Source organism: Chaetodon trifascialis, chromosome 11, assembly GCF_039877785.1.
Source record: "Chaetodon trifascialis isolate fChaTrf1 chromosome 11, fChaTrf1.hap1, whole genome shotgun sequence".
NCBI classification, from domain to species: domain Eukaryota; kingdom Metazoa; phylum Chordata; class Actinopteri; order Chaetodontiformes; family Chaetodontidae; genus Chaetodon; species Chaetodon trifascialis.
Genome location: NC_092066.1, coordinates 6645956 through 6767321, shown reverse-complemented (window position 1 = coordinate 6767321; position 121366 = coordinate 6645956). Strand labels below are relative to the sequence as shown.

Sequence of the window (121366 nt, the reverse complement as noted above, 5' to 3'; positions counted from 1 at the left end):
AATACATCCCACACGAAGAGTAACTGAAGAAATGCTCACTGCTGACAATGAAACATTTGAAGTAGCTGAAATACTGAAAAAGTTTTAGTTGCAGTGAAAGTCAAAATACATTTCCTGTATGTGCCACGTACGATTAATCAAGCTTTTTTTTTTGTTTGTTTGTTTTTTGTGAAGAAGAAAAAAGATAAAACCTTTCTGATTCCAGCTTTTAAATGTCAATATTTTCTGGTTTCTTGACTCCTCCATGACAGCAAATGTTTGAGCTGCGGACAAAATGAGACGTTTGAGGACGCCATCTTGGCCTTTCATCCACTGATCGATTTTATAGACCAAACAGCCAATCGATTAAAAGAAAAAGTAATCCACAGTGAAAATAACTGTTCGTTGCAACCCTGAATGACTGAAAGGAGCTGAAATGGCAGTTTATGTGGAAGTTTCTGACAGCAGTTGAAGTAAACTGAGTTACTGGGAAAGTTTCGGGACTGACGAGATATTTCTGCTGAAAGGTGAAGATCTGGAACGTGAAGCGTGAGTGGAGGTGTAACCACCGAGAGCAGACGATCTCTGAAAGCAGTTGAATAGACGCAACAGTTTTTTTTCAGGGGTAAATAATGTAGCTTTGTGTTGTTGCACAGCTGTACAGACTGATGTATCCTATCTAACACAGAGTCTACACACAGACAGAGACACTGACACACACACATGTCTGTGCTCATTCCATTTCACGTGGATTTATTCACCTCCACCTCACATACAGACCAATACATGCACCTTTACACTGTTCAGTGTAAAGCTGGGATCAGCTGTTTCTCTGCAGATTCAGGGTGGTGCTCCGTCCACTAAGCTACATACAGACTTGCTGCCCGATTGACTTCCACTTCCTCGGACTCTCGGCTAAAGAAATCTTCTTTTCAGTTCTACTTGCTGGCATTGCTTTCCATCTGTCTCGGCTGTCTCACGGCGCATCAGACCATTGTGCTGCTCAGCGCTTATAGATAAAGATGCAGTCATCTATATGACAAGCTGTCTGAATTTGCTTGAACAAGGTCTGAATGTTCAGTGATTGAGTGCTGAATGTATATCAGCAAGCATCACCTTTTCCTGTTATTGTGCATGTGTGTCTTTCTGTGTCTCACACGCACACGCACACGCACACACACACACACACACACACACACACACACACACACAGTGGATTATAATGCACGCCAGCTGTAACTCACAGTTCTCCTCATAGCAACTTTGCCTCTCATCCCGACGTTTATTTTGCGCCCACTCTCTGCATAGACACACACATAACCCTTTTTGACACCATGCTTGAACCATGCCCCCAATTAAACTTATGACCCAAAATATCCACCGCACTGGCTCACGAGCTAAAAACGGACTTAAAAGTGTTAGAAGCTGTGACTGAAGAAAGAGTCAGACACATTTCGCCTCCAAGAAACCCACACATCACTCTCAGCAGTTGAGCTAACTTCTCTATGCAAACTAGAACTTAGCAATAAAGCAATGAAATATTTTTTTTCCTGCATGAAAAACACTGATTCACAATAATTCATGTCATTGACCATCATTTTAATTCCCTTGAACCTGACGCACATACTTATATACTCCACTCAGCTACATAACAGTACTTAAAACAAAGTGGAGAAAAGCTGATTGAGCTGATTGATCGAGGTCATCTCGACTCTGCAATAACTTTTACAAGCTGCCGGGATTTGAATAAGAAAGGCAGGGTGTGAAAACGGATACTTGTGAGAAAATAACTGGTCATTAGCCAAAGGTTTGCTGTCCGTCTCGATGCATAAATGGTGCATTACTTCTTGCACTGGTGCCAAATTGAGCATTTATTATCATGGCAGCTTCTACATTATCGTAAATACAATTTTAAGCTTGAATGCCTAATTTTCACCTGTTCTTTTTGAATCTGGACTTAGAGGCCACTTTACAATCACCATTCAGAGCTGCTGTGAGACAAAGAGTTTGAAATACTTCATCATGCATGAACGAGTGGCAACCTCCAGGGCTGAAAAATGTGCAAGAGCCAAAAACTGCAGTTCCTCGAGTGTCCACTGGAGGCTCTCCGTAGACCCTCACATTAAAATGGCAGCTTTACAGTAAAAGTAAACATGTTTTCAGTCTGGTACAAACAACATTTTCCCTGTTCATGACGACTGTACAGACCTTTTATATAACTCACTTGTTTAAATCACATTAAGGCTTGAAGTTGTGCAGAATTATTGCCATGGCCGCTTTGAGTGACAGCTAGCCACAAGGTTTCAGCAAACAGGCTGCCTCAGCTCCACCTCTTTGAGCATGTGACCATGTAAATCTCATCCCTGCCAAGTAAATCCCTCTTCTTTCAACTCTGCACCCCCAGATTGTCCTCCAGGCTTTGTGTTATATGTATGATTGCTGAGGCGAGGGGGATTGGGTCATTTTCTCAGACCTGACGAAGGTCCTCCGAAGCTAAAGCTGACATTATATGGCTATTTAGTCATAGCACATGATGTGCAAAAGTGACCTCTTGTTAAAATATAATTAAAGTAGGTGCAGGCTGTTTGAGATTATCTCTTTCTGTAATTTATGTGATTTAAATAATGTCTTCATGTGGACCAGTCCTCCATCAGGTGTTTGTTTTAACAGCCAACAATAAGCAGAAATCAATACAGTATTACGTCGTGTCAGTTTTGTTTACATCACACATTGAACACAGAGGAAAAGCCAGCGTGTTTTACATGACCGCGTTTAAGAACATTTTAATTTGAAGCTGCCAAATAGATCAAGGCAGAGAAACTTTAAAGTTCGGGACAATCTATCTGATCCAGAGCAGGGCGGCTCGGATCAATACCTTCTATGCGATTAGTATGTACAGAGGTACTGTGGAGGTGACGGAGGGAGGGAGGAGATGCTCCAGCATTGCTGGTCCTGTCAAGTCCCTGGGGGTCAGGTCTGTAGGATTATCAGTTTCTTCTCTCTACGTTATCATAGTAGCAGTGAAGTTTATCTGACGTGTCAACAGTGGCCGCATCAGACCCATCAGCCTCCTCTCAGATAACTGCCTTCCATGGTCACACTTTACAATACATCAGACACTAGTAAAATACTTCTATACTAATACTGAAGTACTACTGGTACTTAAAAACAAAACCAGGGCGTAACAATTGAGCATTTTGGAGGATAAGAGTAGTAAATAATCCTTTAAGTGTTTTTGTAAATACTGATTGTTTTCAGGGTTCAGCACGGGGACACAAAGGTTTGGGAAAAAAATAATTATGTACAGTTATAAATAGTACCATATCTATTGCTTATGCAGTAATGTCACTGCTTAGTTTCCCAGTGCTGTGCTGCACTGTAGAGTTACCGTAACTCAGGTTGGCGTGTGGCATCTGCACAACAAGAGAATTCAATCCAAGACTTTCCGTCAGTTGGATTACGAAAGCAACATGCAGATGGAGAGCTTTGATATTATCGCAGTAATAATAGAAAAAGCCTTTCATATTCTTCTTCACAGAACACTTCATGGGGGATTTGTTACTACATCGATCACCCGCTGTGCACACCACCAGGTGAGCCTGACCATGAAATCTTTCATCTAAAAACAGTGTTTCAGCACCTGATTTATAACATGCCAGCAAAAAGGGATTATCTGTCTTTTACAGCATATGTTTACGTTTCATATTTCAGACAAAGCTCTGCAGTGTAGAGGTACAGTATATATTCTGTAGACTGAACCTCTTTTGGTTAATTAAAGTAATTTGACTTGGGAAGTTTTCATTAATTTAAGTCAAACTGTAATAATTTAAGCCGCAGTGGTAAATAACTTGCTGTTATATTTGCATGGGTCGTACATAAAGGTCACATTCACTTCACTTTCGTGGCTCTTGTCGTGCTCGTGTGTTTAGGCTTTCTTAACACAGTCATGCTGACATTTCATTAAACTTCATTAAATTCGCATTTCAGGCACTTAGCTGATAGGCGTGATGGAGAAGTGTCACATTAAAACAATAAGAGCCAGGGAGTGTGCAGTCAACAATTAATTTCCAACAGTTCCACAAGAATGACTCTGTGTCACGTTGGAAACACGGCCGGGGAAAAGGGCTTTAATGAGAGTAACAGCTGTTCACTGATGTATGGCATGACCTGATGGGTGACTTGATCCCAAACTTGTCCATCACACTCCTCGTCTCCTGTCAGTCAGGGAGGACGTTTCCATCCTGCGCTAACTGTAGACTATTTTACACCCCATTGCCTTTATTCGACAGCTTGCTTGTTGCATTGCACATAAAGATTTACATACAAAACATGTTAAACTACCCAAGCATGTAGCAAGAGGTTAGCTCCTTAGCTACGACATTGGAATACTGTTTACATGCTAATGCATCAGGAGTAACTACGAGTAACTAACTTATTAATGTCTCCATAATGAGGGCTTCTTTGAGGACATTGCTTGTTGACATTTATTTTTTCTTTAAGGAGTAGTTTGACATTTTGGGAAATATGCTTATTTGAGGTGATTAGCATGGTTTAGCAAAATATATAGATAGAGGGGGCAACAGCTGGCCAGGCACCCTCATTGTCTCTGTTCATTTACAAATTAAATAAAATCCACCTACCAGCATCTGGAAAGCTCACTAATTAACACGTTTGTTTAATCCAGACACAATTTGTGGTTTAAGAGGGGAGTTATGTGCAGGTTTTTCAAATTTTTGAAAGAAGAAATGACACATTCTGCCTCTTGCAGATAAAAAAAAACATTAAACTTTGTGCTGTTAAATCAGTATACATTGATTTACCACCAGTTTCTAGCTTTATCAGTGGACATGCAGGGTCAATATGACCAATAGCACATGGTGGCTAATGTTAGCAAACTCTTACTCCCATGCTCTTGAATGCACATCAAAGGAACATAATGAAATGTATTTTAGCACTTATCAGCATCCCATAATTTTGACTTGTGCAAACGTTTTGCAGCTGTAGTCTCGTTTAAGTAACTGAGGATCTGAATTCTTCGTCCACCACTGCTCACTTGGCATTTTTCCCTTTTTATTGTGCACAAATAACAAATGTTTCTTAGATAATGTTAAAAGACGTGTATAATATTCTCACAGCAATGTTGTAAATGTAACTTGGTGCAATCCTTAAGTAACCTGATTTTAGTTCTTATAACACGGATAAAACAGCGTGCTCTAAGATGACTCTTCAGTATTCAGCAGCAGCTCACAAACAGTCATATTTCACAGCCTGTTATAGTCATTCGCTCTCCCACAGCGACACTATTCATGCTCATCAGCTTCGTCCAGGTGACCATATGGGCAGACGAGGAGCATGAGGTCCACACAAGAGAATTCATTAGCAGCCACGAATGGTCCAGTGCCATCATCCCTCAGTTTCTTTGAGGTAGCCAATGAAATTCAGGCTGGTGGGCGGCCTGAGGCGATGACACCACTTCTTGCGGCAGGATAACGGTAATTGGACCGCGTGTCAGATAAATCCAAGTTGTGACGAGCCACTCAGCACAGTGTCGCCTTGGCCCCGATGCAAAGCTATCGCTCAGCCACTCCACTGACCTGCAGCAGCTTTCTGAGCTCGTCAGTGGAGTTACTGTAGGAGTGGAAAGCCTTTCAACTCGTCGTCTCACTAAATAACCCAAAGTAGCATCCCGTAGCAGAGGAGGAGGGCTGGAATAAAATTCTGCACATCACATGTACATTATGAAACTTTGGGCTGTTTTATTTGGGTGATGCAGTACAAATCAGCTAGTGAGCAGAGTGTGAAATATAAAGCATGGTCAACTTTCATTCAGTCAGATACAAAATAGAAATCCTCTTTATCTATAGCTTTAGTCATCTAATCATCTTTTTCTTCTAAAATTTTGTTCTTTCAGAGGAATATTTTGCACTGACAACATAACATGGCAGACAAGGAAATGCATGAATGTATAACTGAAAGGAATGGAAGTGACAGTAAATATGTTTTGGAAAATAACCATTAAATGACATTTGTTTACCTTGTTGTCACATGAAATTGAGGTGAGTGTGAAAATGTAAACATTAAAAAAAAATACTGCTTCTAAGGTGCTTTAGTCTTCATTACACTTACAATATGTACAAATTCATACAAGCCAGTCAGTCTAAGCAAAAATAGATTTCTTTTCCGTTCTTCAGATGAAGAACCAGCTGTTTCTGGATCAGCTTCTGCTGCTAACACGCATATGATTTCAGGTCTAAGTGATGTGTCAGACATGCTCCTGTTTGCAGCCAAAAGCTTGCTGAGTTTGTGGCTGTTAAAGCGAACTGATTCCCTTTGGCAGGTAACTGGCCAGGCTCGTCTGTACTCTTCAGAGCAGTTTGGCTCGTGAAATATTAAAAGTGGCTTTTTAATTGTGGAATGTGGAGTTGTGTTAGCGCCCTGCAGAGTAATGCCTTTACGTCCGCGTTCCTGTACATTTACAGGCAATGAGTTCATGTTTTCCTCTGCACTGGTGAGATCTTGATGTCTTTTCTTCCACCTGCTGTCCGTCTGTGTAACGTCGTGTCCTCGTCCTCTCCCGTCTGTTGCTTGGCAAAGTTGACAAACACCTGCACAACAGACAAACTGATTCAGTACAAAAGGAACATAATCTGGTCTGGACTGTAAGCATAATTGACTGATTTCAAGCAAAATATTTGAGCTACATTATTTTAAAAATGTCAGGGACTCCCTAAAAACTTTCTGTTGTACCCAGGAGGCGGCGTCTTATGTCCTCCTTATATCCTACTCGTCCCATTTTGTATAAACTAGCAAACCTTAACCCTCGTGTTGAACTCACGGCCCGCCATGCCATTTTATTTGGCCCGTGAGAGTTTAAAAGGCTTATTGTCTTAAAGTAATCTAAGTAGTCTATGCTGCTTTACAGTGCCCGTAAACTACATCTTCCACAATGCATCTTGATTTTGTGACCCGCAAAATGACGGCATCCTGCCACTAGAGTGCAGTGTTTCCATATCTGCGTTTAACTAAAGCGGTTTTCTACAAATAATCCCAAAATGTCCAAGAAGAGAAAAAGCGTATTTCAAGGAGAAAAAACAGTACGTCTTCTTTGTTACGAGGCAGCGTCAGTGATGAAGGAAAACGATTTACGTTGGCATTTTGACACCGAACACTGAGCCAAGTATGCTAAATTTAGCCTTCAAGAAAAACATCAAATTGTCTAAGAAGTAAAAGGCAGACTGAAATCGCAGCATAATGTTTACAAAAGCTACAGCCAAAAATGATGCACTTGAATAAATAATAATGAAATGCAGAGACATTTATGTAACAAAGTGTTAAGGAGGACTTACATTTCTACAGGCTTACAGTTACAGTTACAGCCGGCCCTTTAAGGGGAACCATAATGCTGATGTGGCCCGGGGTGTAAATCAGTTTGACACTCCTGCCTTAACCTAACCTACAAAGTTGTTTATTAACCTAATCTTTTCTGTAATCTCAAGATTCAACCTACAGTGCTAAAGTATCGACACTGAGATGGAATTAATGATGTCCAACCACACAAAATCACACATGGGGGGCTTGATTGTGATGTCAGTGTAGTATCTTGCATTAACTGCACTTGACATTCACCCGTTTAGGCTGAAGTTTGCCTTCAGGGTTTTCTGTCCAATATGAAGCCGGAAGTCATGTTGACTTATTATTTTGATCCAAACCATGAACCAAACTGCAACTGAAAACTGAAACTAATACATCAACTAAGTCCAAAAATAAAAAGTCAGCATTCACTTTTGGTTTCATGTGGGACACAAACCCCAATCTCCGGAGTGGAAATCCTCAGTTTGATCCGTTCATGCACCAACACCTGCTCACTATGTGAACTTTGTCCCTCTTCACACTGCATCACCTGACCTCCTACAGGCTTTCTATCAGAAAGGCCTGAAGGAAATGTCTCCCAGTCATATAATATAAGATTTTTTTATGGGGTTATTTGGTAATAGTGGAAGTAGATCGGTAAAAAAATCCCTCCCATTTATTGAACACAGGTTGAGACTCTTTGGTCACGTCCCCTCCTCTCATCGTCTCTGTTCTTATGCACCTGGTCCAGTGTTGTCTGGGAAACAGAGTAGTCTTCGATGCTGAGCCTGTCTTTATTGGCCGCCACCAGCTGAAATATCCTGGCGAGGGAGGAGGAGGCGATCTCGTACTGCAGCGTGTTGTAGTGCTTCTCCCTCTGAACGCAGCCGGGGAAACAGCTCTCCATGAAGCTCTCGACGGGCTCCAGATCTGGAGACGAGCCCGCTTTAGCTGCCTTGATTTTCAAGGTCACCACATAGCCATCACCAAATCTGGATGAAGGAAAAACACAATGTGAAGATATTAGACATTTTTCAGGATACATTTCAGTTTCGACTTTAGTTACAGGTTGATGATTTTTAATTTCTACCCAAAACGCCGCACAGGCCTGTTAATGGACTGAAAGGCTCTTACTTGTATTTGAGATGCTGGATGGTACCCAGACACTTGAAGGTCCCATTGACCATGATGGCCAGTCGAGTGCAGAGGGCCTCACACTCCTCCATACTGGTGGAAAACAGCCATAATCCATCTTTATTTTTACTGCTGCTATTTCATGTCAATGAGCAATAAATCACAATTTCACTGATCTATGATAAAATCAAGCCAGTCTAGTCGTGATTTCATCAACAGTTGTTGGCAGATGAGTGAACTGTGTTTGATCAGCTGCTGCAGCAGATGTGCACAGTGGATGAATTTAATCATTACATGTCGAACCTGTGCGATGTTAGCACCACAGCCCTGCCGTCCTGAATGACACTCATGATGGCGTTCCACAGGAAGCGTCGCGAGTGCGGGTCCATCCCCGTCGTGGGTTCATCCTGAACACACACACAGGCACAAACAAACAGCAAACTTGACTCTCTGAGCACATAATTCCATATGAACGGAGACCAAATCCTTATCTCTATCAGCATATGGCGAAATCTCAGATTTATGCCAGTTTGAATTGAACTGCGCAGTTGCCTGCCAATGTATAAAACATTCGAGGCCAGGCTTGACTGAACCCATATGGCCTCCCATCTGGATCCATAGACCATTTCATTGATAAATCCCTGCATAAAACCCAAACAATGGGCTCGTGAGCTCCTCGTCATTGGCTAACTCACCAGCAGCACCAGCGCTGGGCAACCAATCATTGCGATGGCTGTGGAGAGTTTGCGCTTGTTGCCTCCACTGTAGGTTCCCGCACAGCGGCCGGCGTACTCTGTCAGACCCAGCTTCTGGATGCCCCACTCCGCCACCTACAGGGGGACGGGCAAGCATGCATTTAGTGGGCACATCCATCCAGAAGTGACTGAGTGCTTACATTGTTAGGATGGGCAACCCCTACTGTTAAGTGAGCCCTTCATAGCAATGTTACAGCAAAATTAAAAGGAGAAAACAAACATTAGCAAACACAGAGCAACAGTAGAGACAAAGCCAAAATTAACAAAACAGCCATAATGCTCTCTATGAGCCAAACAGTAGTTTCACAAAGAGAGCAGAGAGGAGCATCTTTAGACAGAAGATATAAAGCAGCTGGAGTCCAACTCACTCTGGGGATCTCTGACTCGGGTACCCCTCTGAGACGAGCGTAAAGGTACAGATGCTCCCTGCCGGTCAGGAGCTCATCGATGGCATCAAACTGAGGGCAGTAGCCCATGTTCTGGTGCACGTCCAGAATCTCCGTCAGGATGCTGCAAAACAACACAGACGCCATTCATTGTGGTGAGCAAATAACATAAGAAAAACATTAATTAACACACATTAAACTGCTGCGTGGGGTTAGAGAGAGAGAAAGCTGATTGAGCTAAACAGAATTATGCAAAAAATGAACAACAACAGTTCAAAAAATGACTTAAATCTTCTTATTAATTGAAATTTGTTCATTTAAAGGACACTTTTTTTTGTCATTTAATAGATCAACCAAGATAACACAGACATAATACTTTCACGTCTTTAGGCTTAAAAAAAATCCTTCACATTAAAGAATCAGAGAAGGAAAAATAAGTTTTAGGTTGAATTGTTCATAAATCACATCCACACAGGGGCCAGAAGTTGTGAGGAGGGGTCACAAATGCATATCACTCTATCTTGAGGGGGTCACAAATGCTAAAAAGGTCAGGAAGCCCAGATGGTTGGTTTAAATAGCTGTTAACCCAGGCTTTCATTAATCTGGATTTTAATAGCGTTTTAGTGTCCAGCAATCATTTAAATGCAGTTTGAGGGGCCGATTCACCCTGACAAGAATTCTGAGTGATTATGTCGAACTAGTTGGCATGAAAATTAGATTTTATTTGATACTTCAAATACTAATTGTCAATCAACCCCCGTTTCGTAGCTTTTTTCCCTCTTCAGCAAACCACATGGGCTGGTTTTACTGTCCCGAAGCGTCATCAAACAGAATAATGTCAGATTGACCTTGCCGTGTTTAAACTTTCTAACTCACTGGACTGTTTCTACTCATTTCCCATCTGGAACTGCGTGCCGGGTAAACCGAAAGCATTTTACAAATACCACCTGATCCAGACCTGAGCAGAGTTTGTGTTCTATCGACTGGGGACATTTTTGACTGATCTTTATGTACCTGTAACCGGCCACGGTCGCCTCCCCGGAGCTGACATCAGTGTCACCAGTCAGCATTTTGAAGGTCGTCGTCTTTCCAGCTCCATTAACTCCCAAGAGGCCGAAGCACTAAGAGGACAAAAGACAATCAGGCTCTTGAAAAGAAGACACAGTCTGCTGAAGCGCACTCACTAGTATAGAGAACGACAACTGATATCCCTTTAAGACTCTCTGAGAGACTAGAAGTGACCTTGAACATGCATGTATTAATAAAGAACATTAGAACAGAAACAAACACATACAGTAAATATACGTCCTTCCCTTCATTATTCACCATTATGGCAAATGACAACTACTGCATATTCTGCGAATCTCTCTGCGCGGCATCTTAATCAATGCGTAGGCTTACTTGAGACAACAACTTGAGTAATGCAAATAAAAAAGGCAGTCGTAGCTGTTGGTGTAAATGAACCCAGTGACTTTACCTCTCCTGCAGGGACACCGACACAAATCCGGTCCACAGCTGCCCTCTTCCTGCCCACATACGTCTGTGCAGAGAAGGCAGAGAAGCAATAATAACTGAGTCTGTGTGTGGTGCTTTTTAAAAAAACGGCACATTTAGAGGTAAACAAGCAATATGAGAAATGGTAAAATATGCTTTTGTTCCCTTTGATCTGCACGTCATATATGTTTACATTTTTACATATTGGTCATTTATTTCCATTATCTTTTCCTCATGTGCTTTTAGTGAAAGTTACTGATGTGGGAAGGGCTTAAATCTAATATTTCATTTCAGAAAATGTGTGTTTGTTCATTTTTTTCCCTCCCACTGACTTTGAAAAAACTGCAATATCCTCCACCCGATATCTGAAAAGCAAATCTAACAAAATAGTGAAAATACATGACCCTGTTCTGACCACTTATTTCTGACCGTGTCTTAATGCTAAAGCAACTTTTGATTCATTAATTTCTGAGAAAACAGACAATATTTCATCAGCTCAAGGTTTTCAGTCACACGTCATCGCAAGCAGGTTGTCCAGGCTATGTCTTATTTTAGCCGGCCCACGAAGCAATTCATAGATGTAAACAAAGCAATTCAGAAATGCAAAAGAAAAAAGTTTGCATCTCTGTTTAGGACAGCCTGACTCTTGCAAAGACTCAGCTCTGCTCAGGAGCGTCTGATACCTTCGCGAGGTCTCTGATATGCAGGATGTCTGTCTTGCTCCCGCCATCATAAATTCTCTGCCTCTCTGCTGCCACGTCGTCATCCTCGTCTTGCGTTGGAGTCTGCTTGTAGTCTGATAACCTGAAGAGTGCAAGAAAAGCATCTGTGGAGCAGCATCTAGCACAACAGAGCTGCACTTTATCTGTTCATATGATCTGATCCTGCGGGAAAGAATGTTCCTGGTCAAGTTTCCAAGGAAAGGTCAAGCCAGTCGCTTACCAGTGGTCCAAGAAGAACTGGTACTGGATCAGAAGATTGAGAATAAAGTAGACGAAGCCCTCCACGGCCATGAAAGCCACATTTTTCCCCACAAAGTCCCACCGGAAAGGGTCCTGTATATGCTCTTCACCTGAAAACAGATGAGTCATCAGTGATCAAAGTCAGTATTATTTGTCATCAGCACAACAAAAGCTATGTAACCATTGGAAAACGTCATCTATCATCAGCATTTTCTGGTGATATCATTTGAAATACTTAAGATGTAAATTGTGCTGCATATCGTGAAATAATGATGGAAAACATACCGAATCTGGCATAAACATCAGTAACAGCCTGGTTCATGGCCATGTCTATCAGGCCTCGCCCCAGGCAGAAGTGAGGGAGCACCAGCAGGCCTTTCTTTAGCCACTCATTGAACATCAGCAAAGACTGGCAACACACACACACACACACACACACACACACACACACACACACACACACACACACACACACACACACACACACAGGCATCACATTTCACTTGAAGGCAGGAAGACATCACCATACAGTCTGCAGTTTACATGAATATAATAAACTGAATTCAACCCGCACTCACTGCTGAATATTTTGCATCGCTGCATCGTCATCTCAGCATTTGATCTGTAATATCTCATGACATTTTCTGCTCCGTACCAAAGCATGACCAGCTCACACAAACAAGACCAATCAATGCATGCAAAAGTACATTAGCTGTTCATAAATGCAAAGACAAATAATCACAGAAGTGCAGAAAGATTTGCTGTCAGTGACGAAGAAGCTCAAAGTTTAGACTCTTGGAAACGTTAATGTAACAGGAGGGATTCATCAGTGAGAGCAGAGCAGAGGAGTACAGATGTGCGATGAAGAAAAGCATCTGGCAAAGAGAACGTGTTTGACAGAAGCAGCTGCGCCCTTTCCTGCCTGCCTCTCTGGTGTTGGTTTTCCTGAAAAGACTCCGATGCCCGCACCAGATTTGTTCAAACACTTGACAGAGTGACTTCCCCGCTCACCTGCAGCTCGTCATCTCTTCAGCCCTTCTGCTTCCCCAGCTGCACCACATTATTAATCAGTGTTCGTCTGTGCGTCTACAGTACAAATGTTGGCGGTATACTTTGTGCCAGATGAGAGAAAAAAAGCTGGTGTAAGTGAAATGAATGGTGGCTGAATTCCATTTAGCTGCTTATCAGTGTCAGGATCCTGCTATTGTGCTATTGAAAATGTGCAGTACGTCAAATGCAGTATTCCAGAAAATATCAGGATGTCCGACTGCATCCGGTCACATTTTACAGTGTGCAAGCTGGCGCGCTTTTTTGGCAATCCTCTGCATGATGCAATATCGGCTGAGCTGTTGAGAGCAGGGTTCATACATAGCTTTTTCTTTTTACTCCAAATTTCACTTTACAGATGGCAACAGATGTATGAGCAAGAGGGTCAGAGGTCAGGACGCGAAGTAGTCTGTCCCTGTTGTACACAGGCTGCATGCAAGAGTACGTAAGAGCAGCTGCAGTGCGTACTAAAAGTAAAGACGGGTCTCTTGAGTACAAAGCTAATTTTGATTGTCCTTTTCCTGCCAGTCTGCTCTTAGATAGTCCTGATGTCGTTCCAAAGAGACATTCAACACATTAAAACTGAACACACGGACAGTTCCATGCTGGATTTACTTCAAAGCAACGACCCCATATGAGTCATTAGAGTCAAACTTCCTGACCATAGTCAAATTAAAGTTGCATTAATTGTTTGGGGGTTTTGGGAGCAGCAGAACAAGCTGAAAACATAATATGAAACAGAATCTGTTTGTCTTAACACAAACAGCAGACAGAGAGCAACATTAGCATTAATTTTAAACAATAGTCCAAAACAAATAGTCGTTTGATCCTCTATTTATATTAAAAATATAGATTTGTGCCCCTTTAAAGCTGCACTGATCAGTGTCTTTAGATTATGGGGAAATGTGCAATGTGTTGTTTGCAGCACTGGATGCTACCTGCTCTGCACCAAACTGCAGACAGACAGCTACAAGCTAGGTGGTGGACACAGTGGTTAGCAGCTAAAGAGCCATGCATTTCCCCCAGGAGCTGGTGGAGCCCAAAGCAGAGCTTAAAGGGAGAGTGAATATTGGACTTACATTGTCAGCTCTCCAGAAGCAGGATTTCAAACGAATGCTTATTTTGCTCTGTGTCATCTGGATGTGTAAATAGACCAGATCACAGCTTGGTCTGTTACCCCCAAAGCTGTCAAACACTCAATGCTAATCTCTACATTCATGAGTCATTAGAAGCAACTGTTTGCCTCTTTGTCCCTCGTGGGTTGTTGAGTCTTAGCATCACACCAAAAGTAATCTGCCTTTTATGAAAAAGGAGGAACTGATGAATATAAGACCTGATGTAATGTAATCAAATATGCATATCTGCAGTAGATCAGAGCCTGTGTGTGTTGAAAGGAGAGTTCTTTCTTGCAGTAGTTTACAGTCAACACGTCCTTACCCGGTTGTTTTCAAAAAGCTCCAGAATGAAGGTGATGGCGCTGCTGTTGATGCCTATGAACAGGTTGATGCAGGACAGGGACACGTATGCCGTACTCGGGATGTTGAATATGTAGGACATGGGATACATCATGGGCGTCACTGACCACCTGTGAGGCGGCAGAGCCGGAGAACAAATAATCAACAAATATTTCACAAATAATCCCCTCATGTTGGTTTTCCAACTCTCTTTTGTGTCTCTTACGCTCACACCTCAACATGCACAGTTTGTCTTTCATATTCTCTTTGTAGTTTATTGTTTTAATTTATGAGGTGAAAACAAATGAAACTTAACAAAGCCTTACCCGTACAACAGAAGCAGTGCTACGAGTGCCGGCAGGTTGGACGGTGATGTGTAACACTTTTTGTCAAAAGCCATGAAAATGCCAACCACCATTGCAGTGCTGAGAGAGTAGTTAACCTCAGGGAGAAAGAAAGCATTCACGTGAGAAAATGAACAGAGAAATCAGCTACTGCACAAACTGATCGAGTTTGGTTTGAAGAGGATGCACATTTTGCTTCAGTTACCATGTCCCAGAAGAAGTTGGCCACCCAGTACACTAAAGGGCTGACCCCACTGACAAACTGCAGGTGCTTGGCCTTGGTCACGCGCTCCTGGATGAGGTAGAGGACGAAGCTGGCCGGGATGAAGGACATGGCGAAAATAACACAGATCGCCACCACAGCGTCGACTGAAGTGGTCAGCCTGGAGGAGGAAGCAGAAAGAGTCAATGAACAATCTGGTCTGAGGACATAATGTGAATGGACAGTGATAGATTAAAATAGTTGCTAATTAGCGTGCATGTTTGTAGCATATTGGCTTGTTATTAGTCATTATAAATCACTTATTGATGCCTTATTTCGGGGTTAGGTTTTTAGATTTATGCACAATCACTTACTATCGACAAGGAGTAATTAGACTCTTAGTTAATGGTATAGTTATTGTAGAGTATGATCATTCAATTCAATTCAATTCAATATACCTTTATTAGTCCCACAAGGGGAAATTCCAAGTCATGCAGAATAAGGCATTAATAGATGACTATTAAAGAGCCAATCTGCGTATATCTGAGTACAAAGTGTGTGTCTGTGTATATTTGAATGTCTTTGTGTGCATATATTTTGTAATAACTGTCATTTTTAATGAAATACACCTTAAAGCCTAACAAATAAATACAAGGGCAACACTCACACTGTGACTTCGGAAAGCTGTTCCTTGGTGAGGTTCAGAGGGTGGTTGATGGCGGTGATGCCAAACTCGACAGGTTTTGCGGATGTAGGCAGGAAGGCTCGCAGAATGGCGTTATTGGCCACATTCATGAAGGCCACCATGGCGTGCCAGCCTTTGTTATTGTACCATACCTGACAGAGGAGAGCAGAGTTAATTGAACACATTTCACAACCTTCTGACTTGATAATTGTAGTGCTGATCGACAGTATGGAAGCTTGCACGCTGACCTTCCTCATGCTGTAAACCTTCATTACTTTAAGTGGAAAGCAAGGCTATTAAACCATCAGCGCTCCTGTGACATGAACAGACTATACATTTAGAGTTTGTAATAAAAGCAAAGCCAGTGATTGGTGTCAGGCCAACCACAATGAGTGTTTGCACGTCGTTTCTGCTGTTTGGTCTGCTATGTGCGGAACAAAACCCACCTCTGTATCCAACCCACACCTACCTTGATATTGAATTCACTCTCCATGTATCGTAAGAAAGGACCAATCTCCCTGAGAGCAAGTCCAGAGTAATAACCCTGCGAAAGAAAACACTCATTGTAATAAATTGACTCACACATGCTTCACACATCATGAATGAAGCAAAGGCGAGTACCGCTGTGACGTTGAGCATTCGCCCCAGCTGGTGGAAAATGTTCTGGATGTCCTTGGGGTTGACGTCCAGGATGGGAAGCTGTCCTCCTACTGACAGACCTCCATATCTGAGGACAGAAAACATCCACACTCAGCGTCCTGCTGCGACTACAGAAAAGGGCAAGGCAAGGACTGACCGAGATGCAAATTATTACCTTTGTTCATTCACCCAGTATTTGCTCTTGAGACTGTGAAATGAAATCAGAATTTAATCAGGTAGGGAGGTCAAAAAAGTGGTGCAACAGTCACTTACGGCGCAATCATAACTTTTTTAGGACACTTGAATTTCCTCTTGTTGGTGTCGTTTATAAACTCCATGTAACCTTACCTGGTCCTGATGAGACTGGGGTAGGTTTTAACCAGGTAGTCGGAGATGTTCCTGTCCGTCAGGTCCAGCATCGTGTCCCCCGTGGTCTCGATTCGATGGCGAGGGGGCAGGCCTCCAGCGCCGGCGGGGCAGATGGGCATCATGGTGAGCTTGTTACTGGTGCTGCACTGGCAGGAAGGAGACGGGTTTCTCTGGTTCCACTCGGGACTCTGAAGGATGTTGCTGACCACGGGGGAGATGTCAGGATGCTCCCACCCTGATGTGCCGTTACTGCAGGGCATTCTGGAGGGAGGAGAGCAAAAAGGTGTAAGGAATCAGCATGGAAATATGTGAATCTACGAGCAGCTGGCTTCTGTGTCATGAGCAGCAGTGGTGGAAGAAGCATTCAGGTCTTTTACTCAAGCAAACAGAGCAATACCACAGTGTAGCATTCAAAGTACAAGAGTATTACCATCAAAATATACTTAAGAAACCTAAAGTATTTATGATGCAGAATGACCCATTTCAGAATATTAAGGGTTTTTTCAGTAGTTCTCATGATGACTGATTAATAGTATTGACAAAGCAGTCGTGGACCACCAAACATTCTTTGTCTGCATGAACTCTGGAGGTTACTGGTCCTGTCCTGATAGTCCTGGTTCTCACCCCAGTGGTTCTCCCTCCATGCAGCGCGTCCCCAGGCCTGGTCTGTGCAGCAGGCGCTCTGCGAAGCGCTTCATTTTGGGGTCAAACGGTTGCTCGTTGCTAAATAAGGACGAGAAAATGAAGTTAGAGCCATAATCACCACCAACAGAATCAGCACAAGACGTCACATGTCGCTCCTGAGGTCTGACCTGAAGAAGGTGAACTGTTGTCCATACATCCAGGGGCTCAGAGTCAGACTTGGATACTCTCCGAACGGAGGGACAATCATGGTGAAGACCAGAGCTATCAGGACAAAACTGGCAGGAAAGACGATCTGAAATCCCCCAAAACACAAGGAAGCAGGCAGTGAGTACATGTCTTTTGCTTAGTTTATATAAGTACCAATGCTACACTGTAAAAAATACAAGTAAAAAGTAAAAAACATATAAGTAATAAGCCCTGCACTGAAAAAGCTACATACCCTTGTATAATCAGGAAATTGTACTTTAAGTATTTAAAGTATTCAATGCAGAAAAATTCCCCTGTGACTGTTCTTATTTGAGATGGCTGATTTTTAAATTAATTATTTAATTTTATTTAATTATAAAGAATTTTTCACATAAACAAGCTGTCAACACATCACCTGTGCCACGAAGTCTTTCTGGCTTCTTATAGCGTGGTGAAACCTCTTCACCAGTAGCGCGTGGAACTGCTTTAGGATCAGAGTGGCCCCTTTCACCTGCCGGGAGCCCCTTCCTGCGCTGCTGTCTGATGCACCGTGGGTAATGCCGTTAGTCTGCATCACGCCGTTGTGTTCTGCAATCAGGAAGAAGGCAAACCGTAAAGCTCTGCACATTAAGCATCTACGTTAGACAAAGGATTATCTGCAGAGGCAGTGACAGCAGGCTGGAGAAGCAGACCTGGAATCAGCAGTTCTACTAGTAAGGCCCCAAACCTCACCTGAGCTTCCTGATTTTCTCTACGCAGCTGACAGATAACACATGTGACTAAATGAATTTGAACTGAAAGCACTGCAAGCAGGCAGGAAAAGCTTCAATGAATAAAGACTTAAAGCAGAGCATCTGCTACAAATCCCAGACCTCGATCACTTAAACCACCTGGAGTTGTGTGAGGTTTTCCTTAATTTTGCCATTAAATTGTTCCCAGAAAAGCATTTTAATGTACTTTGCTGTGATGACACGTTAACAGCTTAACTTTAAACAAGCTATTCTTGCACATACTGGTTGACCCACACCCAGCAGATTCAATATAAAGCTAACATTTCCAGAAGTCTGCCGGCTCTCAAGTCTCTGACCTTCATCACCAACTTTGCTGTCGTTTTTTCTCCGCTGGATCATCCACTGCTCTAGAGGTGGGAGCGAACGGGTGAGACACAAGACACAAACTGGAGGGTTAAAACTGACAAAGGAGGCACAACGTCACGTAAATATAGCACAGGTGAAGCTAATGTTAGAGCTATAGAGGCGAGTTCATGACAATAACAGCATAACAGCAACAGGCGTGAGGAAAATGGACAGCGACACGTTCGAGAGACGGGCCAAAGGGTCACAAATTCAATTCCAGGAAAAGGCCATGTGGACTATCAGTGGTGGTATTTACCAGCAGTGGTGGCATTATTCGCTGCTTCTCCGTCTGCTGTGACCTTTATGAATATCTGGAAAGGGGGAAAAAAAAAACTTCCTTAAACTTTCAAAACTTTCCACGCGTTAAATGTAGGTTCTGCCTCTGAGTTCACAAGTGAGTTTTTCACTTTGCTTTATTCTGCCTGCGTCACACACAGACAGTATGCACTTAATATACACAGCTAAAACGGCCATTTTTACAATGAAGTTTGGTCTGTAGTTGTTTAAAAGACTCTAGTGTACTGGCATGCCTTATGTATTACTTCAAGATAATTAGATTCATTCATAGGAAAAGTATTTACATATTTGGCCTTTTATGCCTTTAGTATTAGTATGTTGTAGAGAGATGAGAAGAAATGTGAGAGTGGGGAGCAACAGAGCATCAAGACGCCACAGCTCACAGCAGATGTGGACATTTTTTTACCAAACATCTGTTTTGGAAACTGGCACAAATAAGACTTTATTTATTTTCTGAAATGAATGCAGTTCTTTTTCCTGACTATGGGTAGACTTCACAAAGCTTCAGGCTCAAGCTTAACTTCCCAAGCTGAAAGTCGACACTCTGGACGCTCTTATTTCCCATCTTTTTCATGCCGTGTAAATGCAGCATCAAAGCTTCACACGGTGTCCTTACCTCCTCTAGTGATGTGTCAGAGATCCCAAAGCTGCTGAGGCCCATGTCCGCTAGCGTCTCCTCCAGCTCCCTGAACAGGCTGGCATACGCTCGGTGTTTGAAGCCCTTGTTGGGCAGCAGGTAGGTCATCTCCTGACCGATCATCTCGATCAGCTTGGCTTCAGGGACGTGGTGGTGGATGAGGCTAGTGATGCTGTCTACATCCCCTGAGAGGAAGATTGTCATTTATGGAGAATTAAGAGGTTCCCAAAAGTAACACAAACCAAGAAAGGGATAAACCAGAAAACAGTTATTCAAGCGCTGAAATGTAAATTTGTGCTGGAATCGCTGCATCTCGAGCATCCTCAGGCAGAATCAGGAGGAAGAGGCGTGACGGTCAATAACACCACGAAATGATACATTTAAAATCTGTTTCACAACTTGGATTCATGAGAATATCAACCAGCTCAGTCTTAAGCATTTTGAGCATTAGCAAATATCAACTAAGGATGTTTTTTCTGACATTGTTGCTTATTTAATCAGAATTATTAGTAACATAAAGAGAAATAAGCAACAAAACTGAACCCCCATTCCCTGGTTTCTAGCCCTCATTTAACCATTGCGGCTTGAAAAATGAAGTCTGAAGAGTTTTTCGAAGAAGTAAAATGTCCTCACTTTCCAAAAATGCCCTCGCTCGCTGGATCTCAAGTTCTTTCTTCAATAAGACAAAAGTACAAGAGAACACATGCACACAAACAGAGGAGGAGCAGCTCATGAGTATGCAGTTACAGTAAAGGAGAGATATTTACCATCCAGGACTCTGTCTAGCTGCTGGGACTGGTTCTGAGACTGCTCTTTGTATCGGGTACAGATGGAGCAGGAACAGGAGCAGTCTGAGGCACAGTCGCAGTCATTCTGACGGAAACAGAAAAAAGACAAGAACACCTTTAACGACTCAAAAAAACAAAAAAAAAAGCCTGCCAGGAAGCTGTAGTGGAAGAAAGGGGGGTGTTTCTCTTTTGTGTGTCTGTGTTTGAAAGCCATTATGAAAGAATAAACAGAGCTGACACACCATGAGCTGGCAAACCTCACCTCCCTCTTCTTCAGATCCTTCATCCGGCGAACAAGTGTCAGGTAGAAACCCACTCCGAAGCAGTTCTTGAGGAAGAGGGGGGATCCACAGCAGTGCAGCTGTCCTTTGGAGATGATGGCGATGCGGTCGCTCAACAGGTCGGCCTCGTCCATGTGATGAGTGGACAGAATCACTGTCCGGCCTGAACGGGGGGCAAACTTTTAGTAAAGTGCTTGTAACTGGCATGTCGTCTGGATCAAAGCAACGTTTCAGCTTGTTCTTAATGAACAAAAAGTTGTCATAACTTTAAAACATCTTTGCCTGCAGATTATTGGTTTTATGACAGCGGTTTTGGCTTTTGTTGTAGCCGCCTAGCTGAATTTTTCCGTTTGATCAGCTCGCTGCTTAATTCATGCGCCTCAGGAGAGCCGCGAGTCTGCGGAGGGTTTGGTTTCATTCTTCACGGTCGTCTTCTGAGCAGTGAGAAGTGGACCTCAGGCGGTGAAATGTGCCTTTCAGGTTGTGGATCTAGCTTTTTCCTTCAGGGACCCCTTTGCTATCACTGAGCAGACGGAGACCCCTGACTAAGTGACATATTTTATGGATATTTCATGTTATGCTCAGTGTAACTGTAACAGTACAGAACAACTGATAAACTGTACAGTTAACCCAAATAGTGAATGAGTGCAGGACGTTTGGATGAGTTCTGATCATATTTTTAGGGACTCTTACACAATTATCTGTCTCTGTCATGTGTTTTCATATTTTTTTTAACAATCATACATACTTAATGGGCTTCTTTTTTGAGTTCTTTCCTCCTCCTGATGCTTGACCACCGTTCTACTTGCTCTGGTTGTTGAACTGCGTACTTTTTTAATGCAGGACGAGACTTTTCAGCAGAGACTAAAGCCTCTGTGAAAGCAGCTTGTGCTCAGGTCCTCACTCCGCCCTCATCCTGTTTAAAATGATCAAATGATCTTAAAATCAAGAGGCTCTCACGACCCCCCCCCGTGAAACTTTGGCGACCCCTAGTGGGGGACGGGACCCCCAAATTGGGAGCCAGTGATCTACAGAGGTAAAATGTTTACTGCAATGGGTGAAATGAGACATTTTTACCAGCTCTGTATTTCAGCAGGAGGTCCCAAATGGATCTCCTGGAGTAGGGGTCCACTCCCGAGGTGGGTTCGTCCAAGATCACGACCTTCGACCCTCCAACAAATGCCATGGCAACTGACAGTTTCCTCTGCATGCCACCTGTAAGGTGGGCGAGAGGCAGCTGTTTAGAGCTGAAGCAGCGATGAAGGAATGGATTCAATTCTCACCCATTCTCTCTTTAAAAAGCACGGAGGGACAAGTGGTCCACCTGAAAGGTTCTGAGCCTCGTCGTCTCTCTTGTGAGGCAGCCCAAGGTCCACCAACATGTCCTCGACCTCCCTCTCCGCCTCCGCCTGAGTCCGACCCTTCAGCAGCGAGTAGAACAGGATGTGCTCCTCCACTGTGAGGCTGGAACAAAACCAGGGCGGCCGTTACATAAAGGAGTTTACAGAGTGTGAAAATGTTGTTTTGACAGTTTTTTTTTTTTTTTTTTTTTTGAACACTTTGAACACTGATGAAGTCTGGATGAGAAAATAAATCGGTAACTGTGGTTTTCCGCTGTCAAAGCCAATGCATTCCATTTCTGCAGACTGTGCATTGATTTTAACAAAGCCTGTCCCGCATTTCTTCACATATGAACTCTTAGCAGAGAAAAAGTCGACAAGTAATTTCAGTTTGCTCCTCAGCAGAAAAAGCTCTTAGCTGTGTATCCTGGAAACACTGACTGACTCCAGGCCAGTAACTCACTGTTTGAAGAGGATGTTGTACTGAGGGCACATCCCCATGGAGGAGCGGATGATGTCCATGTCTGTCCGAATGTCTCTTCCATTAACGTAAGCTGTGCCAGATGTCGGAGGGAACAGGCCAGTCAGGATGGACCTGGACAGACCAGAACAACACACATACCAATACCAACTCTCCTGAGGGATCCAACAGAGGGCTGAACTGCATCTCTATAAAAGACTTCAAAACAGTGTCTTAAGAGGAAAATAACTGATTTAAAGGAACGTGAAACATTCGATCGTCACATTCAAATGGAAAAGTATTGATAGGAGCCCTTCGTCTGCAGAAAGGCTGCTTTTATATGTCAAAATCTCTGGGTTTACGTCTTTATTAAGAGATTCGTAACTTGTTAAGTCTGATTTCAGCTTACATGGTCGTGGTCTTTCCAGCCCCATTGTGCCCTAGGAAGGATGTGATCTGGCCCTCGTAGAAATTGATGTTGAGACAGTTGACAGCTGGACGAGAGCTCCCGTCAAACACCTTCACCAGGTCCTGAATCTGCACCCCCATCACCAGGCCCAGTGGGTCGGACTCAAAGAACAACTGACCTGCATGCGGAAACAGACCCAGACAGACCGAGTTAACACTTTAACAGACTTTAATTCATTCAAAGGATTGCACAGTAGATTCCCCTCAGGAACAAGATGTTTCAGTCCACCAGTCTATGAGTATTTCACATCATAGCCATTAAATATTCCTTTTGATCCTTTTCACCAGCTCAACTGAGGCCTGGTGCAACCAACAACAGAAAGGTTTGAAGAGTTTATCACGTCTGGAAACCAGATAAACGTTAAAGTCTCTTATGAGTGCTGTCCCTCTGTCTTGCATATCCAGGTGTGGTGTGCTACCCTGCCTGTCCACCAGATGTCCTCAGTGTGTTCCCAACATGCATTGTCTATCACCATCTCTCCTTTGCAGAGTCGTGGGTGGCTGGAGACTGACATTGGGTGAGAGGGGCCGTACACCCTCCACAGGACGCCATTCATGCTCACATTAACACCTACGGACAATTTTGACTCGCCAATTAACCTGCAGGTCTTTGTGGCGGCTGGAGGAAACCCACACAGACACAGAGAGAGCATGCAAACCCCAGCCCCGGCCTTCGCCATCTGTCTTTGTGACCTCACCTTCCGCCTGTGAGTCCTGACCCTCCTCCTGGTTTGGAGTGTCCGCTTGTCGTCTCAGCACCTCCTTCTCTCTCTCCAGGCGTTCCCTCTTGCTTTGGTGTTTGCAGGCTTTCCTGCTGGCTGAGCCATTACAGGTGTACATCTCTGGCGTGCACCTGCTCTCAGCATCCCTCTGTATGGCGTCAGGTTCAGGTTTCTCAGGATCTGAGGAGGACAGGGTGAACATGCGTTGTTAACCGGCTGAGGAGATGCCGCACACTCAGCCTGCAGTTATAGAAATGTGCATCATGCCTACGTTTTTGGCGTGAAGGAGGTGATTTTGTTCATTTATATTTCCAAAGTGACGTTTCTAATTATGATTGGGACTACTCTGACAGGACCTGGCCTCAGACCCTGTGCTGATAAGAGCACACCAAATAAAATGTCTACAAGGATACTGGTTCAGTTCCTGCTCCAGGAGGGCTGGAGGGGGTGAGGGAGAAAACCCTGTTGGGTCTCTCACTCATTATAGACTGTAGCTTATATTGACCTTTCCAATACAACCATATTCCCAGTAGGAATTAGAAGCTTCTCCTGGGAGGAACTGGTTTTGAGTGCACTCACTTCTTCCACTCAGGTTTTACTTGCAAATCTGAGTAAAACCACAAACCTCCAGGCTGCTCCTCAGGTTCGAGGCATATAAGAGATTTTAGAGTCAGCAATACGAACCTGGATTATCCAGTTCGTTGTGTGAGGGGGCAGGTCTTTGCCAGTATGAGGGCTGGAGCGGGAAGTAGAAGGGTCGACCAATGCCATACTGTCCTGTGAGGGAAAAATATGATTTAATTCTCAGTCTAGTAAACTTGTGGTAGCTACAAAGGAGTAAATCATAATGTATATTAGCAGCCCAACCTGGGAAAACATTGTCCAGATACCAGGCCAGGACAGCGTAGAGGACACCGTCAAACGTCATCATGAAGATGGAGGTGAGGAAGGAGTAGGTGTCTTTCTCTAACGGGCTGGTCTGGATGTTGTCCCACTGCAGACCCAAACCCTGCTCCTCATACCGCGACAGGTACTCTGTGCCAAAGCCAAAAGCCACTGGAGATAGCAAGCTCTGGAGAAGCCAGGGAACACGTAAATAATTGATTTACCGACAAGCTGTGCAGAATATGCATATACATAAAGAAATGGTACTGCACTATTTAATGCCTCAAAATTCAATTCATCAATGAAAACGCCTTCACGTGTCTGAAATATGTATTCCTCTGTCAGGGGTGATGCTAACTCAGTGATAGTATTGCAGTAGTAAAAGCAGATGGATGCATTACCATGTTTGCTCTCCCCTAACAATATGAAATTAGACTAAATAGTCACTACTCTTGCAATGCTTGTGCTGAAACATCTGAAGAATACATTAAAACAAAAGAAAATACATACAGCAACCAACTTCATGTTTGTGGTGATGCGGTCCTGCCAGGCAAAGCAGAGGATGTGCGGTAGATAGAGGGTGAAGTAGATGATGCCGCTGCAGGCAGCTGCCAGGTTGGCCTTGTTGAAGAAGACGCTCATCAGGAAACACTGCATGATGGTGGCGACGGTGAACGTCAGCAGGAAGAAAAAGACGAGGACGGGGTTGCTGTAATTCAGCACCTTTCCACCCTGAGAGGAAAAAAAGTGGTGTGTGATCATACTGAGATTTTCAGTGTAACCATTGGCTGTATGAGTAAAACAGTTCTCTCCATGACTAGAGCTTTTTAAAATCAGCCACAAGAGGGCACCATTACATGCGACAAAACCAACAAATAAAGCTTGACCCTCTGCCAACATGGTCTCCACCCTACTCCCCCTCACCATGATGATGGAGGTGAGCAGCGCCGTGCTCACAGTCATCATGATGAAGCTGTCGATGAAACACGTGTACCACATGACTCCATTGTCGACCCCCATGGCTTTGAGAGTCTCCTTGAGGCGCAGCTCCTTCTCCAGCACGATGCTCTTCACAGTCATGGACACGGAGTAGACCCAGGCCAGCACCATGAACAGCGGGAAGCAGCGGTTCAGTGTGATCATGAAGCTGGAGGAGAAGAGGACCCCAAAACTGGACTGAGAAACCTCATTAAACCCTTGAGAAATCCTTCTCTTGATTGGCTGCTGTTGCTCTCTCTGTATAAATATACAGGAATATTATTTGTCAACCGGTTCAAGGTGTACCCAGCCTCTCGCCCGTTGACAGCCCCCCCCCCCCCCCCCCCCCCGCAACCCCAAAAAGGGATGGTCGGGTATAGACGATGGATGGGTTATTATTTGTGAACCTGCTTTTAGTAAGAAAGGTGAGTTTAAGGGAGCAAACTCAAAGCCACTATGTGTAGGAGTTGAAAATGTCAGACTTTGGTGCCACCTGGTGGTCATATCAAAAATAACACTTTAACAGACAACAAGTTATGCCACTACCAAGCCCACTCCCCCAAGAAATCTGAACAATTTTCACTAGAACTGGTTGATTTTTCCACAAACAGATCCTATGCCAACAGAATCATTGCAAGGACGCTGTTACCACATTAAAATTCTTCACATCATTGCTTTAACACTTGGACTTGGCAAAAAAAACCACACCTTGTTTGCCTGGTAATTTGAGGTGTGTGGTGATGCACTGATGAGTCCAACAAAACAAGCCAAACAGCTGATCAATGAGTCCTTCAGTTTCACATCAAAGTGAGGTTGCTCGTCAGTGTGGAGGATGGACTGAATAGTGCAGTTTTAAGCATTAAAAAACATCATGGCTTGATAAAAGTACTTATGGATGATTTATATAACTGAATATCAGGTATATCTAAACCTCTGATGAAGTTTGTTTGCACTGAAATGTTGTATTACCCAAATAAACTGTGTGAGTGAGACTGCAGCGATTTTTCACTTTTATCCAGGTTTGCAGTCTTTCACTTTCAGTTATTGGCTTGTAGTGATGCCATGATTCTGGATATCATGGGACCATTGTTGGGATAAATCCTGAAGTGAGCGTCGTACTCACAGGTCATCTACGTAGCACGGATACGGCATCTGCTGGATGTAGACCCCAAGCGGCCAGTCGTTGCCCGTGTGGAGCTTGATGATGCCATGCTCAATCATGTCCTGCAGGTAGGCGAAGCCTCCCCAGATGTACCTCTGGTCCTCCACGGGGTCTGCTCTGGGGCCGGGGTCCCAGTACCTGACAGAGGGAGCAGAGCGTGAACGATGGCGCTGGCTAAAATGTGGCCATAAGATCATTCAAACACTAAAATAAACTCTTTAAGCATGTTTTTGTTGTATGAAATAATCCCATTCATTCAGTCATTGTAATATTAAAACATCCTGAAGTCTCTAAAGACACACACAAACCACACATACGCTGCTTTTACTTAAGCGGATAAGCCTGACGCAAAGCCTTATTCAATCTGATTATTCAATTGTATAGAGGCAGGATTCCCACTGGGTCCATTACAGCCTGCTGGTATGCTGTAAACAGCTAAAACTGCTTGTTCACCCCTGAGGCTGTTGACATACTGTCTGTTTATGAATGGAAGATCAAAGGCAAAGGAAAAATGTCTGAGAGAGCCTCACATGGGAGGATGAAAGGCCAGGTATCGAGTTAATATGGAACCACCGACAGACTCTGGAAAACACGCTGAGGCCAGCTCGAGAGCTTTTTCTTTTGCTCGTCTGAAGAATGTGACAAATCCATATAAATTGCCTCATTAATACGCCGGTAACGACCTGAAAAAGCGAAGGAACAGCAGGTTGTCAGGGTGATTTGGAGGTCTAAACATGACGGCTGGATCCTACTTAACTCCTGTGGCTATGTATAGCAGTCAGCTGCAATGATATGTAACGGAAAGTACCTCTGTTTAGCCTCTTTCCCCCTCAGGATAAAAACGCTTATACAATATAACTTATCTGGGCCGTAAATTAACTTCCACCAGTGGTCTGGAAACTACAGCCTTGAAAGGAGCGGGGGTCCGTGTCTGAGTGGTCAGAAGAAGAAGGGAGAATTTGATGGAAGGAGTCAATAGCAGGGGCTTTGTTCTGAGGGGTCCTGAGTAGAAACCTGAGCAAACACGACTCCACACAGCTGCTGCTCACCTGTCCTTGATCTTGTTGGTCCGCTCCACTGCGTCAATGTCCATGCGGATCTTGTACTTGACATGCGGGGGTACGCTCGTGGTCCAGGGATACATGTCCACGAAGACCACGCCGGCCCAAAACTTGTTCTCCTCCAGCAGGTACAAGGCCTGATGTGTCATCTGGGACTCGTCCGTGAAAGCCACAAACTTATCCAGATTGATGCACTTTAATAAGAGGAAAGAGGAGTGTTTCATTTGCTTTTCTCTTTTGGCTCATCTCTTTGTTGTTGTGTTGTCTTTTTCCCTTTTCCTTGTGTTTGTAATTGACTCGACATCTTTGTGAATGACGGTCGCTCCTCATTGAACTCTGGCTGAATGAATGTGCCTTCATGCATCATGAATGCTGTTTGAACTGCGATGTCGTTCCAGATGCTGTGATGATCAGAAAAAAGATTTTGCTGCGCGATAAAACTGAAACCACGATGGTGCGTCAGTGCGTGTCCTGGCCTAATTGATTGTGTATTGAATTAGGTCACATGTGACATTGGCTCTCTGAGGAAACTGACGGGTTGAGTTTGCTGTTGAACCTCAATACTTTTCAGTCCTGACCAAAATGTGTCCATAGCATACGTACTACTACTACTAGTACTACCAAAATAAGTACCAAAGAATATCACAGAATGCTTGTTTAATTATTCTTTGATCAGATATTTCTTGAACTAAATCAAAACATTTTAGACTCATTTTAGATTATTTTAGTTCATACAATCATATATGCGTGTGTGTGTATGTATATTAAATTCAATACACTATTAATGTCCAGGCACGGTAATGCAGTAAACAAACCAGTGACACAAACAATGAGGTCAACAAGAAAAAAGAGGAGCTGTCTTCTTGTGATGCATTCATTTTCATGTTGTTCTGTGAGTCCAGAGTCTGGACCTAAACTCATATTTGCACTGTGTTGACGTGTTCAAATGATAGCCTGCCCTTGTAGATTGTATGCAGTGAATTTCCATTCGCTCTCAAAAGAACCATCTTTCACTGAGGCGATCTGATAACATGGGAAAATCTGAGTGACTACTACACACATGCACACACACATACAAATGCTTGAAAGCAAATGCATGCACTCATACAGAAACACACATTTATCTAAACATACACCTTCACACAAGCAGAGCTCACACTCACACACACTGTCCCTGTATGAAACTCCCACCCTACACACACACATGCACACACACACACGCACTGCTCTCCACCCCTGTGTACACCATGTCTAATGTCTCCATTCACATTACTGTACAATACCCTGAGAGCGCTCAAAGAGAGGCGAGAGACCACTTCCCATTCATCTTTATGGGGGCCATACATTCACAACACAATAATGCTCACTCAGGGATGGGCTGAGAAGAAAGACCCTCACTGATACACATGTTCCAATGGGATTTCAGTGTGAGAAACATACCCCTGACAGGGTGAGAGGACCTAATGCTAACTGCAGCACTTATCCTATGGCCCAATGCTAGCTGACAGCTATATCTAATTGGCTAAACCGCCTGGGTTTGTTTGTGGGGCTCTGAAGGGTCTTGAGGCTGAACGTGGAGACAAAGGACAGATTGAGATGCCTGCACTGATAGGGCTCTCTCCAAAACCGCAGCCCCTGCCCCCTTTAAATCAGTCGAGGGAAGGCGTAAAGGATGGATCGAGTGATTTGCCCCTCTTTTATTTTGCAGGCGCGAGGGTCTGTTTCAATGCGAGGCCATACTCTAAAACAGCAGTGAGCTCATTGGGGGGGTGACTCCCTCCCACCTAACTCTCCACTTAATCACAGGCTCCACAATGGAAGTGAAGGAGGGGGGTGACAGGAGGCTTGTTCTCCGCACCTTTCAGCCTCCTGGATGGGAGAGCGGCTCTATAGCCGTGCTAAGTGGTCTGCTTGGTCTCAAAGGGGTCTGGCTGCAGTCTGCTGGGAGCAGACCTGGAAGACTGATGCACCTGTCTGGACAACTGAGAGCCGGTCTGACAAAAGACCTGAAGACCTCGTCCTGGGAATATGCGACACTTGGCAAACAGTGACCGAGGCAGAGAGGAAAAACAGAACAACAGGGGACCGATGGCAGGCTAACTTGTGCGTCTTACCTCTCCATACTGGTTGAACATGCGTATGATCTGGTCTGTGACGTTAAAAACGTTCCTCCAGTCAAAGCTGGGCATGCCCGCCTCCCTCAACCCCTCTGGACCGCTGTACAGGAAGTTAAGAATGTCTTTGGTGGTGACGTTGGCGTCTCTCAGACTGTCGTCCATGAAGCTCATCACTGTTGGGTTCCTCAGGGTGTCCTGCAGGGATGCAGATGGTTGATGTATACAACACATGTGCAAACATTTAAGTTGAGGAATATGAAAACTATGCATTGTGTGACAAACTTTGGGGTCGAGTCATAATTCATTCCTCAAATTCAATACATGCTTGACAGGATGTTCAAGCTGAATGCTAGTCGTGTGGAAGATGCCAAACTTTCCATCCTGACTGGATGAGTCACCACACATGGACCAGCTAGCATGGACCAGCATGGACCAACGAGTGTGTCTGCAGTGTTTAAATGCACAGGATTTTTCTGTTTCAGCCTTTGGGAGGACCGTTCTTCTTAAAGTCAATATCAGACTGCATGTTTATTAAATTTGTGGCCCAAATCTGCTTTAAATCCATCTCACTGATTGGCTGCCAGACCTCTGCTTACTGTTGCTTCTTATATAACCGCTTCTTTTGACTTAGAGCACAATACTCCATTCACCTTCTGATGCTTACTGATGGTGGCACTCCTGTTGGATATGTACATAGTGTATGCAGGCGTGCACAAAATTATGCTCAGGCATGCCTGCATCTTTGTGTGTGTGCAGCGTTCATACCCTGATCATGTTCATCTGGACGCTGTCCTGGAAGAAAGCCCAGAGCTGAGGTCCCACCTCCTCCCAGGCCTTGGCCATGTTCTGTAGCCTCTCTAACTCCTCGAACGTTGTGTTGGCCTGAAACACACACACACGAACATTAAATCACATCAGTGCTTGCTGATGTTAAGTTCACAGATTTCTCAGTTGTAGCATACAATGAGAAGCACAGTCGTGTGCTAATAACATTCATATCAACGGACTCTGATTCTCTAATTTTTGCTTCTTTTACTCGTTTACGAGCAGCGTCAGCAGCAGTGGGACCTGACTGTGTCATTTATGCGCTCTTAACTTCAATACTCTTCAAACAGCACAGGTAACACACAAGCGGGCAGTCACACCAGGTAATTCTCTTCTCCGTAAATTCTCATTAACAAACCTCGTCTTGGAATTGAATTCAGTTTTGCCACGGCCGCCGAATGAGATGTGACAGACTGAAAAACATCCAGTTTGGCCTTTCATTGCTGCACCTTCACATTCAATTTATTGTTTAATTCTCCCTTCCTCTTCCTTTCGCTCATGCTGCTGTAAATTGCCCCCCCACCCCCACCCCTCCACCGTGCTTTGCTTCGGTGGTCAGCTCATTCCTGAGAAGGGCGGGGGTTTGGACGTGTATAAACAGAAACTGAGAGTGGCGAAAGAAACGGAGAAGGAGAGGAAAACTTGAGCAGAAAGGCAGATAGAGAGAGGTGAGGGGTCGGGCTGGAGGTGGTCTCTCTTACACTCTTTAATATCTTGCGGACGGCAGGGGAGTCGGGGGTGTACAGGATCTTTCCCATCAGCAGGGGCTTCACTGAATTCCACATAATCTTTGTAACAGGGTTGGACTCCAGGGTTTGCATCAGGGCGTTGCAGAAGGGAGCTAAGAGAAGAAGAATCCCACAAACAGGGAGGTTAGAAGAAGAAGAAGATCCAGATCCACACTTCAAAACACACACAGTACTTTGATGTCCTCCAGATCTGAGGATCATTCAGATGCTATCAATGAACTTATTAACCGTCAGTTATGTTAAATCAGTGCCTGATTGGTTGTGCTGCTGTTATTGTTCCACAATGCAATGCACAACAGAAACAGAGGAGCTGCTCACAGCTGGAAAACAAATGACATATATTGAAAACACACACGCACACATGCACACGCACAGTAAGGCTATCAAATCTTCGGAAAAACATGTTTGCTCTCTTTGTGAAGTTTATCAGTCGTCTTCCGAAGCTGCCTGTTGATTAACTTTCATCTTGCATCTTTTCAGTTTAGTTTCGTTTTTATTTGCACAATTAATAAACCAATAAAAGTTAATAAATGATTAAATTGATTTGGGAAAAACAATGAAATCTTCATAAACCACATTAGCATAACAGAAGAATAACCACCAAGGTAAAAAATAATGAAAGCACATTATTTCCTCTATTCTAACTGTAATAACAGTATAGCATAAATCAGACTGTAGATATGGTATGCATGTAGTATATATATATATATATATATATATATATATATATATATATATATATATATATATATATATATATATATATATATATATATATATTACAGAGCTGAGGCTTTCACAGTTTATCACCTCTTCACTTACTGGCAGAGTTGTCATAGACATAGTTGCGGCTCTTGCTGCCGTTGACCCCCAGGAACACCTTGTAGTTGTTGTCCTCATACCAATTGAAGGACAGGACCCGGGAGCCGCCTCCCTCTGGGTATCCACAGAAGAGGCTTGACACGCTGGACATCAGCTGTGTGAACGAGGAGGGACCCCCGGCTCGAAACAGAGAGGACGCCGCCTTCAGGAGCTCCTGGGAGCTCTCCCGCTCCATCAACTGTAAGAGTCACACAGAGGGCTGGTTAAAGGGATGCTCTCAGAGGTCAGTGGTGCTCATGTCTGTCAGGTTCACCTCCTTCACCTCTCCAGTGTGTCACTGGGCTGATATACATAGTGCATTTTGAGTTTTAAAACATTAGCCTGCTAGTATGCTAACCCTAACCCTGGACACACAGCTGCTTTGAGCTTAATGCTAATGTTAGCATGCTAACATGCTTATAACGACAATGATACCATGCTGATCCTCAGCACCAACAGTGTTTACCATGTTCACCAACAGGGATGCAAAAATGTGCTAATGAGCATTAAAAACAAACACTGTGGAGGCTAATTATGAGCTTTGCAAGTATTTGGTGAGTAGGACAAAGAGTCCGGCTGCTTGAAATTTGAATGTAATCTTGTGATAGAAAAAGTTCCCGCTCTTTTACCTGTGCCGAAAACACTGGCTGCTTATTTGACCCACGTCTGATTAACAGTAAGCACACCCTGATACGCGGCGAGTATTATTACAAAGAGTAAATAATTAGCTTTGAGCCATTTGACCTTTTGCCAGATAATTATTCTCCAACTTGAGATATTTATGCCCCTCTCATTCATGCATACTGTGTGAACTGCACGACATACACGATCACTAGAAAACAATAGTTAGATAAGCAAACACGCTGGACGGACGCCTCTCTTCACATGACGAGGACAGTCGGAGGGCGGACTAAATATCCTCCTATTGATAGAACAAAAATAGCTTCATCCAAGTGCATTTCTTCACGATGTGGATCACTTCCTTTCTAAAAAATAGGGAGTGGGCTGCCAATAATAATAGCATGAGCTGACGCTAACACGTTGCTCCAAATATATAACCAAATAATGAATGAAATCAAACTAAAATGGGCTCAAATGAGATAAATTACAGTGTCAGAGCTTCGGATGATCTCATAAGGGATCAGGTTTTTGGTGGAGCTGAGTCCCTCCACGGGGCCCTTAAACATCGATATGTTGCAACACTGATAATCAAACTGGTTTCAGATTGAAAATGACTCATTGCTTTCATATGCCCCCCCCCCCCAACTCACAGCAGCATGTTACGTGTGAGCATACACACACACACACATGCCATGACACACCCTTGATTTATTTCACTCCCCTTCCCTCCTTTTTCTTATTTATCATTTCACACACTCACTCTACACTGAGAGGAAGGAGAGGTGGGTAACGAGAGCATTTGGCTCGACTTTCTGTCACCACGGTGATGCAAAGGTCCCACCTACAGGATGTGTCACCTCAAAGGAATGTCTCTCTCACTCCCCCTCGACCTCCCCCCGGCCGCCCGACATCTCCCACACCCTGGCTAAGGTGATGATGGGATACACCCCCTGGGACACACAGCGAACGTGCCGAAACACACAGTGCAATCCCAGTCAGTCAGTCTGTGTTTTATGTCCCTTTGTGTGAGTGTGTGTCTGTGTGTCTGAAGCAGTATGTATACCAGCTGGTTGAGTATTTCTCTCTGTGCCGTAATCTATTTCATTCTACTCTGTTCTGAATGCTGTCCGACATCAGCGAGATGTCCTTCAAGTGGAAAATTGAAATTTCAATCTACAATCCCACAACAACTGCTGATAAATTATCGATTAATATTCTGATTATTCTGGCACGGTGGCGCAAGCAGGTAGTGCGTGTGCCTCACAGCAAGAAGGTTGCTGGTTCGATCCCCGGGTGGGGCCTTTCTGTGTGAAGTTTGCATGTTCTTCCCATGCATGCGGGGGTTCTCTCTGGGTCCCACAGACCAAAAACATGCTCATTAGGTTGACTGGTGACTCTAAATTGCCCCTAGGTGTGAGTGTGAATGGTTGTCTGTCTTTGCATGTTGCCCTGCAATCGGTTGGCGACCGGTTCAGGGTGTACCCCGCCTCTCGCCCGTTGAAGCTGGGAGAGGCTCCAGCCCCCCCGCAACCCCGAAAGGGACAGGCAGTATAGAAAATGGATGGATGGATGGATTTTCTTTTGGTCTGTAACATGTCAGAAAATAATCAAATATGTCCATCACCATTTCCTGGAGGCAGAGGTGGTGTCTTCAATTTGCTTGTTTTGTCCAACCAACAGCGAAAAAACCAAACTAAATGGACCTCGTCGTGAGAAAATTATCTTCAAACATCAACTTTATAAAATATGAACATTTACAAATGCATAGAAACTCCATCTGATGATGGAGTTCATATGATTTGATCGAAAGCTCCAGAAAAGTGATTAAACCAACGAGAAAATATTGTCAACTATTCTATTCTATTCCTGTTCTGTTTGATTCTGATCTGTATTTCTTATGGATTACATAAATAAGGGGATGCAGACACATGCACAACCATACACATGTCATGTGACCACAATCTGCATGTGCATGAACACACACACACAGAATGCACGCACACACTTATATGAGCCTACAAAGACACATCAGCACTTGTCCACCCCACATTGTGGAGTCCATCACTCAGCCTCCTCCTCTGCAAGCAATTCTCAAACACGGATCAGCGGAAGAGGCAAGTTTCCTGCAGGACTAAAAATACTGGTGCCTCTGATCCTGCAGGAGCGAACAGAAGAGGAGAGGAGTGGAGAGGAGAAGGAGTGGAGGGGGATAGATGGACTTACAACTTGGATTTTCTCCGACGCCGCCTTAAGAACCCGGCCCCAGAAGTGCAGGTCAATCCCTTCGGAGCTGCTGTCCATTACCTGAGGCATCTGGGGGTGGGGGGTGGGGGGCACAGTCACAAGATGGGCATCAGAACAATATTCAAGCAGTGTTTTCAAAGTGAGGTAAATACAGACAAAATGAGACTAAACACAATCTGCTCTTTGTTCTTTTGTATGATGTTCCCTTGGCTGCTCTTTGAAATCATGTCCCGTGATACCCTTTGACAAACAAACACATTCAGAACAAGAAACCAGTAACACAGCAGCCCCGAAGTGCTGCAGACCGAGTGTTTCCAAGAAACGATTGCCACTGAAGAAGCCATTTTTTTTGCATATTCGCTTTACCCACACTTTACAGACAGCATGGCCGGCAACCTGCAGGGAAAACCACATCACACTTTCCACCTGACCTCCCCATCAGTTTGGCTCTGTATTCATGCTGGAACTGCACCTGCATCAAGCTTGAAATCCATCGATTGTTCCAAATGGAAACCCACTGACATTATTTCTCTTTATCATCATGAGAAAGCCTTAGCAGTAGTTGTTGGAAATGGCCCGGTCAGGGCAGAGCTGAGGGGCTACGGGAAAGACAAACACACACATATGATATCCTTCCTCTCGCATTCCTCGCGCTTACATTTCAATGAACGAAGGAAGGAGGGAGGCGGCGCGGGGGAAAGAGAGAAAGCAAGGGAATAGGAAGGGAGCGTGGAGCGACGGGGGCGTAATGAGGGGAGGGAAATTGTTACAAGGCAGAGGTCACTGTGGTAATGGGCTTTAAACTTAACAGAGCTAATGGGTTAAAGGCGGAGATCCCCGCTAAGATGCTAATGCACTGCTAATACAAAGCAAACACTGCTCACACGCAGGAAACTGTCATATTTGACTGATATTCACTGAACTACAGCCTCAAAAACACCTCCGACTGCTCTCACAGTGACCTCTGCACTAGATTTCATTATTTAGGGCGTATTTGGGCCTCCGCAGGTCAAAAGGGTCAGGATACAGACTGACTTTCTCTCAGCACCCTTAACTATGACCAGCTTCCAGCGTATATGAATCTAATTCTACTTCACAAGTGGATTTGAAAAGGATTTTAGCACAGAATCACCATACTATCATAAGCATCTGGACTTTGAAGAGATGCTATCGTGAATTGGGGCTGTTCACACGACAAACAACATACGTTTTGATGTTACAGATGGAAGAAAATCAAAATCGAAAATCTGCAGGCAACGTCTTCAAGACCGGATGCTTATGATAATATGGCTGAATGGTCATACAGAGTACTACATAATACACAGCAAGAGCAACAATTTTATATATTTATATAATATATATATATTAAATCTTCTAAATTAAATTGTTGAATACTGTGTTTGCTTTACTGCAAAGTACCCGAAAAAGGGTTTTCTTGATCAGCCTGTTACTGTCGGAGGTGGGATCCTACACACAGATGAAATTCCATCCATCCATCCATCCATTTTCTATGCCGCTTATCCCTTTCGGGGTCGCGGGGGGGCCGGAGCCTATCTCGGCTGTCAATGGGCGGGAGGCAGGGTACACCCTGGACCGGTCACCAACCATTCACACTCACACCTAGGGGCAATTTAGAGTCAACAGATGAAATTTACTGCCGAAATTAGAACAGATACAAGTGGGCAGGGCTCCATTGGCAAAGGGTGATGTCACATACTTCTGTGCACCAATCAGATTTCAGAAACATTTGAAGGAGAAGCTGACGACGGTTTGAAGTCAGTCAAATAAACAAAGCAAAGCAAACCTACATTTAATAAATAATATATTTTTTTAATATTTTGTAACTTTGCTGTTGGTTATTTAGTCATAGATCTACTGTTTTAGAGAAATACTTTGTGTTTTTAGGAGCTTTAAGTTTGATTTAATTTATATCAGTTATTGAAGTGCAGTCCTGTCCTGGAGAAGTACTGTTAAAGTGCAACCATCTTTGTAACACTTTATTGGTTAATCAAGTTAATTTCTGCATTCTTGCAATGATATTTAATGAGATATTTAACATAATATAGCTCCAGCCCCACATGACCCTGATAATGGATATATATTTATTGCATTCAAAGAAAGGAAAGAAAAGACATGCAGGAAAGGGAAAATCATTCAGAGATCAGGAACTAAATATGCTAAAATATTACAAAAAAGAGACGATAAACAAATAAAAATACAAAATGAAAATTGATAAATTAACTTTATAGTCAGGTTAATGAAACCATCAGCTGGTGGATTCGTCGCTGTAACCCGTCATTCTCTTTACAGCCTCAGTCCTACAGTTGGCTTTCTAGCAGCCAGGTGTGCTGGCAGCTACGCGGCCTGAACTCTTTAGACCTGCACATGTTGGTATTTATACGCGATGCAGCTTCACGTCGTCTAGAATACCTCACAGGTTGTAGGCGGAGTCCAGCTAAGCCCATTAGAGAAGCAGGCCAAGAGGGATAATGCCACGCCAGCTCCCTGAGCCAGTCACCTGACTCCGATACGGAGGAAACAGGAGGGTGTCGAGGGGAAAAAGTTTAAATATAGTACGGTTTGTTGATGCAGCTGATTTCCTTTAATGCTACTTTTATTTGCTTTATCATTCAATACGCTGCGATAGCTCCACTTCTAAAAGGGAGAATATTCCACAAATATATTCACATAAATAACAAATAAAAAGGCTTTTTCTCTCATTGAAACGATGATCTGTGACCCACAGATGTTCTGCCTCCTACATGCGTCTTGCTGTCTGTAAATACATGTGAAAACACTGCGAAACAGAGCTCCTGGTTTATTCTAAGAGCAGTGACTGACTGAAGAGGTCTGCTGGAGTCACCTGGAAGCTAGAATCAGCCACGCCTCATATTCAGTCCTGGCATCACCACCAGTTCTACATAAAGCAATGAGTCATCAGACATCACTTCACAACAAAAAGGATTCGTCTGAGCAGCACAGACACAACTACAGTCACAAGGAAGCCCATGCATCAGTCCTGAACGTTATCTTCCCCTCCATTAACTACTTCTGCTAAGTGCCCGGCTGCATCTGTTAAAGCTTCAGAGCCGACAGAAGTAACAGGCTGACCGCACAGGACAGAGCTCTTAAATGAAACGCATGGATCCATACTATATTTAACCATCCATCTGCTCTCTCTCTGCACATACTTCACAGTAAATTCACCTGGTGACACAGTATCTTAAAATACGTGAACGAATGTGTGTCCTCAAAGGATAAGACTGGTCGTATTTCATGTTTCTTACAGTAAACGAATCCCATTAAAAAGGCCAAAAACAGCAACGAATTGATCCTATTAGAAGCGCATCAGTGAGCCACGCTGTTGCACTGGGCGACATGTTCATTCATGACAACAAACACACACATGATGCAGTTTATTTTGATGCCACGCGCACCAAATGTGTGTTGATTTGCCACTAAAAATATTCCTCAAGGCATGCACTGTTTACTCCTGTTGAAGCTGTGTTTGCTAAACGCTGCAGTGCCCGGCTGTTTTGGGAAATGATTAAGCCTTGTTTTAAAATTAAACTACGTATTTATGAGGTGTTTTACGTCTTCAGTGGGATCCAGTGAGCTTGAGTGTCGCAGACCAGGAAGTCTGAGAGACAGACATGAGAAATCACAAATAAACAATAACCATCTTTGTCCTTTAAAACGCTGTGATGGAAAAGAAAATGAGTCCCCACTGGCTGATTGGCTACCACCTCGCACAACCTGAAAGCTGAGTGACCTTTTAACACAAGCGGAATAACCGTCAGTTCTGTGACATGAGTGAGTTTACAGTAAACAAATGAGGCAATAAGACCGGCCTTCACTGCCAGGACAGGAAGACGGACATCATTTTTCCAACAAACGCAGCCTTCAGAGGGTCTCAGTGGAAATAATGAGCAGCCAATTTCCAGAAAAACAATGTCAGCGATCATAACCAAAGAAAAGGCTGAAGGAGTAAAAACAGGGAGGAGAGGTCTGAGTTCGCAATAACTCACCAGTCTGAAGATTTTGAAGAAGTCCAGATTCGTGTAGAGTACGTCCTCTATCCTCTGCAGCCTCTGCTGGCTCAGGGCACACATGGCGTTGCGGACCCCATGGAGGCCCGTGCGACTGGGGAAGATGATGAAGCGCTCCAGCAGGGCCTGGCTGCAGGCTATGTCTTTCAGCTGCAGGTCTGGAATACCAAAGGCGAACTGGAGGATGTGAAAAGAAAAAGATGGTCAAATATCATCAGAATGGCCTCTATTCATTTCAAAGTACAAAAAAATTTGTGAAAATATGCAGGATCTTCAATGCCGATGAGCTAACATCAGTCTAGGCTGCCCCCCCCCCGCCCCATCCCTCCAAACTGCACCTGCTCCAGTCGTATTCTTGCGTTGACGAGCTGGTAGACGATGGAGTCGGAGAGGCCGGCGTCTCGCAGCAGGAAGGCCGTGAGGACCTCATCATCCTTCAGAATATCATCTATCTTCAGCCCACGACCTGGAAGAGAAATAAAGATAGTGAAAGGTTAGATGGTGCTGAGCGACCAGCACTGGACTGCACAGAGGAAATGATTCAGAGCGAGACCGGCAGGAAGATGCTCCAGTGAGCAGGAGGATGTGCCAACATGTTCAGTTCATTTCTACTGAAGTCATAACTTTTTATGTTTGGCTTTAGCAAACTGGTAAATGAAAATGAAATGGCGGAAGTCAGACTTTTTCACTGGAAGAGAAAGTGAAGGCGACCGAAAGATGATGTGCACACCAGCACAAGGCAAAGAAGATCATTGTTGTGAAAGATGGCTGCGTGGCTACTGTTTCCTGTCAGGTTAAGATAAGAGCTCATAACCAACTTTGCCCAACTTTGGTTTTACAGCTTGGCCAGAAAGATAAAATCAAACATCGCCGACTTGTGTCAACAGTCTTTTTCTCCTCTGATCACACAGCAGAAAAAAAGGCTTTCATGAACTGTTTCACACTCTGGACATGAGCTCTGTCTCCTTTTCCTCACGCTTGCCGTTTACCTGACAGCGCAGACGGGTTGCTGCGTAACGTGTCCATGAAGTTTGAGAAGGACGAAATGTCGCGCCAGAGGCGGCCAAGCTGCTGGACCTCTGTCTCATTGAGCAGGAGCTCCTGGACATCAACATAGAACCGCGCCAAGCTGGAAAAAGCCAAAAAACACACAGAGATGAGTGAATGTCAGTGAACAGTTACGGTTTTAAGATGTTTCTGCTGCAGTGGAAGTTCACAAGGTCTGAGAGAGCTGTGATCAGGCTTACACTGAGTTGTTATAGTTGGAGACGACGCCTGGAGACTCTCCTCTGGTTGGGTATCTGAAGCAGGGGTTGTTGACGTTGCAGAAGATGCCCTGGATCCAGGGCAGGATCCCTGCTGAGGGCATGGCCTTGTTGGGGAAATGACCTGAAGCGACAGGCGGGACATTTGATGGCATGTGAGGCTTTTAAAGTGATTTTAAAAGAGCTGCCAAAGGGTTGACGTGTTGTTATCTCTATGAAAAGAACTTACTAATGCTTTATCCTGCATGACCATATTCTATAACAAGCCATTAACTTAGGGTTTTACTTACTGATAGAAAGGTTGTACAGAAATTAAGCTCTTAATAACCTAACAATTAACAACTCTAACCCCCCAAATAAGGCATTAGTAAGTGCTTCATCAGGACTAATAAAAAGCCAACATGCTACTAATATGCATGCTAATAAACACGTAGTTAATGGTGCACTTTAATATAAACATTTTCCTTACATTCATGTTGTTGGTACAGTGGATTGGCCTTCCTCAGCCACACCAGACCAATGAATAACAACACTGGCCAGATGATCTCCACCAGGAAGCGGACCTGGACAGAAACAAGTGCAGTTACATACACTGAACCTGATCCAGCCCAACACAGCTGGAACAAACCCTCTGCAGGTGTCAGAGGCTGAAGGTTGTGGTGTCGCCGCATGGTGGTTTTATGTTTAACCTCCTTAACATTAATGAGAATACCTTCTGTCTCTTGCGGAGAGTCCAGTTCTTCCACAGTAACAGGCGGATTTGGGAGCCTGTCTTCATTGCTCCGCAGCTTCGCCCCTGGACGGGGTCATCAGACTGTGACAAACCTGCAGATACACAACGCCATCAGCCGTGACACTCAGTTGGTCCGGTCTCACAAAGACATTGGATCACGGAGTCTAGCGGGCAGAAGGGACTGCAGTTCTTGGGTCTGAGACCACGAAATTTATGATGAATTAGACTTTGCATGATTTTCTGAAACATCATCTAAACCTCCCAAAAAATAATGATGCTTCTTCATATCTGCTACCACTGATCCACTCCACTGATCTATAGAAAACTCTATCAGCACAGACATGCTGACTTCACTGTTTGTCCTGGAACGTGCTTTGGCTTCGGTTTTGACCTGACACTGACTCCAAACTCCTCAGTACCTGGCCTTAGCAGTCACTTGGATTAGTTTAAGGTGGTATTGACTACAAAGCAGAGACAGACCACCCGACTGAAGCGCTCCAGAGCAAAACACTTCCAGGTTTAAGGTTAACTGTGCAGGCATGTTGGCAAAAAGAGGGAATTTACAGGAAAATACAAGTTGGTTGCAGAAATGCATTCAAAATCTTACTTAAGTAAAAGTACAAAAGTATTAGCATCAAAATAAACTTGAAGTACCGAAAGTAAAAATGTAGAATGGCCCATTTCAGAATAAAATAAATATTAAAGTACTGGGTTATAATGACTGAAGCACTGATGTATTCATTAATGTAGCAGCTGGTGAAGGTGGGGCTCTTTTAATTACTTCATATACTGCTGGGTAGCTTCATGTACAAATATAGATGAATTTGTCAGAGGTTTTAATTTATATTACGAATCTAAATCTGCAAAAATACTAGTAAGGCTGTCAAATAAATGAAAAGGGGTAAAAAGTACAGTATTTGCCTCTAGTATAGAGATATAAAGTGGCAGAAGATGGACATACTCAAGTGATGTACTAGTACCTCAAAACAAGTACAGTACTTGAGTAAATGCACTTAGCTACGTTCCACTACTGTTCAAGACGTAAACAACAACATATAAGCACAAGTTAGCGTCTGTATGCACGTGAAACTGCGTCTGATAAATATGAGCCTCCTCTCTTTTCATCATCAGGACTGATGACTGGAAGACAGATTCCAGTCACATATACAGGTTAGGAGCAGATGACCTCAGAGAGTGTCGGACATGAAGAGTAATTTGTTCCGAGTGACATGTCCAATAGATTACAGCAGAGTGGCAGACCGAGGATGCGGGGACGTAAACACTTGTCGAGAAAAACAAGAGGAGAAAAGAGCCCGAAGCGGGAGAGTAAAGGCTGTCATCGCGTCTGACTTCTCTGAAATCACCTTATTACTCAAATAGTAATTACACATGACAGGACTTCCTTTGCACAAGACTGACACAGAGCTGTAGTAATTTTGTGGCAAACATGCCTTATCATCAAAGTACCGCTGCCTGTTTATGTAAGTGATACGAGAAGCCATAACGGCTTTAAAAAGCATCTATCGGGATCTTTGTTTTCACATTAAATGATGTTCAAATCTTAACATTACACAAACTAAAACAGTAATTAGCCTACACACCTGTCGGCTCTTACAGCACATCCTATTCTGTCAACCACGGTGAATTGTGATCCTTACCTCTTATGGAAGGATATAAAAGTCGTACGACATCGAGAGAAACGGCCTCACAAACAGGCTAAAGTAATGGAAAATATTAACTAAGGTAGAAGAGCTCCGCACAGCTCCTCGCTGTCCACTCTCTCTCCTCCTGCTGCCTGCAGGTCAGCACCACTCCTAATCTGATTGCTCTAATCTCCCAGCTCAACCCGGGCAGGCAGAAAAAAGACAACAGTCATCCATGTTGAGGCAGAATTAGGGGGATATGTGCTGGGGAGGACAGGAGGGATACTGGTGGAGGGAAGGACGGTCCTGCGGTAGAGGAGCGGGAGACAAAATGTCAAAAAAAAAAAGTGTCCATGAGTGAGATTTAACGTGCACAGCTCGCTTCACTCTGCGAGAAATCTTCCATCTTAACAGCCACAAAATCAGAGTTTGACTGTGTTACACTGAAGCTCACCAGACCCGTTTGCTGCTGCTTTTGTGTCGCACACGTCTGAAATGAGTCACTCCCCTGAGCAGCTCGTCCAGGTGGAGCAGGTGACGGGGCTGATTAGGCTGGGAGAATGTGAAGCCTTGACAGCCGCACATTAAAACCACTTTGACCCGCTGTGAACTATGTGTGCAGCAGACCCAGCTTACTGTAAAACTGAGGTAAATTCAAGGCTTAACGCTGTGCACGTCTGGGCGTCCCGGTGGCTCAGGTAGCTTATCGGACTCTCTGTTTTGTCAAATGCAGCAAACTGTAGCAACAAGTCTGACTGCATCCATGGATGAAACACACAGCAGGATGCAGTGTCACAGGTAGTAGAAAAAGCACACTTAAGTCCACAGAGCTACAGAAAAACATTCAAAAGTTACAGATATAACTCTGGTTCTCTGAGGCACTGAGCAAACATCAGCATAGAGCTGATCAATGCTGAAAGTTTGGATTCATTTCTCAAAAACCAACAACAAAAAAAAAATGTTTTCAGATTCTTAAATGTGAGAATATTCTGCTTTTCTCTGGATAGTATGATTGCAAATTCATTATCTTTGTGCTTTTTGGGCAGTTGGTCAGGCAAAACATAGGATTTGATAAAATGATGATGATGATGATGATAAAAAAAACAATCAGCAGATCTGACACCATTCCACTGCCTCTGTTCAATACAGCATAAAGGCTGACTGCATACATGTTTAAAATGCACACCAGACTGCAACTTAAAGGGGACATGGCTTAGTGAAGTTTTCAGTATAACCCTTGAGGCACAATCTGATATCTGATGTGTTGGTGGTGCTACTACATCATAATTTTGGACCATTATTGCAACTGACCATCCGGGGAAAGACTGGAAAAATAAATAAGTGAACTATGTCTAAAAATAATAAGTCAACAATAAAACAATAAGATCCACACAGGATACAAATGCTTTGTGCTCCCTGTCTGGATTTTTTTTGGATCAGTTGCAATGACAGTCCTGGAGCAACATTAATAATAACAACACCAGCACGGAAAAATCAGATAAACCCTGAACAGAAATCTGAAAAATGAACTCAACTGGAGCAGAAGTAACAGTTGAAACTACATTTTTAATTTGCAGCAAGTACTGTTGCATGTCATTTTTCTTTTGTATGGTCACAATAATGCGATGAGACAAAATCACTGCGACAAACATGCAGTATGTATGAATGAATATAAAAATCGTAAACAGATACATAAGGTTTACATGCTGAGAAAAGATGTACCAATCACAGGCTACGATGAACAAATGGAAAAGGTAAAAATGTTGAACTCTTTAAAATTTAAAACCTTGCGTTAACAACACTTTCATCTGTTGCTTGTGGAATAAAACACAAAATTAAACAAATTTTAACATTAAAGGAAACATTAGAATTTGAACCTGCATTAAGTGCACTGTGAGATTACAATAAGAAATAATGTCCCAGTAAATCAAACATGAACTTAAGCGTTCAAGTCAAACACAGAACGTGATAGGCTTACAATTTTTACTGACTCATGTCAATTTGTGGTTGGCAAATTTTTTCATAATTCATGTTTGTTATTTAAAAAGTGGCACTAAACAGTCAATGTTGGCATCACACTTGTTGTGAATGCCGGAGAGACAACATGTAAAATACAATATATTAGTACTTATAACACTTTCATGGTTTATTTTCACAGGCCGTTCTTTTCTCTCGCTCTCAGCTTGTATGATAAAAAATGTTTTCCCCAGTATACACTATGGCACAGATACATTCATATTTACAGATAACTTTTTTTGGCGTCAGACAAAATGAGCCTCTCTGTGCTCGAGCTCCTGCAGCCGACGAGGTCGCAGTCTTTGGTAGACGGGCTTAGTCTCACTGGGGCTCAGGTCTTCGGGGCTGCTCGGGGGAGGGGACTGCGGGGGTGAAAGGGCACCCGAGGTCGGGACCCCGGGGTCAATGGTGCTGTCAGTGGAGTCCTGTGTCTGGAGCCGCATCTGTGGGGGGCTTGTGAGGGCAGAGGATGGCGTGACCGCCTCGGTAGGTTTGGCGGGGGTGAGCGATGAGGTGGTGGTGGTGGTGGTGGTGGTGATGGTGGTGACAGTAGTAGTCCAGTTTGGAAGCGTCCTAGCTCTGCTGTTAATGGAATCAGGGGGTTTGTAGAAAGTTCCAGGGGGAGGCTGCAAAGTTCTCGGTGCTCTGAGCATTAGCGGAAGGTTTGGTGAGCTTCTGGCCTCACTGACTGAATTATCGGTTTCATTTTCCCTTTTAGAAGTCCAAACAGGCTTGACTGACACTGTGTAGGGGTTGTTGGAGAATATGGTGCTCACACTACTTGTGGCGGGGGTCACAGAGGCAGTGGTCACTGCTGGGCTAACAGCGACGGGCATCGTTGCCTTTACAGGTTGTACTCCAGAGCCGGCAGACGGCAGGTTGGCCACTATCATAGCAGTCCTGGGTGTAACATCATAGTGCTTGTACTTTCTGTCCCACGTCCTCCTCTGCATTGTCTGTGTGTCAATGAAAGGAGTGATGTAGTAGGTGCTAATCCTGGACGAGCCACTCTGACGAGCCTTCTCCGTCTCTGGTATCTCCTGTAGAGTCTCAGAGACCGGGTCCAGCTCAGCAGAGCTTGCGTCGACGTTAGTAGCGGCATTCCGGTTATTCCTCTCGCTGATCTGGGCGGGGGTGGGCAGGCGTTCCAGCGGCATGCTGATCGGCCGAGACACATGTCTGGTGCGCTGGGTGCGTAGTTGGACCTTTGGTGCCACGGTGGTGGTGGTGGTGGAGGTGACGGTGGTGCTGGGACGGCCAAAGACTAAGGTTGACCTCTGGACTTCGTCTCCACTAGACGCCTGGATCCCGTTGAGTCTGTCCAGGGCTGAGGCGTCTGTTCTGTCAGTTCCTGGCTGGACCTCCTGAACCTCATCCAGGATGTGTGGGGACGGGATTACTGATGAGAATCTCTTGTACACTTTGGCACTCTGCAGGGACATAACAAACAATTATCTTACAATCTGTGCAACACATAAAAAACAGTGACCTAAGACAAGAACTGATTATGTCTCATTGCCCTCAAGATCCTTTCATAAATGTACAACTAATCAAACAAAATTGCGTCCACTATAACACAAAAAGGGCAGACTAGAGGAAAACATCCCGTTGATAAAGCTTGTGTGAAAGTCCATTATTCCAAGATGAGAACAAGCCCAGTCCAGTCCAGTCCCAGCCTTCAATCCCTCCTCACCTCTTTGATGTCCGTCAGGGAGGTGGAGTGCCTGCTCAGCCGCTGCACCTTCTCCTGGGGGGTGAGTCTGGGGGACGCCTGGCCGGTCGCAGTGATGTCGGAGACAGGCAGAAGCGAAACGTCAAAGATGGTTTGGAAGTGACGCACCAGCATCTCCACCATCAGGGCCTGGTAGGGGTAGTCTACCAGGGAGGACAAGGACACCTCGGCGTCTGTCTGCCGTGGCTTGACCAGTGTGGGGCCAAAGATGATGCCCAGGTTACTCGCAGTCATCTTGTTCTCCTCTGCCTGCTCAGTCACTCTGTGGAAGCGAAGATTAGTGATGAGTTTAGTTCATAAAAGACACATTTCTAGTATTGTTCAAGTATTTGATTTGACTTCTAAGGTCAACACCCGCCTCAACGAGTAATTTAAACAAATAGAAACACCAAATACTTGGAATTTCTAGGCTAAAATCAGCAGATTTAAACACACAATGAAGAACATATTAAAAATACTGGTGTGGTGTCAGCTGAGACTATTAGTAGAGCAGGAGTTTTATGTAATTTGTGCTACTTCCTCCGTGCTATAGGGAAGTCTCTGTTTCCCTTTGTGTCTTATGAGGAAGTCTGTATCTGTGCAGAGAGGGACAGACAGAAATCCTTCCGATGGACGAGCTCTGGGTGTTACCTGTTGAGGTGTGCTATGAGGAAGCGCAGAGTCCTGTAGTTGGCTGTGGGCAGCTGGCGGAGACAGTCTCTGATCTTGAAAATGACTCGGTTAAGGTGGACGCTCGGCCCGCCTTTCTCTCCTGTGCTCTGAGGTTTATCGGCCTCCTCCACAATCACTCTCTGGCACTCTTTGGACAAGCCGATAAAGTCGTTGTAGTATCGATAAAGGATCAATGGCTCCGGTAACTGGACACAGACGGGAAACAGAGAAGTGCTTTTAGAAGTGGAAAATGTGTGAAACTTGTTTAAATAAGATTACATAAGATTACGACTACACCCCAAGTTCAAGCATTAAGGATTAACAGTAAACCATCTTAGACCACCTGCTTTGCTAAAATGACCCAGAAAATAATAAAGATTTAACTTGTGCAACTTGTGCAACATAGAACAGTATCTTTTGTGTTGTGCTTCGTGAATTTAAGCCACACCTGTCTCAGGTAGAGTTTGAGGACATTGCTGATGTCGTGAGGTGAGAGGTCAGACAGCTCGACCAAATCCTTCCCGTTTTCAAACGCCTGGCAGAGCTTCTCGACACGTGATTTGGCACCATTCACTCGATAAATCCCCTGCGAGGAAAAAAAAAAACACCACACATTCTTACCACAACAGATAGTCATGACACGTCATATGAGACATAACCCAAACTATGATACTGAAGGTGAGATAATGAAATGTGTATGCCTTGAGAAAGCACTGCAATCCAAGATATCAAGTGATAAAGATGAACAAGTCCATGGTGTGAAAGTTTACCTTGATGTTGAGGGCTCGACTTTCAATCTCAGACGTGCACTTCTTGATGATAAATGGGATACCATCTGGGCTGTTCTTTGCTGCTTGGGCAAAATCGATACCAAACAGGTGCAGTCTGCCTTGCAGCTTTTTATGGCCACATTGAATGGCAAGCGTCTCTAGACACTTCTTATGGCAGGCCAGGGAGCACTGGCAAAGGAAACGAGAAAGAGACGGTTAAATAAAGAAATAAGCAGCCAAGTGATTGATATCATTTCTATAGCTGATGAGAGTATATACGTTGTACCTCCTCACACTCAGCGCCATGGAAAACCACCAGACTATCACACTCTCTGCACTTGGACGGGGCTCGAAGTTTTCTCAGCTTATGGGTTTGAGCAGCTTTGGACATCTGAGCGTTTCGGAAGGGACCGGGAGAGCTGGCCGTCTCCGTCACCATCTCTGCCAGACCTGAAAATCAGAGCCGCTGCTGAGGGAACGTTCTGGTGACTTCACGCTAAGGTCGACAAAAACTGAACCTCTGTGAGAGCATAGGAAAGTCTCTGTTGGCGTCACGTCACTGAATAAACGGTGGCTTGCAGTAGTTTTGCGTTCCTGGCTGCTAACACATTCATTCAGAGCCTGACTCGGACAATGTGAGAAAGTCAGAACAGAAAAGATGACATTTAAGATACGATAATCAGGACAAAACAAACAGAAGAGTCGCAGACACTGAATCACCTGCTGAAACAACAAAAGCCCTCTGGGCGTACAAAGTTAGTCAAATGGTCAAATTCTGCTATAAGAACACAAAGAGCTGTTATTCTATTATTCAATGCATTACTTCCTGATGATGCAGTTCAGCACATGATTACTAAAAAAAATACAGCAGGTTGATAAGAAGAGCTGCTCTGCTGGCTAAATTCTCAGTGAGAAAATAAACATGTACACTAACTGGGACAGCTCAGCATAGATGCAGGAAGTGTAAGCTGAGGCCATATGCCAAAACTAACATGACCTCCATCTGTGCAGCTCCGTCGATTGTAAAAACATTTGATGTAAGCGAAATCCACTACAGAGCCAGGCCCATAAAAAAGCACTACATGAGGTGTGCATAGTCTCACCATTTCTCCCTCCCTTCCTTAACTTCCCTGTCACATAAACGGACACACTAACTGGCTGTTAGGGCAGACACAAGCCCAAAATTGGTATACACATCAGCATGCATCTGCACGGGTGGAGGGGGACACATAAAACACAGTCATAAAGACAAAACACACACGCCTTACCATTGTCTGAGGGCGATGGTGGCTCTCTCTCATCCAGGTCATCAGCAGAAGACATGGTCCCAGTGGAGGGAGTTCTCGGCAGCCGTCGCTTGAAGTCGCCTGCACATGAATAGAAAAGTCATGAATTTGTACATAACGGTGTTCATTGGCTAAGTGAGAATGTAGAGTTTTACCATAGACAGTGTCCCAGTGCAGTGCCAGGAACAGACAAGCTACAGCGCTCTACATGTGTACGTTTAGTGTTAAATTTTTCATAGCTTTGCACACAGCAAGTAGTTTCAGCTGCAGGGGGAAGTGCGCTGAGAGATGAGTGGTGTGTGGGTCTGGTGTACAATGAGGAAGTTCATACATCATGTGGCCTTTCATCCATTTTTAGCTTTGTCGTGATTTGAGTACCAAAATCTATTTTCTATTTAAAAGCTATTTTCTCTTCTCTGTTTTTATTTTCATCATCGTAAATGAGGTTTTTCTCATCTTTAAAGTGAGTTTCATCTTTAAAGTTTTCTCGAGCATTTCCTGTACTTTTCCCAAGCGGTCTTTGATCATTTCCATGAGCAAATACCCTGAAGACCTTTTACACATTTGAAGAAAAAGTTTTAATGTAATATCCTCCAACCTGGACTAGCAGTGGGGGAGTCCATGGACCTGGACTCGCTGCTGCCTCCCGCACTCTCCGAGTCGCTGCACATCCCACCCTGGCTCCCCTGGCTACTGGACGCCCAGGGTCTCAGCGTGGCCTGACTTCTCAGCGCTGCATGAAAACAGACAGACCACCAGTCACACACAGAATAACAACAAAGAAATCCAGCTAAATTTCCTATTTGGTGATATTCTTAGCGTCATTTTCAGTTCTTTTCAGAGTCAAGTGGTCACAAAGATATTCCAGACTTGTGACTAGAAAGCAAGACACAACTCAAAAGTGTTTTAATTTATTCCTGAGAAAATTTCCATGACTCAGAACACAGGGAAAGTCCCTGAAGGGCTCATGTAAAGATATAGGCAGGTTTGGAGGCTGATCTGACTCACAGACATCCTGCTAGCTACAGCTGTACAACCCCCAGAAACATTCTTTTTGGTTCGGTGATCACACTTTGTGTCCATGTTGGAAAAAAAAGCAATACCTGGGGTTTACTTCAAGATGTCGAAATGAAGAATTATATATCAACATGTGTGTAAAAACTGAAGTCTGTTAGTAATAATAGTGCTTGTAAATGTCCTTGTTTGGCTTGTGATCATCCCTTGAGTTCACAGTAATAACTGAGCGAGCACCTTGTATGTCCGTGCTGCTGTTGGACCTCCGCTCGCTGATCTTTGCAGGCTGGGGTTGGGGACCGTCCGCTTCTTCTCCGCTCAGCACGTCACATGAGGTGATGGATGCCTGCGACAAGTTGCCGTGGGAGGAATGAGTGCTGCCCACTGACCTTATGTTGAACACAAACCTGGGGAAATAAAGCCAGTGTGTGGTGAATTCAACAGTAAGGAAGATTTCCCAAAGCTCAGTTATAACACAGTGTGCATCTGTGGGGATTCGACGAGACTGTTGATCAACACCAGCGCCTCAAACATTCCTTCACCAGGCAATTTTGGCTTTCATTTTCTGGCAAGTAATCTGTTTTGCTAACACCCTACACCAAGACTCCAAGCATTTATAACTACTTCAAGCAGAGCGCCATGAATAAGCAAGCATGACACATTTCAATCTGTTAGGCCAAATTTGTATCAAGCATCCGTATCCGTATTATTGGGAAAAACGTGCCTTTGACAGCCTAACCTATGCTGTACGCAGACCCGTCAAGCTTTTGCAATCCTACAGGTGCTAACAGATATGGGTAACAGTCATTACGTAAAAATGCTCTTCATTATGAGTAACCTCAGTGAAGTTCCAGAAATGCAAGTGCTGAAGGCATAACTGAGGCTGTAAGAGAGGATTAGGAACAGAAACTGAAAGGAGCTCAGCCAGCAGACCACTTCAACATATAATGTCACGTTAGACACGTCTGTGGCTTCAAGTACAAACTCGTCTCAAGGACCAAATTAAGCACAAAGGCGTTTTTCAGTCAATGTCAACGCCTGTGATTTATGGTTTACTGTACCTAATAGAGCTACAACAACATCATTAATCTTCCCATTAACATAGTACTTAGAGTGCTAAGTTATTTAGCATTGCTTATTTTCTTAGTGGTAGTGAGTATGTGTGTAGGAAGCTGACTCTCGCACTGCTTTGACAGTCTAAGCAGAGTCTTAGGGACAGCTCTAAAGCAGAGCCAAACTCTCACGCTCGCAATCTCCCCTGCTGCATTCTGCCTGCGCCACAGATATTTCCTGAGGAAGGGCAACAAATTCAACACGCATTCTGTCTCTCCTTGATTCTCTCTCTCTCACTTCCTCCCACTCTGACTCACTGTTACCTTTGCTGAAAGAAGAACTCGGGAGTGACTTAAAGATATTTTGAAACACTCTCCTCCAAAACTGAAGTTTAATCCAAAATGAAACTCAAGCCTCAGCTGAGCTCATTTAACACTGACTGCCTCATTATTCATTCATTATTTCCACATGTGGGACAATCTGCTGTGTGATGACTGTTTAAACTACAATAAACCATAATAAAAGGTGTGTAGCAAGCAGATTTCATGAGCTAATCACTGAAAACACTTGCACAAAGCCAAGGAGTTTAAGCCTGACCGTGGAGGTTTGCAGAATTTAGCAAAGCCAACCTTCTCGCTCGCGGCCAAGCAGTTTCAAAACATCAACATCATTGTTCATTATAAATACAGAGATCATTTCCAGAATATTAGCATGCATCCACAGTTTTTAGTACCTGATATTGTCGGAGGAGATGGAGTCTGAGTGCAGACGCTCTTTAGGCAGATTTTTGGGAAGGTTCCGGACGAATTCAGCATAACATTCACCCGGTTCGTACAACTTGGCGCTCTCACTCAGGGCCTGGTAGTGAGCAGGGAGCGACACGGTCTGCGCCTGCTGCATCTGAAACCAGTTCACCGTCACCTGAGGAATGATAGATTATTTAACAAAGTGAGTGACTGAGTGAACCACTCACTGACTGAATGAATGAAAGAACAGACAAATGAGCACTCAAGTGATTGTGAATAGATAATAGAATCAAATATAGACAGACAAACATCAATGTACTAAAAGATCTTTCAGTTTAACTGAAACAGGCAGCAAGTTTTAGTTTCTCTTACTCATACGATATTTCTTCAACAAAGTAAATGCTATTGGACAGTCCTGTTTCTTCTCTTGTTTCCTTGGTTTGTTAGCTGATTGATAATATCATGTACTATCTACTCACAGCTTTGAGTGTGAGGTCACACTGGAAGACCATCTCTCGGATCTGTGTGAGGATGGTGCTCTTTGCGTTGGCCAGATCCATCTTCCTGACGCCTGCGTCAGCCATACAGCTCTGGTACTGGTCCTGGGCCTCCTCCGCCTGAACACAGCAATGGACACATGGAATGGTTTGAGCATGTGGACGAAATGCTAAATTGCTAAGTACAACGAGTGTGCAGAAATTCAGCCGCAAAAAACATATCAGGGTGTCAAAATACCTACTGGCACACAAGGATATGCTATTATGAATTGCCTGGTGTGGTAAACCCATCCATCAGGTCATGTCATGTTTAATTATTATAAGATGCCATTTATCATACCAATTATATCCCCCCTGTCGTCTTCTCCCCTGCCTACCTTCTGCAGAGCCTCCTCCTCCAGCCTCCTCTTCTTCTCCAGCTGTTTGTTACCAGTATTAGACTGCTCCTCCTGGGAGCGGTTGGTAGATGAGTGGGCTTTCTGGTACTCCTCTCTCCTCTGGGCCTTCAGCGCCCGCGCTTTACGCAAGGTTGCATCTGCCTCTTGCTGCCGAAAAAAAAAATCACACGGATCGACCACAAATGCCCATGAGATCAAAACACATACTGTAGATGTGCAACAGTTGTCATAAACATAATCAGACACGCCTCTGTGGTTGATCACCCTTGCATGTGAAGCAGCACAGCAAAACGTGTCAACAGCCAGGGCATTGAGAAATAGTGAAAATGTTAATCCATGAAACCACAGGAAAAAAAAAATGTCACTGAGGATGCAAATTTAAAATCTGTTTGGTGCTTCGGCTGAATTGGAAGACATGAATTTAACTATACTGACAAGTATGCGTCTGACAACCTCCTGGCTGGATAACAACACTGTAACATTTACTGTGGAATGCTGCTGCCTTGTCTGTAATGCAAAAAGGGAGACGGGTAGCATTGCTATCGAGCTAACAGCCTCGTGTGCTTGCACGTATCTAAACAGGGACTCGCTACATACCATTTTCTTTTGCTCCCTCTGCCACTGCTCCTTGAGGTCTTTCCTCAGCTTGTCCAGTTCATTCTTACGGGCCAGAAGAGGCTGAGAAAAGTTAACAATTATAATGAGGTGCACATTCTCAAAAGCTTTACACTGAAGACATAAAGATGTGAGCTACATCAGAAATGATTTTGTCCTGATCAGCAAGTACTGTTGCAGAATATTAGCTAGAGGATTAATGGCAGGCTTTCTGACAAAATGAGCAAACTGCTGACTTGAATGTGACATCCCCGTGTTAAAAATTGTGCCTCGTACTTTCAGAGTGCTAAATTTTGCAAAAGAGGCACAGTCACGCTGTCTTATTTTCCCACTGGGACTGAATTTCACAACAGGCCTTTTCAATCTTTTGTTTGTGCAATCTCCATGTGCATCGCTGTTAATGGGAAAAATAAAGTCACTGCCTGAAATGAATACAAAAACAGAGGGTCTGAAGTTGGATGAGCTAAGTGCTTCTTCAAAAACTTCCTCTCGTCGCACTTACCTGTATGAATTTATTTGTTTGAAGAGCCATCGCGGTTTGAATGAGCAGCTGTTTGTATTCAATGTCGTTTTTGAAAGTGGAAACGTAAATATCACCAAATGGCATGTAGTCCTTGGAGAAATTAAACACAGAAATTAACATCTGAATAATAATTTCATATATATTTACAATAACACCTCTATTATTAAATATTCATATAAAAAGGCTCTTCTGTTACCTGTTGACTGGCCAGGGCCTTTGCAGACTCGGCCATTTTGGCATAATTTCTGGAGTACTCAATATCTGAAAGAAAAACAGTTGTACAAAAACAATAAGGAACCATGTTTTGGACAAAAGCATGTGAAGTGCACTTAATCAAACTGCATAATGATGGACCTAAACGAACAGCGATTTCATACTCATGAGTTCCAGGTGATACAGGAACTTACTGTGGTTACTACATTATGCTTTACAGTATATTATGCATATCATACACTAGTAATAAGTAGATGTCACTGTGGAAGAAACAGTGAGGCAAATGGTTTCTGCTCTAGAGTGCTAAATAGATAGATTCTCAATAACTACATATCAGCAGGACCTACGGGCATGTTAAGTTTAATAGTGTACATAAACTCTATCATACTGCGTATATGGATATATTCCAGATGTCTTGTAAGGGCTGATTTGTTTTCTGTAATTATTTTGATATTTGTGAGATTCAGATATATAACGTGCAGAGAAAGACAAAACATCTCTGTATTTTGATGGTTTGCCTTTAGATATGAAAGACTGAAGCCTTTATTCCTGACTGACTGCGTGGAGTTGCTTCTTAAACACCATGCTGCCATGACTAAATGGCTGTTAAGAGGACACAAACTGTTCTGCCACTTCTAACCTCCACTGACAATCAAAAGGCCTGTGATGACTCAGGCCATTCTTGGAAAAGATCCATCAGCCCTGAGTTAAATGCAAGTTTACAGATGACTCTCCTTGTCATGTTCAACTGCACTACAACACAAAATAGGATAAATGTTTACCACAAAATAGCAGTTCAGAAGCTATCCATCATCACATCCTGTCACATAATATCTAGTGCAACGTACTAATGCATGAACCCTCCGTTTGCTGCACAGCGCACCGCCAATAGTCTCACCCATAGCCAGTCGTTTCTCCATCCAGGCCAGAAGGTCTTTGACATACTTGGACCAGGCCTTGGCGTAGAGCAGAGCAGACTCCACCCCGCTGTCATTCTTCAGCAGGGTCAAGTCGACTTCTTCCTCCCGTGACAACGGCACCTCTGAGCCTGGCGAGTCAGCAGAGGAGACACACATATCAAAACAAAGTGAAGTGTAACACATGCTATCAATAAAGTTGCCAAGAGTTGGATTGATGTGTCTCAGTTCTACGATCCCAACAGACGCGTGTAGGAGGTAAATGAAGAAACACATTAAGGTTAAAGTTGGCAGCGTGGGAGGATATGAAAGTGCCAGGCATCTTTCAAAATAGTCCAGCAGCGGTATTTTCTTTTCACCGGTTACACTGTGATGCACCTCTCCCAGCCGCCCGCCATCCGACTTAACACAAACCCCATGTGTTTCCCATCCCACACGGAACTACTCCTAAACAGCCAAGGAATGTCAGATATGTGGACAGCGAGGGGAAAACGAGCAGCTAGTATGAAAAAAGCAGCAGAAATAACAGGGGTGGAAGCAGAGGTTTAAGGCGGGTCTACCTCAGGCACTCGAGTCCAAAGCCTAAATCACTCTGCTAACTCACAGGCTGACACTCCAGGGTGCCCTGAGCTACAAAGCAACCATTAAATGCTTTTTAAAGCGGCCATTAATAGCTATTACATTTCAGGATTAATTTATTTTACACCCACACTGCTCAGAGGTAAATGACGGAATGTGAATAACACTTACCCACAAGGTCACTTTTCTCTGAGACGTATCCCTCAGGATCCACAGAGAGATTGTCAAAAGACTGTGAAAAAGACATTTCAGATTATAAGGAGGGAAGAGCAGACATACAATCAAAGTTAGACATCAGAAGCAGCTGGGTTTTCAACACCCCAATTAAGTACAGAAAGTAAGTCTCTGAGGCTTTTTTAAATGGAGGCGTGGTGAAATTGCCACTTTAAGTGCCCCTTTTGAAAACTGTCACGTTTGAAAACAAAGCTTTGAAAAAAATAAGTGTCTGGCCTGAAAGCTGGGAAAAGAAAGATGGTGCCTCACCCTGCTTCGCATGGTCTGGGGTATCCCCAACCCTGAGCCGCTGTCCACATCTCCCATAAGGAAGTCAGAAACTCTGAGGGGAAGATGTGCAGATGTAGATGTATGTCAAAACTACAGTCTGATACAGCAGTGCAATTCAAAACTCAGCTATAGATTGTACAGAAAGATGAATGAAAGGTTTAAAGACTGGCTGAAGTCAGCTCAGCTTTTCTTGGCTGTTACACAATAAAGTAATAAAAACCTAGCAGTGCTGAAAAGGCATACAAACGTTGTACTCACACATTGCCGAATGTGAATGCCAAAGTGTCAATGGATGTGTGTATCTCGCCAAATATAGCTTTTGTGTTTTCTGGGTTCACTTCCTTGAAGTTAACGCCTGTGGAGAGTGATAAAATACAAGAACGTCAGCCAAAAAAAAAACAAAAACTACAGTATATTACAAACCAGCTTATGTATAATCAATCACTCAACAAAAGTATTTAGACAGCTTGGCCTGTATGTGGCCAGGCAATGAGATTTTAACAATATGGTAAACACATGGCTGACAGATCAAATAAACAACAAATGAAACAAAATGCTTAATTTAATATTATATATTAAATGCAGATTAGATGTCTGAAATTCATCTAAAAGCATTGTTTCTGAGTTTCTTTCAGAGTGACCACAGTTAACTGGTTTTTGTGGGGAGTGGTTTATCGCCTCTACAAAGGCTGCGTTGTTTCAGGTAAGTGTTAACAATCTCTACAGTGACAGACAAAAAGTCAACCCCCGAGTGGTTACACAGGGTCAAAGGTTTTTAAGAGCAGGATGCAAGCAGCTTAAAAACCACAACCGTTAGAGCACAGGCAGTCTGAGGCAACAACATGCATGGTCCACATCTTTCTACCAATCAGAAATGTCTTCTTCCAAACAGCTTCAAGGATCTTCAACGATGGATATTCAAGGAAAATTAAAAACAGGTTTTTCATCCATTGTCTTATATAATCGTATGCGCCACCTTCCATGTTGACCATGCATACAAGAGGCATCAATCATATTTAATTTGAGATCTACAGACAGTAGATGTCTACTACTCGTCGACAGCAGTAGCAGTACTGTCAGAAATTTTAAAGCCATAAGGTCATCGAAGCTTCTCAAATCTTTAAGAACGTGTGCACAGATCTTTCCTCGTCAGGCAACAGTTTACTCAGCGAGAAGACCTTCGCAGAAAGTAATCAGAGAAACCAAAGACACAGGCAGTGAAATCCGACGAAGCCGAGTACTTCCTGTCTGCCTACGACAGGAAACACTCGCACAGCTTGAGTTCTGTGACATGTAACACTATAGACAACCATGACAGCGCTTACCTTTTCTCTCTGTGACCTTGCATCGTCAACCTCCTCAACAATGTGATTCAGTTGCTGGGGGAGGAAAAAAAAACTCTACACACTTCCACTTTCTAGACTGCTTTCAAGCTCTTGTGCTTCCATTTTCTCTTCATGAGAGCAAATTCGATGCATGTCAGCGGCGGTTGGGTAATTGTAAATTCCCGACGCAAGACAAAGCACAGAAGGGTCATGGCATCCTGGGTTGGGGAGGCAACCCCACGTTCCAGCGAGACTCTTGAGGACACCAAAAAAGAGAAGTGGTGGTGCAAGCCTCCCTGCCGTGCACCTCCCTGGCCCTGAATGCTAGCGTACAACTCAGCGCTGACTTCTTCCTCAGGACATCCTGTGGGTCTCATAACAATGATTCCAGAGCTCTGCCCCCCTTGTCACGATTGAAATATGGAAACTGCATCATTCAAGTACAGGGGCTATTGTTTTCTCACGGTTCAGCCGTAACTGGGACAATTAGCCCATGAAAAATTGCTCGAGTTATTTTTTGAAAGAATGTCTGATAAATTTCTGATAATTCTGGCGTGACATCACTTGACTCCTGTGGTGTGACAGGTCGGCAAACTAAAAATACAACTGTGTTTAAATGCAGAAGAGAGCGTCCATTATCACTAAATATGATTCTCTTGGAATAATTAAATACATCTACAACAGGTTTATCTGCAAAGGGACCGAAAAATGCCTTTAACAGGCACAAACAAGATTGATCGCTGTAAACAAATACACTGTGTCAGCTGCCAGCATCTTCCCGAGACAAAGTGGGACAGAGAGCAGGGAAAGAATTTCAATAAGTTGTGGAAGTTGACACTTTTATTGCAGTGCCCTGCAGTTTTTCAGCAAGAGGGGGGGAGAAATGAACACTGTGACCAGGAAAAGAAACATTGTCTGAGTCTGTTTTAGCCAAAGAGAGTCTGTGAAAAGATCAAATCTTTGATGACACGCATACAGAGGAGTATGGGTAATAAAACAATGGATGTCTCTGTCTAGCATGAAATTATACAACCAAGTGGAGCTGAGCAGGTCTCTTAACTTTTCCAGGTTTATTACAATCTGCCCACAGTCAGTGACAGATGAAAACAACAGCAGGAGAATAGTTTGAGTGGATAACATCTACATGCAAGTGGCATTTGAAACTGGTTAGGCAACCATGTGTTTGGAGAAGGAGGGAGGAGGGTTAGGTTTTCCAGTAAATTCTGGCAGCTGTCCAAATGCCCCAGGTGTCATGACCAAACATCAAAGAACAACAAGGATGAGGAGACGAAACACTCTGAAGACACTGAGACGCACAAGGCCTGTTATCATCCGAACCTTTGAGTCCTCATCTCTGACGTCTCACTGATTCATTCCTCTTTCAGTCTCTCCTTTTCAGTCTTCGTCTGGCCCGCTGACTGTGTCACTATTGTGTTACCCACTGGCCATTAGGGACAGTCCAGCCAGGGTGTGTGGTGATGTTAGGCACCCCCTTGTGGACAGGCAAATTTCCAAGATTCTACTTGTCAACTTGATATGCGCTACAAGACTAAATTACAATGTTTTTATAACAAATATCTTTGTAATAATCTTCTCTGAAAGCGATATTATCATCTCCACACATTTGGACTGACTGAGTGATTGAGTGCAACACTACCATCAATGCAAAGTGAAAACGATCCATATCATCATCTTTAAAATATGATTTTATTTTGAAATTCCTTTGGCACGTCTATATGACGGTTTCTATCCAAGCTCACCTCCTTCCTAAGCATTCAAACAGTATACATACACTGTCCTAACATAATAATAATGACGTAATAATGCTTCTGACGGTTTAACAGAGTCGAATTTCTTTGTGTAAACAGCTTTGTTGCTGCAGGCGGTCTGTTCTTCTCCTCGTCCTCGACTGCATTTCTGAAATGAGATTAGCGCCTTGCTGCTGACTGAAGAGTAGCTACCTGTGTCTAAAACTGAGTACACCCAGACGGTATTATTCACACTGTATTGTATTTTAACTCCTAGTTTGCCGTTTGTAAAGCAAGTTAAGAGTTACAGGTTCAAATTACAACTTCCGGTAGGGTAGTGCTGCTGCTGAGAGAGCGAAAGTTAATCCTAGCCACAACAACAAAACTCTGTTGTTATAATCTCACAGCAGGGATTAACTGTGAGTCAGAAAAAAGGATAATAACTTCATTGTTTGCCATGTGTGAAGGGAGGTAGTGATCAAACTGGGAGTGAGAGAGTGATGGGTGATTTTCTGTTTCACACAGCCCTGTTAGACTGCTGGGACTTCACTGTAAGACGTTTGCTTTAAATCCACTCCTTCTTCGACCTGACTGTTGCCATTCAAAACCTACCGACTGCTGATATTTGTGATATCAGTATGTATCGTAGAACAGAACTAACTGTTATCATTTTAGTGTAAATTAACGTGAGGTCAGGGATTATAGTTGCACTATTTGTTGGAGCAAAAAGTCACTTTTTAGTACCATTTAATTTGTCATATGGGTTTTACTTGGTAACAGAAACTGCGGTCTTCAACCAAGCTTTGTAAATGTGTATGAATGACAGAAGCATTCAGTCATCCATCTCGTCACTGGGGTTACAGTCGGTCCTATCATTAAAGTCTCAACTATGTCAATAATTCCTTCGGCTGATCTAATAATGGATCTCCTTTGTTTCCTTTTTGCATTCTAAACATTGTCAAAGCACCACTCAGTGGACTGCAGATGCAGACATGCATTCTGAAGTATTTTTAAGGAGTAGATCACCACTCAGATACTGAGATAAGGCAGGTGAGCTATCAGACAGCCGCACGCCTCACGACATGTGGAAAAGAATGAAGAAACGTGGACGTGCCTGACTGACAAGCGTCCTGCCAAAGGGCCTCCGCGGTTGCTGAAATATGGAATGCAAATTACAGCCGTGTAGTCTCCCCTGTCCAGATTCTTGTGTGCGAGTCAACTGAAGAAATAACCTTGCAGCGGATCACGTTTCTAACAGATTGAACTCATGAGCTGAGATTCCTTTTGTTTGTATTCATTAAGGAGACGGGAAATGGATCTGTTGCTGAAGGAATAATAACTTCTCCTACAGTGACCTTTTAAAAACAAATCTCCCAGCCAACTCTAACTAAGCAGAGAGTTATAAAATATCCCCGCAGGATATTTCCCACACTAGTTTCAAAGACTGACGTAGACCCTTAACCTGAACCAGTAATGCAACAATGAGATACCAGACCAAGATATTTGAGCATTATCTGGGCATCTGAATGTGTTTACTGTACCTGTATGTCCGTGTGTGTCCATGCATGCTAGTGAGCAGTTACTGACCTTTGACCTTGGCAATAACCGTTCCAGCTGCACCCAGGATGTCCACAGAGTTGAGGGTCTGGTGTTTGCCAATGACAGCCTTGAGGACGCGGAGTAACTCCGCCAAACGTTCCTGCACCACCTCCTGAAGATCTTCCAGAGTTTCTGGAAGAAGAAGAGGAGTTGCAAAAAGTTTGTAAGTATCAAGACCGTGACAAGACAAATAAATGCTTCATTAAATCCAAAACCCAACAGCCATGCTCAGTTTGCAATCACACATTCGCATCTCATCAGTCAAAGTCACCACCATCACAGCACACTGTGAGTCACAGGTTAGCCAGTGACAAATGAATTCCTGGCGTTCCTTTTTGCTGCGCCACACAAGTTACTTGGCAAATTCTTTGTCACTCTGAACCTATGAAACTTTGCAGCCATCCTTAATCTAATCTAATACCCTGAGGGGAAATAACACAGTACATAATGTGTTTGGTTTTATCTGCGTGCGTGGTTGTGCCTGCAGATGAAAAGTATAAGATGGTTGTGGTTGAGTGACAGTGACTAACTCAGCTGTTGCAGCATAAAAGTGCTGTGATGAAACTTCTTTTCGGCTTCCTCCAGGCAGAGTGACACTGCGTACACCGGAAGAGGCATGTTTCTATGTAAACAGGTTACACTGTCTCAGTCACTGTAATAACATTCCCAGACAGGTGAAGATGATGAATAGAGAAATGATGACGTGCTTTTTGTACTTTTGTGGTTACAAGTGAGACAGAGCTAATCTTATGCTTTAGAGAAACGTGCAGGTTAAAACAAAAGCCGCATAATTTATCCATGCAACAGCCACTGTGTCCGTCGACATCTTTCAAACCTGGTGGACTTCAGAGTGACGGCTAAATGTCAGATTGTTTTATTTGACTTTCTTTCTGTTTAAACACTGACTAAATACAGAGTTTGTGCATGATGGTGCAGAGTTTGTTTATGACACAATTTCTTAAATGCACACCATTAAAAGGGCACTCATACCAAACAGGGCAGAATAAATTCAATGTAAGCGTTGAGTGAAGTGGCACATACGGTAGCAATTATGCAACTTTTTCTGCAGCAGTCAGTAGACAGTGTGAAAATCAAGAATTGAGGAAGATCTTCCATTTCTCTCTGTTACCAGTGAGGTTTCAGAAGATGATACTTGAGGATGAAAAGAATGTACAAAATGCATTCAGATTACATCTGTCCCCTGACTTTACCAACCATATCACGAGTCATTCAGCTATGAGAGGCATGTCTTTTCAGTAGTCAGGCAAAGCAGCAAAGGGTACAAATGGCATTTATCTGTATTTATACATTTTACCAAAGGATTTCCTGACCTGAAGGCACTTCTTCACAACTGTATAGGTCCTCTGTATTAAGTGTTCTACAGCATTCCTCCAGCACTTGTCAAATCAGTGTTTCAGTTTGTTTTACAGACAATTAGGCTCTTTGGGCAAAATGAAACCCAACAGGAAAATCCTGACACACGATGAATCTTGTCCAAACAACAGCAGAAGAAGATCTGTTGATCTGTCTGTCTCCCGCTCTGGTGCAGGCTAATCAGAGGAGGCTCTGCAAGTTGGCACCAGACAATAGGTGAGTTCATGTCTAACTCACTGTTTTGGAAGAAGCAGGGACACCAGCTGGAAACAGAAAAGTCATCTGTTTTTCGTCAAGGCCACCCCACCAGCCAGCAGGGTGAGATGAGAGACTGAATTTATTGGAACGTTAAAAGGAATTACAGAGGGTGAGAAAATGAAAGCCTGCGTGAGTGTGTGTTAGCAATTGACTCCTCTCTGATTCAAAGACACACACTCATTAAACTGACTGGTGTAAAACATGGCAGAAGAGACATAATCCGCAGCAAACATACGCCCTGACCATCTGTGACAGCATTTTAAAAAAATGACAGACATTAATATAGACATTAGGAAAGGAAAGATTTTGACAATGAATCACTGAGGAACATACCATAAAAAAGTCCTGATAACACTCCAAATGTAAAAAGAATAAATAAATAAAAGACACAAGTGCAACATGAGGGTCCATCTTGCAGGCCAAACTCTCACCAATCTTTGTCTCAAGCTTCCACCCCCGAGGATTAAAGAGAACATGTCCTGTAGAGGAGGGGTGCTAACCTGCTCACCTGGCCCGAGGCAAGAGGTCTCTGACCCTGCAACACACATTTTAAGATCCTCATCCCTACTGATAGCAACGATAGGCCGTCATTAAGCACCCTCCCCTTCCATTTAACCATTCGTTTCAGTTATGGTATTGTGATGTTCTTATCAAAGACGTGGTTTGGGCATATGAGAACTGGTCCAAATGAGGGTTAGACTTAGCACAACGCACGTGTCGCATGGCTGAAGGTGCTGCAGTAACGTTTGTCAGGATCACCCACTTCCCTTTCCTCTGAAAGGAAAAGAATTTAATTAGACTAATCTATTCTGCAGAAAGGGGAAAGGGATGCAAATTGTGAGGAAATCACAATAGCTGAGATGTTGTGGCAACAAAGACAGGGGAATGTCCTGAGCCAATCTGCTGGATTGGAAGGGCATTTTTGAATGGCTTGGTATTGGCTGTATCTTTTGTTTACCGTCACCCACTGCCTGCTGTCAAAGATGCTCCACTGCGCAGAGTTAAACCACTGTAATGGAATGGGAAACAAACAGATAGCAGCCAACACTTTCAATTAATGATACACACACACACACACACACACACACACACACACACACACACACACACACACACACACACACACACACACACACACACACACACACACACACTGTCAGCGAGCTTCAGACTGAGAACAAAGACCATGTCCACACTGGTGAGAACAGAGCCACTTTGGCGGTTAAAAAGCACTCATGCATCAACTCTGCCAACATTTGAGCCTGTCCAAATACTGTATATATTTCCTGCAGCAACTTACACTTCACGCAGGCTGTAACTTTTATGCAGAGCTGTCAAATATATTGAAAACACTTTCCTAGTGCTAGTTCTACTGGAGGCCTACAAGGAACTACAGCATTACAATTGTTAAATTGTCAAAAACAAGTGTACACATGGCATAATTTCCACACTGTACATGTGTATGTCAGTACAGTTTGTGAACAATTAGGCTACTTAGATCATTGTTAATTCTTCACCATGAAGCCCAGATTAAAAAAATCAAACAAAAGGATTCTGTTTAAAATCAGAAATGGGAATAAAGTTATCAAAACAAGGTCAAATTTTGTGTGACAGCTCGTACTGATCACCACGATTGTTGCCCTTTGAACTGTGTGAGAGGGTCTGTGCTCAGTGCAGCGTGAGACAGCTGAGAGAAAGCTGGTGAAAATCAGCAGTGAGTGGTTTTGTCACAACAATGGCATCAAAAAGCGCACTGGAAATTTGCAGCCGATTGTGGGGGCCGTGCCATTGTTTTGGTAGAGATAACAGCACTGAGGCATTGAGCTGGACCATATTGTTTAAAGCAGGACCCCCTGCAAACGCCAACGCAGCTCAAGGCTGAATGTCTTTCTTTACAGTGGTGGGATGAGTTGGTGTCCCAGCCACGCTTCACGCTCAGTCTGATTCATTTAGTTTCTACAAGACCTCCCTCCCTTTCAGGAAAATAAATTTACAATGAAAAATAATTCTAGTTGTCTGAAACTTTGAGAGTACGTAACACACGATACTATAACAAACCAATTTCCAAAATCACAACAGGATGCATTTTTCCCTTAACACTGAAATTATACTGAAAACTGTCCGACAAGCCAAAACCTATAATGTAAGACAAGGAAAAGCAGCAAATGTTCACTTTTAAGACAAGATAAACTTTCAGCTCTACATCAGTTTCACCTGGGATGTAGGAGTGAATCCATTGCATCGCAACAGTCATGCTGGTCATGCTCCCTTTCTTGATACAAAACTCCTGACAGCTGTGTGTTAAAAAACACAATTATGGTAAGTGGATTTAGCTCGTCACTGTACAGAACATTTTGTTACTTTAATTTGGACTTAAAAGTCACCAGTCTGGCAATTTAAAGGTTTCTGGAATCACTTTCTTTCACTTAAGCTTTTCATCAGTGGTCCATACGCAACTACAATTTGCCATTTACCATCTAGTTTGCAGTGACAGAAAAAGTCCACATAAGGATCAAAATTCATTCTATAATCATCTGCAAACATGTCGCATTTTTAAGCTTAACCTCAATTAAACTCCATCCATCCATTATCTATACCGCCTATCCCTTTCGGGGTTGCGGGGGGCTGGAGCCTATCCCAGCTACAATGGGCGAGAGGCGGGGTACACCCTGAACCGGTCGCCAGCCGATTGCAGGGCCACATGCAAAGACAGACAAACATTCATACTCACACTCACACCTACGGACAATTTTGAGTCATCAATTAACCTAATGAGCATGTTTTTGGTCTGTGGGAGGAAGCCGGAGTACCCGGAGAGAACCCACGCATGCACGGGAAGAACATGCAAACTTCACACAGAAAGGCCCCGCCTGACCCGGGGATCGAACCGGCAACCTTCTTGCTGTGAGGCACGCGCACTACCTGCTGCGCCACCGTGCAGCCCCCAATTAAACTCTCAAATTCAATATATATGAAAGATGATTTGCACACATTCCCAGAATCTCCAAACATGAATTGTGTTTGGAAATCACTGTTAAGCAGGTTTAAGTGGTAATTCAACTTTAACACAATACAGTAGCTTAAACATTTGCCTTTTAAATTAATGTCTCCCTACATATTGTTGTGCGCCGGGGTCCCATTGTGTCTAACAAAGCTCATTGTGTGTCTGGTGCAGAGAGTGACCGGTCTAATCCAAATCTTCAAGTGGCCTGACGGAGGTTACAGCCTCCTCTCCCCCCACTGATAACAACAGGCAATCAACTGGCCTGTCTGGACACGCGATCTGCTCTACATGAAACAAGCCTCAGCAGCTCTGGTGACACAGTGCTGCTTGGGAAACAGCCGCAGGGCTTTTCTGAAAGGCCAGGGAGGCCACGTTTCTCCTTCAGCATCCCTCCACCTCCTCATCTCTTGAGGGAGGGAGGGTAACAGATTTACACCCGCAGCAGCAGATGATTTTCAGGTTTTCTTTCAGAAGTGTATCCGTCTACCTCATTCCAGGATGGTGATGCACTGCTCTCTGCGATGACTCAGTCATCACCTCAAATGCTCCCCTCCAAATGGAAACAGCCACTTTCTGTCCTTCCCACAGAGAAACCTGGACTAATAATCCGCACAGTATCCACAAGTCTCTTCGATCACAAAGCACAAGGCCAGAAAGCATGAAATACTCACTGTATCAGACTCTGCTCGCATTGTTGAGCTGCCTGCAACCTGATCTGCGACAGGTGGAATTGTTTGGTCAGGATTCCATCTCCAAACACTAACCCCCCCCCCCGTCCAAACAAACGCAGCATTGCTGGGTGCCTCTCCGTCTTTCCCATGCCTTGTTTGGAGACAGAGCGGGCCCTAGACATCACACAGACAGTAAACAGCAGGCACTCCATAAACAGCTACCTGCTCTGTTAGTGAGCAGCACTCTGTGAGGTCTGGGCCTCACAGACAGGCTAATTCTTTGACACTTCAGGACATGTTTGGGGGACTATACGGCAGGTGCACAACAATACCACATTCTTGAATCAACAGTGAATCACAGTGTATCGGGTACACAGGGAGGTGAGACAAAGCAGAAAAGGACAAGAGGAAATAAAAGCTTATACACATTAACCGCTGCTTAAATATTCCAGTCCAAACCAAAGAGTTTTAGACCATTGCAAGAGAAATGACTAATTCTTTTGGATATACAAGGGATCTAAGAATTTGTCAGTACAAGCAGAATTGTGTGTTGTGGAGTCTCTTAATTCAAAGCTGAACAAGCATAACATTAGCCGTTTTTGGTAGTCTACCAAGCAACAGACTGACTCACAGGCCTCAGCCCCCTCTGTGCAGGCCTGATGCACAGCTGTAAATTTCAGCAGGTCTGCCCAATCGTCAACAGTGACGTCCCCCTGCTAGCAGGAGCTCCACTGGCCAATCCACCCCTCGCCATGACCAATCTCCTACACAAACATCCAGAGCCCATAACCATAAATCCCACCCCAGGAAACACACCCCGACCACTAGCTTGCACAAAAACATCCTCCAGCATCACAGGGGAAAGTTACTGCCCAACAAATCTCTCCTTTCTTTCTCCTAAGAGCAGCAGGCCATTAAACCATTATGTGTTTGAATTCGGCTTTTCTCTCGATTGAAGGCACCACCTGCAAGTGGCCACTTCAGTTGGCACAGGGGCACTTGTGCGAGAAGAGGAGATATTTGTGGTAGCTATTGCTGGATATGTTTTTTAGACAGTGGTGGTGGCTTTTATGGCCAGTAAACAGGGTTTTTAAACTGGTGAGAATTAGAAAACTGGACTGCAAGGAACATAATGCCAGCACTGACTCAAATAAGCCTAAGCTTTAATCATTTTCAACAAAATGTGACATATCCAGTTACCATGTAACTCCAATACAAACCTTAGTGAGCAGGAAGAGACACAAGTCCATGAGTAAACAACTACTATCAGCAGAAAGGTAAACAAGTCCCTCAAAAATACAACCAAACACTTTCTGAACATTTTATCAAATGCTGCTCAACAAAAAACAAAGTCTGCCCTTCTGACAACAACAAGTTACAGACTGGCACTGTGAAACACAGAACAATGCAGTTTAACTGGAGTACAGCCAGATCTTATCGGAGTGTCCCGATGACACCAACAGTTGAAAAAAGCCACAGTTTTCATAGTGAAACAAGGATTTCTTAGTCAGCTAAATGTGTTCCTACTCATTTAAAGATATATAATGTCTCTTCTTATGCAGCACTACGCTGCATGAGGAGCATTTTCTGTGGTATAGTGGGAGGCGACATCTTTCAGAGTTTATCTGTGGTGAATAAGCTTTCGACCTCATGCTCCTCAACTATGCTGTGAGATGTTTGTTCGACCCTGTAGTGGAACTGTAAAAGAGCTGCCATGAAGCACTTCTGTTTTTCTGCTCCACCTGAAACTAAAAGGCTAAAAATAAGGAACCCGACATCAAACAAAGAAACCTCCAAGGAAATACAATTTCAGACAGTGTCCTGATGGCTGTCGCAACAAAAGACGTTTCAACCTAAAACCTCATCCTGTTCAGCCCCCTTGGCCTGTACACTATCCATAACTTCCACCACACATTTCTCAACACACATTCCTAAACTTTTTTGGCTTGATAATGAGGGCAAACCACATTTCGTTTTGTTTCAGCATATTTGTATAAAAGAAAAAAAAAAAGTGTGTTCCTGTGTGGTCACCAAAGAGCAAAACAAGGATGTAAAACGTTGAAGAAGCTTGTGCTTAGTATAGGAGTTTGTGCTACAGAAGCATTTTAGAAAATGACTCTTCATAGTTCAAAGTGAAAGATCAAATTCCCCCAAGAGAGGGTTTTGCCACACACAGACTGTGAGTCCCCCACCGACCAGTCAGTCAATGCATATAAATACATTGCCGTGATTAATCCATTACAAGGACTGCAACTGTTTCACTGGGTTATTTCTGCTAGATTCCATAAAAATAGGTTCATTTTCCCACTTTTCCTAAAGAATGACAACCTTGCCGATATAACTTCTTGTGAGTTGAATTGATGATTTTTAGCAGAGTTTTCATAGTCGATCTGCTTCACACCTACCATTAGTCTATTGAAGGCACTATAGCTACAAGTGAACATTTGTTCTAAAGGAATGCAGAGTATGCAGGAGAGTGGGGGGATGGGAGGGGGACAGCAGCCCGGCTGTGTGTAGAGGACTCCTTTTTCATCCTGATTAAAACCATTAACCAAGCAAAGAAATACAGACTCAAATGGAAATCTCAGAATGAAGAAGAAGAACAGCCTGACATTTGAATTGCATGTATTGGCCCTGAAAAGTTGTACAATTACAAGTCTTGTATTATTGCTATGAAATGCTTGTAATTTTCACAACAGAGGAATCTAAGTCACACTGTGTGTAACTTGAGTTAAGAGCTAAAGACACATTCCAGCGTATGAAAACGTTTGACTTCGCTGTTAACAGCAGTTAAATATTAATTTCAATGCACCATTATTTGATTGTGTTGTCTTTCATTTTTTGACAGCTGGAAAAAGTTCATTTTGTGACTACAAGCTGTGCAAAGTCCTGCCTTGTTCCTCTACTGTCTCCAGCCTCCTTTCAAGACAACAATGAATTACAGCAGTTTGTTATTAAAGGGGAAAGGAACCGCTACCCAGACAAATCAAACTTTGAGTTTGACGCGGGGCAGTGAGAGGTTAAAGCTAGGGATGAGGACAGCGGTCACTTACTCGGTCAAAACTCAGCCTCACATTCTTTTCATGGGTTACATTCTTCGACAGCTTGACTTTTGTTGGGCAACTATTCTTGCAAACGCTGTGCCTGGGGGCCCAGTTATGAGTGAAAGTGTAAATCTACACCACAATCTGACCCTAGGGAATCTATAGGTGTGAAGTTGTTGGTGTGAACGTGGAGGGTCTAGTTGACTCAAGCTTTCGGTCACTGATGGGAGTTCACCCGTTGGTTTCTGACTGCATGGCGTGTGCATGTGCTTCCAGCTTATAACTAGCGGGTGCCCTGAGTAGAAAAATAAGCATCTTCCTTGCTAAACTCTCTTAGTTTTCTCTATATACGGAGCTAGGAGACACACACTGAGTCAAACCTGCCTCTCTGCATTGGGGAAAAAAAAACAGCCCGATCACAACAGGGCACACGCCTTTCATCAAAAAGAGCATTGTGTTGGTTTCACACAGTACTCCAGTGACAGACCTTTCCAAATATGAAAAGAATAACACGAGAGCTGACATGTGCCTCGCTGACCTCCTCCCCACTTCCCTCACGAGCTTGTTCCTGCAGCCTCCCTCATCCACATGGAGACCTGTTGCTGTCAGGCTGTTTTTCTCTTCAAGCAAAAAGCTAACACGTGCTGCTAATCACACAACAATAACACTTTGGACAGAGGTATAAGGAAGTGTAACCCTGCCTTAACTCAGTTTAGCAATATTTTCTCAGGAAATATAGTTTACATCTCTGTTAATAACACTGTGTAGTCATTATAGGAGCTACAACCACACTGGGGGTTAGTTTAAAAACAACTTTTTTCATGAAAATTAAACCAAAGATTTTATACACTTGACTGAACTCTGCAAACATTTCTGACTTTTCCAATTAATAAAATTCAACAAGGACCAAGCATTGTTCATGTGCTCAATTTAAGTTGAGTTTTTACTTTACATTTATTTTAAAGTTAGAAATAAGTACAATATCAATACATACAATACCATGGTGTTATAATAACTACCATTTAAAACTCCTAATGTACAGGTCCTGCAGGTGAGTTCTATTCACCATTATTCTTCTTCTAATGTGTTTTTACCATAAAAGAGACACGGCCTGTTTCAAATCAGAAGGAAACAGAGCTTTAGCTGTTGCTTTTTCCAGACTATGTAACCTCCCTGACCCCTTAACAAAAACACCCAAGTCGATAATTCAGTCTAGTTATGGACGTCAATACATGCATACACTGGACAAGATACAGACATACCTCAGTATGGTTAAGATTATCAAATCACCATTATGTAGAAAGCCTGAGACCAAACTTTAAATTAAAAAAAATGTTTAATTACAAAAGCATTTAGGTTATTGAAATATTTTCTATAGGCTGTATAAAGACCTGTGTCTTTGAACATGGAGGTCATGTGAAGATGGTCCTAAAAGCTCTCTGCTAAAGGAAAATCATTCAAAGATGATACTCAAATTCTGTCTTTAAGAGACAACTGACAGGGTTGCTCAGGATGTATGGTGTATGGGGCTACTGAGAACTCTAAGAAAAGCTAAGAACGTATGCTCAAAAGCTCAAAATGATCAGTCTCTGATCAAATTTCAAGTCAGAGATGATGTCTTGTTTGCCTGCCTGCTAGCTTTAAAGGAACGCAGTTGGCAGTCTCAGATCACAGTGTTCATTTAAAAGCCAGGAGGACTGTTAACAAAACACGTTTGCTTTCAACCGTGACCATCTTCCACCACTCTTTGTTTTACCAATTAGAAATAAAAATGACTCAATGTTTACTTTCAACTGGACGGCAAACCACATTATAGTAGCAGCATATTGCATGAGTTGTTCCACCAGACCGCTTAAGTCAGTGTCTTCAAGAAAAAGAACAACAAAAATAAACCGCTAATCCAAATGACAAATAGCTGAATGACATTACAGGGTCATGTGGTATGATTTCATGCCCACCTGCTGAATAAGGGCCGTTGTTAACTGGGAGGCAAATATCCCAAATGTTTTTGTGATGGCTCAGACCAACACTCAGCACGACGCAAGCCAAGACTCACTCACAGAGGCCTCACTCCTCCAGCCAGAGGAATGGCTCAACAACTCACTCCCACTGCCAGACCTGCAGTTGGACCCCAGCATGTATGAGTGTATGTGTGTGTGTGTAGCTATGTGTCTTTATGTAGAACAGTAGGAGTAGTAGTAGTTGTAACAGTGGCAGTCTCACATTATTGATTAGACAGAGGGAAATTTAGTGAAATAACTAAAGAAATAAAGATACCAAAAAGCTAAATCTGACACGTTGCTATCAGACAATAACTTAACATTTTAGGTTTTCAACTGGTAAAACCAAGCAATTTTATGATGTCACTTTGGGCTCTGGGAACACCAAATCTTTAATTTGAACAATTTGCTGAACAATTTCTAGAGTCAATGATTAATAAATAAAAAAATACATCAGCTAATAATGAAAAATAATTATAGCATACATGGAGTGACTATCAGTGTACATGCTCCTACGAAGCCTTGTTAAACACTACATGAGAGTTTGTGTGGGTAGGGTGTTTGTGTGTGTCTGCAAACAAGAGCAAAGCCATCAAACCCAAGTGAGAAAAACAGAAAGTAAGTAACCTGTGTCTGCTCCGTCTGCTGTGCTTGCATGTGTGTGTGCGTGTGTGTGTGTGAGTGAGTGAGTATAGCGGTGTGTGGGTGTGTGTAGTTGTTAAGATGCTAACAACACTGCAAGCGCTCTGGCATGTTAGCACTGAGGCTGTTATCACACTATAAATTGACACTCCACAGGTGGTTCTGGCTGTCTGTAATGATGGGCAACTTTGAGCTTTAGTTATGTATCTAACATCACAACTACACACAGAGCATCCCTGGACATTTAATCCAGAACACTTTACAGTACCTTGAGTGCAACTATATTGTGTAGGTGTTGGCAAAGAAGGCATCAAAGCAGAATAAGGACAGTGTGTGATATGCTACCTATGAGTCAAAGAAAAATGTTCCATGTTAACACTGTTTAAAAGACTGTAGGTGTGTTAACATGTTAGTAACTGCAGTTCTTGTGGACAACTGGCCAAACAAAGACAGTGTATCTACAATGCAGCTTGCTGGCAGAGTTATAGGTATCTACAGCATCATTTGTAAACATCAGTCCAAAGAGCAAGGGTTCCTTTCTAAACAAATGGTCAGCAACTACACAAGGAGAAATCCATTACAGAGGAGATAGAGATATGACATAAGACAGTAGCCTCACTAGACCAGAACAACATGCGGCCAATAGACACGTTTTGTTTTGAGTAGAGGGCTTACTCAAGTGGAAAAAGTCCAACTTTCTTGGTCTTACCATGGCATGGACGTTGCTCTCTCAACCTGAATGCAATACATTCCCTACCACTATCCGGGGTTTGTTGAAAGTCTACTGAGGATGTCTGAGAAATACCAACTGAAATTGAAGTTGGTGGGTGGAAAGTGACACAAAGCACTTTAACAGAATATGACCCAAAGACTGCTTTGGAAATGCAACACTGATATGGACAACAGGTATTCAAAGCTGTATTTTCTGTCTTCAGCTATGTCACTTTACGATGTTCCGCTTCACCAACCTAAACAGCTCCCGCACAAACACTTCTGCATTCCAGATGCTCCTGAACTCACCTTTACCATGGAAAGCCTCCTTGAGGTTGAGCAACACATCAGCGAACCACCGTACATCTTTCACCAGCTGCATTACATACGCCGGGTCCACTCCCGGTGCCCCCGCCAGGTGAGATGTCAGCCCCATGCTGCTCAGAGGATTGGGGTTCTTGGAGCTTCGGCCCATATCCCAAGTCTTGGTGGATCCGGCCGAAAGAGATCCTGTGTGGGGCTTGGAGAGGTGTCGCGGCTGACCCTGGGTGTGCTTCGTCCCACCTCCACCACTGCTGCTGCTGCTCTTCCGTAGCATCCCAGCAGCCACTCCAGCTGCCACCCTTCACAGGGGGTACAGCAGGTCAGCTAGCCCCTGAACTCACCAAGCTGCCCTGGTCCCTGGATGGCTGAAAAACAGAGAATGAAGAAGTGAAGATAATGCATGTGATTGTGTCTGAGTGTGTGTGGTCTCCTGTCCAAACTCATTCATCTTCAACTGAATTGTTGAAGACACATATAGTAATCATTTAAACCAAGGGCCAGAAATCAAATAAACAGCAACATCCATTTGCCATGTAAGCAATCACTTCATCATTCTTACCGTTATTCGTGTAATACAGGTATGTATTTTTAAAGTTAAGAGTTCACAGCAAACACAGCATATCTTCTGGTTTCAGTGCTTTCTAGTGTCACAGCTGGATTTACTTTGCATTTTATACGTGACCAACAACGGCTGTAACGTTGAGCTGAGCAACGTTTCGCTGTTAACGTTAGCTAGCTTGTTTGTTAAACAACTAAGCTAACAATATCTGTCAAAAAACAAAAGCACACCCACATATTGTCATGAAAAGAAAACAGTAATAAAAATAATCAAATTCATGAGAAAACTACGAAGTACAATCATTGGAGGTGTTTACAAAACTCCAATAACATCGAAAAAAACCCACTTGAACATCTCTTTTTCCGGGCAGTGAGCAGTGATGCTGCTGCCCCGGTAAAAACTGTCGACCCGGGTCATAGACTGCTTTGCTGGCACAGCCAAAAAACGCTATATAAACTCACCTGCTTGGCAGTTTGCTGACATAGTGACCACGATATCCACACAAAACTTTGCTCAATGGAGTCTGTGAAAACTCAAATGCATTTCCGTAAGAGAAAACAAACTCCAGCAACGGCGAAAAGTTGTCCGCCTCGGGTCACTGTACATCGAAAAGTAACGTTAGCCTACAATCAGCAGCTTTCAAGTCAATCGTAATTTACTAGTTGGTTTGTCACATGACGGCAAAGACGCGTTTCGATTGGTCAAGTCCCCTCAACGGAATGGATCTGTGCTGCTTTCAAGTGCTAGCGGACGTTTCCCCAACTGAATGAAATTGGTTAATTTTACATAAACCTGTCTGAATAGTATACTGCATTTTTTATTAAACACATTTCAAATAATGGAAATTTATAATTGTAACTTATTGTCTCGCCTAAAGACGCGTGAACTTTAAGAGGCCAATCATCACATTGTCATACCATGTCAACTGAAATAGGATTGTTCGATGATCTCTGAATGTGCTCCAAAACACATCTTTTTTTCAAAACAGCATAATGGCAACATTCGGACTTTTGCACGAAAATGAAATATGTTAAATAATTGTACATATTTTTTCTGGTTAACAGGCATATAAATCAGTATGTCACCTTTGAAACATTTGTGTGACAAATGTGCCACACCTTACGCGTGTGTTGCAATACAGAGGATTGCTCAAATTGCTAAATTATGACGTTTTTTTTTCCAGCTTGAGCTGTTTTTAAGGCATCATTCTGCTCGTATCCATTGCCTTGCCAGCTGGGTACGAGGCGCTACATGGCTCCAGAGGATTAGAGGAGTTTTTTCCACTCCATTTTTGGTTTTCTATTCTCAGCTCTGTTAGATTAAATTCTATGTGATTAGCTTTGGTTAAAAACTACCTCCAGTACCAAGGTTACTTCATTATTATGATTGTTAAATGCATATTTGGTGTTTCTCCTCTGCAGTAACTATATTTTGACGTTTTTGCAGTATAGGCATACGTCTTGTGAACAATTTTAGGTCATATATCAACAGCCCAATGGCAAGAAAATATTAAAGAATATAAAAAGATCAGAACATCATGAAAGATTAAGCACATGATTGAAGTAATAAGTGAAAAAGCAATATGGTGTCATTTGAATCCAAAATACGATGGACTACAGTTTAAATAGATTTTTTTTTTTAAATCTTTTTTATTTTTTTATTTTTTTTAACATTAGTCCATGTCCAGGCAAAGAAACGACTGATTAGCCTCATTACTCCTACACAGTTTTGATCAATGGGTATTGTCCCAGACAAATAAAATAATAAATCAAAGCAAACTTCTGGCACCACTGCTGCCATCTAGTGTCCATATGTAACCACAGAACAGCTGCACTGTGTCACAGACCCTGGCAGAGTGTGGCTTGAGGATGGTAGATCTATACATAATTTTATACAGAACAAAAACAAAATTCCTGATTTCTGATTCACATTTTAAGAAAATCTTTTGCAGAGGCTTTGCATGACAAAAACACTGAGGACTCCAGCTTTGTCATTTTCTTTCCGAGGGTCATGTAAACGTGGTGAAACAAGACGTGAGCTGAAAAAAGCAAAGCATTCCATTTCCATGGTTAATCAGTGTTTGTCTTTATTTTAATATACAAAAAGATGGATGTATTCTCATCTAGTTAATATTTCTAAGCATTTCAACTCACAGTTACCATTCACACTGTTTTAGTGAAACCAACCAACACACACACACTCACACATACTCTTCACATAAACAGGGAAGGTCACACGATTCAAACATCCATTCACACTACGAGAAATGAACAATATGTCGACTGTAAATCAAAAAAAAAAACGGGATTTTGCTTTCACAGGATTCACACAAGAAAAGGAAGAAACCCTTTACATTTGTCAAGTAAATATATACACGATAATTGATATTTTTTTCCTTTTTTTTTTTTGAAGATGAGACTGACTCTGTGTTAGTGTTATTAACGAGGTACTGCATGAGGTAACTGGTTTTTCTGTTCAGAAGAGCTGGGTGTAAGACAGCATTTGGAGGTAAACAACCGACCACGGCAGATTTTCCTTCGCGGTCGCCGTTTTTTTCTGGCACAATACGTGAAAGCACCTGGGTCACGTCCGGCTCACGCACACACAAATTCAACCCACTGCATCGTTTTCCCTATCAGGACACGTTCACCGTGTGTCCTCATCAGAACATGATCCAGGTGTGATGCGATGGACTTTATTGATCCGCAGAAGAAAACTGCTAAGTCACAGCAGAGTTTAATTACATAAACTATGATATTCAAGTGAATATTGCTGTATAATAAATATTGCTGGACCCTCGGACCACGCACATGCCACTGTTTACATGAATGGGGCTGCATTATTAATCAATCATGTGGTTATAGACACATCAATGATTTCCAAACACTAAAAACATTGTTTTGTATTGATTGATGTTCCCCCCCACCACCCCCCCACCCACCAAAACTGCACAGGAGCAAGCGTCACAGATCACTGTTAAAATCACCATCTTTCCACAGCACTAATCAAAGCACAACAGATGAGCCTGTGTGTCGTCCAACGTGGCTAAACTATCACTGAACAAGTCTGAACATCACATCAGCGGGTTAATATTGAGGTAATACTGTTCAAACTGGCATTTCCAGCGAGGGGCCAATCACAGAAGCCGCCAGCACCAAATCATCAGGGGTTTTTTTTGTTGTTGTTGTTGTTTTTTTTGTCTGTTTTTGATTGATATACACACTAAACTTTCTAATGCAAGTGCTACCTACACAGCTTCTGATCCAGAGGAACTGATACCATTATTCATAGACATCAGAAACACAAACAAACATTATTGAAAAATCCGAAAGGGAAAAAAAAAATTAGTTTTGTTTTAATATATATATGTGTTAAAAAAAAACAGGGCTTTTGTAGAGGTGGAACTGAGAAATCCCTTTCTGTTTCTGTGAAACGAGAATAGTAATGCCCTGATTTTGTATATTCAAAAAAAAAAAATCAGATCAGCGTTCGGCAACTGTGTGTACAGGTCTATTTACAAGAATCTGCCTCTCTTCTTTTACGTTTGTACAGCATTAACACCGTGACAACTGGTCAGGCTCTATTTAGAAAAGAAGAAAAAAATCTCCACTGACAAAAGAGGCCCAACCGGCAATAAAATATCTCAACTACTAAAACACAATAAAATACATAACACAACTCGATATACATGTAGAAAAAGCCTGAGGTACTTGTCAGAATATCTGAGGTCAGTCTGGAGGAGTAAGCAGCTGAGGGCTTACCCAGTCAAAAAACACAAAAACAGAATATTAGCCTCACATAATATCATTAGCGTTATATTAACAAAGAATACATGTACATCTACAAATCCTTGAGTATCCTGGAATAGTCACAGCAGCATAACGGACATTCAATGTATGGTATTCATGTTATGGTACAACTATGGCATTGCATTTGAGACAAAGGCAACCATTTGAGCTCTCCTTGCATGATGTACAGTGACTGAGGTATCTGGGGACTGGTGTCCAACTGAGTCTACTGAACAAACACCCACGAAAATTAAAAAACAGACATGTTGCTTACTCAAGTATGGCCCTCACAAGGATAAACCCCAACTATGTGTCCATGGTTCTTTCTTTAAAAACGCGGTCTCTATCCATCTCATGTCATTTAGTCATCTCTCTCACACACAAACACACATACACACACACACTCAGACAGTTAAAATTAAGAATGTGTAACATTGCAACTCCAGGCAGCATCCGTCAATGCCCCCGGCACTGGCAAAGGAGTAACTCTGAATTTCTACAATTAAAAAACAAAACAAATCCAGGAATATGTCCATGATAGCTAGCTGGATAGCTTGGCTCTCAACATAGAGAAAATGTTCCAAAGAAGCCTACTGGATACCTGAGAGGTAGTTCCCCGGGGACAAGACGCTTGTCCCGAATCTTCAAAAAGTCCAAAATGTCCAATGCAACTGCTCAGCTCCCCATTTCAGCTCCTCCCCTGCGATAAAACAGGTGTGCTCCGATTCGTCTTTTTTTTTTTTTTATCTTTTCCCCCCACCCCACCGTTCAGAGGCATTCACAGGTTTCAAATAAGGGAGCGCACTCGAGTTTAAAAATCGAGAAGCTTCGACCCCTGAGGAAGATGAATATATTTTGTCTAACAGTCTCAAAACGGTTCCTCCGAGGTGTGCAGCACGTCGTCCAAGGTTTGGAGCAAAAGGTTCATTTCATTTGGCCGCAGACGATCATGACCAAGACAGGAAAACAACAAAGATGACAACTCATGAGGTAATAAAAATAGACTAACACAAGAGAAATACATGAGGTAATGATGACATTTAAGATTTGACACATGGGTGTTATCAGATGTGCCCATCGCATAACTTATGACTACTTCAAACCTACAGCAGATGGATGTGTTAGTAAGATCCGACTTTAAACACTGAAAATGTTAAAACAGAAAAAAAAAAAAATACCAGTATTGGGATAAAATAGCAGCTGCATTCTCGTTGCTAGTTGTTGTTTTTTTATGCTTTTAAATATTCACGGAGACCCGCCGAGTTTGGATTTGAGAAACAAAAAGTCAGGAGCTCGGGCGAAGGATGGTGTCACCCGTTCAGGTGCTGGACTCTTTGGGAGGTAGGTCCTCGTTGGTGAGAGACGTCACGATGGAGACGGGGCTGTCTGAGGTAGTGCTGCTGATCGTCCTGGCGATCTGGCCGATGCGTTCCTCAACGCAGCCGGCGGACAGTCGCGCCTCTGCGTCGTGGTCCCAGCATTCTTCGATGGTCTCGCACATCTGGCTCAGACCCTGCAGCCACAAACCACAAGTTAGGAAGCCTAGCTTTATTAAAAGGGAAGTTTTGAAGACGTTAAATACAAAACGCATCTCATGGGACAGAAGTCTCAGACTTCTTCTGTGGCGTAAAGGTGTAAACATAGCTTACATGAAGTTTCAGAAACAACAACTCATTCAGAGAACTATGACCTCACATGATGGAGCTGCATTACTGGAAAAAAGGATGCATGACATCCTGGTATTGCTGCTGAAACAGCGGGAGCTATTCTTCCACCGTTACTCACAGGATGTTTGAGCCAGCAGTCCTTGATGACTGGACGCATCTTCTTGTGCACGACCACATCCTGCAGATCCTCCAGGGAGGGATGCTGGCCTATTTCGTCCTCAAACGGCAGCATGTACTCGGCAACTGTACCTGAAGAAGGGCAGCGAGGCCACAGGATGGAGAGCACGAAACACAGATCAGGTCAGGCAGAGCGGTGTTTTTGAAAATCTGAAACTCTGTTTTAAGATTAACTGCCCACGTTACACCTTTAACCTGGATTGAATGTTTTCCTGGTCCTTTGTCTATGAGGTCAGGCTGAAGCACGCTGACCTTCACCTGTGGGCGAAGCAGCATTCCTGCACTGTTTGACTCACCGTCCATCTCTGTGCAGCGAGACACCAGCTCCCACAGCACCAAGCCCATGGCGTACATGTCTATCCTCAGGAAGGAGTCTCGCTGGAAGTTGATGGCTCCTTCCAGCACCTCTGGAGCCATGTAGCGCCTCGTACCCACCTGGCAGGCCAACGGATACGAGCAGAATGATGCGTTAAAAACAGCTCAAATCTGAGCACATCAGGCTTAACATGCTGAAACATTTCTAGTTTGTGGGTTTTCTTGCACATTTTGAAACAACCAATGCAAAATGATGCTTTAGTATCAAACAGCAGCCTGATTTGCTGCTGGTGAACTGGCTCTGCTTAAAGCAGCAATCACCAAAACTGATCCAAGTTACTCTGCAGCCAGAAAACACTTTTTACTCCTGCTTGTCATAAAAACACTGACACTTCCTGACTGCATGGAGCCAATGTGAACATTTCAAAGAAAGGTTGGATCTGCATTCAATGTAAGGATAAAAACCAGAAGTCAGGGGACTCCGTACCTGGCCATGAGTATCTCCTGGTGGTTTTCCAGGCTCGAATCGTACAGCAAGCCCAAAGTCTCCAATGACCGCAGTCATATCATCTCGTAGCATCACATTCTTACTCTTGAAGTCCCTGAGAAATTCATACAATGTTGTAATCACAGAGATGTTTAATCACATAATAATCAGTGGACAAACGTGGTCTGGAGTTTAGGGAGTTTAGGGGTTTTTTTTTGGGGGGGGGGGGGGTCCTCTACCTGTGAGCTATGGTGGGTTTGGGCCCCTCTCCCTTGTAGCTGGGAATGTCCTCATGGAGGTAGGCCAAGCCGCGTGACATGGTCTCTGCTACGTGACACAGCTCACTCCAGGTCACAGTGTTACCCTTCAGGTGGTCTGTCAGTGAGCCCTGAACCCACACACACAAAAGATTCAGGAGCAAGGATTAATAACCTCTGGAATAACCACGGTACCATCTGAGGTGGTAAAACGTTATTAAAGATATGGAGAACATCCAGAAGATTATACACTGGATCTTTGACGGATTCCATTCAGAGAGATCTCTGAAGATGCCACCTGTGAAACATACATGTAGTATCCTAAAATCTGATCCATTTAAAACCTTTTTGTTGACCTTTTCATATATTCAAAGTGTGCCGATGCATCCTGTGAGATACTGGATGGACCAGAACCTGACGGACAGGGGGTGGGCAGCATGAACGTACTGTGTATACCACGCAACCACAGAACTGCGTTCACCGGTAGGAATTGGACATGCCACCCGTCACCTACACCAAACGAGTATTTCCAGGAAGTGAGAGCACGTCTGGACAATGTCCACAGAATCAGAGTTCACATGAGAAAACGGCTTCAGTGTTTCTGCCATGTATTCAGAGTGGCAGCAGGATGTAGCAACCCAGCTCACAAGGTCACGTGATTTGTTCAGCAGGACTTCTTAGCACACTCTCGCCTAACCTGAGAGACAGCTGGCCCATAATGCACCTCTGTTACATCGCTGTTGTTCTTAATTGAAACCTGAAAGCCTCCATTTTGAAAGAAAGTTAGTTTTCCTGCTTTCTGTCTTTAGTTTTTAACTTGTATTGTATTGTTGTATTGTGTGAGGATTTAATTTACATACGATACAATGATATATATCGTTACCTTGATTGAATGATATATATCGTTACCTTGACCTTAAAATTACATACGTGATGTATCGTCCTCCCTTACTGACAGATATCCTCTTGCATATTTACTGAATCTTTGACATCTTGAACAATCTGAACACCACATTCAGCAGAATTGCATTTGGATCTCTCGTATTTGTTTCTGACATGTAAAACAAACACAATTTCATCTGTGTTGAAATCTTTCAGTTTCTGTACATTTTAACTTTTTCGTTGTGTATCTAACATGACCTGATGGGCGATGGTCCAAATCTCACATCCAACACCGGCAGAAACTGAGCTGCATGTGAGACTAGGCTGACTTCAACGCGCAGTATATGTGTAAAATCCCATAAAAACCTTTTAAAACATGCATATAAAATATATCACGACAGCATTCATCAGCTGGTAAGAAGTGCACAGGAATCTATGATTACTGTGAGTCCAAGGTTTTAGCCAACTGTAACCCTGGAACAGGCAGTCTCGGGTGCTGCGTTTCACTTAATTTGCCAGTCCAGAAGAATTCACACATCTCAGCTTAAAATATCATTAGAAATATCAACAAAAACGGAAACATTTAACCCGACAGATGACACGGACGGATGGCACTGAGACAATAACTGTAACTAAATACGTTATGCAGAGAAGGTGCTGCGAGGACAAGTATGAACGTCATTACACAAACCTAAAGCCACATGCGTCTTTATGCTAATTATTGTTTAATCCGCTTTAGATGTATTAATATGTTTGCCGAGCACCAATATACAGGATGTTCTGGTTCCCTCGAGGCATTTAAAATCATACAGTATTATTTCACCAACACTTATTGCTATTTTTGATGCAACTAGTATCTGTAATTATCATTATTTTTACACTGAACGCTTAAAAAGGTGAATTGAACAAACCTAAAGCCACACAGTTCTATCCCTTTAAGGTATACTGGCTACTGCAGACCTGCCATAAGCAATAAAATCCTTTCTAATAAAAGCTGTGATGCTCTTTTGTTGAGGTAAATAAAAGCCTCTGTGGATATTGGAAAATTCCAGCAGTTCTCGTAAACACAGGAGCCCTATACCTCACCTTGAAGTGCTCTATACAGGTGTATATATGGGAAGACATGCACTCACCCTCTCATGAAACTCGGTGATGAGCCACAGCTCCGTCTCCAGGTTGCTTCCATGCTTCTCTGCGGCGATGTAACGCAAGAGGTTTTCGTGTCGCATCCCCGGAGTCATGAATATGTCCCGCTCGTTCTGCCAAGACTGCTTATCCTGCACAAAACCAGAACCTTCTGTTTAGTTCTTGGTGATTTATGCTAGCACTTATGAAACTAATGGAGTCCTTGTTTATGTTACACAAAGCAGCGAGGCCCAGTAACATTACATTAAAGTGACAGCGCTGAGCGTCCGATTTTCCAAAATATATAAATTTGGTGTTCTTGGAAGACCATTTAACAGCACTTAACGTTGTTATAAAGTCATTTCCAGAGCCCTCAAACCATCTGAATGAACAAATATTCCATCAGCTGCATGAAAAGAGGGACTTTTAACCCATTTTCAGGTCGCACTTCTTCCCCAAACCAAGACACAGCCAGTTTGTAAAGCATTCATCAAAATTAAAAATATCCCTTATAATAGAACATATGGATGTTACTTCTGTCATTTGTGGCTACCTGGATTAGACAACCCAGCCCCAGCTTAAGAAGTGGGTTAAAATCTTCTTTATTGTGCAACAGACGGAATATTTATTCACCCAGATGGTTCGAGGAGTCTTTTGAGGACTGCAGAGATGAAAGGGCTCAAATGTAATATTGATACATGAGTGGGACAAACTGGAGCTAAGACAGCAGCGTTCCACAAGAAAAAGGAGGGGGGAAAAAGCCAGAAATGCCTCGAATTAACATTGCTGACATACCTGAACAGGGAAGATCTTTACAGCGACATATTCGCTCATCAGCTGGGCCTTCCAGACACAACCAAAGCGCCCCCTGGCTTTGATTTCCAGCAGCTGCAGTGGTTTCAGGCCCACCAAGGGCGACGGAGGAGCTGGTCCAGGATCCTGAATGACAGAAAGGGAAAACCAGTTCAGTCTTACTCCTCTGCTGAATCTTTCTAAAACATGTTAGCACTTCTCTTGCTCTGATTACACAATATTACAGGAGCACAGAAGAAGAACTGGATAAGCAGGATAAGCAGCAGGAGAAGCTCGAGCTTCAGTGTGAGAACATTAAAAAAGGAAAAGATGCAGCTAAAGACTGTCAGCGCCACAGATTAGCACTTTAAATGAGAGTCAGGCTGCGGTGTGGCCTCGCTCACCTCGCTCAGGTCCACGTGGCCGTAGGGAGGTTTGCGGTGGCGGTACATCCACAAGGCCAGGACAAGGGCCAGGGACAGCACGCAGAGAGGCAGCAGGGAGTAGACGAGCACGTTGAGCAGGGACGGCACTCGGGGTGGAGGCCGGATTTTCACTGTTGGTGGAGGAACAGAGTAATTACAGCATGTCAGCTTTATGACTTGTGGGTTATCAGCGGCATCGCGAGCGTCCCTCACGGACTGCGAGACCTGATTTTAAGAAGAGGAGTCACATTTTATCTAGGCTGATCCTCACCGACTGAGTCATTACACAGACTGCAAAAAATGCAACAAATCAGCAAGTGATAGTGTTTAAATCTACGGGCTGTCAGCTGAAAATCAAACAAAAAGGTAGCGAATGCCGCAACACCACATACAGGAAGTGCAAATTATTCAGCAAACAGTGAACTGGATTATTAAGTAACATGTAAGTATGAATGCTGAGCACTTCTGCAGTATTTAAAAGGGGAGAAAAATCACAAAGTCTGCATGAAATGCACCAGCGATTTGATCGTAATGTGATAAACATGATAGTTTTTTTTCACTACTACATGCAAGGCTCAGCTTCTCTCCCGCTGATCGGCAAGGACCAATTTTTTGCTCGTACTGTATGTGGGATGCACTCGCTGCTCACCTCGGTTGCCACTGCCAATCATGTCAGGAAGGTGGGTGAATCGTTCATTGCAGTAGTTGCCCTCGCAGCAGCAGAAGAAGACCTGAGGGTTTTCCTCCATGGAGACACACTCTTGCCTAAAACGGCGGATGACATACCTGTGTTATCGCTTTGATAAAGAAGTTTTGAAACCAGATACGAGGCAAAGTCATGGCGGTAAAAATAACGCAAGGTTTTGCGCTGTGGACTTGAACTTGAAGGACAGAGTGAGTGAGAGTCTGACTCTTGTTTTTCTATCCCCTCTGCTGCATACAAATATTTGTCCTGTTTATCGTCAGCACTCCTTCGTGCCGCTCGCGGTGTGTGAGCCACACAGGGTTTCTAACACTTCGTGAACATGGCTGCAAAAGTGCTCTTCAATGCTACAATTAAAGGTATGCTGTGCAGCAATTCTCTGCTACTGTTTGCAGACACTTTTCAGCACTGTGTCCTCTATTTTCATAACTTCCTCTTGGATGCATCTTAAGGTCTGGCTCCTGGTCACTACCTGTGCGCTGTTATTGACTGGAGGCAACACGCCCACTGCCCAGAGGCTGAAGGCCAGAAACGCTCCAAACACAGCAAAATAAGAGCATACAGGCAGAGTCTCTGCAGGTGGAGACACCGCCACACATAAGTGGTGTTTGAGAGGGATTACTTTGAGTCTATTCGATGATTTTTAGGAAAATCCTGCACAGCATACCTTTTATCTTTGTAAAAGTGTCTCTGAACTTACTCAAAATTGCCCACCTGTTCTCTGCTCTTCCCTTTCAGTCAGTATTCTCTGGAGTTTTCCACTCAGATTAAACTGAGCAGAATAAATTTGACTTTTTCAGGTCTCACTACATCCCCTTTATAGTTATAATTAGAGCCAGACGCACTTCAGAATGAAGCCATTTCCCTTGAATCTGTCTAACCCCACGTTTAGACCTACAATTTGTGCTCTTGCCACTTCAGCACAGCTTTTGGTTTGATGTAGTCCTCACTGATAAACATTAACATGTCACCGTGTCACTCATAATAACAGTCATCTCTGTCCTCACAACTAATTTTAATAATCAGCAAAGCAATAGAAAGGCTAAAACTCATCTCCAGCCTATTTGACCGGTGGCTCACGGTTAATCCCTGGAGGTGTCTTTTAGGGCCGACTGTTATAGTTTTCTCCAGCTTGCCTTCATGAGCCATGGCTTGAATATTAAACATTGGGAAGTTTGATTGTGCCACACAGCTCTACATCAGCTGCTGATAAAGGCCAGTTTAAAATTGTCCTCCTGACTCGCAAACTCCTGAGTGGCCCGATGACGCCGTATCTCTGTGCCATCATCGGGCTGTGGACACTGAGCTGCACTCTGCACTATCCATGCAGACCATCTGCTTAATCCAAGAAAGGACGTGCATAAGCTGCGCTGGTTGCAGATCATTTTCATAATGTAAAAGTTGGTCATACAGATATAAAATACCACTGTGACCCTAATCTTTTTATTACTCCAGTCTAAGTCAACCTGCTTTGCTGACCTTGCAGTTTGTATGTTATAACATATTAAATAATTCAGCATGCTGTGTTGTAGATTCTGCACGTGTAGATGCTTGCATGTGTGGGTGCAGCAGGCTACATGGCTCGCAGATAACGCTTGGTTTAATACATGTTGCCTGTGTCATCAATCACTCGGACAGAAACGGAGTCGGGAGCTATTTCAATAGACATTTAAGTGAGTTGAGAAGCAAAAATGTTTGACGTTTGCTGGCATCGGCTCCTTAAATATGCATGTTTTCCGCTTTCCTCTCTTTTATATCACTGTAAAATGAACATCTCTTAGTTTTGAGCCACTGATAAGACAAAATGAGCAACCTGTGTTACCTTGGGCTCTAAATTAGATATAAATTAATTTAGAAATAGCAGCAAGATGAATTAATGCCAATAACTGTTAGTTGCAGCCCTGTTTCATTATATTCTCAGCTTCATGCAGTAAGGAGCATTGTGTGCATAATAGTAAAATATCCTGCATCTTAGTATTCTGAGCCATGTTTCATATCAAGCGCGAACATTTTTGGGGCTGCAACACTGATACATCCGATTATTCATCCAACAAAAACATCTTCAAATTGCTTGTTTTGTTCGGAGAAACACAAATATTCAATTTCCAGGGATATTTAAAAAGAGAAAAAACAGCTAATCCTCACAGTTTGAAAGGCTGAAAGCAGTGAATGTTTTGCATTTCTGCCTGACAAACTGCTCAAACAACTGTTTTCAGTCCACTGGAGCTTAGATTTCTGGCCCTGAAGATGCCTCCTCTCCCTCAGATTAAGATGTGCTGGCCTGCATGTGTGCACTGGGGCAGCTATTCATGTTGTACCTGCTGCCAGGCGCTCTGGGCACGAGCCAGACACCTAAAATATAAATGTAAATGCACGTTGAGCCGTGACCTCACTCGGTGACCCGACCTGTCATAGCAGTTGAAGTCGTCCAGCCAGCAGCCTTTCTTCACCAGCTTGATGGTCCCTGAGGAGTTGAGCCAGGAGGCATAACAGTGCAGACGCTTGTCCTTCTCCCCCTCGCAGCGCTCGAAGCCGCTCTGGTTGGTCCTCTCCGTGCGCCAGTTATCATTGTAGTACACGCACTCCCGGGTCTCTGCTTCGCCCAGACTGTACCCTGAGACGGACAGAAGGCCTCAGTCAGCACACATCGTAATGAATTGAAAGTCGGTGGCGGAAGCGCGGACATATGGCGCAGGATCCGCTCCGTGCCACCGAGAAGCATCTCTGAGCAGAGCCTCGATCATCACCCTGGCACACGGCCAAGTTTGGGAGCCCTCTGTAGTAAAGAGAGTTCCTCTGGGCTAGGAAATTGTTGCTGAATAGTAGTTCAGCAAAATCCCATTCACTACAAGATCTTTTCAGAGAGGAACGACTCAAATATGGGGAGGGGGGGTATGACAGAATTTAATTAGCTATAGGAAAACAATGCTTTGGCCTACTGTGGCATCGGAACACACCGGCACACTACTCCTACAGATAAGGACCCCGCCGGAGTGCGACACATCTGGAAAGACAGATAAGACCTTCTTCTTTAAGGGCTTTTACTGTCATTTAGCTGGAAATAGTTTCCCCTAACCCAGGCGAAATCTAACAATAGCTGTCAGTCTCCCGCTGCTGTGCAATTCCTACGTGGGAAAGGTTTTATTCCTGCTCTTTGGCGGATTTAATGTTGGACACTCCGCGGCGGCACCGTGTGCGCCGTGTTCTGATGAATACTGAGGACAGATAACACGCAGTCCGTGTCCCTAACTGTGGACTCTCGTGCCTAATCTTTGTTCACAGAAAAAATAGTGCATGTCTCTTTAAATCCCTGCCTATAGGAGGCTGCCCATCCCCCAGTGTTACCCCCACCAACCCATTACACACACACACACACACACGCACACACACACACAGGCATCCACTTACGCATACATACATTTAGCTGACCAGCAGCATACAATGGATTTCATTATAGCACATAGGGATGCATGCAATGTCCAAACATCATGCTCATTATTAAGGGTGGGAGGAAAGGAGGTAGTAAGGACAACACACACACACACACACACACACACACACACACACACACACACACACACACACACACACACACACACACACACACACACACACACAGCAGAGATGCTCAATGCTCCATTGAGCCGAGATGGCATTTCTGATATCTGTGGTCACATGATCCGGACTTTTACTACAAGATCATTCCCCAACCCCCCTCCCTCTGTCACTTACCGAGGCTTACACCACAACAACATGAATTCTGGAGAAGCAGCTTACTACACACCCCGAGTCCTAATCTATAAACCATAAAGGCATTAGCCACAGCGCTATTTGGCACACAGGGGACAGCTGTGCCTCAGTGAAATTTTTATTACAGTTAGAGGAAAAGCTAAAAACGCTTCGTGGAGGGGGGTAAAAAGTGGATATTGTTGTTTCCAAAAGAACTGTTTAGTCACAGTAAAGGGATGCCTCGCCAGGAGGGGGGACACACAATGAAACCTCCCACATGAGTTGCCAAAAAAGATGGCCAAACAAAAGAAAAACAAGCCTCCTGCTCATTTTCACGTGGTCCAAAGTGGCCAGGCTGTGTAACAGTAACCTCAATCCAGGGTGAAAGACCTGACTTCACACAAAACAGCCGCCGTCTCCTCAAAGCAAACGACGTCGATTCGGGGGAAATCGGCGCAGGGGAAGTGTGTTTTCAGAGGCTCTGGTTCGGGCTGGAACCACAAACAAGAGTGCGGACCGACACGGAGCTCTAAGGTTTCAGGATGTTGATGCAGCTGCTGCCTTCTATTCCTGCCATTGGGACGCAACAGTTTTAAATTTGGCCTTATATTCTTTTAGGGACGTCCCAGCGTAAAAGAACAACGTGGGTGTGATTTGCTCGATTTTGTTCTTTTACGTGAAAAGCAGCGGCGGCTGCTCGGGTGATTCCTGCGCGTAAAATGCACGCGTTGAGAGGGGCAAACGGAGAAAAGGCGATTACGGCTAAGAGAATAAAATCCCCCACAGCTGAACGACAGAATCCACCGCTGACAAAGTTTAATCAGCCAACAAACCTAAACTAGTTCGCGGGTTTACATTTCAAACGCAATTCCACACACGCACACACACATACAAAAATGCGTCCGCCTCGGGACACACAAAAAAAAAAACTGTTGCAAATTCAGACCCAACAATAGCGGCTTACCTGCGCATAAAGTTCCCAGAAGAAGTGAACAAGACAGCCATGAAAAAGACATGTTCCGTGTTAAATACAGGACAGAGCTTTCCCCCACTTTCCGTCGCGAACATTAAAACTCAGCTTGTCCGAAACATCAGTCCAGGATCAAAACGACCACAGGCCTCCGGTCCCTCCGCAGCCTAACCACCACAGCGCGTGTCAATACCCGCGACGCCGCAACAATGTTGCAAGAAAAGACGGGAGCGATTAATTGACTGCCAGACTGTTAGTCCCTTAATAGGTGCGGCATTTCGCGTCGGAAGTGGATCCAAAAGCCGATCGGGAAGCCGTTAAACCATCCGAAACCGAAGCCCGGCGCTCTTTTTCGAGGTTATTCACTTGAATAGTAGCACCGCTGCATCGGGAGGTCGGTCGGGGTTTACATGCATGTTACTGATCTGTGTCCAAAATGGCTTCTAAATGGGGAATGGGCTGCAAACAGGGAAACCCGGATGTGTAAACACAAAGAGGGGAATTCAGGCAGCCAGCGAGTGACCTTAACACGACACCGCGGATCCACGCCTGAAATGACTCGATGTTCGCCTCGTATCGATATTTAGCGCGTTTTTAAAGGCATCAAAAAGCGTAACAGAGGGAATGAGAGGTGTCGGGGGGGTGGGGGAGATGTGTGCTTTCCACGGCGGCATTTGTCCCGCTTCCAGCTGATATAACACTTGCACTTTCTGTGGTCAGAGTTGGTATTTTACACTCCACTTTTCGGCTCTTATCATTTAGCCTGAGGTTTAAATGAGATTTGCAGTTCATGCATACTGATTTTCCTGGTTGCACGTTGAGGATAGTGCGATTTCTGCTCCGCCCGGAGGAAACGTGGTAGTTAAATAATGTGTTGCAATGTTTTAGGCTGCAGATGCAGATGAAGTCGATCGCAGGCTGAGGTAAAGCCACACACGCAGCCTGACGTTTGATTTATGCAGATCATATCAATAAAATGATCCAGTACGTGAAATTTCAAAATAAAAATGCATCAGATCGCACAGGATTTAAGTTAAATGTCTTTATATCCCTGTCAATGGGAGATATTTCTCTTACGGACCAAGATTATGATAAATTCAGAGGGGTTTTTGTGTATCTGAATGATCTTTTATGCATTAGTGGGAGCTAAAAATAGCTGACCCAATTTGCAGTAACAGGATACAATAAATGCTATTTAAAATTTATTCCTTCTAATTACCCATTTCACCATCAGACAGTGTTAAATATAAAATACATCTCACACAGCAAAAAACCAAAATAGAGCAAAAACCACAGCTCATAATGAATCATTAAGCAGTTTTATTATTGTGATCATCACAAAACAGGAAGTGCACGGCATGAATCTTCCCCAATTTCCCAACACAATGGTCTTTTAATAGTATTTGTCTCGATGAGTTCCAAATAATCTGACATTGCTGTGAAGGGGTTGGTCAGCCAGCCCACTCATCAAGTCTCCCAGCCAACAAACCATCTCTTCAGGAAGTATTCAGGTTCAAGTTTCTTCCTCCGACTAATTGGCTGCGCTTCTCTTTTGTAATCTTCCCCACTTAAAGCTTAGAAAGCTCACCTCCATTAGAGGAAGTAGTCAAGGCTTATTTATGACATAAAATAGATGTCTTTAATAATAAAACATCACGGCTCATAGTTTGCCTCCTTGCATTTAAGACAAGCTCTTTCAGAACCCAAGTCCTTTGTGGAGAACAATAAATGCCATTATGATAGAAAATCAGCAGTGACGTTGTTAAAATGCCATTAAGCCGTGCTCACGGGTCCCTCACTCTTTCTCATCTTTGACATCCAGACTAATGGCATGTTGGTGACACCCAGTCAATTCAAGCAGCAAATGGCTTAGGAACAAGGTTAGCCATAGGTAATCGCCCTTAAACTAGTGCTGTTGAGTGTAACTCAAGACAAAGCATTTCCTCATTAAGCTATCCCATATTGACCCTGTAACTCGATAGAGGCCATGGGCGAAACCCTGTAAAGACAGGTGATCTGTTGTCATGACATTTGGAAGAGAAAGCACATGAGCGCTCATTAAAGGTCCAAGAGCCACAGCCATGGTGTGACATTCCTCGAAGAGCAGGAGCATGTGGGCAAAAGAAATACATGAAACTATGAGGTCATGTGTCGTAAAAGGCTGTTAAATAGAACTCAGGCCAGTCTGACGCTGCTTATCCTGCATAAATACATGATTCATACACGCTGGGTGCACAATGTGATGAAAAATGAGGTTATAGAAGCTGAATTTAGGTGGATACATTCAGTATGGACAATATTCATTAAGTGTTTCTGCTCTTTGTTTTTTTTTTTTATTCAAGGAGGGATTTTTAAAAATGCAAATATTTCCTATGTGTTTGTGTCATTGCAGTTTAAAGTCCCCTCTGTGACGAGGCCACCTCACAGTAAAATAAATAAGTGACACTAGGTGGTAGCAGAGCTTCCCGGAGCAGGTGCGGACCCTTCAACCTGTGCGAAGTCCTTCTTTCACTCGTCATTTATATACTGCATATGTACAGAGAGGACGCACTCTGTTTATTGTTCACTGCTGCTGCCAAACCATCACTTGGATGAGGGAAGGTGAAAGGCTGAGCTGCTGCTTTCTTGTGTCTTTGTATGTTTTAATTAGAGCATTTTGTTCAAGTTTTTTAATCAGGCAGCACGTTTTTGTTTTTTTTTTTTTACTTTTAAAACAATGTAATTTCCCTCCTGGGTAAATAAAATGCCCATTTATCTATCTATTAATCCATGCTCAGTGGTATGCACAGTATCTCCATGTAACCTGGTAATGGATCCATTAGTATGAGGAAAGGCGCAGCCCTTAAAGGTATTGGAGTTATGGCATCTAATAGAAAGCAATTACCTGAATCATAGCCTGAAGCCTTTACTACAGTGAAAATGATGGTTAAGTTAGGAAATGAGCATAAAGGCAGAAAAAGAATGGAAATAAGATTGAACATATTGTAGGATCACTACTTTATTTCAGCCTTTGAGTAATTCAGTACAAAAATAAAACAACAAGCAAAGTCAAACATTTTCTTCATCTTTTATTATTTTACAGCCCCACAGAGTCAGCGGGAGATTACTTGACAGTGTGGCGTGTTTCTCCTCGGCGGATGATCTCGTCCCTGCAGTCGTATTGCCAGCGACAGTGACGTGGTTTAGAAGTAGTTCGCCACCCTGCGAACAGACTGGATGTTGGGGTTCTCCCCCTGCCACTCCATGTGGGTGCAGTAGTTTCCTCTCTCCACGATGTACATGCGGCCGCGGTAGTTGGGCTCCTCATGCAGCACCCAGCTGTTTGGGACAGCAGATAAATAACAGTTTAAAAACTGAAATGTGCAATACCTGGTTTAAGTCAGGGGATAAAAGTTAGAGTTCATGACATGTTTTGAAGAATGTTCAATTTGACTATTTTACAATTTCTGACTTACCTTTTGTGGTATCTAGTTATACAATTAAGCCCCCAGTCTCTGAGATGTCCACCTCTAGGAGACATTCTCTTTTTGCGTGTATTTATTGGGTATTTTACATCTTTAAAGTGTTGAAAGTAGAGAAGACAGGAAGTGAGGGGGGAGAGAAAGCTGCAAAATGGGTTCATGGTCAGTGTCCTAAACACCTTTAACGCCAGGACACCCCGCCTCACACCACCTCAGCATAGTGCAGGTGAACTGAACTTCCTTTGTGATGCTAAAAATACTGAAAAAGTATATGTTATAAATACAACAGCAACAATTTCCCGGTGACTCTGGGTGATTCACAGACCACTGTGCCCACTGGAGCTATTCTCTACCAAGGAAATAGTCCCTGTTAAAAACAACAACTGGTGGCCGTGTGTTTGGTGACCATCCAGAGCAACAAGAACACTGTTTCTGCAAAGAGAGGCTGCTGTTACATGGAGGTAAATTTGTGATCATTTAAAAAATAGATTAAAATGTTTAATTCAACAGCAAACAATGCTTTCTTCATTTTATTGTGATGGTGGTCAGTGGTCAATTTTACTGATGGATTTCTTTATAAAAGAAAAAAAAAACGTGGAAATTGTGCTTTTGTGTGTGTGTGTGTGTGTGTGTGTGTGTGTGTGTGTCTTTGTTGTATCATCCACCTTTCACCATGTTTCCTGCCCTGTCTCTAGTCTCCTGTCCATAAAGGCTAAAATTCCAAATAAAGTAAAATAAAATAAAGAAATCTTAAAAAAAAAAAAAAAAACTAATAAAAATTGGGTGAACTGACCCTTTAAAAATGTATCCAGGATCGCTCAAGTTACCAAATGCACGAAGTCCACTAATAAAGTACAGTAAACTAACACATTCTGGCACGTGACATCCTCTTATGTGCTCTGAGCAGGTTAAACCAAACACTGCAGAGGTACATACGCTCCATCTCCGTAAACCTTGATGGAGTTGATGCAGTTCTTGGTCAGGCCTCGCGCCTGCAGGAAGGGACAGTCCTCGCACAGCTCCACACACTGGCCGGAGAAGTTGTCTCCTTCGTACAGCTCCATCCTGTAGTGCTCTCCATGCTGGGGAAGATAATGACATGTCCTCTCACTGAGCCATGGCAACAATGGTCGCCTTCACTTGCACTGTAAAGGACCAAGGCCTCCTTCTTTATGTGGCAGGGACTGTATTAGGTGTGCAAACACTTATACAAGCACGCCTATAGAAATCTAAAGGCTAAATGTGCAGTACATGTGGAGGACGATGTATGATGCACAGTCTGTATCTTAAGTGCACTAAATGTGTGATTTTCTTTCAACTCGTCATTGTGTGATGTGAAAGCCTGCTAGCTGCTAATATGCCTCTTTGCTTCAACGTGAATATCTGTATTATTCAAAAGTTATTTAATTTATGCCGACTTTGACTTATCTGAAAAACACATGGGCACAAACGAGGACACACATATGCCACACACACACACACACACACACACACACACACACACACACACACACACACAGCCATGACTTTCCTTAACGAAACCCTTACTGAAAACTTCATGTAAAATTGAATGATTTCCCTTTACATTATGAGGACTTGTGTCCTCACAAGGAAGGCAAGTCCCTGCAGTGTCACAGTGGAAACAGATTTATGACCCCACAATGTGAGTAAACCACATCTAAACAGACACACTCACTCACTCACTCACTCACTCACTCACTCACTCACTCACTCACTCACACACACACACACACACACACACACACACACACAACCACGACTTGCCCAAACCTAACCTTAACCCAAGTCTTCATCTAAAATTGAATGAGTTACATCATGGGGACTTGTGTCCTAATAAAGAAGGCAAGTCCCCACAATGTGACTGTGTAAAAAGATTTATGACCCCACAACATGAGCAAAACACATTTACACACACACACACACACACACACACACACACACACACACACACACACACACACACACACACACACACACACACACTCAACCACTACCTGCCTAAACCCAACCCATAACCAAGGCTTCATGTAAAACCTAATGATTTACATTATGGGGACTTGTGTCCTCATAAGGAAAGCAAGTCCTCACAATGTGAGTAATACACGTCCACACACACACACATGCTCCTACCATCCTGATTGGCCTGCAGGAGCCCATGTGATCGTTATGGGCATTCCAGCGCTGGAATTCAGGGTACTCTCCGTGCTCCAGAATGTACTGCTGGCCCTTGAAGTCGGGATGGTCGAAGCAGATGAAGGCCCCGCTCTCCACGCGGATCGAGTTGACCCTGTTCATGAAGCCGCGGTCCTGGAAGTTGTCGCAGTCGCTGCAGATCTCCAGCTTCCTCCCAGTGAAACATTTTCCCTCATAGAACACGATCTGTAATATATCGTTTTTTAGACTTGTACAGACAATGACTAACAGTGCTGTGAGGCAGACAGATACTGAAGTGCCATTCGCGGCGCCGGCCGTCTACGTTACTTGTGATTGACTTTTGTTTGGCGTACGTTTGGGAAGGTTCTTCTGTGTCTGCATCACACTCCCTTGTTGTGATACTCACCTTTCCTGAGTACTGAGACATTTTCCACTGTTTGCTGTCCCAAACTAGCCACACAGCATAAGCGTGGAAAAATTTGGACAGCCAGATATATATGGCTGACAGAGAGCGCGGTGGTATCGCGAGGCTGAGGCAACAAAAGCGCAACAATGGGGGGTTTAGACATTCTGCCACATGGACAGTTTCCCTTACATGTGCCAGTGCTGATATTGGAGTTTGGCTCTGGGGGGCGAAACAAAAGAGAGAAAGATTTTGCTTTGATTGGGCTTTGGGAGTGATGTTGCTCTGAGTCGGGGGGTTGCAGAGTAATATTTGGGTTGTGTCCAGATGAGGAAGAAAACAAACTGAGAGGGGAGGTTAAAGCAGAGGTGAACGGACACAAATGACCCAGTGAAAACAAGAAATCTGTCTCCTGGGCGAGTCAAGCTATTTAACCAGGTCTGAGTTCTGAGGGGGACAGGGTGAGCAGAGCCCCCAGATCTCATCCTCCAAAGCAGGTTTGCCTCCAGCCTTTCTTTTCGGACCTCTCTCTGTTGTTGTTCCTCTGATGCCGATCCCAAATTTGGGAGGAGGCGCTCTGTCCTGACAACAAAGACCACCAGGCTGGTGGAGCAGGATACAGAAGAGATAAAGCCTGTTTTTCTCAACCTGCAGCCCCCTCCCCTCTGTCCATCTAAATGATTTATTTCACTTGAGTGGATTTTTTGAGTTTAGAACGTAGAACATGACTTGGCATTCACACTATGTTCATTGAAAGCCTTAAGTGGTTCGTCTCAGGTGTGTAGATTTAAAAATCACTTGGACTGTAAATAGACGTCACTCCATTTGATCAGCGGTGGGCCATTTGTGAGACTTGTGGGTTTTAAAATGGATTCTTAAGATTTTCTGGAAAGCATTCATGCTGTAACCGTGAGACAGCCACTCATAGTGTTTAAAATAAGAGGAAAATATTCAATGGAGGGAATATTTCCCCTGGACCTTAGAGAAAATATTTTGGTCTTTTGTGCTGCATTTCTTAAATAGTTAAATGTACTTACTTTAAGAGTTTGACAGCTGGCGAGGGAGCCAATCTTTTGTTCTCTTCCATTAGTTTTATATTAAATGTTAGTTCTAGTCAATTCAGACTTTATGCTTTATACAGAGTCACTTCATGTCTGGCACCTTTGTTGGTTCCGGAGCACTGAAGCAAAGGTGTTACGCCTCATCTTGGGAAGCCATAATCCACCTAAAGCAAACATATTGTACCTTTGACCTTTGAATATCCTCTTGTCCTCTTATGGCACAAATCCAACTAATATAAATCTTTATCAGAGTCTGTGACAAATGCATACATTAGTATTTGCAGAAGTCTCATAAATTACAGTATTTACAGTGGGGGGGGGGCAAGGGTGGACAGCTCTTGCATAATGCAGGAATCTGAGCACCGGGAAACTGTAACCTCTGAACACAGTATACCCAGGGAGAATGAGGTGCTGAGTATATAGACTTAACCGAGATACAGCATTCAATGGGACGTTACCATGACAGGATGCGGTCTGAACTGGTATAAAAAGAGGCAAAGTCAATGAAGACACATCAGTCATTGACAGAAACTGGGACAGACCTGTGAGCGAGGTATGTAAACACCACACGTTTCTCTTCTTACATTTTTTGTTTAATTTCTTTTCTAAATATGTTTGATAATAATATAAAATCAATATTAGCTTGACATTTTTGCCTCTGTATCACTGTGCATGGGTGTGCATGGGTGTGCATGCAGGCTAATACACCGCTCTGAGGTTTTTTACTTTACTAAATATTCAAAATCAGTTCCTAAAAATCACGAGAGCAATCGATGCTATGAAGTCTGGAGCACTGAAAGTATTGTACATGCGGCACTGTCTTATCAAATCTGTGCTTTATCTCTCATAGGCTGCAGCACTGAACAGAACAATGAAGTTGTTGGTCTTGACTTTAACCATCGCCCTGCTGATTACAGCTGGTGAGTCTGTCACTGATTCTCCACTGAGTAAACACAACCTCTGCTGCTGTGGAACAGGGACATCTGCTATGTGTGCCTGTCTCATTTTACAGCAGATTATGGGGAGTCACTCTGTAAAAAAAACAGCTGACTTACCTCTTCTGTGGCTTCACGCTCACGTTTAACATCTATTTTCTGAACCAAATCTTACCAACAACTCAAAATAGATTCCCACAGAAAACCCACCAGATCAGGTCACAGAGAGAAAAACAATGACTGACACGTGTGTTTGCTGTTTTTTCTTTTCAGGTGAAGCCCTGAACTGCCACCGGTGTGTTTCCAAAAAGGCTGGAGGAACCTGCGAGCTCACTGTGGAGGCCTGCAGACCAGAAAAGGATGCCTGTGCTGCTGCCAGGTTCCTCAGAGAACCTTGTGAGTTTCTCAACATACTCCAACTACATGAGCTGCAATGAAAAACAAATATTAACTTTGCAAAGTCAAATGAAAGGACACATTTGCTGACACAAGATACAAGAAGTAAATGGCTCAGGGCATCATATTCCTCAAGACCTCCTGTGGATAAATAGTACTGGGCAAGGCAACACACAGAAGACAGTCAGCTGCAGGTCAAATATCTATCAGATCTGTGTGAATCATGTAAATATGGTTCACTGGCTCTACCTCAGTGAGGCGTTGAAGAGTGTGTTTTTTTTCAGTGTTAAAAGCCAACCTTTTGCTTTGTTTTTATCTCTTAGACGGGCAATACCAGAAGTGCATGGCTCTGTCAGACTGCAAAATGCTGGACAGGAACGCCTACATCAACATGACGTGCTGCAGCGACGACATGTGCAACACTTTCTAAAACTCTACAGTGCAGTGCGATCCATCGTCGAGCACGCCGCGTAATGACTCCTGCAGACTGCGGTGCTGCAGGTGGCTCCCAGGTGTGAACGCATGTATGAATTCAAAGTCTTCTGAAAAGCAAAATATGTTCTGTCAAATATCTCCCCTGACAAATAAAGAAGTTGAAATGCCTGTTCTCATTCTTACGTCTGCAAATCTCAGGAGTTTTCTTCTTTTTTTGACAGCCACTTCAATTCAAAACTATGCCTGCATACTATCATTGTAAAGAATACTAGGAATTATTGGATTCATGTTCAGACAAGAGTTAGAAAATCTCATCTGCCCTTTCATTTTCAGCGGCTTGGGTTACTGTAATGGTCTTTTCTCAAGTGTCCTCAAAGAGGTGCTCAGACAACTTCCAGCTCTTTCAGAGCAAAGATGGAGGGAAGCATATCACAGCAGTTCTCTGGGCTTTACACTTCATTTCTGCATGACATTAAATATACATCGATCAGGCACATTAAACATTAAAACCGCTGACAGGTGAAGTGAATAACATCGATCATCTTGTTAAAATGCACTGTTCTGCTGGGAAACCTCGGCTCCTGGTATTTGTGGCAAACAATGCTGCAGACTGAGCACGTCCCTCATGGCAGCAGCGTCCCCCAGCAGGACGATGCAGGCTGCCCTGCTGTAAAAACTGCTAGGGAATGGCTCGAGGAACACCGCAAAGAGCCCAGGCCGGACACCCCCACCTCAAAGCTAAAAGGACGTCCCTACTTCAAGACGAGATTTGACCAGATTTTTACCGACAGCAAGCGAACTCATGCACTGATTGGTGCACTGATGTACGAGACGTCACTTTTTTCTTAGAGCAGCGGGGAACCAGAGAAATTCAGGTTTTCAGGACCTTTAAAACACTCGTTTGTTTTCACATAGGTGAAAAATACATCTCCGACTGTTTGACACTATACTGAACCCTCTCAGATTATCTCTTAGTGGCCTAATTACTGTTCCAAGGACGACATGGAAAAGCGGCATTTGGTTATTATGTGACACAGAGGTTGAGCAAAGCTTCAGGAAATAAAAGAATCTGATGTTCTCCATTGGTTTACACTGAAAGGAGTTAGATCATTATCCACCACACTCTTTCATCCCGCAGCCTCCTTGATTTATGTCATCCTTTTCAAGTTATATATCTGCTGTGTTCATTACCCTCTCTTCAACCCTTCTGTAAAGCAACCTGAACTCTCTTTGAAAGGCGCTGAATAAAAAAAGCTGCCCTGCCTCCCGGGTGACACGGTAATAAGCCACACTCAAAGCAGGGCGCTTTACATAACCACTTTTTGCTTTAATGATTACAATCAAAAACATTTGTACAACATTTTCAACATTAGAAAATGGATGCAGATTTTTTTTTTTTTGGCTGACAGTAACTGCTATGAAACAAACTGAGGGACAGAGAAGTGGGTACTGCGTGGAGATGAAGTAGAAAAAGAGCTGTATACTGGAGGGACCGAACAGCTGGTGATGTATCAGAAGAAACGTCCATGATTACTTATCCATTTTCAGAGCGTATGCGTGGCTGACATGACATTTCTCTCATCTCTTGTTATTTAAACAGACTAGGGCTCGTAGCCTATATGGAAGCTGCATAATGAGAAGCTAAGATGCATGAAGCCACTGCTATCTCCGGCCTTATGGCTGTCATCACTACCGAGCACGGGAAAACATTTTTTCTGATACACCCAAATGATGTTCTGTGTTTTGCATCAGTGCCGAGCACAGAGATGGAGGAAGGGAGGATTGTGGAGAATGTAAGACAAGGGAACCACCATTCATCCTTTTTTTTTATCAAACACACAAAGAAAAAAGAGGATGACAAAAGGGAAATACTGATAAATAACAGTGGAATCAGAGCCATAAATAGACAGTATTGGATATTTAGGACCCTGGAGGGGTGGAGTCAGCTGAGGTGGAGGAGAACTGGCAGCTAGCCTTCAAGTAACGGGATATCCCAGTGCAGTGTCCTGTGTGTTGATTGGGTGGCTCTACATCATGGAGCAGGACGTTTTTCCTGGCTGCACGCCACCGTCCATCTTCTCAGCTTCCAGGATCATCCTCCGGAAAACCTCCACGGCCGTCTGAGGGAGAGAGAGCGAAGCACACACACACATACAGGACGCCGTCACATGTCTCAGTCACACCACTTTGAATTTTCCAGCAGCACGCACGACATCCAGAGGAGCCTCGCCGGCTTCGGGCACAACAGAGGCGGCGTTGTTGTTGTTTGCTAACTCGATTTGAAGCGGATAAACAGCCGTCCTGAATATGAAACTTTGCTATGTTGGGAAATATATCCACCAGAAAAAAAGGAGGGTTTCAAAAACAGATTCCTCTTGTCTGTGTTGTGAGTTTGGGGTTTACTTAAGCTCACGGCGGCCAAGCTGTAGCCTCTCCCTGAATGACAATGAAAGCGAAACTTGGAGTTTTTGGTGCACAAACCTTTGAATCATCGCTAAACATGCACGAAATGACTTTTTTGGGCTGCAGCGCGTCAAGCTGTAAACACAACACTGACATATTATCCTCGAGTTAACATAGCAAACTCATTAGCAAGCGGTGGCTTATTTGTGCGTTCAAAAGATTTGTGAGAAAATTAGCATTAATTTGGAGTCCAGCTTGATGGATGCAAGTCAAATATTAAAATATGGTTGGAGCTGTGGTTTCCTCTCCAGCTCCTGAGGTGAGTATCTGGTTTGTTAGCTGCCAAATGCTCCTTTGTGCTAACCGCTAACTGTGTCTGTGTGCAGTTTGCTGCTGTGCCGCTAGCGTCCTGTGGGTTTTTTGGGCTTTTTTGCTGAAAACAGCTGCCTGCCTTGCAGAGTAGGATAATAATTCTGACTTCCTTTTTGCATTGCACAAAGTTATTTGATCCACTGTTAACATGCGTCAAAATTTTAACTAGAGCAGCCTTAATTTCTAGAGTTGTCTTTCGGTCCTAGTTGATTTGCAACACCTGTGGTGACTCTCAGTGACTTTAAGTTTGTTTTAATAATAAAGTTTCTGCAGTTTCTATTGAAACGACACTTAACTACCAAAGGACTCAGCCAACAGTGTTCACAGCACACACAGACAAACCATTTTCTAAAAACGTAGGTCCACAATTAGAACCGCAGGAACGGCGGACTGATGACATCATCGGGGTTATTTTGGATTTCTTTTGGAAATTTCCCCTCAGAGCCACAGAGGACATTATACAACTGTTCAGAGGATCTTCCCCATAATGAGTAAGGATGAGTTGATGTGTACAATCAGAGCAGTTCCCCTTTTAGGGTTCTAACTTAAAATGAGATGAAGCCCTTTGTCAGAATAACAACTACTTTTTTGGCCTTATTCTGGCATCAGAGCCGTTTTAACTGGGTACTGGGTATTTTAACAGATAAGCCACGAACACCTGGTGCTGACTACGCTCTCCGCAGCCTCGGCTCTTACCTGGTTCTCTTTAGCTGAGGACTCCATGAAGGCAGCGTTCCACGATTCGGCTAATGCTTTTCCTTCTTCACAACTGATTACTCTAAAGAAAAAAAACACACACTCAGTGACAGCAGGCCGGTCAGTCAGTTAGAATAAAACACATAAATATTTCACAGCATGGCTGCAGAGTCGACTGTTTTCTAACCCACTGAGTTTAATTCATAAGAAATCTGCTCTTGCAAACGCCCATTGAGTACGGTGTAGCGCACACAGACAAGCAGAACTACGCTCGCTTGGTAGAAATGTGCCTGAGTGTCATATGTTGGCATGTTGGCTGCTATCAAAAGCCTACAAAATGATAAGAAATTATGACTAAAACTGGCTACTGTGCACTCCGTGTGTACCTCGTATCTACAGTGATGTGCAATGAAGGTGTGCGTTAGGACATACCGCTCCATATGTAGGTCGTTCTTGTTTCCGACGAGCATAATTGGTACTCTGCATTCGAGGGAAAAGTCAACAGCACATTGTCATTTACGCATGATATATTACACGCGTCCTGGAAAGCCTCGGACGGCAAAAATAAATACTTACTGAACTTTTCCCACCATGTCCAATAGTTTTTCATGGATAACTTGTACAACTTCAAAGCTGGAGGAAACAGGGTAGAGTTCATCTTCAGCATTCGCGAACTGTGCGCATCGTGTATATTTGTTTGCTTTGAAACCAGGCAGGCGAAAGCATACCTTTTATTAGACGTGACTGAGTAGACCAGAATGTAACCGTTGATATCTATGGAGTAGGTCTGCGGGAAGATGGAGTACTCGTCCTGCAGGGACGGGAGATGGAGAGATTAGCATGCGCGGTCTGAGGTTTGGGATGGGAGGAATTAAAACAGCAAACTGTGAAAGAACATCATCAGAACGACACATATTTACATAAAAATCAATAACCCGGCTACTGCTAATGCTAATGCATACCTGTCCTGCTGTGTCTACCAGCTGAAGGTGGTACTCTTGTCCATTTATTGTGATCATTTTAGTAAATGCTGCAGTTAAAAGAAAAGATCAATTAGTCAACAGAAATGACAAGCTGACGGCGAATACAACACCATATATATATATATACTGTACTACACAGCCTACTATATAGTACTACACAGCTGACTGTATCTTCATTTGTGTGCAGGTCTTGAGACATATGAGAGACTACCCAGTTATGGATCCAGTGAGTTCAGAAATGTCAATATCTTCCTGGATGATGGGTCATCTCGTCTACAGCGGGACTGAGGGATCGCACCGCCTGCAGCATCTCGCTGGTAACGCTGACACTTCACTTCATGTTAACCATGCGGAGGTTATTTATAGGTGCAGACCACACGGTGGAGAAACGCAGGGTGATATGTGAGCGAACACGTCGGGAAAAATACAAACAGCCTACAGCGAAAGTTTATCCTCAGATCTCTGGAAATGCGTGTGTTGAGGAGACTGATGTTGTCTCCTCTCTAAGCCAGCGATGTCCAAGCTTTTAGCACCAGACTCAGCAGCACGAGGGTTAATTCTGACCGAACGCTACAGCAGCTGATTTCCCCAAAGTTCCTCTGAAGAAAGTTTCCCTTTCTTTCTAATTGGAAGTGTGGAAAACTGGTGAAATCAGCTGGTGTAGTGTTTGGACACATTGGTTCCAAGGGAACATTACACCCCGCCGGGTAGCAGTTCAGCCTCATAATGCTTCTTCTTTCAGAGACATCGTGCTCGAGAGTTACAAGGACGCACGGCTCAGATGTCCACAGTGATGACAACATGCTTTGTTTATGGAAAAGATGACAAAATCAAACACTTAGAGGAAAAGTATTTCACTTTCTGTTCATCAAGTTTGGTGTGATGAATCTGAATGAGTAAAATGTGAAACATTAGCTGCTTAATGATATAATATTGGTATCAGATGTCACACTTTATTAAAGCTACAAGGATTAACTGAAAATCTGCAACTTTTCTGTCTGTTTTTCGTATTTTTTTGTAAGTAAAATTGTAAAATACTCTCTGGTTGCAGCTTCTTCAGTGTGTGGATGTGCTGCTTTTCTCTGTCTTGTGTCATTGCTAATGAAATATTCCTGACTTTTGGACGACTGCTCAGACAAAAAAGAAAATACGTCGATGCCACAATGGACTCTGGGAAAATGTGACGGATATTGTTTGTTATTTTCTGACATTTTACACCAAAAAAAAAAAAAAAAAATGGAGACAGTAACTGGCAGATTAATCGGCCCTTACAATAATCATTAGCTGCAGAGCTGTCGTATATTCTGCCTGAAAAGCTCATCATGATATACAACCACCTGTTATCATGTGATCGCTACTCCAAACTCAGGTCATGTGATAACAACTAAACCACCTCCATGGCAACTGACTGACTCCATCCTCTGAGGAAGGCCACAAGATGGAGCTGAAAGCGTTGAAAGCACCAAGTAAGCGAACGGCATGATGAGGATTCAAACATTTATAATCATTTCAACCATATTGACCAATCTGACGTCTTCTAGGGGGGGTTTTTCCTGATCAGAGCTCAAGTTCATGTGCTGTAAGACATTTTTTTTGTCCTGTATATACAAAAATAACTACGCTTGACTGTATAATTGAGAGCCTGATAACCAAACTTAAGTTTACGCGTGTATAAACGGTAAAGTGTCAAAGGATAACACAGCCTGTACATCGCCTACCTGCACTACAGAGACATGTATTGCTCACTCAGGGCTCTTCAGCAGAGGTGGACCACGCTGCCTGAGGACTGCTGAGGTCATTAAAAATGCACTCATGCTTCTATAAAACACAACATGACGGGAAAAAGGGTGCCAATGAACAGAGCCGTTGTATTTTAGTGTGGCTACAGTTTAAGCTGTCATCTAAGAGACGCACCAGCGTCTGAGCGGTTCACCACTTCCACTGAACCGCTTCCTGTGGGAAACCCTGCTCGTGTATCGAGGTGCGACGGACCGCAAAATCCACACTTACTGTTTTCTATTGTCGGGTCATAGGAGTCGACAAACTGGCCTTCCACAAACTGAATTGTCAAGGAGGACTTTCCTGCAAAATACAAAGGAGTATTAATAACAGGGGACGTTTGGGTGTCAGAAAATCACTGGAAACGTGGAAATAAAATGTCAGAAGTTTATAAAATGGGTTTGCTTCAATCAGGCACTGTGGCTCATTCAGCATAAAGATGACACAAACTGAGAGATCAGTGGCTGATAATCATACGCACGTTACGCAATAATACACAGATATTTATTATTAGACAATACGCATCCTATAGTGTCACTATGGGGGATGTATCTGAGTAGTCAACCATGAGCACAAGTCCTGGACTATCACAGGGTTTAGTGCTGGTATGCTGGCCGGGCCTTCAGTCGCGCTATCTGTGCCATCTTGCCATCCTGAACATCCTGATCCACCGCACGCAAACTGCGCTTCTGCGGCTTCACATGCGGTAGAACAAACCGCACAGAAATGCGTCAAATCCGGTGGTCCTCCAGGCCTTCGCGCAGAGCATGGCGCCGGATAACCAGGGTTAGGGTCACTGATGGAGGCTGGTTATCGTAAAAATCTCCGTCCTGAGCCACAACCCACAGGGCCACGTCTCACCTGGTGGCGCTCAGAGATGCCGCTCTCTACAATGTAAGTCTCTTATAGGAGGCGTAAAGCGCTCCGGTAATGGATTTAAATTGACCCGAAAGGCCGCTGAAATTTAGCCCAGCGTCACACCCGAGGAGGCCCTTGAGGTATCATCCCTCCCACCCTCCCACCCCCACACCTCGGCATGTCGTCGGGTCGGAACTCACCTACGGATCTGTACCCGAGGATGGCGATTTTTCGTGATTTCGGCTGCGGCATATCTCGTTCTGGTTATCGCATCTAGTCCTCGGGGTCCACCGCAACCTCCAACCGGAATGGCATCCAAATTCAAGGGGCGCACAGATTCGACATACAGCCGCCAGGAGACAGCAGGAATCCCTCTTACTTGTTGTTAAAATGAGGAATTTCACTTCAGCGGATTGAAAATAAAATGTTATTTCGGGTCATATAAAGAAAGCATGGAGCATCTAAAGATCTACAATAACTGCGTCACTCCCCTTTGCGATGTAATGAATTAGTAATTACTGCTCCGTCCTAATTGGCTACACGCGGGGTGGAGGCGGGCGTTGGTGCCTGTTGTAAAACTCTGATTGGATGAGATGGGAGTTCGTCAAGCGGCTGGGCGAGCGTCCTGGAATGTGATTGGTTGTGAGACGCATTATGACGTGCTGGGTGGTCGGTTGCAATGTCATTCATGTGTACAGGGTCAGGGAGCAGAAACACTGGGCTGGCTGAGCGAATGAAGACGACATTTTTATTTTTTTACTATTAACACGGACACTCTGTACCAATTATGTAATGACCTCTAGAAACACACAAGAGTATATATAGAATAGTAAATAAAATATAATTGATTTTACTTTTCTTATGGTGGTTATATAGTAGTCTTATATACAATTACACTGACAGAGCCTAATATAATATTACTATAAAAGCATGAATGACACACATTATTGCTGTTATTGCCTACTGAAAATATTCTAGACGTATCAGAGGGATACATGATGCATATAAACTTACTATGTATCGCAACCTTCATAGCAATAGCCATCATAGGACAATTATGGACAATGGTGGAAGAAGTACTCAAAACCTTTACATGTGTAAAGTAAAGGTGGCAATACCACAGTGTAGAAATACTCTGTTACATGTAAAAGTCCTGCATCTATCTATATACTACCAATGGTATATGAAATATTTATAATCAAAACACTGAATAAGGCATTCAGTATGATGGATACTTCTTCTTCTTCTTCTTCTTCTTTTTTTTGCTTGCATGGCTGTTATACTTCTGAGCTTTTAAATTATTTTAGAAACTCTTACATTTTGAAATTTGTAGTCAAGTACAGTACTTCAGTGAATGTACTTTTTTGCATCCCACCAGTGACTTTTACTTACTAAATGAAGGATCCGAATACTTCACTGGAAACTCACCGGTGAGTAGGCTGCAGTAAACTGCTCAACACAAAGTTGATCAAAACCACATTCATGACAGTAACATGACTGTCGCTGCCACAGAGGTCAGGTCCTTTGTCTTGTTTCTGGGAATCTGGGGGTTTTTAATGACACAAAGAGCAGTTTCTGACCTTATTTCTGAAATCCAGACGATGACTTACACTACAAACTTGCTTTGAGCACTGGGGACATTTGAAGTATTAACAGAATAATATCAGAATGAGAGAACTGCAGGTTCAATAAGGACACAATGAGCTCACAGCACAGACACAGTCCACAGGTCTACTATGATTCTCAAATCCAATATTACCAATATTAGATGTAGAAAAGTCTCATTCACCTGCTCGTCCACTAGATGTCCTCATAACACCATTTATATCTCACAGGAAGCACTGACAGTACCAGGTGCCTGCTCCTATGTGCTCAAATATTCCCACCAAAACATCTCCAAACTCACATCTTCAAACTCACTCAGCACTGTTTCTCAATCTGTGCATTACAACCCCCTACGACACTGTACATCAACAACCTCACACATAAATCAAACTGCACACATCCCTGATTATCTGAGCTGATAGTGTGCACCACTATGGATGTTAAAATACCCAGTTCTTAATATAACTGTGGCCTTAAACCAAACCACAGGCATGCCACAATACCATAGGAACTCAGGCCACAATTAGTGGGTTAAGCCCATAGGCAGACACTGGAATTCAAAGCAGGTGGTGAGATGTAGAGGGTCCGTCTTCACAAATACCGAGGATGCAGTCTGTAAAACAGAATTTTTCATACAGCTTAAAAGCCAGTTGAGAGAGTTTGGGAGCAAAACTCCTGAAATAATTATACGCTTTCTCAAAAATAGCCCATAAACCCAAGGGTGTGCGGTTTTTCTAGCCCTGTGACCACTGAAATCCCCTGTTTCCTCGTCACGTCCCGGGCCATTACTACTTAATCACAGAACTGTCCAACTCCCCGTCAGTAAGACCCAACTGTTTTGCCTCCACACACACTTCTCAGCGGTGGAGACAAGAAATCACTGGTGTCAGCAATAGGCGATTTGTTCTGCATGACATTGGGTGTCAAAAAAAAAAAAAAAAAAGCTCAACTGAAATGGCTGATGGGTGCCTGCAATCACTCCGTACACACACAAATACACACTCATGCTCATGAACGCTGTCACTTCCTCTGACTCTCTCTCTCTCTTTCTCTCTCTCTCACACACGCACACACACCCCCTCAGGAAATTATGATGACCAAGAATAGGTCACACTGGTAATACAGCCATGTTCTAGCTGGGGATTACAGTGTGCTGACACAGGCCAACAATAAATACCCCCATGCAAGAACAACAGGTGTCTGACAAGATTGTTTCACTTTAATAAAAGGCTTACACGAGCCTCAGAGAAATAATACATTAAGCTCTTTTAGACATGTTGGCCTTTTATTGCTTCATCCCTTGTGATTGGAAAATGTCTTTTTTTCACCCCAACAATTAATCTCAAAGAATCTTGCGTGCAGCCACAGGGAGGTGTGCTTAAGGCGGCGGCGGCGTTGTGCGTGATTGTTAATGTCATGAGATGGATATTCTCGTCACGAGCCGTGTTGCAGGTTGGAAATTCACTTTCTAGCCCCTATTTTCTGTAGCTGTGCGAGCTAGTGGACGTGCAGCTGGAGCTCGTGTTTCTGAACCCTGGGTGCGTGGCCACCGGCGCCAGCCTCTTTCAACTCACTGTGAAAGCACCCCTGGCTCTGTTAGTATGCCAGCCTGAGCGCCAGCGGAGCGAGTCAGCCACATCCTCCAGCTGGGTCTGTGCCACCAACGGGCACCTGGGCCCACTCGCAAACCTCATGAAACGGAATGCATATTTAACTCAGAGGAATGCATTTGGGTGGCATCTCTCACCAGCCGGTCGGTATGTCTGCATGATGCCTGGAGGACACCCGATGCACCTTTATTTCGCTCATCTGTGAGACTTTCATCTACCTTTTTGGACACAGAGACTTTTTAACTGGCAGATTCACACTTCAGGCTGTGCCTCAGCTGTTGGACTGTGTCCAGAGTCACACAGGCCTGAAAGACAGCCATCGTTATCCAACTCTCACAAGGTGTCATTGTAGGGATCCAATGATTACCATATCAGCACCACATGAAACATTTATGGCTTGCTGGCAGTGATGGCAAGCATCCTAATTTCCAGAGCAGAGCTTGTCAGATCCTATTGTTTCAAGGTCTGTTGACATGAACAGAACTTGTGATGAGACTGTACTGTCAGTTTCTGCGCCACACCTGACACGCCACCAAAGTCTCACAGACAGCTCGCTTGCTTGTGACTCACATGACATTCTCACACACACACAACACACACACACACACACACACACACACACACACACACACACACACACACACACACACACACACACACACACACACACACACACACACTTTGCAATAAGCAGAAACTGAAACTGCCAGTGCTCCTTCGCCCCGTTTGCTCTGCTGTCCTGCTGCTGCTGCACTGCTCATTTGCTCGTGTGCAAACCCTGTAATGCAAACTCTCTCTGCTGTCACCACATATGTAGCATTTAATAAGCAGGCTCAGCTGTCAACAGGCTGACGATGACACTTCAGGATTAGCCCGAGAATCAGACTGATTTTTGTATGTGTTGACTTGAGATGGGGGCAGAAATTCAGTGGTCTGGAACCAGGCGGGCCCAGACAGATCCGATGGTCATGCATCATGAATGGAGCCATGCAGCGTAAGTCAAGCCCCTAACTGAGTGTCCTATCTGTGTTGTTTGGACTTGTCCCAAAGTTAATGCTTTACTCTCAACAATGATGATTGTTTCTTTCCGCTGTCAGAGTTTTGTTGGCAAATTTTCCCTCGTTGGAATTGAGGGTGCAAGGATTACAAAACCCCTTGAGGCATATTTGCGATTTGTGATATTGTGCTCTATAAATAAAATTGACTCAACTCACAGCTTCACTTCACCAAGCTGTTTTCTGCTTGTGCTAATATGCACATTGTGAGTCAATGTCTTCGGCCTCATCAGTCTGTATTTGCATGCTTGGCAGTATCAGTTAGCTTCGAGGCTAGCTGTGCCGGATCTGCCTGCAGGCGATGTCTGGTGTCCTCAGCCTGCTAATGTCTAGCAGTTGCTGTCGTTGACCTCTGGATTGTATTCATACTGATATGAACTGTCACTTACTTTCATGCAATGGCTGAGCTCATTTTTCCTTTGCCTGACGTTTGGTATCACGGTACATTCCTGCTGTTGACCTAAGCAGCGTGCTGAAATATGAATACTCATGTTTGGGCTTCATCAGCTCTCTTTGAATGATTTCAGTCCAAGGCTAAGTCTGAAATTAGTTAACTGTGCTGGAAAATGTTACCATTGCTTAAAAGTAAAAGCACTTATTCGAGTTATTCTTCAAACTGAAGCCATGTGGATCCAGTTCACACCTGACATTTACTTCCTTCTTGGGTGAGCCGATCACAAATATGTCAGTTGACACTTGGCATTAAAATGCAGCTCCACATGCTTCTCAAGTGACCCTTTGGGATCTGATCTCACTCTCCTGCTTTATATGCAAATAAACAGTGCTTTCCTGTTTTCAAAGACCAAATGTGTTGTTGGCATGAGGCAGCAATGCGCCGCCTGTGTTGAGTTGGCCAGAAGTTTGCAAAGACCTTGGAACAAACAGAAATCAGCTTGTTTCATGTGTGCTCCATTCACGAGAGTCCATTGTGCCTGTTGTTGTGGCTTCCTCCTATACTTCCGACAAAGTTGAGTAGAGGGTCCTTCAGTGTGGTCTAGGACACATTCTCCTAGGCGCTGCTAAAGGAATGTGGCCACATCCAACCAAGACCACCTCTGCATGTGGTCTGAGGGAGCAGATCTCAACGAGTCCTCAATGCATCTTGGGTACTGTCACACCTGTGCGCAGAGCTGTCCACTCGCGGTCAGATCACCCAGGTGTAAACAAGTCATGATAATGACTGTGTGAAATGAGCAAACCCTGTCCATTAGATGTGACTGAAAGCTCCAAATCAAGCCGGTAAGTGGATCATGAGTTACTGCTATTTCCACAGCAGAGAACAAACCTTCACGCTGAATTTTTTCTCTCGCAGATTTGCCTTGCTTTGTTTTTGTCTCTGATTTGATTGTTTTATATTGTTTAAAGGGTTGCTTGTATCCAACTCAGCCTTATACATACTCCTGTAAAAGTTGGAGGTTCTTTATTGAGGCTGAAGTTTTTTTTGACACTACAGTCCCTGAGCAGTCTGAGGTGCCCAGTGGGGGAATAGCCACATGGCGTCTGGTGTACAAACCCACACACAGTAAATGCCTCATATATTAGCTGGCATCAGACTCTGTATCTAATGCAGCTTCGGAGGAGATCTTCATTGTTATCAATTGTGGGTTTCTGGTGAGCTTTCAGGCAGCGTCGAAGTCAGCGCCTGAGCTCCAAACAGATTGACCTCATTGCCATCCCAAAGCATTGACAGTTTAGCTCATCACGATCAATCTACAACTACACTTTTTGTTCAGCACTCAGTAGCCTATAGCGGCGGCTGTGAGCAGGTGAGACCCAGATAGGCTGCTCGGCGGTACTTCATCACCCTGCTTGTTGTTGTCACAGCCACAATTGGTTTGTACTCCCCATCTGCTGCATCAGCAAAGTCAGGACTGATTTGGTCACTTTGGAGCCCAGTTAGCTTTGCTCACCGCACTTCCCTGTTGATTCCAGCCATCATTACAAATGGTATCTTTATGCAGTGGAGTTAACCCGGATAGTGCTCTCCCCTGGGTGCCTTTATTATCTATTCATCATGTTGTCCCAGTTTATCTCAAGATGAATCTGGCTGCTTCACCACAGATCTAACTACAGATACCTGCCGTGTGGCCTGGGGAGAGAGATTAGGAGATTACAAGATACTCAGTGGAGGTGCTTCAGTTAGAGTTGATAGGGGGGTGAAAAATATTCTAAGAAGTATGTAGAATGGTAATGAATTTGTGTTTGTGCTCTTTTAGCAGCAATTTGTCTTCAAAGTAGGCTTGAATATGTTAAAACTGCCTTGTTATGTGATAATTTCTGTGGTGACAATTTGCACAACCAGCCAGGGGCGACCACGGTGTGTCCAATCAGGTAAATAAATGAACATTTGAAACATAGAAATGAAATGTTCTTGGCCTCGTATTCAGCCTCCAAGCAGACTTGTTGGACACTCCCTCAAATTTCCTCCCCACTCATTTGCATCGCTGAGTAGATCCTTTGTGTCACCTGGAGGTTTGAGCAGAGCAGTGTTGCAGCCAATTTCCAGATGGTAATTCAAATGTGTGACATATCCCCAATTTTTGACAAAAACGCACGGCCACTTCCACAGACTCCATTAGCTTGGCGGATGCGTAAGCGTGCACAAATGGAAAGTGGAAAGTGTCCAGTAGTGTGAATATTCACATCTGCACCTGCTGAATAATAGACGATTATCAGCTCAGGTGGCTCGCCATCCACCTCCGTTCACATGCTCTGTTCCATTTCATGCTGCTAATTTTGTCTGGAATACTCAATAGGCTTGCAAAATGCATATTTCTTGTCTTTTAGGTCTGATCTTGTCTTGTATTCCGTCTAAAGAGGGAACATATTCTTCAATAAGAGTGCTGGCTTCAGGGAGCAATGTGTCTGCAATATAGACTCTAAAGAGCCTCGGGTCTTGGCAGGTACTCCTTACATTTCAACAGGACAGAGACACCTAGGGCAGATTCTGTGGCAGAAAGGCCATATATCATCTGTCATCGCCAGAAGCCTCCACAGTAATGAACAAGTGATAATGGTATATATCTTGAACTTGAGTCTCTAAAGGTAGCTCATCCAGAGTCATTATTGTGCCACATAACCAGATGAGCTTTCTCAAATGAGATCATTTTTGTCACCCTGAGGACTGGAGGGTGTAACTGTTCTCAGAGTGAATAACTCATCCTCATTTGGCGCTAATGGGACTCTGTATTAAGGTGTTGTGTGAATGCAAGAGGAATGGTAAATCCCATTTTCTTGTAATTTAAATCTCAAGCTGTTTCTACACATCTGTTGTAGGGAGAAAAGTCATTTGGAGAAAAAAAAAAAGCATACACAGGATGAAGAAAGGAGGATTTAATGAAGATTCATGCCTCACAAGATCATGATGGAGTGCCAGGCAATGGTGTGTTTTAGAGAGGTATGTCATGATGACATCTCTCTGTCACAGAAATGAGCATTATTTGCTCTGTCCATTCATCCGCCCACCTTTCTAATATCTCTTCGACCCCCGCCCTCCGTCTGCCCATCTGCCTGAGCTTTTTCCAGGTATTTCAATGCTACGGTTAACCCATAATGAAGGGTATGCATATGACGCCGGTGGTTTTCTAGATATTTGACAGCATGTGTTCTGAGTCTCTCCGGGCCTGTGTTTGCACATGGAGGGGGGGTTGTGCTGTGACGGTTACAGCTGAGGTGTCATTTTTCATGTAAATAGAGGATGGCAGGATATAGCAATCCTGCTGTTTGTGAAACCAGGCGTGGTACACATATGCACAAGATCAGCAGTATAGATCTCCCAAACACTGAGGGCTGCATCAAGACTTGTCTCGTCAGCTGGAAATCCCTTTCTACACAAAGTTACTGTGATTTGAAGCTGTTAACATTTACTAAAAAAAATGTCCAGATGAGACATGCTGCACAAGCAGCTGCCTGAACAGGCAATGCACCCCAACAGCCCCATCTCCCGCGTCCAATTCAGCAAACACATGATTCAACCTGCCATTCATAAGTGCTGATGTAGCCATGCTCAGAGCACAGCCACCGAGTCCCCAGAGTTGGATATCACTGCTAACTGTCATCCAAGTACTTTGATTACTGGAGTGGGAGAAGAATGATGACTAAGGCTGCACTAAGTCCTGGTCAGACTCTGTAAGGCTGTCGGGGAAAGTGGATCAAGTCCAAGCTCCCATTTACACCCCTTACATTTATATAACGTGTTCACAGCTTGTAAATGTAGACCTCTCCTGTTGCAAAAAACACGCTAATCACCTGACACCTCCTTGATGCCATGAAGTAAATAGGAATGAAAATAATGTTTATTTTGAAAAGTCAATTTCTGTCCTAATTTAACAGAATTACATCTTTTATTGTTTTAGTTATCAGAGAATAAGGCCACACTTTACATAGCTTCCCCTATTTAGCATTTCTCAGCAGCATATACACATTTAATAAATGGTTTATAACACACTGTGATGTTATAAGCAGATATAAGGTATTTTTTGAGTGTTTATTTACTTGTACTTGACACTTAAAATGTCCTCATGTTATAAACAATTTACTATGTTTATATACTGCTATAGATAGACAGACAGATGGATGGATATCAATCCCGAAGAGAAATTGCAGTTATTGCAGCTATTCAAGAAGTAATTAGAAACCAAATTATATACAATAATGAATCAAATATATTAAATAAATATAATTTAGAAGAAAAATGACAATGGAGACTTGGTCTCATAATAGCTTTCTAAGAGTTGAAGCATCATTAATATGAAGGACTGTTGGCAGCAGTTCAGTCACATGCTGTCCTCTACATTCTGTACATTTGACATCTATTGCATGACTGTCTGTCCTGTAAGAGCGAGCTGTCCTGTTGCTCTTTCTGAAGTTTGTCACGCTTGTTTTTCCTGTTAGACTCAAGTCTAATCTATAAAGCCTAATGTCACAAATTGCAAATTAGCCAGAAGGGGCTTTACAATCTGTACACAGTATATGACACCCTCTATCCTTTGACCCATATATGACATGATGTAATTATTCTGGATGCATTCATGTGTAAGCAACATTTCACTGCTGGTAGCTGGTCAAGATGGAGCTTATTTTAACAATTTCAGATGAAGTTCCAGCATGATGAAGGTCTGGTGGTGCTCTCCAACTGTCATGTGTGTCGTTTTGGGAGTCACTGGCAATCAACCTACTCAGAGGTGTTTAGGTATGTGGACATGAATCTGAGCCTGAGAACGAATCACCATGGCCATATTTAAGCAAATCTATGACAGTGACAAATCCCATCAACAAAACCTACACTTCTACAGTTTCAGCTCCTTTTTCTAAGTCGTCTTAGTTAACCAAACTAGAAATGCCACTAGTGTAACTTTGCTGTAATTCATCTTCCTCGTGTGTGAAGTAGCTTGCAAAGCGACGCTTTCAAGCAGCTTCCCCAACACTGCTCTTAAGTAACTAGGAGCTAAAGCTGTTAAATAAATGTAGTGGAGTAAAATGTCCAATATCTTGCTCTGAACTATAGTGGAGTATGTAGAAATACTCATGCGAAGTAAAAGCAGAGTACCTCTGATGGGATCTCTGCATTGCATGTAGGTGTAAATATGTTTGTTTAAGCCTGTGAAGAGCTATACCTGCTTCTCAGCAGATGCATGATGGGATATCTCCACCATCCTCTGACCTGATGACCACACATACAGAGTACAAGTATTCAGTAAATACTGGGGCATGCAGGGAGACTAATTCAAAAGTATAAATGCACCACATCATATGCTTTTACTTAAGGAGAGATTCTCCCCTGTTTTCTGGGAATATACTGGAATGTCCCACGTCCTTTTGCATTCGAGAGTGAACCAACACGTCTGTGCACAATGTTCCACTAATACCTCTAAGAACTGTTACTTTTTTGAGAGATGATTCAGTGCTTTCATGGCTGCCGGCTTGGTGCCATATTTAAGTTGAGACGAGAGACTGTGCACAAAGGCTCAAGGGGCCAGCGCGAGAACAAAACGTGAGAAGAGATTATAGTCAGCCAGCGATGGTATGTGAAGTATCTGAATTATTTCAAATACAAAAATATGAAACACTTTCAATGTATTACAAGTGAAGTTAAGATAAACATGGTTGTGCTACCAGTGTGACACGTCTGTGAGCGACGATGTATTTCTGTGTTTTTGGCCATGAGATCATGGCACTGACCTCAGCTGATTGAGCTCACACAGCATCCCATCCCCAGCCCTGCCCTCCTGCAGTGGGTGGAGCAGGAGCAGGGTGCTATCTGTGGACTTGCAAAGTGACAGGACCAGCTGGGGAATGAAATCCAGTAAGACAGGCACTTGGTCTGGGAGACGCAGACCACGAGCCCCCAGAGTGCTCAGTTACAGCAGCCTGTGACTCAACTCAGTGAGAAGAAGTCAGCCAGGATTCAGCGTGAGTGCTGCCAAACATCAGGATTTCTACAGCAACCTTTAGAACTGATCATGTTCTGTGTGGCTCGTTCAAGAACCCCGGAGACCAAACAGCAGCCATTATCATTAGCAAGCCTCTCAATGTTGGTGATTCAGCTAGTTGCATGCTGACATCTTGTTATAGGCGATAGAATCAACAGGACGACGATGGGTGGGAAGCAATCTCGCAGTACCTCCAACAAGGATTTGAATGAGCTGAGTGTGAGACAAAGGAGCAGGAGTGCCGGGCGAGACGACCAGCCCAGCCTGTCCCCCGCTGCTGAGAGGATCCGCAGACACACCACAGTGCACTTTGGCTACAGCACCCTCAGCCTGGCCATGCGGGGGCTCGATGGGACCCCCGCTGAGCTGTGGGAGCTCCGAGAACTGCAGAAGCTAAACTTGTCCATGAACTGCCTGTGCTCTCTGCCCCCCGCCCTGGGCACTCTGGACAATCTGGTGATCCTTAACCTGTGGGGTAACAACCTGTCCAGCCTCCCGCCCGAGATCGGCCTCCTGAAGAAGCTGCGAGTGCTTTTCGCCTGCCGTAACCGCCTGAGCGAGGTCCCCGAGGAGCTGGGCTCCTGCACCTGCCTGGAGGTACTAAGCCTGGCAAACAACCAGATCACAGGCCTCCCTGGCAGCTTGGCAACCATGTGCAAGCTGACAAAACTCAACCTTAGCCACAACCGCATCGTTCACATCCCCACCTGCGTCTACAGCATGAAGGGCCTGGTCTTTCTCCACCTGGCTTGCAACCGCCTGGAGACCATTGCGGACCAGATCCAGGACTTGGTTAACCTGAAGATCCTCATCGTGGAGGGAAACAGCATCCACACGCTGCCGAAGACGCTGTGCTTCCTGGAGTCTTTGGAACTTCTCAATGTTGACTTCAATGACCTGCAAAACGTGCCGGTGGAAATGTACCTACTGAGCGGGCTCAGGAGGTTGGCCTGCCACCCGCTGGATAAAGGACTTCATATTATTCATAACCCCCTCCTCAAGCCTATCCAGGAGGTGCTGCAAGGAGGACTCAGTGCCCTCTATAACTACCTCAAGCCCACGTGAGGCACCATCACTGTGTGTGTTTTTGTGTGTTCATTTGCGGGTGTGTGTCTCAGAGAGTGTGTCATTATGGGATAGTGGCACAAATCCAGCCCCTGGCACGTGGTGGTCATGCAGTGAGCGCTAGCTGTTAGCACTGATTACATAATGATATTATCGCTCAAGACAAATGACCGTTGCTCAATATTAATACACGTCCTGTTTTTGTGTCATATAAAAGTTGGGTTAATAATAAACAAGTAACTGCCGTGTCATGTGTAAACATTTGTTAATCCGCAGCAAAGGGGTCAGGACAAGTCGCTCAGCTCACGCAAAAATTCACAGGTCCACATTTGGGGCCTGATCACTGGGCAGTTGATCTTGTTTGGCCTGTGGCACACGGGAAGTCCAGCTCCAGATCACCACCCTCTCTGCTGCATTCAGGTCACGGGGATCAGGTGTGTAAAGTCAGTGGAAAGAACGGAGGAGTGGGGCTTAAGATCTGCAAAAAAATAAATAAAACAAAACACAACAGGGACTTTAGACTCTGATTAAATGTTGTTCCACTCCACCAGGTCAGAGCAGAGCAGGGCTGCTGGGGGGCAGCTCCTCTGAGGCTGTCGGCTGCTGTGACACTGATGATTTGAAGCCATGGAAAATAAAACCTTACAATGTATCATATGATTGAAAAACTCTAAAAATATAAATGTGGAGCAAATTATTCAATTCGATGTTCAGACAAACTGCCCAGAGTCTGAATTATTTTGTTATATAGAGTTTGTAATTACTGCTAATTTGGACCTACACTGACTGTAACATGAAAACAAATATCATACATAAAGAAAAAAGAAGCTAAATGATTAATTAGTTTAACTAATACCATGATTTCCAGTTACTCTTTTTGCCTTAAGCAGCTTAAAACACTAGTTGCAGCTCCTAAAGATCTTCATGGATGCTCAAGCATCACACACTGTAACCCCACATCCAGCCACTCCGAGAACTAAAGCATGGTACCTCAGCGTCATTGTTATGCAACTTTTAGGGGACTCATGCTGAAATAATCAGTCATATTGTTTAATTTCCCAAAATTATTGAGTTCAACGATGTAAGTCGTGTGAGTGGAACGCTGTTTATTGGATTGCACAAAAGCCAATATTGTAATATACAGTATATCAATATCGATATGAGCACATTTTTCTTATTACTGTGGTAAATGAACTGCATTTATTAGAAAGTGCTTTCACCCAGTTTGCCCCTCATTCACCCATTCACACACAGACACACAGACACACACACACACACACACACACACACACACACAGACACACAGACACACACACACACACACACACACACACACACACACACACACACACACACACACACACACACACACTGCAGTGATCACCTGAAGTGACCTTTGTGATGACCTTCATCTGTGTTTTTGGGGTTCTCAGTTGATGATCAGGTTTGTTTCCTCTCAACAGATGTAGGAAACATATTTGGTGTAGATAGAGAAAGTGTTCAAACAGCACTTCTCTGCAGAGGGTTAACTCTTCTGGTTGTTTGCTAAAATCCCTGCACACACACACACACACACACACACACACACACTTCTTCTACTTCTCCTGCAACCAACAGTCAAACGACTGTTTGTTGACCTGCAGCAGCTTTGTGACATGGTGAGTATGACTGGGTAAGTGTATGCACCTGGTACACCTAATATCTGTTTGTGTACGTTGCTCCTGGCTACTCAACAAGCTTTGGATGTGTCCATACTTTTATATTTTTTTACCAGTGATGATTGAATCTGCTATAGAAAACGCTGAAAAGTGACCTCTGTTGGTTTGTAGCTGTTACTACATTAGACAAGTGAAGTGAGCTATCCACTCACCCCCGCTCTCTCAGTGCACTACTCTTACACACACACACACACACACACACACACACACACACACACACATTCATGATAGATGAGCCCCTCCTGAATAAGTCTTTGTCCTAGATAGTGATCATGGGACATGTTGTCAAATAAAGCACCTATAAAGATATTACATCAATGTGAGTCAGATGACCTGAATTCAGTGTATCAGTGAGTGTTCTGTGGTGATGTTGCTATTCTGGTGAGAACATACAACAGCTTTGTGTGCTCGTGAACATTATATCCATCACTGACAGACTAAAACTCTTATTTTTAGGGTAATGCCTGCAAACAGTCTCTTGCACATCAAGTAAAACACATTTTTAATCACTACAACAAATGATCCTTTGCGGTCCAGCAGTCAGCCTCATTGCAGTGAATGTTACTCACTCACTAGCGGTCAGCTGTGCACCCCGGATCACCCAAGACTGCCTTCAGAAGGCTTTGTGGGATTTGCTGATCCTATTTAATTGCTGCGTGCTCTGATAACTTTGCTTTATAATGAGACTCTGTGCAAGATATAACAACTGGGCGAGCACAGATTGGCACCCGTGTTCTTCGTTCAAAGGTATTTTGCATTCATAAGCCAAAGCTTGGAAAACAATTTAGCATCACTAGCAGCCAGTGACTTCCCGTAATGAAGGACAGCTAATCAATCTCATATTGAGCTTTTGACAATCAAGGCACGGGATAATCACAATGGAATTAAATGACAAAATCACTGTTGTCTGGCAGCCACATGAGGAGAGGCTTAATAAGTCTTTCTTTGGAGTGCAGTTTAAGTTCTGTGATTTATTCAGTCTCACCGAGGCTCCTCACACAGGGTGAGGTGATTGGCATTTATTGACAAACAGCATAATACCTCCACTTATGTCAATTACTACAAGGTGTTATTTAGCTCATCGTCGTTATGTTTAACTGATTTAAACTGCTCCTGCAGAGAGAAATATGGAGGAGAATAGATTTGCTGAAGGCCAGCAGGTTCTTCCTTGGTTGGTGGCAGCTCTCCATGATGAAATGTCAATAACGCCTATTCAATAGCTCAGGATGTTGCCGTGCAGAAATCAGCAACAGTGAGTCACTGAAACAGTAGGCCGTGTCATAACCTTTGAGGCTTAAATATGGAATCTTTTGATCCTGGTCTGGCATCAATTTTGGAGCCACTTCCTTCCGTCCAATCAGTGCGATGTCACAGCTTCCCTGTGTCTTGGTTTGAGAGCGTGATGAAAGAAAGTGAAAGGTTAGCGGGTAAACAAAAACATGGCAGGCCAACATGCAGTGTTTTCAACTGGCGCATGGGCTTGTTGCTGCTGTCGCCACAGATGGAGCAGGACAGCGACACAGTGGAGGAATACAGTGATTAGGAAATTGTTGAAACAGCTAATTAGTAATGGATAACTGCTCTAAATATTTAGCTAAAAGGCATCGAGCAACAGTTGAGTGTTGATAATGGATCATAGCCAGATCATAGTTGGCTAAATGTAATGGATATTGGTTTATAGTAGGCCGAAGCTTGAAAGCAATGTATGAATGAATGTTATAAAAGTAGTGGAAAAACGTCAAATAACAAGTTCATGCTGCTCAAAGTGAAAGCAGCATGAATGCAAACTTGACCAAACTGACCAAAACATGGACAGTCAAATTCTGTGGAGGAGCTGCTGAAACAACATCCGCGTCGCCACAAAACCCAGTTTAAAATCACCGCAAATGAGCACATGTGGAACATTACAGGTGGTGCTGATGGAGGGGCACATTAGTTCACCGCAGAGGGCTGTGGGAGTCCATCAGACTAAAACGCAGGATATTATGATGATATATCTGCGGAACATGACTGAGGGCTGTGTTTATGCACAACCACTGAAACACATCCCTCAATCACAACCTCACAAACACTCTCTCTGCATTTGTGAGCGCAAACAATGATGCTATCCATTCATTCCTCCATCCAATCAGAGGACTTTACATTCTCATGAATTCCCATGACGGCTCTGCTCAGACTGGTATTCATGCATTCCTGGCAGCGTAACTGCTGCAGCCAACACAATACCTAAAGACCGCAAAAAGACATGTGGCGCGGTGACATGCCTCAGCCATTGTTTGGCGCACTTTTGTAGAAAAACAACAACTGGAGCCGTATATCCTTGACAACACGAGGTCATTTTGAGTCTAAATGTAGACTCGTGTCAATCTGGCTGCATTTTAATTAGCCATGGAAACTGCTGGTACAAGTGAAATAGCCATGTGTGTTTATGCATGCAAAAACAATAAGGGAATGACATTGGTTGACTTTGTCATTAGCTGCTTCTCCATCCCTCTGTTTGATACTGCTGTGAGAATACCCTGCCGCTGTTTGCACTCGCCGTCTCAGATAAGACTAATTTTGAACAAATATTTGCATATATTAAAGTAAGCCATCATTATTGATTCATCGAAGCCGGAAAAAAAAAAAAGAAGAAAGAAACGCGTGTGATGATGTGGTCTGTTTTGCCAGGTCAAGTGAGGAGGTCCTCTTGAATGCCAGCCTTTAATAGGATCAATGCGTGAATTTGATCAGAAAGGACAAACAAGGTGAACTCCGATTAAGAATCCAGCTGGCAAAGATTTTAACGAAATATTAAGTCAATAAATTAAGGTGTCAAGTTGAGCATGAAAAAGGCTTATAAAGCAAATTTAGTGTTGTGATTAATAAAATCACCTCTAGCA

The 121366-nt window shown here is 43.6% G+C and overlaps 6 protein-coding genes across 8 annotated transcripts; 1 reads left to right on the top strand and 5 right to left on the bottom strand.

Moving 5' to 3' along the window:
• Positions 1-5711: 5711 nt before the first annotated feature.
• LOC139338457 (retinal-specific phospholipid-transporting ATPase ABCA4-like) lies at positions 5712-43081 on the bottom strand. 2 transcript variants are annotated; one of them, XM_070973465.1, is made up of 50 exons: positions 42912-43081; positions 41290-41402; positions 41047-41140; positions 40560-40701; positions 40302-40441; positions 39651-39778; positions 39292-39489; positions 35243-35332; positions 32360-32597; positions 31490-31629; positions 30729-30845; positions 29961-30158; positions 27835-28040; positions 26747-26923; positions 25570-25792; positions 25156-25377; positions 24628-24832; positions 24445-24537; positions 23737-23940; positions 22980-23157; positions 22574-22705; positions 22095-22234; positions 21848-21985; positions 20752-20933; positions 20469-20574; positions 19681-19886; positions 19024-19078; positions 18719-18769; positions 18047-18219; positions 17613-17737; positions 17425-17523; positions 16780-17061; positions 16607-16639; positions 16414-16519; positions 16262-16336; positions 15775-15944; positions 15111-15288; positions 14888-15003; positions 14545-14692; positions 12346-12469; positions 12041-12170; positions 11782-11902; positions 11082-11144; positions 10619-10725; positions 9587-9728; positions 9159-9293; positions 8767-8870; positions 8464-8556; positions 8072-8321; positions 5712-6584 (listed from the first exon to the last, which is right to left on the bottom strand). In XM_070973465.1, exons 2-50 carry the CDS (start codon positions 41353-41355, stop codon positions 6468-6470), a joined length of 6960 nt encoding a protein of 2319 aa, XP_070829566.1. In that variant the 5' UTR covers positions 41356-41402; positions 42912-43081; the 3' UTR covers positions 5712-6467. The 2 variants fall into 2 exon arrangements, with proteins under 2 accessions (XP_070829566.1, XP_070829565.1); XM_070973464.1 differs by having other exon boundaries at positions 42969-43081.
• A 1418-nt stretch (positions 43082-44499) lies between these two features.
• Positions 44500-74340, bottom strand: LOC139339297 (rho GTPase-activating protein 29-like). Of its 2 annotated transcripts, XM_070974845.1 has the most exons (22): positions 74188-74340; positions 73153-73532; positions 61128-61271; positions 56726-56822; positions 56447-56519; positions 56135-56195; positions 55366-55515; positions 54451-54515; positions 54234-54344; positions 53714-53794; positions 53096-53263; positions 52701-52838; positions 52209-52396; positions 50660-50829; positions 50007-50141; positions 49391-49489; positions 48409-48572; positions 48123-48311; positions 47801-47938; positions 47332-47558; positions 46663-46963; positions 44500-46399 (listed from the first exon to the last, which is right to left on the bottom strand). In XM_070974845.1, exons 2-22 carry the CDS (start codon positions 73439-73441, stop codon positions 45215-45217), a joined length of 4173 nt encoding a protein of 1390 aa, XP_070830946.1. In that variant the 5' UTR covers positions 73442-73532; positions 74188-74340; the 3' UTR covers positions 44500-45214. The 2 variants fall into 2 exon arrangements, with proteins under 2 accessions (XP_070830946.1, XP_070830948.1); XM_070974847.1 differs by lacking the exons at positions 61128-61271; positions 73153-73532; positions 74188-74340 and adding an exon at positions 57793-57892.
• Positions 74341-76149: 1809 nt separating this feature from the next.
• On the bottom strand, positions 76150-89598 carry LOC139339160 (activin receptor type-2B-like). Its single transcript, XM_070974653.1, has 11 exons — positions 89038-89598; positions 86751-86958; positions 84291-84406; positions 83621-83772; positions 83220-83363; positions 82433-82576; positions 80400-80548; positions 80161-80275; positions 79655-79793; positions 79300-79430; positions 76150-79027 (listed from the first exon to the last, which is right to left on the bottom strand). The coding sequence occupies exons 1-11, from the start codon at positions 89087-89089 to the stop codon at positions 78833-78835; spliced, it is 1545 nt and encodes a 514-aa protein (XP_070830754.1). The 5' UTR covers positions 89090-89598; the 3' UTR covers positions 76150-78832.
• A 2627-nt stretch (positions 89599-92225) lies between these two features.
• Positions 92226-95106, bottom strand: LOC139339161 (gamma-crystallin N-A-like). Its single transcript, XM_070974654.1, has 4 exons — positions 95086-95106; positions 94656-94904; positions 93441-93586; positions 92226-92361 (listed from the first exon to the last, which is right to left on the bottom strand). Exons 1-4 carry the CDS (start codon positions 95104-95106, stop codon positions 92226-92228), a joined length of 552 nt encoding a protein of 183 aa, XP_070830755.1.
• A 4109-nt stretch (positions 95107-99215) lies between these two features.
• LOC139339188 (GTP-binding protein Rheb) lies at positions 99216-105510 on the bottom strand. The gene is made up of 8 exons (XM_070974685.1): positions 105201-105510; positions 104374-104445; positions 102343-102410; positions 102109-102191; positions 101957-102013; positions 101813-101860; positions 101381-101462; positions 99216-100029 (listed from the first exon to the last, which is right to left on the bottom strand). The coding sequence occupies exons 1-8, from the start codon at positions 105250-105252 to the stop codon at positions 99937-99939; spliced, it is 555 nt and encodes a 184-aa protein (XP_070830786.1). The 5' UTR covers positions 105253-105510; the 3' UTR covers positions 99216-99936.
• Positions 105511-115866: 10356 nt separating this feature from the next.
• LOC139339384 (leucine-rich repeat-containing protein 30-like) lies at positions 115867-116766 on the top strand. Its single transcript, XM_070974975.1, has one exon. It carries the CDS (start codon positions 115867-115869, stop codon positions 116764-116766), a length of 900 nt encoding a protein of 299 aa, XP_070831076.1.
• Positions 116767-121366: the final 4600 nt, after the last annotated feature.

Excerpts from the sequence above, each read along its gene's own strand:
- LOC139339160 (XM_070974653.1), bottom strand. The coding sequence starts at position 89,089 with ATGTCTTTTTCATGGCTGTCTTGTTCACTTCTTCTGGGAACTTTATGC. Across the intron at positions 86,959-89,037 it reads TCTGGGAACTTTATGCGCAG|GGTACAGTCTGGGCGAAGCA; the intron begins GTAAGCCGCTAT and ends TGTCCGTCTCAG. Across the intron at positions 80,276-80,399 it reads AAACCCACCATAGCTCACAG|GGACTTCAAGAGTAAGAATG; the intron begins GTAGAGGACCCC and ends TGAATTTCTCAG.
- LOC139339297 (XM_070974845.1), bottom strand. The coding sequence starts at position 73,441 with ATGCTACGGAAGAGCAGCAGCAGCAGTGGTGGAGGTGGGACGAAGCAC. Across the intron at positions 52,397-52,700 it reads GTGACCTCACACTCAAAGCT|GTGACGGTGAACTGGTTTCA; the intron begins GTGAGTAGATAG and ends ATCATTCCTCAG. Across the intron at positions 50,830-52,208 it reads ATCTCCTCCGACAATATCAG|GTTTGTGTTCAACATAAGGT; the intron begins GTACTAAAAACT and ends TTATTTCCCCAG.
- LOC139339161 (XM_070974654.1), bottom strand. The coding sequence starts at position 95,106 with ATGTCTCAGTACTCAGGAAAG. Across the intron at positions 94,905-95,085 it reads TGTCTCAGTACTCAGGAAAG|ATCGTGTTCTATGAGGGAAA; the intron begins GTGAGTATCACA and ends GATATATTACAG. Across the intron at positions 93,587-94,655 it reads CCTGCAGGCCAATCAGGATG|CATGGAGAGCACTACAGGAT; the intron begins GTAGGAGCATGT and ends TATCTTCCCCAG.
- LOC139339384 (XM_070974975.1), top strand. The coding sequence starts at position 115,867 with ATGGGTGGGAAGCAATCTCGCAGTACCTCCAACAAGGATTTGAATGAG.
- LOC139338457 (XM_070973465.1), bottom strand. The coding sequence starts at position 41,355 with ATGAAGACAGGCTCCCAAATCCGCCTGTTACTGTGGAAGAACTGGACT. Across the intron at positions 39,490-39,650 it reads CAAGAATACGACTGGAGCAG|TTCGCCTTTGGTATTCCAGA; the intron begins GTGCAGTTTGGA and ends CACATCCTCCAG. Across the intron at positions 16,337-16,413 it reads GAATGCTCAACGTCACAGCG|GGTTATTACTCTGGACTTGC; the intron begins GTACTCGCCTTT and ends TTTCTTTCGCAG.
- LOC139339188 (XM_070974685.1), bottom strand. The coding sequence starts at position 105,252 with ATGCCGCAGCCGAAATCACGAAAAATCGCCATCCTCGGGTACAGATCC. Across the intron at positions 104,446-105,200 it reads CCTCGGGTACAGATCCGTAG|GAAAGTCCTCCTTGACAATT; the intron begins GTGAGTTCCGAC and ends TGTATTTTGCAG. Across the intron at positions 101,463-101,812 it reads AACGACCTACATATGGAGCG|AGTAATCAGTTGTGAAGAAG; the intron begins GTATGTCCTAAC and ends TTTTTTCTTTAG.